General features: G+C 30.5%; 1 long non-coding RNA gene across 1 annotated transcript; it reads right to left on the bottom strand.

The window, feature by feature from the left end:
- Positions 1-87,092: 87,092 nt before the first annotated feature.
- On the bottom strand, positions 87,093-87,646 carry LOC142224647 (uncharacterized). Its single transcript, XR_012719184.1, has 3 exons — positions 87,578-87,646; positions 87,372-87,448; positions 87,093-87,277 (listed from the first exon to the last, which is right to left on the bottom strand). It is a non-coding gene; the product is annotated as an uncharacterized LOC142224647 (long non-coding RNA).
- Between the last annotated feature and the right edge of the window lie 56,533 nt (positions 87,647-144,179).

The raw sequence follows: 144,179 nt of genomic DNA, 5'->3' as shown, positions 1-144,179 counted from the left end.
GGGACATTTTCATGTTACAAAGTTTTTTATTTGATGATCAACTAAAAAATCTAAGGAAAAATCTAAGGAACTAAAAAATTTAAAATTTGGAAAATTCCAACTTTCGAGTTTTCGTTTTTTTTTTTTTTTAAATTGGAAAAGTCACCTTTTGACTTTTTCGTCATTTCGTGTTTTCAGCTTTTAAAATTTGGAAATGTCGACCTTTTATTATTTAAAAAGTCGATTTTTCGAATTAAAAGTAAATATTTCGAGTTTCCCATTTCTTCCAAGTTTTGAAAAGTTTTGTTTTTTTTTTTTTTAATTTTTGCAAAATTTTCCCAAAAAGTAGACTCCTCGAGTTTTTGAATTTTTTAAAATTTCGAAATTCCAATAATTCGATCATTTGACATTTCTAAATTTGGAAAAGCCGGTGTATTGACTTTTTTAAACTTTAGAAATATCGAAATATTCGATTGTTCAAAATTTGGAAAAGACCTTCGATTGTTTTAAAATTTCCGTTCGATTTTCGATTTTTGTAAATTTCGGCATTTTATAATTGGCAAAATTAGTCTTTTCGAACTTTCGAAAATTTTAAAATCAACATTTTCCACTTCTTTTAAATTTGGAAAAGTTAACATTTCGAAATTTTAACTTTTTTAATTTGGAAAAAATAAAATTTCGGGTTTTGAATTTTAATTTTTGAAAAACCCGAAATTTTGACCTTCCGATTTGTTTATTTACATTGATAAAGTCAACATTTTGACTTCTCCATTTTTTTATAATTGGGAAAATTCATTTAGAGTTTTCGACTTTTCGACCTGTCGATATTGTAGAATTACGGAAAAACCTAGATATAGACTTTTTCAAAATTGGAAAAACTCAACATTTCTAGTTTTCAACTTTTTTCAATTTGGAAAAGTCAACATTTTTTTTTGGAAGTGTGGAAATGTCAACTTTTGGAGTTTTCGACTTAAAAAAAAAAAAATCAAAGCCTTTGGAGGTTTGAAATACTCCATCCTTCGGGTTCCCATTGTTTTTTTTTTAATGCGGAGGATTCGATGACTCTATCTTTCGACTTTTTCAAAATTAGGAAAAACAGATTTCGAGTTTTCGAAATAAAACTTTTGAAAATGCAACTTTCGACTTTGTTAAAAATAGGAAAATTCAACCTTTCGGCTTTTTTTATACCCTCCACCATAGGATGGGGGGTATATTAACTTTGTCATTCCGTTTGTAACACATCGAAATATTGCTCTAAGACCCCATAAAGTATATATATATTCTGGGTCGTGGTGAAATTCTGAGTCGATCTGAGCATGTCCGTCCGTCCGTCTGTTGAAATCACGCTAACTTCCGAACGGAACAAGCTATCGACGTGAAACTTGGCACAAGTAGTTGTTATTGATGTAGGTCGGACGGTATTGCAAATGGGCCATATCGGTCCTCTTTTACGTATAGCCCCCATATAAACGGACCCCCAAATTTGGCTTGCGAATCCTCTAAGAAAAGCAAATTTCATCCGATCCGGCTGAAATTTGGTACATGGTGTTAGTATATGGTCTCTAACAATCATGCAAGAATTGGTCCACATCGGTCCATAATTATATATAGCCCCCATATAAACCGATCCCCAGATTTGGCGTGCGGAGCCTCTAAGAGAAGCAAATTTCATCCGATCCGGTTGAAATTAAGTACATGGTGTTAGTATATGGTCTCTAACAACCATGCAAAAATTGGTCCTTATCGGTCCATAATTACATATAGCCCCCATATAAACCGAAACCCCGATTTGGCTTGCGGAGCCTCTAAGAGAACCAAATTTCATCCGATCCGGCTGAAATTTAATACATGGTGTTAGTATATAGTCTCTAACAACTATGCGAAAATTGGTCCACATCGGTCCTTAATTACATATAGCCCCCATATAAACCGATACCCCGATTTGGCTTGCGGAGCCTCTAAGAGAACCAAATTTCATCCGATCCGGCTGAAATTTAGTACATGGTGTTAGTATATAGTCTCTAACAACTATGCGAAAATTGGTCCACATCGGTCCATAATTACATATAGCCCCCATATAAACCGATCCCCCGATTTGGCTTGCGGAGCCTCTAAGAGAAGCAAATTTCATCCGATCCAGCTGAAATTTGGTACATGGTGTTGGTATATGTTCTCTAATGACCATGCAAAAATTGGTCCACATCGGCCCATAATTATATGTAGCCCCCATATAAACCGATCCCCCGATTTGGCTTGCGGAGCCTCTAAGAGAAGCAAATTTCATCCGATCCAGCTGAAATTTGGTACATGGTGTTGGTATATGTTCTCTAATGACCATGCAAAAATTGGTCCACATCGACCCATAATTATATGTAGCCCCCATATAAACCGATCCCCAGATTTGACCTCCGGGGCCTCTTAGAGGAGCAAAATTCATCCGATCCGGTTGAAATTTGGAACATGGTGTTAGAATGTGGTCTCTAACAACAATGCAAGAAATGGTCCATATCGGTCCATAATTATATATAGCCCCCATATAAACCGTTCCCCAGATTTGATCTCCGGAGCCTCTTGGAGGAGCAAAATTCATCCGATCCGGTTGAAATTTGCAACGTGGTGTTAGTATAAGGCCGCTAATAACTATGCCATAATTGGTCCATATCGGTCTATAGTTATATATAGCCGACCCCAATCACACAAAAATTGGTCGATATCGGTTCATATCATGGTTGCCAACCGAGCCAAAAATAATCTACCAAAATTTTATTCTTATAGAAAACATTGTCAAAATTTTATTTCTATAGAAAATTTGTCAAAATTTCATTTCTATAGAAAATTTTGTCCAAATTTTATTTCTATAGAAAATTTTGTCAAAATTTGATTTCTATAGAAAATTTTGTCAAATCGGAGAATACAAGTAAGGAGACTGAATTATTAAAGTCAAGTTGACCTTAGCCCAGACATTTTTTCTTTCATGTTATGATACCCATTTTTAATTGAAATCACTTAATTATAAGGACAATACGACCTCATTGAAAAGTTTATCGACTTCGTCTTCTATGCTAAGCAAAATTCGCATTCGTACCTCACGACAATATTTTTATACCCTCCACCATAGGATGGGGGTATATTAACTTTTCATTCCGTTTGTAACACATCGAAATATTACTCAAATACCCCATAAAGTATATATGTTCCGGGTCGTGGATAAATTCAGAGTCGATATGAGCATGTCCGTCGGTCCATCCGTCCGTCCGTCTGTTGAAATCACGCTAACTTCCGAACGGAACAAGCTATCGACTTGAAACTTGGCACAAGTAGTTGTTATTGATGTAGGTCGGATGGTATTGCAAATGGGCCATATCGGTCCACTTTTACGTATAGCCCCCATATAAACGGACCCCCAAATTTGGATCACGAATCCTCTAAGAAAAGCAAATTTCATCCGATCCGGCTGAAATTTAGTACATGGTGTTAGTATATGGTCTCTAACAATCATGCAAGATTTGGTCCACATCGGTCCATAATTATATATAGCCCCCATATAAACCGATCCCCCGATTTGGCTTGCGGAGTCTCTAAGAGAAGCAAATTTCATCCGATCCGGCTGAAATTTGGTACATGGTGTTAGTATATGGTCTCTAACAACCATGCAAAAATTGGTTTACATCGGTCCATAATTATATATAGCCCCCATATAAACCGATCCCCCGATTTGGCTTGCGGAGCCTCTAAGAGAAGCAAATTTCATCCGATCCGGCTGAATTTTGGTACATGGTGTTGGTATATGTTCTCTAATGACCATGCAAAAATTGGTCCTCATCGGCCCATAATTATATGTAGCCCCCATATAAACCGATCCCCAGATTTGACCTCCGGAGCCTCTTAGAGGAGCAAAATTCATCCGATCCGGTTGAAATTTGGAACATGGTGTTAGAATGTGGTCTCTAACAACAATGCAAGAAATGGTCCATATCGGTCCATAATTATATATAGCCCCCATATAAACCGTTCCCCAGATTTGATCTCCGGAGCCTCTTGGAGGAGCAAAATTCATCCGATCCGGTTGAAATTTGCAACGTGGTGTTAGTATAAGGCCGCTAATAACCATGCCAAAATTGGTCCATATCGGTCTATAGTTATATATAGCCGACCCCAATCACACAAAAATTGGTCCATATCGGTTCATAATCATGGTTGCCAACCGAGCCAAAAATAATCTACCAAAATTTTATTCTTATAGAAAACATTGTCAAAATGTTATTTCTATAGAAAAAATTGTCAAAATGTTATTTATATAGAAAATTTTGTCAAAATTTTATTTCTATAGAAAATTTTTTCCAAATTTTATTTCTATAGAAATAATTTTTTTTCCAAATTTTATTTCTATAAAAATACATTTTTTTCCAAATTTTATTTCTATAGAAATATTTTTCCAAATTTTATTTCTATAGAACATTTTTTCCAAATTTTACTTCTATAGAAAATGTTGTCAAAATTTTATTTCTATAGAAACTTTACACTTAATTATATACGTATTTTATCGGCCTTTTTTAGTTTAAAATATACTACGTACGGACTATGTGGTATATATTACGGTGTTAGGAAGTTTTAAGATACCTTGCCATCGGCAAGTGTTACCGCAACCCAAGTAATTCGATTGTGGATGACAGTCTTCAGTAGAAGTTTCTACGCATTCCATGGTGGAGGGTACATAAGCTTCGGCCTGGCCGAACTTACGGCCGTATATACTTGTTGGTATTGATTCCGAGCCAAAGAATCAGAGAATACAAGTAAGGAGACTTTTAAGACACAATTCTCTTTTAAATTGGAAGTTTGTGTACTTGCTTCCAGGAAGTAAATTTTAATTTTTCGCTTTTTCAGATTTTTTTCTTCATATGCTATCAAAGTCCTTTAAAACCGAGTTAACGACAACTTTATTTTCCAAATTAAGACTCGACTTCCAGTAGAAATTATGCTATGTTTCAAGTTAAAAACGTCTTTAAAATAAAGTGTTGAAAAACATGTCCTATATTTGAGCGATTTTTTGCTTTGTAGTCAAGATGCAAAAAGACAACAAATTTAGAGACAATTTCATTAAATTTAAAGAATTTTTTGGAATTATTAAAGTCAAGTTGACCTTAGCCCAAACATTTTTTCTTTCATGTTATGATAGCCATTTTTAATTGAAATCACTTAATTATAAGGACAATACGACCTCATTGAAAAGTTTATCGACTTTTGGACAAGGAAAAAAATCTTTATATTAGAGAAATGCGTCTTCTATGCTAAGCAAAATTCGCATTCGTACCTCACGACAATATATTTATACCCTCCACCATAGGATGGGGGTATATTAACTTTGTCATTCCGTTTGTAACACATCGAAATATTACTCAAATACCCCATAAAGTATATATGTTTTGGGTCGTGGAGAAATTCTGAGTCGATCTGAGCATGTCCGTCGGTCCGTCCGTCCGTCCGTCCGTCTGTTGAAATCACGCTAACTTCCGAACAGAACAAGCTATCGACTTGAAACTTAACACAAGTAGTTGTTATTGATGTAGGTCAGATGGTATTGCAAATGGGCCATGTCGGTCCACTTTTACGTATAGCCCCCATATAAACGGACCCCCAAATTTGGCTTGCGAATCCCCTAAGAGAAGCAAATTTCATCCGATTTGGCTGAAATTTGGTACATGGTGTTAGTATATGGTCTCTAACAACCATGCAAAAATTGGTTCTCATCGGTCCATAATTATATATAGCCCCCATATAAACCGATCCCCCGATTTGGCTTGCGGAGCCTCTAAGAGAAGCAAATTTCATCCGATCCGGCTGAATTTTGGTACATGGTGTTAGTATATGGCCTCAAACACCCATGCAAAAATTGGTCGAAATCGGTCCACAATTATATATAGCCCCCATATAAACCGATCCCCAGATTTGCCATCCGGAGCCCCTTGGAAGAGCAAAATTCATCCGATTCGGTTGAAATTTGGTACGTGATGTTAGTATATGGTATCCAACAACCATGCACGAATTGGTTCATATCAGTTCATAATTATATATAGCCCCCATATAAACCGATCCCCAGATTTGACCTCCGGTGCCTTTTGGAGAAGCAAAATTCATCCGATCTGATTGAAATCCCATACCGAGATTTGGTTTTGGAACCTCTTGGATGAGCAAATTTCATCCGAGTCAGTTGAAATTTGGTACATTGTGCTAGTATATGGCCATTAACAACCACGCCTAACTAGGTCCATATCGGTTTGTACTTATATATAGCCTTCAGATAAATCGATCCCCAATCACACAAAAATTGGTCCATATCAAGTTCATAATTGTATATAGCCCCCATATAAGCGACCCCCATATTTCAATTCTGGCTCCCTATGTACCGTGCAAAACCCCATATCGATTCGTAATTATTCGCAGACTTACCTACACATACCTTTTTTGTCTAATATATACCACGTATGGTCTAACTCACAATTTAGAAAACGATTTAAGATACCACAACCCAAGTAATTCGATTGTGGATGACAGTCTTTCGTAGAAGTTTCTACGCAATCCATGGTGGAGGGTACATAAGATACGGCCTGGCCAAACTTACGGCCGTATATACTTGTTTTCAGTGTGAAGTTACTTTTTGATAGACTTCAGATAAAATTTATTGTTTTTTAATGATTTTTGTCTTAAACCAAAATCACTGTTCATTCCACTGTCAAGGAATTGAAAGATGAGTCTCTTCAGGTTAAACCCTTTATAGAGTTCACATACCCTTCGTATAGCCTACAAAAGACAAGTATGGGCATTGAGTCTAGAGTCGTAAAAGGGAAGATATGAAAAGGATGAGTATATCAATTTGGAATCATCAACAGCTAATATTGTCTCAGCAACAATTTAACATTTATTGCCACAACAAGGACTTTTGATGGCGCAAAACGCAAAAGGGGTTACAAAACATTAAGGCCAAGAAGAATAAAGAAAAAAACATGTCAAGGGTTACGCATATAAGACTGACAGACAGACAGACAGACAGACAATACCTTCTTATATTCCCTGTGTGAGGATACACTCTATACCCTCTCTCTCACATAACAAAAGGGGTGCATATATTAAAAAAAGGACAAAGACTGTCTTGGGGGTATATTTTTTGGTTGTTGTCAAATACCGAGCCACTCTGAGGAAGGGATGTGCCCATAGAGCCCATGCCATCCTTAGATATTTTCTTTCGATTATTGAAATGTCCTATTTAGTGCGAAAATAACAATATTCTCTTCACTTCATTTCATTCGTCCGTCGATTACTTACTATCTATGGCCTGGCTGGTCTTGTTTGGATAAAATGAAGTGTATGAGTATGCCTCCTCAAGGGAGCAATTAAGGTTTATCTTCCGCCACAAGAAAGACAAAAAAAAAAAACAGAACCACACCAACGAAAACCTATCTTCTGGAAAGTGTGCTACTCTTAGGTTGAATCCACTTGCCTTCTTTGGTGGCAAATGACCGACATTTCTTTCAGTTTTCTAAATATGTGAAGGCATTTATTTAAATCTCTTTTGTCGGTTAATCACTTTTTCCTTGGCAAGGGGTTACTAATTTTATTTTCATATGTAAATATCTTTTTGTTTATTTTCCTCTCTCGCTCTTCCTTACCGGAAATTCATTTTAAACATGCAATATTTTATTTAAGTTGAATTTTGGTTTGTGTTTTTTTATTTTTGCTTTTGCTACGAAATGAAAATATTTATTTCTTTTTATCTCATATGTTCATATCATTTGGATTTTTGGTTTAGTTTCTTTTTTTTTTTTTTTGGATTGGATTTTAGTCTAATTAGCTTTCCGAAATGAAAGAGGAAAAAATTAATGCACGTACTATAAAATCTCACATAACACCAAAGCTTAATTTGCTCTGTATCTTAAGTGCCCAATATCCATATCCACATCCAAACTTTATCTCTCTTATGTTAAATATTTTCAACACGCGACCGGATATTAAGGTGATTGTATTAAAAAAAAAACAGAAGAAAATTAACTACAATTGTCTGAGATTTGAATAAATAAGATCCAGGGAGGTAAAATGTAGATTCGTTATGAACCAAATGCTTGAGATGATTTAAAAAGAAAATGAACAAATTTTGCTACAATTAAATTTATTACTATTGTGGAGGAATTTTCTGTTATATAGAGGAGAAGTAAAAAGAGTGAAGATAATTTGCTTTTTAAAAAATATTGAAATTAGAATACAAAATTAGAGTTTGCTATTTTTAAGAATCTATCCAAAGGCTAGGCCGTTTGCTGGGCAAGCACAATGAGGTTAATAACATCGAAAAAATTATCACCAAGATATTTCACATTATGTTGTCTATGAAGGAGCTAAAGGGTGATACGGTCAAAATTTGGTCAAGGGAAAACGCGTGTAAATCGGTGAACTCGTTTATTTAAAAAAAATCAAATTAAATTTCTTTTTCAAGTTCAATTAGTATAAAATTCAGGAAAAATATTCAGTTAGGCTTTCGTTTTTCCAAATCCGAATTGTCGGGCCTCACGCTTGACATCTGCCATCAGATTTTGTACAGCCACCTTGTCCACATTCTTCGCCGCAGAAAGCCAGTTTGCCTTGAACTGCTGCTCGTCCTTAGCAGTTTTTTTGGTCTTGTTTAGTTTCCGCTTTACAATAGCCCAGTATTTCTCAATTGGGCGGAGCTCTGGCGTGTTGGGAGGGTTCTTGTCCTTGGGAACCACCTGCACGTTGTTGGCGGCGTACCACTCCATGGCCTTTTTACTGTAATGGCAAGATGCCAAATCCGGCCAAAACAGTACGGAACAACCGTGTTTCTTCAGGAAAGGCAGCAGACGTTTATTCAAACTCTCTTTCACGTAAATTTCTTGGTTGACAGTCCCGGAAGCTATGAAAATGCTGCTTTTCAAGCCACAGGTACAGATGGCTTGCCAAATCAGATATTTCTTTGCGAACTTTGACAGTTTTATGGGCTTGAAAATATCTGCTACCTTTCCCCTTCCTTTTGCCGTATAAAACTCCTGTCCCGGAAGCTGCTTGTAGTCGGCTTAGCATCGTCGTGTACAGCCTCCGGGATCGCGCTTTGGCCGTCGAATTTTGTTTATCATCGCGATTTGGAGTCACTACCTTCTTGTAAGTCGATAGGCCGGCTCGTTTTTTGGCTCGATGCACGGTTGTAGACGATACACCCAGCTTATTTGCGGCATCTCGGATAGAGAGGCTAGGGTTTCGCTTGAAACTACCGGCAACTCTCTTTGTCGTCTCAGCGGCTTCCGGTTTTCGATTTCCCCCCGATCCAGACTTCCTGACTGTCGACAAACGTTCCCCAAACACTTTAATTACATTTGTAACGGTTGATTTGGCAACCTTTATCGATTTTGCCAGCTTTGCGTGCGAGTAGCTCGGATTTTCGTGATACGCGAGCAAAATTTTGATACGCTACTCTTCTTGCTTGAACGGCATTTTGACAACTAAAGAGTGAATTCCAAAATTAAAATAAGAACAACATTCTACACACACACACACCTTCAAAATGAGGGGTGTTCAGGTTTTTTAAATGCAAAATTGAAAGAAATAGGTCAAGTTTATATTGACCAAATTTTGACCGTATCACCCTTTACCTTGGTGCAATATTTAGCACGCCCGCTTTGCATGCAAATGGTCATGGCTTCAGTCTCAGTTTCAACAAAACACCAAAAAGTTGTTCAGGAGTGGATTTTCTGAATATATCAATGCTTCGCTAAGTAATTACACCACAATGTGGAAGGCCGTTTGGACTCGGCTATAAAAAGGAGGTTCCTTGCCATTGAGCTAAACATAGAGTCGGGCAGCACTCAGTAATAAGACAAAAGTTCACCACTGTAGTATCACAAGCACGTTTGCCACACGTGCCAAAATTAATTTGCCAAAATTTGATTAAAAATTTTAAAATCTTTTGTTTGACTTTTTTTGGCCAAAATTTTAATTCTCTACAAAATTTAGTCAAAATTTTATTTCTCTAGGAACTTTTGTCAAAATTTTATTGCTATAGACACTTTTGTCAAAATTTTATTTCTTTAGAAACTTTTGTCAAAATTTACTTCTATAGAAACTTTTTTTAAAATTTACCTCGATAGAAAATTTTACTAAAATTTTATTTCTCTAGATAACTTTGTCAACATTTTATTACTCTAGAAAATTTTGTCAATATTTTATTTCTATAGAAAATTTACGAAATTTTTGATTACTGAAGATAAGTTTGCCAAAATCTTATTTTTATAGAAAACAATTATTTCTATAGGAAAATTTGTCAAATTTTTTTGCTATAGAAAATTTTGTCAAATTTTTTTTCTATAGAAAATTTTATCAAAATATTTTTGTGAAAGTTGTTATCTATAGAAAATTTTGTCAAAATTGTTTTCTATCGAAAATTTCTATGGAATATTTTATCAAAAAATTTTTTTCTATTAAAAAAATTTGTCAAAAATTTTTTTATTGAAAATTTTGTCAAAATTTTTTTCTATAGAAAATTTTGTCAAATTTGTTTTTTATGGAAAATTTTGTCAAATCTTTTGTCTATAGAAAATTTTGTCAAAATTCTATTTCTATAGAAATCTTTGTCAAAATTGTATTTCTATTGAAAATTTTGTCAAAAATGTATTTCTTTAGAATATTTGGTCAACAGTTTTTTCTAAAAAAAATTTGTCAACACTTTTTTCTAAAGAATATGGTATCAAAATTTTTTCTAAAGAAAATGGTATCAAAATTTGTTTCTATAGAAAAGTTTGCCAATATATTTTTCCATAGAGAAGTTTTTCCTAATTTCTTTCTATAGAAAATTTTGTCAAAATTTCATTTCTATAGAAAATTTTGTCAAAATTTTTTTGGTAGAATTCTACCAATTGTGGAAACCGTAATATATCCGTCTGCCATTATACCTAACCGAACCTACATTACATGAGAAAACGGTAACTTAAAAAAATACGGAAATATCCCAATACTAATTGCCAATTAACAAAGTTCTATAGAAAATTTTATCAAATTATTTTTCTATAGAATATTTTATCAAAATTTTTTCCTATAGAAATTTTATCAAAATTTGGAGAAAAAATTTGATAAAAAAATTTAAAAAATTTTTAAAAATTTTAGCTTGAAGTGTTTGATCAACATTTTGTTAAAATTTCTAAAATATTTAGTCAAAATTTTATTTCTCTAAAAACTTTTGTCAACATTTTATTTCTCTAAAAACTTTTGTCAAAATTTTATTGCTATAGAAAGTTTTGGCAACATTTGCCTCTATAGATAATTTTGTCAAAATTTACTTCTATAGAAAATTTTACTAAAATTTTATTTCATGAACCATAAAACGAGCAATGAAAAATGTTGATAATATATTAGGAAATCGATCGAAAGGAATAGGAAGTACAAAAGACGCTAGACAATCAAACATGAATTTAAAATTTTATTTCTCTTGCAAATTTTGTCAACATTTTATTTCTCTAGAAAATTTGTCAAAATTTACTTCTATAAAAAATTCCGTCAAAATTCTTTAATCTATAGAAAATGTTGTCAAAATTTTTTCTATGAGGAATTTTGTGAAAATTATTTTCTATAGAAAATTTTATAAAAGTTGTTTTCTAGAGACAATGTTGTAAAATTAGTTTTCTATTTTGTCAAAGTTGTTTTCTATCAAAAATTTTGTCAAAATTTTTTTCTACAGAAAATGCTATCAAAACATTTTTCTATAGAAAATGTTGTCAATCTTTTTTCTAAAGAAAATTTTTTCTTGCGAAAAATTTTTCAAAATGTTTGAAAATCTTTTCTGTAGAAAATTTAGTCAAAGTTGTTATCTACGATAAATGATTTTTTTGCCGATGATTTGACTTTGGCAAAGGAAAAGTGAAGTATTTGTAAACGAATTTATTTAGAAATAGCCGACCATCGAAAACCTTTTTTCGGGAGGTTCGAGTGTAGTTTACTTTGGGTTTTGTAAATCGCCCGAATTTTTTCTGATAATTGGTTGATAGTTTTGCTGCAACTAAAGGATGCTGATGAGGAATGTGGTAATTCTGAAACGGCCGTCCACCCAACCATCTTATAGGGCTTTGCCCAAATAAATTTCACAAACATTATTTTCCCCTGTTGGTTAAGCTACACTTGTAGTTTAGTCAACGCATGGTTTTAAGCTGAAATCAAAAACAAAAAAAAAGATTGAAGAACAAACCAACAATAAAAAATTAAACAAATAGAACATTTGTCAAAAAATTTTCTATAGAAAATTGTTTTCTATCGAAAATTTTATCAAAATCTATGGAAAATGTTGTCAAAATTTTAGTTCTATGGAAAATTTTGTCAAAATTGTTTTCTATCGAAAATTTTGTCAATTTTTTTATAGAAAATTTTGTCAATTTTTTTCTATAGAAAATTTTGTCAAAATTGTTTTCTATAGAAAATTTTGTTTTTTTTTTCTATAGAAACTTTTTGCAAAATTTTTTTTCGATAGAAAATTTTGTCAAAATTTTAGTTCTATAGAAAATTTTGTCAAAATTTTTTTCTATAGAAAATTTTGTCAAAATTGTTTTCTATAGAAAATTTTGTCAAAATTGTTTTCTATCGAAAATTTTGTCAATTTTTTTTTATAGAAAATTTTGTCAATATTTTTTCTGTAGAAAATTTTGTCAAAATTTTTTTCTATAGAAAATTTTGTCAAATTTTTTTTCTATAGAAACTTTTTGCAAAATTTTTTTTCGATAGAAAATTTTGTCAAAATTTTTTTCTATAGAAAATTTTGTCAAAATTGTTTTCTATAGAAAATTTTGTCAAAATTGTTTTCTATCGAAAATTTTGTCAATTTTTTTATAGAAAATTTTGTCATTTTTTTTTCTGTAGAAAATTTTGTCAAAATTTTTTTCTATAGAAAATTTTGTCAAATTTTTTTTCTATAGAAACTTTTTGCAAAATTTTTTTTCGATAGAAAATTTTGTCAAAATTTGTTTCTATAGAAAATTTTGTCAAAATTGTTTTCTATAGAAAATTTTGTCAAAATTGTTTTCTATCGAAAATTTTGTCAATTTTTTTTATAGAAAATTTTGTCAATTTTTTTCTATAGAAAATTTTGTCAAAATTGTTTTCTATAGAAAATTTTGTCAATTTTTTTCTATAGAAACTTTTTGCAAATTTTTTTTCGATAGAAAATTTTGTCAAAATTTTAGTTCTATGGAAATTTTTGTCAAAATTTTTTTCTATAGAAAATTTTGTCAAAATTGTTTTCTATAGAAAATTTTGTCAAAATTGTTTTCTATAGAAAATTTTGTCAAAATTGTTTTCTATCGAAAATTTTGTCAATTTTTTTTCTGTAGAAAATTTTGTCAAAATTTTTTTCTATAGAAAATTTTGTCAAATTTTTTTTCTATAGAAACTTTTTGCAAATTTTTTTTTCGATAGAAAATTTTGTCAAAATTTTTTTCTATAGAAAATTTTGTCAACATTTTTTTTCTATAGAAAATTTCTATATTTCTATAGAAACTTTTGCAAAATTTTTTTCTATAGAAAGTTTTATTAAAAATTTTTGTAAGTTTTTTTCTATAGAAAATTTCGTAAACATTTTTTCTATATAATATTTTGTCAACATTTATGTCTATAGAAAATTTTGTGAAATTTTTTTAAGAAACAAATTTTCAATTTTTTTTAAGAAACAAGTTTTAATTTTTTTAAGAAAAAAATTTTAAATTTTTTTATTAGAGAAATTTTTAAAAAATTTTTATGTTTAGGTTTGTTAGTTGACCTTTGGAATTTTTACAATTTTGGGATTATTTGTTTGGCTTGAGGTCATGGACTAATGAAAAATGCTGGTGTTAATGTTTTTCATTACTTTTTATTGAAATATTGCTGTTCTCGGATATTTCGATACACCATCGGTGATCATCTTCAGCGAGATATTATATTTTACAAAGTAAGATACTTTCTCCTTAGACATGAGCATTGTAAGGAGAAAGTCTATTACTTTGTAAAATATAATATCTCGCTGAAGATGATCACCGATGGTGTATCGAAATATCCGAGAACAGCAATATTTCAATAAAAAGTAATGAAAAACATTAACACCAGCATTTTTCATTAGTCCATGACCTCAAGCCAAACAAATAATCCCAAAACTGTATAAATTTTTTATTAGTGAAATTTTTCAAAATTTTTTAACATTTGTCTATTGAAAATTTTGTAAAAATTGTTTTTTTTTATAGAAAATTTTGTAAATTTTTTTTCTGTAGAAAATTGAAGTACATCTTAGTTGTAGTGGAATGTTTTGCAAATTCTACCAAAATATCAAGAATTCTACCAATCTACCAAACAAATTTACTTTTTTGGATAGAATTCTACCAACTGTAGCAAGACAAGTCCAAATCAATCCGAAATATCCGTCTGCCACTATACCTAACCGAACCTACCATTGCCAATGAGAAAACGGTAACTTAAAAAAAACCGGAAATATCCCCATACTAATTGTCAATTAACAAAGTTAATTGTTGGACGATTATGATATTTGAACAAATATGCCAAAACTAATTTGAACATCTTTTATTGCGGGCAACCTTGCACAACCACTCCCATACGAAAAGTTGTGTAGTGACTTCGACATAATCGTAAATCTCGTTGCCCTCAACGATATGGAGTCTAAAGTGTTTGGTTCACCAATTTTGTGTTACCTAATAAGTTCACATTTAGGAGCTTTCAACAACTCCTTCGACAAGAATAACCACAGGCACAACAAAAAAAAAAAACGCTACACGTTTAATTAACATCATTCACTTTACAAATGTTTCATGTCTCGTAGAAGATAGAAGCAAAGACGAACTGACGGACGGACAGACAAATGGTCGACAAGAGAGATAGAGAGAGGGACAAATAACAACCACTTGGTTGGTGTTGGAGGCAACATCAATATCAGACAGCCTGCCACTACGACCACATCAACAAATTGCCACCACATAACAGCGGCAAAAGGTCAAACATCATAATCTGCCATGGACAACATCCACCTAGAAGAGAGGGCAGCTATTGTATGTTGTCGTCATACCCAAACATCACTATCAGCAACACCGGCATCAGCTGCTGCTGTTGCTGTTATTACCGAAACACTTCTTGAGGAGTCAAGTGTTAAAAAATGAATGGTAAAACCTGAACCTGAATAACAACCTGAACTGATGACCATAAATCAAAATCACATCATAACTGACGAAAAACACAACCAAAATTGTTTGAGAGCCCAAAAATTCATATTCAGCCCAAGCTTAGTGATTATGGTTAAGGTAAGCGAGAAGGGGATGCCGATGCTGCCTTAGAAATACACCCACACTTACCCATAATTATAAAGGAAGTGGCTGGGAGCATTGCACTTAAGAAAACGTTTATTTGGATTCAAAGATTGTAACCGGCCTTTAAAGATTTTGGTATTGATCCTGAGCCAAGGGGTTCTTTAAAATAAAGACATTTTTCAAAAAGCTACACTGAAAAAATTTTGACCTAATATTAAAGATTAGGTAACGTAAATTTTAGGACGTGATATTGACAGAATATGAAGAACAATTTTTTAAATGAAGAAATTTTAATTTAATTAAAATGGTCGTACTATTTGCTTTAAAATTGTTTTCATTAAATTTAGGTAACGAATCTTTTAAACTTACATGTTTCCGTTAATGTCTTATGTCTTTGAAGAAAATTTTCCTTAAATTAAGGAAATTATTTTTGATTTAACGAAATAATCTATAAATGTACTGAGATATTCAATCTTTGGATTAAAGATAAAACAGCTCAAAATATTTGAGATTTTTTGGGATTTAGTATCAATGGTGTAATTTTTTTTAAATTATGATAAAAATTCCATTTAAAAAGGAAAATGACCGGACACCTAGATTTGAGAGCACATCTGAGTCGTATAGAAGCAGCAGAGGATCGTGCTACATGCACGTGTTTTGAGGATGATGAGAACTTGGAACTAGAGGTGTGCACGTGAGTAATAGTTTACTCATGCACACTCACGACTGAAAAATCATAGTCACGCACACTCACGCACGATATTTTTGGTAGGACTCACGCTCACGCACACTCACGAAAAAAAAATTTGTACTCACGCACAATCACGCACGAAAACGTCGTTACTCACGCAAAACACCGTGACTAAAGAAAAATATCGTGACTCACGAATAATTTTATGATTAATTTACCTTACCGAAAGTGTTTGAAAACATGAGCATTATTAAAATTCGAGAGTGTTATCTTAACAACCCAGGTGTCACTAAAATTGTAATTGAATTTAACTCTTAAGCGTTTTATGTTGGTGAGCGGAATATTTTCGTGAGTGTAATTCGTTACTCACGCACACTCACGAAGATATTATTTTCGTGCCTCACGCTCACGCACGACATTTTGTTTTGTTAATCACGCTCACGCACACTCACGCTGTTGTCATGAGCGTGACTCACCACTCACGCACGATACGAATAAAATTCTGACAAAATTTTCTATAGAAATAAAATATTGACAAAATTTTCTACAGAAATAAAATTTTGACAAAATTTCCTATAGAAATAAAATTTTAACAAAATTTTCTATAGAACTAAAATTTTGACAAAATTTCTATATGAATAAAATTTTGACAAAATTTTCTATAGAAATAAAATTTTTACAAAATTTTCTATAGAAATAAAATTTTGAGAAATTTTCTATAGAACTAAAATTCTGATAAAATTTTCTATAGAAATAAAATTTTGACTAAATTTTCTATAGAAATAAAATTTTGACAAAATTGTCTATATAAATAAAATGTTTACAAAATTTCTATATGAATAAAATTTTGACAAAATTTTCTATAGAAAGAAAATTTTTACAAAATTTTCTATAGAAATAAAATTTTGACAAAATTTTCTATGGAAAAAAAATTTTGATAAAATATCCTATAGAAATGCAATTTTGATAAAATTTCCTGTAAAAATAAAATTTTGAAAAAATTTTCTATAGAAATAAAATTTTGACAAAATTGTCTATGGAAATGAAATTTTAGTAAAATCTCCTATAAAAATGAAATTTTGATAAAATTTCTATAGAATAGAATTTTGACAAAATTTTCTATAAAAATAAAATTTTGACAAAATCTTCTATAGAAATAAAATTTTGCCATAATTTTTATAGAAATAAAATTTTGACAAAATTTTCGATAGAAATAAAATGTTGACACAATTTTCTATAGAAATAAAATTTTTGACAAAATTTTCTATGGAAAAGAAATTTTGATAAAATATCCTATAGAAATGCAATTTTGATAAAATTTCTTACGGAAATGAAATTCTGATAAAATGTCCTATAGAAATGAAATGTTGATAAAATTTCCTATAAAAATAAAATTTGGACAAAATATTCCACAGAAATAAAATTTTGACAAAATTGTATATAGAAATGAAATTTTAATAAAATTTCCTATATAAATGAAATTTTGATAAAATTTCTTATAGAAATGATATTTTGAGAAAATTTTCTATAGAAATAACATTTTGACAAAATTGTCTATAGAAATTAAATTTAGAAAAATAAAGTTTTGAGAAAATTTTCTATAGAAATAAAATTTTGAGAAAATTTTCTATAAAAATAACATTTTCCTTTGCATAGAACATTTTGTCAAAATTTTATGTCTATAGAAAATTTTTACAAAAATTTCTATAGAAATAAAATTTTGATCATTTCGACAAAATTTTCTATGGAAAAGCAATTTCGAAAAAATTTCTATGGAAATAACATTTTGACAAAATTTTCCATAGATGTAAAATTTTGACAAAATTTTTTATAAAAATTTTTGAAAAAATTTTCTATAGAAATAAAATTTTGACAAAATTTTCTATGGAAAAGAAAATTTAATAAAATATCCTATAGAAATGAAATTTTAATAAAATTTCATATAGAAATGAAATTTTGAGAACATTTTCTATAGAAATAACATTTTGACAAATGCAATTTTGACAAAATTTTCTATAGAAATAAAATTTAGAAAAATAAAATTTTGAGAAAATGATCCATAGAAATACAATTTTGAGAAAATTTTCTATAGAAACAAGTAAGGAAAGTCTAAAGTCGGGCAGGGCCGACTATGTTATACCCTGCACCACTTTGTAGATCTAAATTTTCGATACCATATCACATTCGTCAAATGTGTTGGGGGCTATATATAAAGGTTTGACAGAATTTGATAGACTTCTACAAAATCTATAGACTCAAAATTTAAGTCGGCTAATGCGCTAGGGTGGAACACAATGTTAGTAAAAAATATGGGAAACGTTTAAATCTGAAGCAATTTTAAGGAATCTTCGCAAAAGTTTATTTATGATTTATCGTTCAATATATATGTATTAGAAGTTTAGGAAAATTAGAGTCATTTTTACAACTTTTCGACTAAGCAGTGGCGATTTTACAAGGAAAATGTTGGTATTTTGACCATTTTTGTCGAAATCAGAAAAACATATATATGGAAGCTATATCTAAATCAGAACCGATTTCAACCAAATTTGGCACGCATAGCTACAATTCTAATTCTACTCCCTGTGGAAAATTTCAACTAAATCGGAACAAAAAATTTGCCTCTGTGGTCATATGTGTGTAAATCGGGCGAAAGCTATATATGGGAGCTATATCTAAATCTGAACCGATTTCAACCAAATTTGGCACGGATAGCTACAATGCTAATTTTACTCCCTGTGCAAAATTTCAACCAAATTGGGGTAAAACTCTGGCTTCTGGGACCGTATTAGTCCATATCGGGCGAAAGATATATATATGGGAGCTATTGACAAAATTTTCTACAGAAATAAAATTTTGACAAAATTTCCTATAGAAATAAAATTTTAACAAAATTTTCTATAGAACTAAAATCTTAACAAAATTTTCTATAGAACTAAAATTTTGACAAAATTTCTATATGAATAAAATTTTGACAAAATTTTCTATGGAAATAAAATTTTTACAAAATTTTCTATAGAAATAAAATTTTGAGAAAATTTTCTATAGAACTAAAAATTTGATTTTCTATAGAAATAAAATTTTGACAAAATTTTCTATATAAATAAAATGTTTACAAAATTTCTATATGAGTAAAATTTTGACAAAATTTTCTATAGAAATAAAATTTTTACAAAATTTTCTATAGAAATAAAATTTTGACAAAATTTTCTATGGAAAAGAAATTTTGATAAAATATCCTATAGAAATGCAATTTTAATAATATTTCCTATAAAAATAAAATTTTGACAAAATTTTCTATAGAAATAAAATTTTGACAAAGTTGTCTATGGAAATGAAATTTTAGTAAAATCTCCTATAAAAATGAAATTTTGATAAAATTTCTTATAGAAATGAAATTCTGATAAAATTTTCTATAGAAATAAAATTTTGATCAAATTTTCTATAGAAATAAAATTTTGACAAAATTTTCTATTGAAATAAAATTTTGACAAAATTATCTATAGAAATAAATTTTTGACAAAATTTCCTATAGAAATAAAATTTTGAAAAAATTTTCTATAGATATAAAATTTTGATAAAATTATCTATAGAAATAAAATGTTTACAAAATTTTCTATAGAAATAAAAAAAATTTCTATAGAAATAAAATTTTGATAAAATTTTCAATAGGAATAAAATTTTGACAAAATTTTCTATAAAAATAAATTTTTGACAACATTTTCTATAGAAATAAATTTTTCAAAAATTTTCTATAGAAATAAATTTTTGACAAAATTTTCTATAGATATAAAATTTTGACGAAATTTTTGATAAAATTTCTTATAGAAATGGAATTCGATAAAATTTCCTATAGAAATACAAGTTTTCACAAAAATTTCTATAGAAATAATATTTTGACAAAATTTTCCATAGATATAAAATTTTGACAAAATTTTTTATAGAAATTTTTGACAAAATTTTCTATAGAAATAAAATTTTCACAAAAATTTCTATAGAAATAAAATTTTGACAATTTCGACAAAATTTTCTATGGAAATACAATTTTGAAAAAAAAATTCTATAGAAATAACATTTTGACAAAATTTTCCATAGATATAAAATTTTGACAAAATTTTTTACAATTAATGAATTGTTGATTGAAACGAGCTCGAGGTCTGTATTTTTTAATTTATTTTTTATTCAATATTTCGTCTTTTCATTGAAAGACTTCATCGGAAAAATTATTGAAAACAACAAAAATATTACACCCACTATTGAGTAGAACCTAACGACACAGCGTCTGTTGTCATACTTTTTTTTACGGAAAATTTTGACAAAATTTTCTATAGAAATAAAATTTTGACAAAATTTTCTATAGAAAAGAAATTTTTATAAAATATTCTATAGAAATGCAATTTTGATAAAATTTCTTACAGAAATGAAATTCTGTTAAAAATTCCTATAGAAATGAAATTTTGATTAAATTTCCTATAAAAATAAAATTTTGACAAAATTATCTATAGAAATAAAATTTTGACAAAATTGTCTATGGAAATGAAATTTTAATAAAATTTCTTATAGAAATGAAATTCTGATAAAATTTTCTATAGAAATAAAATTTTTATAAAATTTCCCATAAAAATGAAATTTCTTATAGAAATGAAATTCGATAAAATTTCCAATAGAAATACAATTTTGACAAAATTTTCAATGGAAATAAAATCTATATAAAATGAAAATTTGGCAAAATTTTCTGTAGACATTTTGGAAAACTGTTCCAAACAAAGTAATTCTCTTTATTTTCTCTAAGTGTTGGAAGCAGTTGAATGACATTACACACATGTGATTATGGCAAAACAACAACAAAAACCAATTTTTTTTGAAGAGCAAATATAATTCTAGACACTTGTGCGAAATTTATCGCCTACAGTACATAGTTGGACCAAGGAAATATGGGAAGTAATCAACGAACTAGCCAGCCAGTCAGTCGACCAGACCAAACATTACCCAACAATAACAATTGGCAACAATAAAAGCTGCAACAAGTAGCAAATTGGCCATCAGACCAGTAGACAGGCGGAGGACTATAGACCATAATGACAACGACAAGGTGATGACGTAGAAGTTTGTGTCAATCACTCAATCAACGGCATTCATCATCATTGAAGATGAGATCTGGAGATAGCCACAGACTAAGGAGGAGCTGCGAATGAAATCCTCAAATTTCATCTCTCCTAAAGATTCTTGTTGGTTCTGTTGGCCTGCATCTCGTGTTACCAACACTCTTCGTGTTAATGATCAAATTATTGCCAAAGGCATGGACAAAACTTTTACTGGTGGTATTGCTCCTGTTGCAGAGAAGCAGCAAGTTATCTATGTTGTTACCTTAATGTTGTTAATGATAGTTTTGTGGTGACCACCAACTAACCAAGTAAGCAGGCAACAGTGAGACCAACCTGAACTCCAAAACGAACAGCTCATACAGGTTCTTATCCCATAGCTGAGATTGGTGACTTTGCGTCTCCCCCTCCCACTCCATTATGGAATTCAATAGTTCCCACAAAGAGTCCACAAAATGATCCAAACGGATCTTCTATGGTGGCTAATGATGACCCATCAACATTTTATCATTTAAATGGTAATTGTCAGTATAATTACCAGAAATTGAATAAGAAAATTGACTTGACTTGAAGCTTGGTAGCTGGTAGTTGGTGCTATGATGGAGATAAGGGTAATTGCGTATGTCCTCAGGGTTGTTGATTGCAATGGTGATGATGACCAAATGTCACTTTGGTTATTGAGGTGTCCATTTTCTTACTTTTCTTGCCGTTATTGTTCTTTTGGAATTTATGGTATTCATGGTTATGAAGTCTGGAATATTCTTGCCGGAACTCTACACCAAAGATCATAATTCTCTATTCGTCATCATTTGCAATGCGATTATATTAATTGAGACATATTATGAAGCAATAAGGAGCTAAGAGCTTGAATTAGAAAGATGACGCATCTCATGACATGAGAAAAATTCAAAAAAAAAAAAAAGAAAAATTCCAAGAATAAAGAAAGTATTGGGTAGACGAAAAAGTGTGTTCGTATTTCTAATCAAACTTCAACTTCATTGTTTGTCTGTTTTCTTTTTTAACGAACTTTATTGAACAGCAAATGTATTACCAACCACTCAGCAAAACATTTCAAAGCGCGAGTTCAGGCTTTTGTGACAATTTTTTTTGGGAAAAGTTTCCACACATTCTGGTCTATCAGAAATATTGTCTCTAGACACCATAAAATATATATAGATCGAATCAGAATCACCTCCTGAGCAGAGAATGAAGCCGGCGAGTCGCTCTGCTGATTTCAGTCGCCGCCGACCATTTTTTGCCAATCGACGGTGCCGCCGAATATGTCGTCTCATCTCGACTCAAATTTAGCCGCCAATGAATCAAAAATATCAATTTACATCAGAAAAATGTATTAATAATTGTCGTATTAATCAATATATATCGTATTAATCAATCGATTTCAAACTGCTGTAACAGTTTTGCAAAAATTTAGCTCAGAAAATTTGAACGAAAGGTAAATTTGATTGTAAGATTGGTTGGTCATTATCATTCAAATAACTTCAATGTCTGGATAATTGTCCGCCGCCGGAGGCAAAAATTATGTGTCAGCAGCCGCCGCCGACAAAAATGGGTCGGCTTCACTCTGTGCTCCCAGTCGATCTAGGAATGAACGCTGTCTGCAGGCATATAAAGGAAATCTAAATGTATTTTAGAACCATAACAAGTAAGGTAAGTCTAAAGTCGGGCGGGGCCGACTATATATACCCTGCACCACTTCGTAGATATAAATCTACGATACCATATCATCCGTACCATACCGTCAAATGTGTTGGGGGCTATATATAAAGGTTTGTCCCAAATACATACATTTAAATATCACTCGATCTGGACAGAATTTGATAGACTTCTACAAAATCTATAGACTCAAAATTTAAGTTGGCTAATGCACTAGGGTGGAACACAATATTAGTAAAAAAAAATATATGGGAAACATTTAAATCTGAAGCAATTTTAAGGAAATTTCGCAAAAGTTTATTTATGATTTATCGCTCGATATATATGTATGAGAAGTTTAGAAAAATTAGACTCATTTTTACAACTTTTCGACTAAGCAGTGGCGATTTTACAAGGCAAATGTTGGTATTTTGAACATTTTTGTCGAAATCAGGAAAACATATATATGGGAGCTATATCTAAATCTGAACCGATTGCAACCAAATTTGGCACGCATAGCTACAATGCTAATTCTACTCCCTGTGCAAAATTTCAATTAAATCGGAGTAAAATATTGGCCACTGTGGTCATATGAGTGTAAATCGGGCGAACGATATATATGGGAGCTATATCTAAATCTGAACCGATTTCAATAAAATTTGACACTACTAATTGTACTCCTAGTGCAAAATTTCAACCAAATTGGGGTAAAACTCTTGCTTCTGGGGCCATATAAGTCCATATCGGGCGAAATATATATATATATGGGAGTTATATCTATCTGAACCGATTTCTTCCAAAATCAATAGGGTTCTATTCTGAGTCAAAACACATACCTGTGCCAAATTTTTCGATTGGACTAAAACTGCGACCTAGACTTTGATTACAAAAATGTGTTCACGGAGAGACGGATAGACGAACATGGCTATATCGGCTCAGGAGCCCATCCTGAGCATTTTTGCCAAAGACACCATGTGTCTTCTTCTGGGTGTTGCAAACATATGCACTAACTTATAATAACCTGTTCCACAGTGTGGCGCAGGGTATAAAAAGGTGTGCAGAAAATGGTGAGTATCGGTCCATGTTTTGGTATAGCCCCCATATAGACCGATCCCCCGATTTTATTTCTTGGGCTTGTAGAAACCGTAGTTTTTATTCAATTTATCTGAAATTGGGAATCTAGAGTTATTGTAGGACCACAAATACGTGTGCCGAAAATGGCGTGTAATGGTCCATGTTTGATCGGGAGATCGATCTCCCGATTTTACTTCTAGGGCTTATATAAATCGTAGTTTTCATCCAATTCGCTTTAAATCTGAAATCCATAGGTATTTTATAACCATAAAGAGTTGCGCCGAAAATGGTGAGTATCGGTGAATGTTTTGGTATAGCCCCCAATATAGACCGATCTCCCGATTTTACTTCTTGAGCTACTAGAATTCGTAATTTTTTCCCACTTTGTCGGAAATTTGAAATCTAGAGGTATTATCGAACCACAAATACGTGTGCTGAAAATGACATGAATTGATCCATGTTTTTGTATATCCCCCTTATAGGTCTATCTGCCGATTTGGGGTCTTAGGCTTATAGAATCCGTAGTTTTTACCCAATTTGCCTGAGATGAGAAATCCAGTGGTATTTTAGGACCATAAAGACGTGCTCCGAAAATGGTGACTATAGGTCCATGTTTTAGTATACCCCCCATATGGACCGGTCTCCCCATTTTTTGGAATTTTAGAAACCGTAATTTTTAAGCCAATTTGCTTGAAATTCGAAATCTAGAGTTTTTTTAGGAGTATAAATGGGTGTGACGAATATTTTGTGTATCGGTATAGCCCCCTTATACACCGGCCCTCCGATTTGGGGTCTAGATTCTAGGACTACAATTAGATGTGCTGAATATTGAGTGTATCCGTCCATGTTCTTGGCATAGCCCTCATATTACCGATATCCCGATTTAACTCTTTGGGTTTCTACAAACCGTACACACAAAAAAATTGTTTTCTGATTCAATCATGAAATTAATTGATCCAATTAATTTTTTAATTGAAATGTCTTCAATTACAGAAATGATAGTATCAATTAAAAAAATTAATTGGAGGTCAATTAAAAAATTAATTGACCCAATTAAAAAATTAATTGATACTATTAATTTTTGTGATTGATTTTTGTATCAATTAAAAAATTTGTTGAATCAATTAAATTTTTAATTGAATATTTTTTAAAACTCAATTAAAATTTTCATTGGAAAAATTTTCGTGGATTTTTTTCTGTGTAGTTTTTATCCGATTCGCCTGAAATCGTAAATATACTGGTATTTTAGATCCACAAAAACGTGTATCGGATTTAGTTTTTATCGGTGCATTTGGGAAGGCCTCCATAAAGACCGATTTCATTTCTCAAGGGTATAGAAAGTAAAATTTTCAGATTTTACTCCTCGTCATCATTTAAATAATGGGGATAAAAAATCTACAGATTTTAGATTTCACATCTTGCACACTTACAAGAGATGTTTATGATTCCTTTAAAAATCAAACCAAAATGGTTCTTATAAAGGGTGATTTGTTAAGAGCTTGATAACTTTTTTTTTTTTAAAACGCATAAAATTTGCAAAATCTCATCGGTTCTTTATTTGAAACGTTAGATTGGTCCATGACATTTACTTTTTGAAGATAATTTCATTTAAATGTTGACCGCGGCTGCGTCTTAGGTGGTCCATTCGGAAAGTCCAATTTTGGGCAACTTTTTCGAGCATTTCGGCCGGAATAGCCCGAATTTCTTCGGAAATGTTGTCTTCCAAAGCTGGAATAGTTGCTGGCTTATTTCTGTAGACTTTAGACTTGACGTAGCCCCACAAAAAATAGTCTAAAGGCGTCAAATCGCATGATCTTGGTGGCCAACTTACCGGTCCATTTCTTGAGATGAATTGTTCTCCGAAGTTTTCCCTCAAAATGGCCATAGAATCGCGAGCTGTGTGGCATGTAGCGCCATCTTGTTGAAACCACATGTCAACCAAGTTCAGTTCTTCCATTTTTGGCAACAAAAAGTTTGTTAGCATCGAACGATAGCGATCGCCATTCACCGTAACGTTGCGTCCAACAGCATCTTTGAAAAAATACGGTCCAATGATTCCACCAGCGTACAAACCACACCAAACAGTGCATTTTTCGGGATGCATGGGCAGTTCTTGAACGGCTTCTGGTTGCTCTTCACTCCAAATGCGGCAATTTTGCTTATTTACGTAGCCATTCAACCAGAAATGAGCCTCATCGCTGAACAAAATTTGTCGATAAAAAAGCGGATTTTCTGCCAACTTTTCTAGGGCCCATTCACTGAAAATTCGACGTTGTGGCTCGTTAGTAAGTCTATTCATGATGAAATGTCAAAGCATACTGAGCATCTTTCTCTTTGACACCATGTCTGAAATCCCACGTGATCTGTCAAATACTAATGCATGAAAATCCTAACCTCAAAAGAATCACCCTTTAAATCCAGAATCTGATATAGTCTTCATAGGTAAAATCTTTAAATTTATATTCGGCAAGCGGCTTCACATAAATTTTTTTTTCTGATTCAATCACGAAATTAATTGATCCAATTAATTTTTTAATTGAAATGTCTTCAATCTCAGAAATGTTAATATCAATTAAAAAAATTAATTGACAGTCAATTAAAAAATTAATTGGCAGTCAATTAAAAAATTATTTGATCCAATTAAAAAATTAATTGATACTATTAATTTGTGTGATTGATTTTTGTTTCAATTAAAAAATTTGTTGAATCAATTAAATTTTTAATTGAATATTTTTTAAAACTCAATTAAGATTTTAATTGGAAAAATTTTCGTAAAATTTTTTTCTGTGTTGGGAGAATACCTGTCCTACCCCGCCCCCTTCAATTTGCAAAGAAAACTTAATATTTGATTCATGGTGGTAGGTATTTAAAATACGGCACGGCCGAATTTACTGCTGTATATACTTGCACAGAAAAAAAATTCATTTTTTCAGTTAAAATTTTAATTGAGTTTTAAAAAATATTCCGTTAAAAATTTAATTGATTCAACAAATTTTTTAATTGAAACAAAAATCAATCACAAAAAATTAATAGTATCAATTGATTTTTTAATTGATACTATAATTTTTGTGATTGAAGACATTTCAATAAAAAAAATTAATTGGATCAATTAATTTCGTGATTGAATCAGAACAAATTTTTGTTGTGTGTGTTTTTAATTGTGTAAGCGTTGGTATAAAGAATCTTATGACTTCGACAAATTTGTTTCTCCTTTGTTTTATTCCGAGTTCTCTGTCTATAAAAAATCAATAATATTATAAATACCTTGCAATTGCTCCGAATTAACTTAATCGATTAAAGATAAAATGTTAGATACACATGTACCCGACATCTGCTAGAACAATCTCATTACAATTCAATTTAATTTAATATATGATCAAACTTTGCTAATTACGAGCGGTAAAAATGTGAATAAATTCATTCGATTTCTGTGAAAACAAAAAATCCCTTTGAAGTGAGATGTCTGTCCCGTACTATCGATAAATGTTAAACAATAGAAATTACAATCAACAAAATTCTCCATAACTAAGAAGATAACGATCATTGACAAGATATTGTCGTGATAGACGATATCAATCGCAAGAACTTCTTTAAGCCAATTCTATTTGGGGGGAGGGGGAGATAAGAAAGAACAAATTTCTAATGTATGTTAATTAAAGAAAACATGATTTAAATAGGTTCCGAAGGGGGGAGGGAATGATGGGGAGACCTTCTTTCACTGAGAAGTACATCAATTACCATATATTTTATCGATAGACGCCCACAACACTCGAGGAGTGACATTAATGTAAACATTGTCAATGACAATGACAAAGATGAATAAAACATCAAAAGCGATGCGATCGTTTGATATTAAAATGACAAGCGATGACAAGAGGCGATATTTTTATGCTATCACAATGTTGCCGATTCTAATGGACGGGGTAGTTAGGGATTGTAATCGGAGCTCAAAATTCGAATTTTTAAAAAGTCGATTTGCGACTCTTCGAACTTTCGCATACACAGAAAAGCCCTCTTAAGGATTTTGGCATTGACTTCAAGCCAAAGATGCAGTGTTGCCAAAATACAGAAATTGTTTAGGAAGCCAACTAACTTTCAATCTGGGCTCTGGACCGATATTTTAGGCTTAGACTATTCAGTCAATTGTGTTTTCACCTTAGAGATGCTTTGACTCCCTCTAAGGCACAGATTGCCATCGTTTTTATACCTGTCAAATCTGACAGCTGACAGATTTATTTTAGTGATAGTTTATTTTATTGTATAAAAACTTACAAAAGCATTTTGATCATGCATGCGGAAAACCACAAGTGGCTATAGTTAGACCCCTCCAGCAGAGATAACAAATGTACTGATGAGCTGAACATGAGATCGGATGCAACACATATTAAAAAAAAGCTTGAACTGAAGCCATTGTTCGAGTTCAAACATTTGCACGAGCTTATCGATGTTGTTGGCCATCGATGAGCTCGTGCAACAGTTCAATTGGCAAGAGTCAAGGAGTTGCTTCGCTTGCACGAAAGTAGTAATTTAAGGCATTAGGTTTTCTGCGATAAGAAGCTGTTCCAAATTGATCAGATTGTGAACAACCACAATTTTGATCATTACCAAAAAATACCAAAAAAAATCTTATTTTGCAAAACTTCATTTTGCATAGAAAAATTTGTAAAAAAAAAAATATTTCTATAGAAAATTTTGTCAAAATTTTATTTTTGTAGATAATTTTTGCCAAAATTTTAGTTGATAATTTTTGCCAAAATTTTAGTTCTATCGAAAATTATGTCAAAATTTTATTTCTATTGAAAATTTCGGCAAAATGTTAGTTCTGTAGAAAATTTTGTCAAAATTTATTTCTATAGAAAATTTTGTTAAAATTTTATTTTTGTAGTTAATTTTGTCAAAATTTTATTACTATAGAACATTTTGTCAAAATTTTATTACTATAGAACATTTTGTCAAAATTTTGTTTTTGTTGAAAATTTTGTCAAAATTTTCTTTTTATCGATAATTTTGCCAAAATTTTACTTCTATAGAAAATTTTGTTAAAATTTTATTTCTATAGAAAATTTTGTGAAAATTTTATTTCTATTGAAAAATTTTGTCAAAATGCTATTTCTATAGAAAATTTTGTCAAAATATTATTTCTATAGAAAATTTTGGCAAAAAAATTTTTTTTTTGGAAAATTTTGTCAAAATTTTATTTTTGTAGAAAATTTTGTCAAGATTTTATTTTTGGAGATAATTTTGTCAAAATTTTATTTCTATAGACAATTTTATTAAAATCCTATTTCTATAGAAAATTTTGTCAAAATTTTATTACTATAGAATATTTTATCAAAATTTTATTTCTATGAAAGATTTTGTCAACAAGTTTTTTCAAGGTCAGGTTAGGTTATAGCGGATGAACCAAATCTGCAGAACGGAAAAATCCTGTCCACTTAAACATAATATTGAACAGTAACAATGGTTACAGAAATTATGACAAAGTTTTGTTTCTATAGAAAGTTTTGTCAAAATTTTTTTTTCTTGGAAAATTTTATTTCTATGGAAAATTTTGTCAACATTTTAGTTCTGTAGAAAATTTTGTCAAAATTTTAGTTCTGTAGAAAATTTTATTTATTTCTATAGACAATTTTGTCAAAATTTTGTTTCTATAGAAAATTTTGTCAAAATTTTATTTTTGTAGTTAATTTTGTCAAAATTTTATTTCTTTAGAATATTATGTCAAAATTTTATTTTTGTAGAAAATTTTGTCAAAATTTTATTTTTGTAGTTAATTTTCTCAAAATTTTATTTTTGTAGTTAATTTTGTCAACATTTTTTTCGTTAGAATATTTTGTCAAAATTTTATTTTTGTAGAAAATTTTGTCAAAATTTTATTTCTATAGAAAATTTTATTAAAATGTTATTTCTATAGAAAATTTTATTAAAAGTTCATTTCTATAGAAAATTTTGTCAAAATTTTATTACTATAGAATATTTTGTCAAAATTTTATTTCTATGAAAAATTTTGTCAACATTTTTTTCAATAGTAAGTTTTTTCAAGGTTAGGATAAGTTATAGAGGATGAACCAAATCTGTAGAACGGAAAAATCGTGTCCACTGAAACATAATATTGAACAGAAACAATGGTTACTGAAATTTTGACAAAGTTTTGTTTCTATAGAATGTTATTTCTACAGAAAATTTTGTCAAAATTTTATTTCCATAGAAAATTTTGTCAAAATTTTATTTCCATAGAAAATTTTGTCAAAATTTTATTTTTGTAGTTAATTTTGTCAAAATTTTATTTCTTTAGAATATTATGTCAAAATTTTATTTTTGTAGAAAATTTTGTCAACATTTTATTTTTGTAGAAAATTTTGTCAAATTTTTTTTTTCTTTAGAATATTTTGTCAAAATTTTATTTTTGTAGAAAATTTTGTCAAAATTTTATTCCTTTAGAAGATTTTGTAAAAATTTTATTTTTGTAGAAAATGTTGTCAAAATTTTATTTCTATAGAAAATTTTGTCAAAATTTTATTTCTATAGAAAATTTTGTCAAAATTTTATTTCTATAGAAAATTTTGTCAAAATTTTATTTTTGTAGTTAATTTTGTCAAAATTTTATTTCTGTAGAATATTATGTCAAAATTTTATTTTTGTTGTTAATTTTGTCACAATTTTATTTTTGTAGTTAATTTTGTCAAAATTTTGTTTCTTTAGAATATTTTGTCAAAATTTTATTTCTATAGAAAATTTTGTCAAAATGTTATTTCTATAGAAAATTTTGTCAAAATTTTATTTCTTACGTATTTTTGCGTGTTGTTGACCTATTTTATGATTATTCTGATTATTAATTTTGTTCGGCTTGAGTTCATAGAAACAATCGATTATTGATATTGGAAATAAATATTAAAACAAATCAATAATCGCTTGTTTATATGACCTCAAGCCGAACAAAATTAATAATCAGAAAAATTTTATTTCTATAGAAAATTTTGTCAAAATTTTATTTCTATAGAAAATGTTGTCAAAATTTTATTTCTATAGACAATTTTGTCAAAATTTTATTTCTATAGAAAATTTTGTCAAAATTTTATTTCTGTAGAATATTATGTCAAAATTTTATTTTTGTTGTTAATTTTGTCAAAATTTTATTTTTGTAGTTAATTTTGTCAAAATTTTGTTTCTTTAGAATATTTTGTCAAAATTTTATTTCTATAGAAAATTTTGTCAAAATGTTATTTCTATAGAAAATTTTGTCAAAATTTTATTTCTTACGTATTTTTGCGTGTTGTTGACCTATTTTATGATTATTCTGATTATTAATTTTGTTCGGCTTGAGTTCATAGAAACAATCGATTATTGATATTGGAAATAAATATTAAAACAAATCAATAATCGATTGTTTATATGACCTCAAGCCGAACAAAATTAATAATCAGAAAAATTTTATTTCTATAGAAAATTTTGTCAAAATTTTATTGCTATAGAAAATTTTGTCAAAATAGTTTTTCTGTAGAAAATTTTTTCAAAATTTTATTTCCATGGAAAATTTTGTCAAAATTTTATTTCCATAGAAAATTTTGTGAAAATTTTATTTCTATAGAAAATTTTGTGACAATTTTATTTTTATAGGAAATTTTATAAAAATTGTATTTCTATAGAAAATTTGGTCAAAATTCTTTTTTATGTAGATAATTTTGTCATAATGTTATTTCTATAGAAATTTTGTCCAATATTTTATTGTAGAGTAAATTTTGTCAAGGTTAGGTTAGGTTATATAGGATGAGAACGGAAAAATGGTGTCCACATAAACATAAAATTGAACAGAAAAAATGGTTACAGAAATTTTGTCAAAATTTAGTTTCTATAGAAAATTTTGTTAAAATTTTGTTTCTATATAAAATGTTGTTAATTTTTTTTCTATAGAAAATTTTGCCAAAAAATTTTTTTCTATAGAAAATTTTGTCAACATTTTTTGTCTTTAGAAAATTATGTCAAAATTTTATTTCTATAGAAAATTTTGTCAAAATTTTATTTCTATCGAAAATTTTGTCGCAATTGTTGCCGCAAAAATATTGTTTTCTCGGCAAACATATGCGTGGTTGCCGAAATCAGATACATAATCCTCGAGAAAATAACGTGGTTGGGACAAACATGTTCCATGTTCACCGCCCAAAAATAAAATTTCGCTCTTGATATACTTTTGGGGTGATCATATTCCTTCTCTGGATGTATATTGCGCTTCAACCACCCACCCACATCCAGAGACGGAATGTGATAACCTCAAACATGTTTCATGAGCAGAATGTTACTTTTGGAGTGGTAAATGTTTGTCTCAATCCCACTATTTTCTCAGAAATTATCCATTTGAATTGGACAAGCATGTTTATCGAAAAAAAAAAAATATTTTTCTGACAAAAAGTTCCCTTTTTCCGGTCCAAAAATAACATTATGGTCTTGAAACATATTTGAAGTGATAATATTCCTTCTCTGGTGGCAGTTATGAAAATCAGAAAATTGACTAAAAATTGACTAATCCGTTCATCGAATATGAATATCAAAAAGGTCCACTACGATTTTCCGATATTTTAACTTTTACTATAAAAAGTATCCCAATTTGACATCTCTTTTTATTCTCTCTTCTTATTCAATATTTTCCATATCTTCAAATACACTTTCAAATAATTGTATTACACATTTTTATTTTAATTTCGATTTTGCGTTTTTATTTCCATTAGAATATTCAAAGCGTTTAAAAACAAAAAAAAAAAAACTTCCATTCTATTGGCGGCAATTACTTTTGACATGCAAACCAACTTTGTCTTCTTGATAGTCAGCGATAAGCAAGAGCATTGATGACAAATGGAAGTGGAAACTGTTAACCATAACTGAATTCTTCAGACATAGGAATAGAATATTGACGATTCTCTACTAATTGTTGATGAACATTCTAACATTTGGAGAACATTTTCTGTTCCACTCATGTTTGAAGTATGAACAGAATAAGTGTATGTTTGACTTAAATATGGTAAGAGGGTAGAGCGATAAATACTAAAGGTGGGTATTAAGTTCGAGTTTTGTCGCTAAAAACGTAATTTTTTCACTATTACTTTTCTTTAATAATCCATTTTAAGGAAAACAAACTTTGTGAAAATTTGCTTTGGGCTTTTCCCCATCAAGTTATAATAAAATTTGCAACAAACATGTATAATTTCATGCATTTTTATACCCTTCACCACTACTGTGGTACAGGGTATAATAAGTTTGTGCATTTGTATGTAACGCCAAGAAGGAAAAGTCTGAGACCCATCGTTTAGTATACCGATCGTCTTAGAATTAAATTCTGAGTCGATTTAGCGATGTCCGTCTGTCTGTCTGTCTGTCTGTCTGTCTGTCCGTCTGTCTGTCTGTCTGTTGATGTATTTTTGTGTGCAAAGTACAGCTCGCAGTTTTAGTCCGATTGTCCTAAAATTTGGTATAGGGTCCTGTTTCGGCTCAAAGACGATCCCTATTGATTTTGGAAAAAATCGGTTCAGATTTAGATATAGCTGCCATATATATTTTTCACCGATCTGGTCATAATTGGCGTGTATATCAACCGATCTTCCTCAAATTCCGTACATCCGAATATTTTATGAGTCTCGAAAAACTTGCAAAATATCAGCCAAATCGGTTCAGATTTAGATATAGCTCCCATATATAGCTTTCGCCCGATTTACACTCATTTGCCCACAGAGGCCAAGTTTTTGCTCCGATTTAGTTGAAATTTTGCACAGGGAGTAGAATTAGCATTGTAGCTATGCGTGTCAAATTTGGTTGAAATCGGTTCAGATTTAGATATAGCTCCCGTATATAGCTTTCGCCCGATTTACACTCAAATGACCACAGAGGCCAATTTTTAACTCCGAGTTAGTTGAAATCTTGCAGAGGGAGAAGAATTAGCATTGTAGCTATGCGTGCCAAATTTGGTTGACATCGGTTCAGATTTAGATTTAGCTCCCATATATATGTTTTTCTGATTTCGGCAAAAATGGTCAAAATACCAACATTTTCCTTGTAAAATCGCCACTGCTTAGTCGAAAAGTAGTAAAAATGACTCAAATTTTCCTAAACCTCTAATACATATATATCGAGCGATAAATCATAAATAAACTTTTTCGAAATTTCCTTAAAATTGCTTCAGATTTAAACGTTTCCCATATTTATACCCTTCACCACTACTGTGGTACAGGGTATAATAAGTTTGTGCATTTGTATGTAACGCCAAGAAGGAAAAGTCTGAGACCCATCGTTTAGTATACCGATCGTCTTAGAATTAAATTCTGAGTCGATTTAGCGATGTCCGTCTGTCTGTCTGTCTGTCTGTCTGTCTGTCCGTCTGTCTGTCTGTCTGTTGATGTATTTTTGTGTGCAAAGTGCAGCTCGCAGTTTTAGTCCGATTGTCCTAAAATTTGGTATAGGGTCCTGTTTCGGCTCAAAGACGATCCCTATTGATTTTGGAAAAAATCGGTTCAGATTTAGATATAGCTGCCATATATATTTTTCACCGATCTGGTCATAATTGGCGTGTATATCAACCGATCTTCCTCAAATTCCGTACATCCGAATATTTTATGAGTCTCGAAAAACTTGCAAAATATCAGCCAAATCGGTTCAGATTTAGATATAGCTCCCATATATAGCTTTCGCCCGATTTACACTCATTTGCCCACAGAGGCCAAGTTTTTGCTCCGATTTAGTTGAAATTTTGCACAGGGAGTAGAATTAGCATTGTAGCTATGCGTGTCAAATTTGGTTGAAATCGGTTCAGATTTAGATATAGCTCCCGTATATAGCTTTCGCCCGATTTACACTCAAATGACCACAGAGGCCAATTTTTTGCTCCGATTTAGTTGAAATTTTGCACAGGGAGTAGAATTAGCATTGTAGCTATGCGTGTCAAATTTGGTTGAAATCGGTTCAGATTTAGATATAGCTCCCGTATATAGCTTTCGCCCGATTTACACTCAAATGACCACAGAGGCCAATTTTTAACTCCGAGTTAGTTGAAATCTTGCAGAGGGAGAAGAATTAGCATTGTAGCTATGCGTGCCAAATTTGGTTGACATCGGTTCAGATTTAGATTTAGCTCCCATATATATGTTTTTCTGATTTCGGCAAAAATGGTCAAAATACCAACATTTTCCTTGTAAAATCGCCACTGCTTAGTCGAAAAGTAGTAAAAAAGACTCTAATTTTCCTAAACCTCTAATACATATATATCGAGCGATAAATCATAAATAAACTTTTTCGAAATTTCCTTAAAATTGCTTCAGATTTAAACGTTTCCCATATTTATACCCTTCACCACTACTGTGGTACAGGGTATAATAAGTTTGTGCATTTGTATGTAACGCCAAGAAGGAAAAGTCTGAGACCCATCGTTTAGTATACCGATCGTCTTAGAATTAAATTCTGAGTCGATTTAGCGATGTCCGTCTGTCTGTCTGTCTGTCTGTCCGTCTGTCTGTCTGTTGATGTATTTTTGTGTGCAAAGTACAGCTCGCAGTTTTAGTCCGATTGTCCTAAAATTTGGTATAGGGTCCTGTTTCGGCTCAAAGACGATCCCTATTGATTTTGGAAAAAATCGGTTCAGATTTAGATATAGCTGCCATATATATTTTTCACCGATCTGGTCATAATTGGCGTGTATATCAACCGATCTTCCTCAAATTCCGTACATCCGAATATTTTATGAGTCTCGAAAAACTTGCAAAATATCAGCCAAATCGGTTCAGATTTAGATATAGCTCCCATATATAGCTTTCGCCCGATTTACACTCATTTGCCCACAGAGGCCAAGTTTTTGCTCCGATTTAGTTGAAATTTTGCACAGGGAGTAGAATTAGCATTGTAGCTATGCGTGTCAAATTTGGTTGAAATCGGTTCAGATTTAGATATAGCTCCCGTATATAGCTTTCGCCCGATTTACACTCAAATGACCACAGAGGCCAATTTTTTGCTCCGATTTAGTTGAAATTTTGCACAGGGAGTAGAATTAGCATTGTAGCTATGCGTGTCAAATTTGGTTGAAATCGGTTCAGATTTAGATATAGCTCCCGTATATAGCTTTCGCCCGATTTACACTCAAATGACCACAGAGGCCAATTTTTAACTCCGAGTTAGTTGAAATCTTGCAGAGGGAGAAGAATTAGCATTGTAGCTATGCGTGCCAAATTTGGTTGACATCGGTTCAGATTTAGATTTAGCTCCCATATATATGTTTTTCTGATTTCGGCAAAAATGGTCAAAATACCAACATTTTCCTTGTAAAATCGCCACTGCTTAGTCGAAAAGTAGTAAAAATGACTCTAATTTTCCTAAACCTCTAATACATATATATCGAGCGATAAATCATAAATAAACTTTTTCGAAATTTCCTTAAAATTGCTTCAGATTTAAACGTTTCCCATATTTTTTTACAAACATTGTGTTCCACCCTAGTGCATTAGCCGACTTAAATTTTGAGTCTATAGATTTTGTAGAAGTCTATCAAATTCTTTCAGATCGAGTGATATTTAAATGTATGTATTTGGGACAAACCTTTATATATAGCCCCCAACACATTTGATGGATGTGATATGGTATCGAAAATTTAGATCTACAAAGTGGTGCAGGGTATAATATAGTCGGCCCCGCCCGACTTTAGACTTTCCTTACTGGTTCTTACTGATTTAGTTTTCACTTTAGCGATTTTAGCGGCTAAACTCGAACTTAATACTCACCTTAAGCGTACAAAAATAAAGAATATTTTGAAGAATTTTGTAACATAGGACCAGCGATGCTCCAATTTTTTTAATAATGTCTGAATTTAAATTTTCTTTTGACGCCAAAAATTGTTCTTTAAGAGCAAATACAAAAAATTAGACGCAATCGTTGCATCGTTTCTTATAGATTCGAATTTATTTGCTCTTACATAAAATGATTCACATTAAAGGGGAATTTCCTTTGTCTAAAATTTCGTTCTGGAGGGAGGTATGTTTTCTTTGGGTGTAAGTTTGCATCACCCGGAAGGAGAATACTTAGGCACATGGTGATTTGATAATAATGTTCAGGGCCAGTGTTGTCAGTATTGGAGATTTTTGAGTTGTGGATTTAGTGGGGAATTTCTATAAATTTGCAGACACAATCGAATTACTTGGGTTGCGGTAACACTTGACATTTTGACAAAATTTTCTATAGAAATAAAATTTTGACAAAATTATCTATAGAAATAAAATTTTCTATAGAAATAAAATTTTGACAAAATTTTCTATAGAAATGAAATTTTGACAAATTTTTCTACAGAAATAAAATTTTGACAAAACTTTCTATAGTAATAAAATTTTGACAAAATTTTCTATAGAAATAAAATTTTGGTCGATTAGTTTAGGCGATATGGACCATTTTTGTGTGATTGGCCATTGGCTATATATAACTATAGACCGATATGGGCAAATTTTTGCATGGCTGTTAGCGGCCATATACTAGCGCAATGTACCAAATTTCAACTGAATCGGATGAATTATGCTCCTCCAAGAGGTTCCGGAGGTGAAATCTGGGGATCGGTTTATATGGCGTCTATATAATTATGGACCGATATGAACCAATTCCTGCATGGTTGTTGGATAACATATACTAACATCACGTACCAAATTTCAACCGAATCGGATGAATTTTGCTCTTCCAAGGGGCTCCGGAGGTCAAATCTGGGGATCGGTTTATATGGGGGCTATATATAATTATGGACCGATTTCGACCAATTTTTGCATGGGTGTTTGAGGCCATATATTAACACCACGTACCAAATATCAACTGAATCAGATGAATTTTGGTCTTTCAAGAGGCTCCGGAGTTCAAATCTGGTGATCGGTTTATATGGGGGCTATATATAATTATGGACCGATGTGGACCATTTTTTGCATGGTTATTAGAGACCATATACTTACAACATGTACCAAATTTCATTCGGATCGGATGAAATTTGCTTCTCTTAGATGATCCACAAGCCAAATCGGGGGATCTGTTTATATGGGGGCTACATATATTTATGGATCGATGTGGACCAATTTTTGCGTTGTTGTTAGAGATCATATGCTGACACCATGTACCAAATTTCAGCCGGATCGGATGAAATTTGCTTCTCTTAGAGGATCCGCAAGCCAAATCTGGGGGTTCGTTTATATGGAGGCTATACGTAAAAGTGGATCGATATGGCCCATTTGCAATACCATCCGACCTACATCAATAACAACCACTTGTGCCAAGTTTAGAGTCGATAGCTTGTTTCGTTGGGAAGTTAGCGTGATTTCAACAGACGGACGGACAGACATGCTCAGATCGACTCAGAATTTCACCACGACCAAGTATATATATACTTTATGGGGTCTTAGAGCAATATTTCGATGTGTTACAAACGGAATGACAAAGTTAATATACCTCCATCCTATGGTGGAGGGTATAAAAATCGGGAGATCGGTCTATATGGCGGCTATACCAAAACATGGACCGATACGGATTATTTTAGACACACCACTTTATGGTCCTAAAATACCTCTAGATTTCCAATTTCAAGCAAATCGGATAGAAAATACAGTTTCTAGACGCCCAAGAAGCAAAATCGGGAGATCGGTCTATATGGGGGCTATACCAAAATATGAACCGATACGGACCATTTTCGACACACCTCTTTATGGTCTCAAAATACCTCTAGATTTCTAATTTCAGGCAAATCGGATAGTAAATACAGTTTCTAGAAGCCCAAGAATAAAAATCGGGAGATCGTTCTATATGGGGGCTATACCAAAACATGGACCGATGGGCACCATTTTCGGCGCAGCTTTTTTATGGTCATCAAGTAATTGTATTCCTAGTGCAAAATTTCAAGCAAATCGAGATAAAACTCTGGCTTCTGGGACCATATAAGTCCATATCGGGCGAAAGATATATATGGGAGCTATATCTAAATCTGAACCGACTTCTTTCAAAATCAATTCTGAACCAAAACACGTACTTGTGCCAAATTTAAAGTCGATTGGACTAAAACCTGCGATCACAAAAAAACTCTGGCTTCTGGGACCATATAAGTCTATATCGGGCGAAAGATATATATGGGAGCTATATCTAAATCTGAACCGATTTCTTTCAATATCAATAGGGTTCTATTCTGACCCAAAACACGTACTTGTGCCAAATTTAAAGTCGATTGGACTAAAACCTGAGATCACAAAAATGTGTTCACAGACAGACGGACATGGCTATATCGACTCAGGAGCCAACCCTAAGCATTTCTGCCAAAGACACCATGTGTCTATCTCGTCTCCTTCTGGGTGTTGCAAACATATGTACTAACTTATAATACACAGTATGGCGCAGGGTATACAAACTCTTTATTTTGAATTTTTTGATCGAAATTTTGTCAAAATTGCATTGCTATAGAAATTTTGGTCAAAATTTTATTTTTGTAGATAATTTTGACAAAAATTTATATTTGTAGATAATTTTGTCAAAATTTTATTTCTATAGAAAATTTTGTCAAAATTTTATTTTTTTAGATAATTTTGTCAAAATTTTATTTTGGTAGATAATTTTGCCAAAATGTTGTCTATAGAAAATTTTGTCAAAATTTTATTTCTGTGCAAAATTTTTTGAAATTTTATTCCTATAGAAAAAATGTTGTCAGGACTTAATGTCAGTAGAAAATTTTGTCAAAATGTAACTTCTATAGAAAACAGTGTCAAAATTTTTATATCTACAGAAAAATTTATCAAAATTTTATTTCTGTAGAAAATTTTCTCAAAATTTTATCCCTACAGAAAATTTTCTCAAATTTTTTTTTCTGAAGAACCTTTTCTCAAAAGTTTGTTTGTATAGAAATTTTGTCAAAAGTTTATTTGTATAGAAAATTTTGTAAAAAATTTATTTCTATAGAAAATGTTGTCAAAATTGTATTTTTGTATATAATTGTGTCAATTTTTTTTTACATAATTGTGCCAAAATGTTATTTCTATAGAAAATTTTGTCAAAATTTTATTTCTTCAGAAAATTTTGTAAAAATTTTATTTCTGCAGAAAATTTTGTAAAAATTATACGAAAATTTTTTTTGAATTTTATTGCTATAAAAAAATTTGTCAAAATTTTATTCCTATAGAAAAAATGTTGTCAAAACTTCTATAGAAAACGTTATCAAAATTTTTACTTCTACCGACAATTTCATTTCTGTAGAAAATTTTATATCTACAGAAATTTTTCTCAAAATATTGTTTCTATAGAACCTTTTCTCAAAATCTTGTCAAAATTTTATTTCTACAAAAAATTGAAGTACCTCTTATTTAAAGAGGAATATTTTGCAAAACCTACCCATTTGGAATTCAGGGCCGGCCCTGAATTCCATGAGTCGTTCTAGCCCTGCCCGTCCCCCCGTCTGTGTATGAACACACATATGTATTTCCTATTAATTTTGGAAGAAATAGGTTCTGATTTAGATATATTTAGATCCCATATATATTTGTCGCCTCTACATACACTCATATGACAAAGTTCTACTCCGATTTAGGTGAAATTGTGCATAGGTAGAAGCGCTATCATTCTTATGGTGCATGTCAATTTTAGTTGAAATCGGTTTAGATTTAGATATTGCTCCTATATATATCTTTAGCCCAATTTATGCTCATATGATCACAAAGACCATATATCTACTTTGATTTATTTTACTAATATTTGACATTTGTCGGTTTAAATTTTATATGTATATGGGAACGTAAATCATTATATATAGCAACCAGTTAATTTAAAGGATTTGGGATATAATCGAAAATGGTGTAGGATAAAATATAGTCGGCCTAGCCCGACATTAGACTTTACTTACTTCTAGGTATTGATTACGAGCCAAAGGTGAGGCTTCTGTAAAAGGAATAAAATGATGAATCTAGGCCATATTAAATTAAATATCATTTTTAACGTCCGCATTATAACACTTAGCCTATATTTGACACTTTTGTTTTCATTTTTAATCAAAGATTTAATATCTCAGTTAATTATACCCTTCACCACTACTGTGGTACAGGGTATAATAAGTTTGTGCATTTGTATGTAACGCCAAGAAGGAGTAATCATAGACCAACCTTTTAGTATACGGATCGGCTTAGAATTGAATTCTGAGTCGATTTAGCGATGTCCGTCTGTCTGTCTGTCCGTCTGTCTGTCTGCACCCAGAAAAAAGTGCCTTCGAAACTAAAGGAAAAAATTTTCATCAATATAGTTTATCCATTTTATTTCCATTAAGGTAAATTTTTGTCAAAAATAATAAAATTTACTCGTTTCAGTAAAAAAATCCTAAACTGTAAGCAGTTAGGAATAGTTCATTAACTAGAATAAGGCATGGAATTTTACTCATACTATTTTCTTCGCTGGGTATAAGAATTTACTACTGAAAAAGAAAATTTTATTCACCGATAACAAAGCATTCGTAAAAATAAACAAAAACCGAACTAAAACCAAGTTTCCTCAAAATTAGTAAAATTTCTTATAAAATGATAATTGCGACTTCCTTTATAATAGAAAGTTTTTCATACATACGAACAACACTTGGCATAGAAAAATATTTTAGTTCATTCGTACTAAGAAGTATGCAATCCTTTCAAAACTTAAGGAAACACACTTGTTAGAATATAGGAAATTTTCCTAAATTTCTATTGTCTACCTGTGATCGATATGTTTGCGCGTGGGTTGTTTTTTTAGTTGGAATCGCGTTGTTTCGGAGAGATTGTTAAAAAATAATATGGTAAAATAATATTATAAATAACAAATAAAATATATAAAATATTTGTTATTTTAAATTAGTGAGAAAAATTTTCGTTTTTTTAAATAAATCTATCAATGTTCGTGATAGTGTATAAAGAAAGAAAACACCAGCAGAATAACAACCCTTTCATTTGTCTTCATTTTGGAATCTTCAATTATCAGGTAATATTCAGTGACGCTAACCTTTTGCAACAAAAATGTTTTATGATTTTTTATATTTGTAGGTATTGAAATTGTAAAAGGAGGACAAAATCGTTAGGCAGCAACTTATTAAAAGTGAAAAGTACAAGAAGAAGAAAAAGTGCGTTTTACAGTTGATAATATCACACGGAAATTGGAAATAGTGGAATAATAAACTAATATTTCAAAGAGATTCGATGCTGTTGATTCTTAATAAATATATTCAATATATTAAAAAAACATGTCTTTTATTGAAGATAAAATTGCTTATAGAAATAAATAAAATTGTATTTAAAAACGAAGGTAAGCAGTTCTAATTATGAAGTAAAAGTTTTACCACAAATGTGTAAGATTTGTCGAAATGAATGAAAAAATTTCAATAAAATCATTCCATATATGAATTCAAATTAGTTAAATTTTTTCATTCTGTAGTATAGTGGTATATAAATATAGGAAAATGTTAACTAATATATGGAATGCATTATTCCTAATTTCTACGAAAATCACATCGTTCAAACAAATAAAAATGTCTTTGGCGCTATACGAAGTTCAACTTTCTTCACAATGAGTTCATTTTAACTTAAAGAAGGGGTCACTTTTTTCTGGGTGTGTCTGTCTGTTGATGTATTTTTGTGTGCAAAGTACAGCTCGCAGTTTTAGTCCGATTGTCCTAAAATTTGGTATAGGGTCCTGTTTCGGCTCAAAGACGATCCCTATTGATTTTGGAAAAAAATCGGTTCAGATTTAGATATAGCTGCCATATATATTTTTCACCGATCTGGTCATAATTAGCGTGTATATCAACCGATCTTCCTCAAATTCCGTACATACGAATATTTTATGAGTCTCGAAAAACTTGCAAAATATCAGCAAAATCGGTCCAGATTTAGATATAGCTCCCATATATAGCTTTCGCCCGATTTACACTCATTTGCCCACAGAGACCAATTTTTTGCTCCGATTTAGTTGAAATTTTGCATAGGGAGTAGAATTAGCGTTGTAACTATGCATGCCAAATTTGCTTGAAATCGGTTCATATTTGGATATATCTCCCATATAAAGCTTTCGCCCGATTTATACTCATATGACCACAGAGGCCAATTTTTAACTCCGATTTAGTTGAAATTTTGCACAGGGAGTAGAATTAGCATTGTAGCTATGCGTGCCAAATTTGGTTGAAATCGGTTCAGATTTAGATATAGCTCCCATATATATGTTTTTTTGATTTCGACAAAAATGGTCAAAATACCAACATTTTCCTTGTAAAATCGCCACTGCTTAGTCGAAAAGTTGTAAAAATGACTCTAATTTTCCTAAACTTCTAATACATATATATCGAGCGATAAATCATAAATAAACTTTTTCGAAGTTTCCTTAAAATTGCTTCAGATTTAAACGTTTCCCATATTTTTTACTAACATTGTGTTCCACCCTAGTGCATTAGCCAACTTAAATTTTGAGTCTATAGATTTTGTAGAAGTCTATCAAATTCTTCCAGATCGAGTGATATTTAAATGTATGTATTTGGGACAAACATTTATATATAGCCCCCAACACATTTGACGGATGTGATATGGTATCGAAAATTTAGATCTACATAGTGGTGCAGGGTATAATATAGTCGGCCCCGCCCGACTTTAGACTTTCCTTACTGGTTTTTTACTAACATTGTGTTCCACCCTAGTGCATTAGCCAACTTAAATTTTGAATCTATAGATTTTGTAGAAGTCTATCAAATTCTTCCAGATCGAGTGATATTTAAATGTATGTATTTGGGACAAACATTTATATATAGCCCTCAACACATTTGACGGATGTGATATGGTATCGAAAATTTAGATCTACATAGTGGTGCAGGGTATAATATAGTCGGCCCCGCCCGACTTTAGACTTTCCTTACTGGTTTTATTATTACTTCTTTAAAACTAAAATGTTTTTCTTTACTTCAGACCTTATGGAAGTTATGCAATTTTCAAAGATTGGTATTCCAAATTTAATGAAGAACATATTTTTAAGCAAATTCTATGAATTTTCGTTTAATTAAAATTTCGTTTTAATTTAAATAAATTTATATTTAGTATTGTGCTAAAGTTTAGGTTGTTTAATTTTTATAGTTTTTTTATATTAGGTCAATACTGTATATTAACATCTTTTGAAATGAATTGTTCGATTCGATAATAACTTTAATTAATTTTCATTTCCAGGTGCTCATTTGTCTTTCGAAATGAATACCTGTCGGTGGATGGATGTTTGTTTTCTTGGTTATCTTATCATCCTCTTTGGAGGTACACGTTGTACCATCAAGTACGAGTGAGTTTCTTGCAATGTTTAAATTTTGTTTTTATTTATTTGTTTATAGATTTTTTACGAAACAAAAAAAAAAAAAAAAACAAAACAATATTCTAATGTGTACTTTTCCATAATACTACATAACAAACAAGACCATAAAAAGTGTTGCTTGCTTCAACTCACATAACCAAATGCAAATATTAGTCATTTGATTATTGGAAATTTATTGATAATATTTCCCTCCAATTCCCTCAAGGGTTCTATTTAGTTTTCATATTTTTGTTTTGTTTTGTTTGATTGCGGCGTGAAGTGAATAACAAGGAATCACCATATCGTTATGATATGTTATAGTTTTGTTTGAATATAGATTAATTTACATTGATTGCACTTGCATAGTGATAAGCAGGTAGGGAAATTTTCTACCAGAGGTATTGTTCTATATTTGATAACATATCATTTTTCATTATATTTAATTCGAGACTTTAGTTTTTCAAATTTAAATTCAGCGTAATCACAAAGAAAATTACGTTTTTATGGGAGACAGCAAAGTTTTTTCTCGGAATTATCTATTCCCAAGAAAAGGTGATTTTTTTAATTTCCTGCCTCCCGCTTACAGAAAACCTTCCTTTAGTAGGTATATATTTTGTACATTATATAATTATGGTATAAATATAATTATGGTACATATAAATTTGAACTAATTAACAATTTCCTGGGGCCTAAGCTACTACATGCAATGCATCGACGTAAATTACAAATGCGAGATTTCTTCAAATTCTATAGAATTACTTTTTACACCCTAAACCCCATAGTGATCAGGGTATAATAACTTTGATCTGCCTACCAGAAATATTGATTTTAGAACCCCATAAAATATATACCGATCTACACAGAATTACTTCCTGAGTCGATTTAGCGCTTGGTGCTTGTCAGTCTGTCCATGTATTAGTTGTTCGCAAGATTCCGGTCGCAATTATAAACCGATTTTGATGAAATTTTGGGTGTTTTTGAGCACAATGACAAATGCTATTGAATTTGGAAAAAATCGGATCAAATTTAGATGTTGCTCCCATATATACAGTGTCCCCCTTAAGTATTGGCACAGCACCCTAAAGCACATAGTGGTTAGGGTATCTGGGAAAATATGTGCCTACCAAAAATATTGATTTTAAGCTCCATAAAACATATACCAATCGACTCAGAACCATCTCCTGAGTCAGTTTAGCCATTGTTGTTCGCAATATTAAGGCTACTATAATTAACCAATTTTGATGAAATTTGGTACATTGTTGATGGAGGAATGGGGGAATATAGTTACAAGTAAAACAAAAAATTAGTCCATTCTTTGTCTAGACTGCTCGATGATGTTACCAAACATAACTGAATGTCAAAAAAGTACTAAATGTACCAAAATACTAATTTGGAACTACCTGTGCCCATACTTTTGTTCATCAAAAAATGTGTCTTGTTTTAATTTTTTATTTTTTCTAAAATAAAAAATTATCTATATTCTTAATGCAGTTACAATACAAATTAAAATATCTTTTAATTGAAAATAGCTTCATATCACTTTTAAAATATGTTTTTTTTTTTAAATAAAGTTGTTTGGTGTGCCAAAACTTTTGTGGGTCAATGTCAGAATTGGAACAAACTAATCTTTCTCATCGTCCTTCGAGTATGTAAAATATCATCTTAATCGGTTCAGATTTAGATCTAGCTTCCATATATACATGCTTTGCCCGATCTTCCAAATTTGGCCGTGAAACTTCTTTTGTCAAAATTCCATTTCTATAGCAAATTTTGTCAAAATTTTATTTCTATACACGCAAAAAATAATTCTTTCCTCCCAAACGAAATTTTAGACAAACAAAGTTCGTTTCTCATTTGCTTTTCGCTGTAAGGAAGTGTATTTGGAAGAAAAGTATATACTTTTTGTGATAAACGTTTCTTTTCCAGGATGTAAAAACAATTTCATAAAGACTAATTCAAAAAAAACATTGTTTTCTTGCTAATTGCATTTTCCCCTCACATCATTCTCACTTCCACGAGGTTTTTTAGTTCTTAACACCTTTTCCTGTAATACCGACAATGTAGAAGAAATTAAACAATTTTATAAAATTTAAAATTTTTTTTTACCTTTCGCCTGGACGGAGAATCCAACCGCGTACCATGCACTATGTAAGCCAACACACTAACCACTGAGCTATGTACCTGTTATGGTCCTCAATAGATAAATATCCATATAAGTTATATTTATATAGCATAGCTTGCGGCGCCCACGAACCGAATAAACAAAGTTTATTTAATAGAAACAAACATTTAGTTTGGCACCGTGGAGCAGTGGTTGCTACGTCCGACTTGCATGCCAAGGGTTGTGGGTTCGATCCCTGCTTCGAGCAAAGTTTTTTTTGTATTTGTTTTTTTTTTTACATATATTCCAGATATGTTCGGAAGATTCCGAAAAAAATGTTCAACATTACATTGTACTATATTAAATTTTGAACTGTAAAATGTGTCTTATTAAAGACCTAAAGTCAGAAAAGAACAGTGTTTGATATAAACGAAATGGACTGTGTTGTTGTTTCAAAAATAACTTTTTTTATTGAAAAAATAAAAATTTTGTAACAAACGAATTTTTTTGGTGATAAAAATTTAAAATTTTCGAAGCAATTCAAAAAACTCTAACAAAAGAAAAACGTTTTCTTTTGTTTCTATACAAAATTTTGTTTCTATAGAAAATTTTATTTGTATGGTATTTTTCCAAAATTTTATTTGTATGGTATTTTCCCAAAATTTTATTTCTATAGACAATTTTCTCAAAATTTTATTTCTATAGAAAATTTTGTCAAAATTTTATTTCTATAGAAAATTTTGTCAAGATTTTATTTTTATAGAAATTTTGTCAAAATTTTATTTCTATAGAAAATTTTGTCAAAATTTTATTTCTATAGAAAACTTTGTCAAAATTATTTGTCTATAGAACATTTTATTTATATAGAATATTTTCCCAAAATTGTATTTCTATAGAAACTTTTCTCAAAATTGTATTTCTATGGCAAATTTTGACAAAATTGTATTTCTATAGAAAATTTTGTCAAAATTTTAATTCTATAAAAAATTTTGTCAAAATTTTATTTCTATAGAAAATTTGTAAAACATTTATTCCATTCCATAGAAAATTTTGTCGAAATGTTATTTTTGTAGAACATTTTATTTCTATAGAAGATTTTGCCAAAATTTTATTTTTTATCAAAATTTTGTGAAAGTTTTATTTCTATAGAAAATTTTGTCAACATTTTTTATTTCTTTTGAAAATTTGTGCGAAATTTTATTTCTATAGAAAATCTTGTCAAAATTTTATTTCTATAGAAAATTTTATTTATATAGATTTTTTTCTTTCTTTTGAAAATTTGTGCGAAATTTTATTTCTATAGAAAATTTTGTAAAAATTTTATTTCTATAAAAAATTTTCCCAAAATTTTATTTCTATCCAAATTGTTTTCAAAATTTTATTTCTATAGAAAATTTTATTTCTGTAGAAAATTTTGTAAAACATTTATTCCATTCCATTCTATTTCTATAAAAAATTTCCTCAAAGTTTTATCTCTGTAGAAAATTTTGTACAACATTAATTTCTATAAAAAATTTTGTCAAAATTTTATTTTTATTTATAACAAAATTTTATTTTTATAGACAGTTTTTAAAAAAATTTTATTTCTATAGAAAATTTTGTCAAAATTTTATTTCCATAGAAAATTTTGTCAAAATTTTATTTCTATAGAAAAATTTGTCAAAATTTTATTTCTATAGAAAATTTTTTCAAAATTTTATTTCTATAGAAAATTTTATTTGTATAGATTTTTTATTTCTTTTGAAAATTTTTGCGACATTTTATTTCTACAGAAAATTTTGTAAAAATTTTTTTTCTATAGAAAATTTTCTGAAACTTTTATTTCTGTAGGAAATTTTGTAAAACATTTATTTAAAAAAAAATGTTGTCAAAATTTTATTTTTATTTGTAACAAAATTTTATTTTTATAGACAGTTTTTAACAAAGTTTTATTTCTATAGAAAATTTTGTCAAAATTTTAATTCTATAGAAAATTTTGTCAAAATTTTATTTCTATAGAAAATTTTATTTGTATAGATTTTTTATTTCTTTTGAAAATGTGTGCGAAATTTTATTTCTATAGAAAATTTGTAAAAATTTTATTTCTATAAAAAATTTTCTCAAAATATTATTTCTGTAGAAAATTTTGTAAAGCATTTATTTCTATAAAAAATTTTGTCAAAATTTTATTTTTATAGACAGTTTTTAACAAAGTTTTATTTCTATAGAAAAATTTGTCAAAATTTTATTTCTATAGAAAATTTTATTTGTATGGAATTTTTCCAAAATTTTATTTGTATAGAATATTTTCCCTAAATTTTATTTCTACAGAAAATTTTGTCAAAATTTTATTTCTATAGAAAATTTTGTCAAAATGTTATTTTTATAGAAATTTTGTCAAAATTTTATTTCTTTAGAAATTTTTGTCAAAATTTTATTTCTATAGAAAATTTTGTCAAAATTGTATGTCTATAGAAAATTTTATTTCTATAGAATATTTTCCCTAAATTTTATTTCTATATAAATTTTGTCAAAATTTTATTTCTATAGAAAATGTTTTTAAAATTTTATTTCTACAGAACATTTTGTCAAAATTTTATTTCTATAGAAAATTTTGTCAAAATTTTATTTATATAGAGAATTTACTCTATATTTTATTACTATATAAAATCTTGTAAAATTCTGTTTATATAGATTTTTTTTTATATTTCTATAGAAAATTTTGGCACAATTTTATTTCTATTTCGATTTGATTTTTATAGAAAATATTGTCAAAATTAAATTTCTATAGAAAATTTTCTCAATTTTATTTCCATAGAAATTTTTCTCAAAATTTTATTTATGTAGAAAATCGTGGTACGTTTTAGTTGGAATGTTTGTCAAATTCTACCAAACCGTCAAGAATTCTACACCCTCAACAAAATCGCTTCTGTAACATATATCCCAAACACATTTTGCTTCAAGCATATATATTTTCAGGATTGTTCCAAACAAAATATTGTTTGTATTGTTCAAACATATTATGTTTCACCTTAGGGCATACACTGGTAGTAAAAAATTTTAATGAAATTTTCTTTTTAAAGGCACCAATTGGTTACTTCCATTATTTTACTTACAACATACTCACTAGGTCTCTTGATCTAAACACATATATGTTTATAGGCTATTTCCAAATTAATATATGTTTGCATCTAAGCATATTATATTTACAAACATTTTATGACCCAAACATAATATGTTCTAACATATTAACATATATGTCCCAAACATTTTATGCTAGTTTATGAACATTATATGCTTGCACTTAAAAATATTGTGTTAAAAAGCTCGAGTTCCAAACATATAATTTTTACACCCAAACATATGAAAAACAGTCTTTTTCGTCCCTGTACCAATCTACCAAACAGTAAAAAATCTAAAATTTTTGCTAGAATTCTTGGTTGAACGAAATTCTTCTCCTTACTTCTTCAGTGAAATGAAGCATGTCCATCCGCTAATTTTCTCAGATGGACACAAAACTCGAAGGACTATACCGATCCCCTTGAAATTGGAAGATTTGTGATGGAGCCTTCGCTATCCTCTCTTTGTACAAAAATCTCTCTTTATGAATACCTAGTCGCCCATCTCTAGTGTAGGGAGGTAGGTAATGATAGACGTTAAAATTTTACTACGGTGACATATCTGTCAGACGCTGTCAAGTCAATTGGCGTTAAAATTCGCACTTTTAGACGATAACATTTAGACATACAGAAGAGTGTTTGTGTGAATTGCACTATGGCATATCGCATTGTTTGGGGGAACAATGTTGCAGTCGCGTCCTTAGGAAAAAAACGAACTGTTGCTTCAACACAGGCAACTGAAAAATATCCGACAAGAATGAAACGCACCCAAAAGAAAAAAAGTATTTTTAAGGAGTAAATGTACAAAGAACCAAATAGAATACAACTGAAACCTTTTCAAAATACCACAAAGCTTGTTAGTATAAGAAGTGTGGGGAAAGGAGACTACAACGCACTACTTTTTCATATAGCAAAATATTGGTCGAAGCACGAAAGATGTGATCTAATAGAGAAAAAAACCCTTTTACAATTGTGGTCGATTAAACGCTTAACACTGATGATGGGAAGATGCTCGGTTATCACTTTGCCGTTTTTTTGTTGTTGTTTTGTTTCTTAGCTTGCTTTTCGCGCCATACCTTCGTTCGGTTGAGCTTCGAACCCATCTTCGACACCGTTGTTGATGTGAAGTGATTTAATTTAATTGTCTGTTTGAAAATAATTGAAGGAACGCACGCCGCCGTGATATTTTGTGTTTTTTTTTGCTCTTGTTTGCACCTCTTTTTTAAAATTTTTTTCTTAGGTCTGCCATTGCAGTTTGAAATGGTAAGTGCATCGTTTTTTTTTGTTCTGTTTTTTTTTTTTTTTTTTTTTTTTTTGATGGCGACATAACATCGATGAATTCACACCATCCATACTGGCAGAAATCGCTTATTAGGCCATCGTAACTAAATGACAGCACTCGTAAAAATTCTCTTAATTTTTTGTTTTTATAAAAATACAGTGGAATCATAATGATAGTATGTGGTATATACTCGTAAAATAAAATAGTGGAAAAATTTTGGCTCACACTTGTACTTAAAATATATACATTTTTGCCTTCTACGCCATGCAGAAACACCTCAAACATCGTGTAGTCGAAAGAGCCTTTTCGTAATTTGTCAATAGATGTCATTACAGTCGTCTATTTCCAGTACAACGTATGCGGTTGTCACTCGTGAATCTTTTGTAAAAATTGTATTCTTATAGAAAATTTTGTCAAAATTGTATTTCCATAGAAGTTTTTTCAAAATTTTATTTCTACAGAAAATTTTCTCAAAATTTTATTTCTACAGAAACTTTGGTAAAAATTTTATTTCTATAGAAAATCTTTGCAAAATTTTATTTCTATAGAAAATTTTGTCAAAATTTAATTTCTTCAGAAGATTTTGCCAACAATTTTATTTCTGTAGAAAATGTTGTCAAAATTTTATTTCAATAGAAAATATTGGCAAAATTTTGTTTCTATAAAAAATTTCCTCAAAATTTATTTTCCGGAGAAAATTTTCCCAAAATTTAATTTCCAGAAAAAATTTTGTCAAAATTTTATTTCTATAGAAAATTTTGTCAAAATTTTATTTCTATAGAAAATTTTGTCAAAATTTTATTTCTATAGAAAATTTTGTCAAAATTTTATTTCTATAGAAAAAATTGTGAAAATTTTATTTCTATAGAAAATGTTGTCAAAATTTTATTTCTATGGAAAATTTTGTAAAAATTTTGTTCCTATCAAAAATTTTGTCAAAATTTAATTTCTATAGAAAATTTTGTCAAAATTTTATTTCTATGGAAAATTTTGTTAAAATTTTATTTCTATGGAAAATTTTGTTAAAATTTTGTTAATATAGAAAATTTTGTTAAATTTTCATTTCTATAGAAAATTTTGTCAAAATTTTATTTCTATAAAAAATTTTGTCAAAATTTTATTTCTATCGAAAATTTTGTCAAAAATTTATTTCTATAGAAAATTTTGTCAAAATTTTATTTCTATAGAAAAAACTGTGAAAATTTTATTTTTATAGAAAATGTTGTCAACATTTAATTTTTGTCCAATTTTTTTTTTCTGTAGAAAATTTTGTCAAAATTTTATGTCTTTTGAAAATTTTGTCTAAATTTCATTTCTATAGAAAATTTTTTCAAAATTTTATTTCTATGGAAAATTTTATCAAAATTGTAGTTCTATGGAAAATGTACCAAAACATCATGATTGCCACAGTTGGAAGAATTCTACTAAACATGGTTAAATATTAGTGGAATTCTTATTGTTTTAATAGATTTTATATATTTTTATACCCTTCACCACTACTGTGGTACAGGGTATAATAAGTTTGTGCATTTGTATGTAACGCCAAGAAGGAAAAGTCTGAGACCCATCGTTTAGTATACCGATCGTCTTAGAATTAAATTCTGAGTCGATTTAGCGATGTCCGTCTGTCTGTCTGTCTGTCTGTCTGTCTGTCTGTCTGTCTGTCTGTCTGTCTGTCTGTCTGTCTGTCTGTCTGTCTGTCCGTCTGTCTGTCTGTCTGTTGATGTATTTTTGTATGCAAAGTACCGCTCGCAGTTTTAGTCCGATTGTCCTAAAATTTGGTACAGGGTCCTGTTTCGGCTCAAAGACGATCCCTATTGATTTTGGAAAAATCGGTTCAGATTTAGATATAGCTGCCATATATATTTTTCACCGATCTGGTCATAATTGGCGTGTCTATCAACCGATCTTCCTCAAATTCCGTACATCCGAATATTTTATGAGTCTCGAAAAACTTGCAAAATATCAGCCAAATCGGTTCAGATTTAGATATAGCTCCCATACATAGCTTTCGCCCGATTTACACTCATTTGCCCACAGAGGCCAATTTTTTGCTCCGATTTAGTTGAAATTTTGCACAGGGAGTAGAATTAGCATTGTAGCTATGCATGTCAAATTTGGTTGAAATCGGTTCAGATTTAGATATAGCTCCCATATATAGCTTTCGCCCGATTTACACTCAAATGACCACAGACGCCAATTTTTTGCTCCGATTTAGTTGAAATTTTGCACAGGGAGTATAATTAGCATTGTAGATATGCGTGCCAAATTTGGTTGAAATCGGTTCAGATGTAGATATATCTCCCATATATAGCTTTCGCCCGATTTACACTCATATGACCACAGAGGCCAATTTTTAACTCCGATTTAGTTGAAATTTTGCACAGAGAGTAGAATTAGCATTGTTGCTATGCGTGCCAAATTTGGTTGAAATCGGTTCAGATTTAGATATAGCTCCCATATATATGTTTTTCTGATTTCGACAAAAATGGTCAAAATACCAACATTTTCCTTGCAAAATCGCCACTGCTTAGTCGAAAAGTTGTAAAAATGACTCTAATTTTCCTAAACTTCTAATGCATATATATCGAGCGATAAATCATAAATAAACTTTTGCGAAGTTTTCTTAAAATTGCTCCAGATTTAAATGTTTCCCATATTTTTTTACTAACATTGTGTTCCACCCTAGTGCATTAGCCGACTTAAATTTTGAGTCTATAGATTTTGTAGAAGTCTATCAAATTCTGTGATATGTAAAAAAATCGAGTGATATGTAAATGTATGTATTTGGGACAAACCTTTATATATAGCCCCAACACATTTGACGGATGTGATATGGTATCGAAAATTTAGATCTACAAAGTGGTGCAGGGTATAATATAGTCGGCCCCGCCCGACTTTAGACTTTCCTTACTTGTTTTTTAATTATCGCTTTAGAAAACACTCAAAACGAATTTTTAAGACACCAATAATTTACATTTATATCGCAAGCAAGGAAAACGTAAAATAACTCCAACTTCAAACATATATAGTGACACAACGGTACTTGTCAAAGACACAATTTTTGCACTAGTGATGTGGAATTTTGTGTACTTTTACCGGCTATAAAAATTTTTTCGTTTCTCCTAAATTTCATTTTTCAATTAATTCCCATTTTTGGTATCAAAAACCCCAATGTGCAACGTTAGGTAAGGTTAAAGCTGCCACAGCCCGATGTATGTTATCAGGCTCACTTAGACTACTCTGTCCACGTGAGCTTCTCTCTTATTACTGAGTGCTGCCCGATTCCATCTTAAGCTCAATGACAAGGGACCTTCTTTTTATAGCCGAGTCCGAACGGCGTTCCACTTTGCAGTGAAGCCACTTAGAGAAGCTTTGAAACCCTCAGAAATGTCACCACACACAAAAAAAATTTTTTCTGAATCAATCACGAAATTAATTGATCCAATTAATTTTTTAATTGAAATGTCTTCAATCACAGAAATGATAGTATCAATTAAAAAATTAATTGACAGTCAATTAAAAATTAATTGATCCAATTAAAAAATTAATTGATACTATTAATTTGTGTGATTGATTTTTATTTCTTTTATTTTTTAAAACTCAATTAAAATTTTCGTGAAATTTTTTTCTGTGCAGTATTACTGAGGTGGGATAATCCACCGCTGAAAAACTTTTTGGTGTTCGGTCGAAGCAGAAATCGAACCCACGACCTTGTTTATTATTATTTTTTGTTTAATATCAATAATAATAGTAGCATAAATGCTTTCACTATTTTTAAATTTTTACTCACTCTTAGTTATTCAGGATATGGTAATATAGTCTTTAGTATGTTTATATTTCTTTTAATAATAAAATTTTCTGTTATAAAATTTTCTAGTTACTATTGTTTGTTATTTTTTTTTTTTTAATTTCCCACAATTAATTTCAATTATCCTTGTGGTAATTCACTGTGCAACAGGATGTTTTTTTTGGTGTTGAAACGCGGGATATATTTTTTTCTTTGTTTTATTCTTATTTTTTCGTTTCATATACCGCCACTAAAAGGCAAAGCGTTACTCCCATTGGCATCTACAGAAGGTGCACATTTTGAGGCCAAGCCTTTACATTGAAGTGCGTTAATGTTTCTCGCCTGGTTAAAGTGCAAGGCGATTTTTCCCTGGCTACTAGTTTTTTGTTGTTGTTGCTGTTGTTTATAAAATAATATCGTTTTGTGGTTGCTGTTGTTGTTGTTGTAGTTTTCGTTTTTCTGTTTTTTGATCACCTCGTAATGATGGGACACGCTTTTTGATTGACTTCCGACAAACGACTGACGACGCAGAGCAAAAAAACGTTAAAAAATTCAATGAGAGCAAAAAAACGCGTAACCATAAAACTTGGCGACGATGCCCACCAATATTAGCCTGTTTCAGTTTAAATGGCGAAGAAAAAAAAAATAACATCACAGTTGAAGTACCTCCACACATACTTGTGTAGCCTTATGGGGGCTACATCCTTGACCCTCCAGATATGCAGCATACAAAGTCGTCGTCGTTGGGCATCCTTAAAACACGCTTCGATTTTTAGTTTAGTTTTTGTAAAAACGACTACATTCGACTCACGTTGAAGTTGAATAAGTCAACGCCAACCTCCCCATTATCTCAGCCCCCCAATATAACCTCTGCGTTTTGTGAGACTCCCCCCTCCCCCAAAATCCACTTCTTCGCCAAGCTTATATCCTTCGTTGCTATATATTCTGCTCCTTGTACAGACATTTTCTGTACAAGCCAACTTTTCAATTGTTATTGAGTTGAGTTTTTTTCCAGTTTAAAGTTTTTTTTTGTATTCTCTCATCTTCCCTTTTGCTGGACATCCTTGGGCTTTGTTTTTGGGGTGATGGTTTTGGTGGGGGGTGGGGACACATGCGTTATGGGAATGGGTGCTGTGTTTTTTTTTTGCTTCTTTAAAATCAGATCCTGGGCGTAGGAGTACATAGACGATGATTATGGTTGTTTGTTGGCGTTGTTCCTTTAGATGAGGGTTGAATTTTATTTTATGGGTTGTTACTTCTGCACAATGGTATCAAAATAAAGTTCCCTACTTTTCAATAAATGTGGCACATACATTCATATATAGATTCATTTTGATATATAGATTTTTCCTATATATACATATATGTGGAGAGAGAGACTATGTATTAAGTTTATATGTAAGTATGTGAAGGTATTTTTCTTCGTCTCTATACTTAAATGTATGACTATGGCATTCTTATGGTTGTCATGGATGTGGGTTAGCTCCATTTATTTATTTTTTTTTTTGCTAATTTTTATATTTATTTTCTCAAGTTTAAATTTTTCTACCTTCTATGGTTGTGTTTTAGGTGTTTTTTTTTGTTTTTGTGATGTATAGATAAATGCTTGAATGTATGATTTTGATAATGTGGGTGGTAAAATCCAAAATTTTTATTTAGAATTTATAATAGAAGACAAGTTAGAGAAAAATTCAAAAATTTTGTGTTAACATAGAAAGGCTAAGCAACCAATGTTTAGAACTGGATATTTTCAAAATCTTTTTATATGCCCCCAATTTTGAGGTCTTATTTAACTTGAGAGTACTTGCCTTATGTCCAAGACAAGACTTTTTTAGATACCCTCCACCATAGGATGGGCATAGGATGTTAGTATACCTAACATTGGTTCTGAGTCCGTCCATCCGTCTGTGGAAATCACGCTAACTTTAGAACGATAAAACTATCTACTTGAAGGTCGAATGATATTGCAAATGGGCCTGTAAGGTATAAAGGGTGATACGGTCAAAATTTGGTCAATATAAAATTGACGTATTTCTTTCAATTTTGCATTTAAAAGACCTGAACACCCCTCATTTTGAAGGTGTGTGTGTGTAGAATGTTGCTCCTATTTTGATTTTGGAATTCACTCTTCAGTTTTCAAAATGCCGTCCAAGCAAGAAGAGCAGCGTATCAAAATTTTGCTCGCGCATCGCGAAAATCCGAGCTACTCCCACGCAAAGCTGGCAAAATCGCTAAAAGTTGCCAAATCAACCGTTACAAATGTAATTAAAGTGTTTGGGGAACGTTTGTCGACAGCCAGGAAGTCTGGATCGGGGGGAAATCGAAAACCGGAAGCCGCTGAGACGACAAAGAGAGTTGCCGGTAGTTTCAAGCGAAACCCTAACCTCTCTCCGAGATGCCGCAAATAAGCTGGGTGTATCGTCTACAACCGTGCATCGAGCCAAAAAACGAGCCGGAGTATTGACTTACAAGAAGGTAGTGACTCCAAATCGCGATGATAAACAAAATACGACGGCCAAAGCGCGATCCCGGAGGCTGTACACGACGATGCCGACGAAGTTTGACTGCGTGGTAATGGACGACGAAACCTACGTCAAAGCCGACTACAAGCAGCTTCAGGGACAGGAGTTTTATACGGCAAAAGGAAGGGGAAAGGTAGCAAATATTTTCAAGCACATAAAACTGTCAAAGTTCGCAAAGAAATATCTGGTTTGGCAAGCCATCTGTATATGTGGCTTGAAAAGCAGCATTTTCATAGCTTCCGAGACTGTCGACCAAGAAATTTACGTGAAAGAGTGTTTGAATAAACGTCTGCTGCCTTTCCTGAAGAAACACGGTTGTTCCGTACTGTTTTGGCCGGATTTGGCATCTTGCCATTACGGTAAAAGGCATGGAGTGGTACGCCGCCAACAACGTGCAGGTGGTTCCCAAGGACAAGAACCCTCCCAACACGCCAGAGCTCCGCCCAATTGAGAAATACTGGGCTATTGTCAAGCGGAACCTAAAGAATACCAAAAAACTGCTAAGGACGAGCAGCAGTTCAAGGCAAACTGGCTTTCTGCGGCGAAGAAGTTGGACAAGGTGGCTGTCAAGCGTGAGGCCCGGCAATTCGGATTTGGAAAAGCGAAAGCCTAACTGAATATTTTTCCTGAATTTTATACCAATTGAACTTGAAAAAGAAATTTAATATGATTTTTTTAAATAAACGATTTCACCGATTTACACGCGTTTTCCCTTGACCAAATTTTGACCGTATCACCCTTTAGCCCCCATATAAATTGACCTCCTGACAGGGGAATTTCCCCTACTTCTTGCAACACTGTAATATTTAGCGTCGTGTAGGGACATAGGGACACAATGTAGGGACTTTTTCACTCAACACAATTTTTAATTATTTTTATATTTTGGTGTCTTTAGAGGAGGAAATTAGAAGCTTTAACAATGTGTGGTAACCACGGTGCCAAAAACATTTACCAAAATTTGAAGAGAATCTTATTACAAATCTACCAAACAAATGTTTCTATAGAATATTTTGTCAAAATTTTATTTCTATAGATAATTTTGTCAAAATTTTATTTTAATAGAAAATTTTGTCAAATTTTTATTTCTATAGAAAATTATGTCAAATTTTTATTTCTATAGAAAATTATGTAAAATTTTTATATCTATAGAAAATGGTCTCAAAAATTTACTTTTTTTAGAAAATTTTCTCAAAATTAATTTTTTTAGAAAATGTTCTCAAAATTGTATTTCTATAGGAAAATTTTCTCAAAATTTTATTTCTATAGAAAGGTTTGATCTTTAACAATGTGTGGTAACCACGGTTGCCACTGGTGCCAAAACATTTACAAAAATTTGAAGAGAATTTTATCACAAGTCTACCAAATAAATGTTTCTATAGAATATTTTGTCAAAATTTTATTTCTATAGAAAATTTTATAAATAGTTTATTTCTATAGAAAATGTTGTCAAAATTTTATTTCTATAGAAAATTTTGTCAAATTTTTATTTCTATAGGAAATTATGTCAAATTTTTATTTCTATAGAAAATGGTCTCAAAAATTTATTTTTTAGAAAATTTTCTCAAAATTAATTTTTTTAGAAAATGTTCTCAAAATTTTTTTTCTATAGAAAATTTTTTTCAAAATTTTATTTATATAGAAAGATTTTGTCAATAGTTTATTTCTATAGAAAATTTTGTCAAAATTTTATTTCTATAGAAAATTTTGTCAAATTTTTATTTCTATAGAAAATTTTCTCAATTTTTTTATAAAAACTTTTTCCAAAATTGTATCTTCTTCTATCTTCTATCTTCTATATATATAAAATTCAAATTATGTTTGTTTATTTGTTTGTTTGTTTGTTTGTTTGTTTGTTTGTTTATTTGTATGTTCCGGGTTGGCGCGAAAACGGCTGAACCGATTTACTTGAAACTTTCAGAGATCGTGGGGGGCACTCATGTGCTGAAAATAGGGTACCTCATTTTTTGACATATGGTCGCGGAGAGGAACCTCCCCTGTGCCCGACTTTTTGAAAATTAGACCAAAGTTGACCGATTTGCTTGAAATTTTCATTGAAGCTTGGGGTTGGCATCTAGACAAAGATCCGCTCCTTTTTATTTCGATATTTGGTGGCGGAGGGGTCCTCCCCTTTGTTCGACTTTTTTAAAGTACAGTGAGAAAACTAAAATTCTCTAAATTATCTGAGATTTACAGAAAACATGTGGTGAGGTTATGGAATTAATATGGGGTACCTGATGATTTCATATGTGGATGGGGAGGGGGACCTCCCCCTTGCCCTACTTTTTGAAACTTGGAACAAAATTATGCGATTTGCTTGAAATTTTCATTGAATGTTGGGGTTGGCATCTAGACAAAAATCCGCTACATTATTTTTCGGTATTTGGTCGGGGGAGGACCTCCCCTTTGCCGATTTTTTTTTTTTTTTTGAAAGTACAAACAAAACTAAACTCCCCCGACTGAAATTTTACGGAAAAAACGGGTTATGAAATTTATATCAAGTTCCTGATTTTTTAATAAAAATAAAAGGGCATAGGGAGACATCCGCTTCTCTTAAGTACATCCAGAGAAACAAACTTTACCGAGTTACTTGAGGACTGGGGAGAGGTTACGATATTAATAGTTGATACCTGATTTTGTGATATTTGGACGGAAGAGAGGCCGCCCCTTTAGGCTTATAATTTGTTTGACATTTTCTGGGACGTTTAAAAAGATACGCTACATCACTTTTCGATATTTGGTTGGGGAGGAGGTCCTCCTCTAAAACTGCAAAAAAAAAATTAAGTTTTCTTGAAATTTACAAAAGCAGTGGGGGAAGGTTATGAACGAAGAGGCAACCTTCCTTGCCCCACACTTGAAGGAAAGTTTTAAGAATTTTCAGGGAAGGTTAGGGGTGCTATTCACTACGGTGTTTGTCGATAATGTATCGGGGAAAGTGACGTCCCTTTAAAACAATAGAGCAAAATTTAAACATCGCCGATCTACTTGAAATTTACAGGGAACGTGGGAGGAGGTGATTAAATTTATACATGATTTTTAAATTGGTATATGATTTTTCGATATCTGGTTGGGGAAGTGGAAAATTGAAATAAACATTATCGATTTACTTCGATAGAATTTATAGGGACCATTGAGTAGTTGCGAAATTAATATAGGGTACGTGATAGTCCGATATCAGGTCGGAGTGGTGCGAAGGTGGAGAGAGGGTGCCCTTTTGTCCGTATTTTTTTTTTCTTAAATTGAAAGTAGAGGGTTGTCCATAAATGGGAACTCGGTACATAATTTTATGATTTTTGCACAGGCTTCTGCCACACTTCTTTTTAGTAAAGAACTTAAATTTACATGAAATTGGTAGCCAACGTAGAGGGTACATCATTTTCCAACATTTTAGCAAATGTTAATGTGATAAAATTTTTTACTACGTTTGCTTTTTCCGATTTATTGGATAATATAGTGCTTAATTTTCAGATTTGTTGAGGAAAAGGATACCTTTCCTTGACAAACCACACTTAAAATTCACAAGAAATATAGAAGATTGTCCAACTACTTGAATACAGAACATTATTAAAAAAATTTGGAGGAAAGGGTACACCCTCTCCCGCCGTATTTGTACCTATAAACGAAAAATCAAGTAGTCCGATTTGTTTAAAAGAATTCAAATCTTTTCGAATTTGTTTTCAGCACGAAGGATATAGTTGACTAAGTTAACGCAAAATGTTCCTCCAAATACGCTTCGGAAGGCGCAGCGAAGCGGGCCGGGTTACGCTAGTTTCTATATAGAATTGATTCACCAAAACCAAAAGAATTCTACCAAATAAAAAAATCTACAGTTTTTGATAGAATTCTACCAACTGTGGCACCCGTGGTGGTAATAGAAACTTATTTTTACATAATATACGTTCCATTTTCATATGTTTTAAGACAATAAAACACATACAAACATTTTTGTTTTGTAAATTTTGTTTAAATTTAACCAAAACAAGTAAGGAAAGTCTAAAGTCGGGCGGGACCGACTATATTATACCCTGCACCACTTTGTAGATCTAAATTTTCGATACCATATCACATCCGTCAAATGTGTTGGGTGCTATCCCTGCCAACATTTGGGTGATAGTTTTATCGCTTTTCGCTAAGATGTCACTATTTCGGATCGCTAGGAAGTTTTCTGGTAGTAAAATCGCAAGTACAGCAACAAATTCGACACTAACAGCGATCAAAAATCTAAATATAGACTCCATACATCGACATAGCTAATTTTTCAATAGCACCTCTCTGAGAGTACATGTGTGTAAAAAGCCACTATCAACCAACGAGCGTGGGTGGCACAGAGGGAGAGCCTCTAACATGAAAACGAGAGGTTCCGAGTTCAAAGCTCGGTGCGGCCGATCATCATTTTTATTTTTTAAAAAATAACTATCGCTTTTTTTACTTCTTTTGGTCACTGGTTTGATTCAACGAGAACACTATCGCGTAGTGGGACATTTGTTCCCGAAAGGGGACACTTACTCGATAAGAAAATGATATCGCCATTGAAAGTTTTATCTTCCAGGGTGAATCTACTTCGATACACTTTCGATAGAAAATGTTTGCAGGGTATATATAAAGGTTTGTCCCAAATACATACATAAATATCACTCGATTTCGACAGAATTTGATAGACTTTTAGTAAAAAAATATGGGAAACATTTAAATCTGAATCAATTATAATTAAACTTCGCAAAAGTTTATTTATGATTTATCGCTCGATATATATGCATTAGAAGTTTAGGAAAATTAGAGTCATTTTTACAACTTTTCGACTAAGCAGTGGCGATTTTACAAGGAAAATGTTGGTATTTTGACCATATTTGTCGAAATCAGAAAAACATATATATGGGAGGTATATCTAAATCTGAACCGATTTCAATCAAATTCGGCACACATGACTATATTACTAATTGTACTCCTAGTGCAAAATTTCAACCAAATTGGGCCAAAACTCTGGCTTCTGGGGCCATATAAGTCCATATTAGTCGAAAGATATATATGGGAGCTATATATAAATCTGAACCGATTTCAATCAAATTTGGCACGCATAGCGACAATGCTAAATCTACTCCCTGTGAAAAATTTCAACTAAATTGGGCCAAAACTCTGGCTATTAGGACCATTTAGTCCATATAGGGCGAAAGATATATATGGGAGCTATATCTAAATCTGAACCGATTTCAATCAAATTTTGAATACTTGAATATACTACTAATTGTACTGCTAGTGCAAAATTTCAACCAAATTCGGCCAAAAATCTGGCTTCTGGGACCAATGTTGGTATTTTGACCATATTTGTCGAAATCAGAAAAACATATATATGGGAGCTATATCTAAATCTGAACCGATTTCAATCAAATTTTGCACACTTGACTATACGACTAAGTGTTATGTTTGTACAAGATTTCAAGCAAATCGGTATAAAACTCTGGCTGCTGGGTCCATATTAGTGCATATCGGGCGAAAGATATATATTGGAGCTATATCTAAATCTGAACCGATTTCTTCCAAAACCAATAGGGTTCTATTCTGACCCAAATAAGAACATGTGCCAAATTTGAAGGCGATTGGACTTAAATTGCGACCTAGACTTTGATCACAAAAATGTGTTCACAGAGAGACGGACGGACGGACGGACAGACGGACATGGTTATATCGACTCAGGGACCCACCCTGAGCATTATTGCCAAAGACACCGTGTGTCTATCTCGTCTCCTTCTGGGTGTTACAAACATATGCACTAACTTATAATACCCTGTTCCACAGTGTGGCGCAGGGTATAAATATTGTAAGGAAAATTGTAGGTAAATTTTTTTTTGGCAATCTAAGGGAAAGTACACTCAAAAAAAAGTTTACTTGGATCCAGAAATTTTGACTTTCCTTTAATGATTTTGGTATTGATTTCGATCCAAAGATGCGGTCTCTTTAAAATAAGGAAAATTTTTTGCGACCTATCTGGCTTTAAATCTAGGATCTATAAAATTAAAATTAGGCTACAGATCTCATTTCGAATCTTCATTCTATTTTTCCGGTATATTAATAAAGCTACTCACGTACACCCAGAAAAAAGTGCCTTCGAAACTAAAGGAAAAAATTTTCATCAATATAGTTTATCCATTTTATTTCCATTAAGGTAAATTTTTGTGAAAAATAATAAAATTTACTCGTTTCAGTAAAAAAATCCTAAACTGTAAGCAGTTAGGAATAGTTCATTAACTAGAATAAGGCATAGAATTTTACTCATACTATTTTCTTCGCTGGGTATAAGAATTTACTACTGAACAAGAAAATTTTATTCACTGATAACAAAGCATTCGTAAAAATAAACAAAATATGAACTAAAACCAAGTTTCCTCAAAATTAGTAAAATTTCTTATAAAATGATAATTGCGACTTCCTTTATAATAGAAAGTTTTTCATACATACGAACAACGCTTGGCATAGAAAAATATTTTAGTTCATTCGTACTAAGAAGTATGCAATCCTTTCAAAACTTAAGGAAACACACTTGTTAGAATATAGGAAATTTTCCTAAATTTCTATTGTTTACCTGTAATCGATACCTGTCATCGTAATCGATGTGTTTGCGCGTGGGTGTAATCGATATATTTGCGCGTCGGTTGTTTTTTTAGTTGGAATCGCGTTGTTTTGGTATACGGAGAGATTGTTAAAAAATAATATGGTAAAATAATATAATAAATAACAAATAAAATATATAAAATATTTGTTATTTTAAATTAGTGAGAAAAATTTTCGTTTTTTTAAATAAATCTATCAATATTCGTGAATAACAACCCTTTCATTTGTCTTCATTTTGGAATCTTCAATTATCAGGTAATATTCAGTGACGCTTACCTTTTGCAACAAAAATGTTTTATGATTTTTTTTATATTTGTAGGTATTGAAATTGTAAAAGGAGGACAAAATCGTTAGGCAGCAACTTATTAAAAGTGAAAAGTACAAGAAGAAGAAAAAGTGCGTTTTACAGTTGATAATATCACACGGAAATTGGAAATAGTGGAATAATAAACTAATATTTCAAAGAGATTCGATGCTGTTGATTCTTAATAAATATATTCAATATATTAATAAAACATGTCTTTTATTGAAGATAAAATTGCTTATAGAAATAAATTAAATTGTATTTAAAAACGAAGGTAAGCAGTTCTAATTATGAAGTAAAAGATTTACCACAAATGTGTAAGATTTGTCGAAATGATGAAAAAATTTCAATAAAATCATTCCATATATGAATTCAAATTAGTTAAATTTTTTCATTCTGTAGTATAGTGGTATATAAATATAGGAAAATGTTAACTAATATATGGAATGCAATATTCCTAATTTCTACGAAAATCACATCGTTCAAACAAATAAAAATGTCTTTGGCGCTATACGAAGTTCAACTTTCTTCACAATGAGTTCATTATACCCTGCTCCACACTGTGGAACAGGGTATTATAAGTTAGTGCATATGTTTGCAACACCCAGAAGGAGACGAGATAGACACATGGTGTCTTGGGCAAAAATGCTCAGGGTGGGTTCCTGAGTCGATATAGCGATGTCCGTCTGTCCGTCTGTCCGTGAACACATTTTTGTAATCAAAGTCTAGGTCGCAGTTTTAGTCCAATCGAATTCAAATTTGGCACAAGTATGTGTTGTGGCTCAGAATAGATCCCTATTGATTTTGGAAGAAATCGGTTCAGATTTAGATATAGCTCTCATATATATATTTCGCCCGATATGGACTTATATGGCCACAGAAGCCAGAGTTTTACCCTAATTTGCTTAAAATTTTGCACAAGAAGAACAATTAGTACTATAGTAAAGTGTGCCAATTTTTATTGAAATCGGTTCAGATTAAGATATAGCTCCCATATATATCTTTCGCCCGATATGCACTAATATGGACCCAGCAGCCAGAGTTTTATACGGATTTGCTTGAAATTTTGTATTGGCATAACACTTGGTCGTATAGTCAAGTGTGCAAAATTTGATTGAAATCGGTTCAGATTTAGATATAGCTCCCATATATATCTTTCGCCCGATATGGACTTATATGGCCCCAGAAGCCAGTTTTTTGGCCGAATTTGGTTGAAATTTTGCACTAGGAGTACAATTAGTAGTATAGTCAAGTGTGCAAAATTTGATTGAAATCGGTTCAGATTTAGATATAGCTCCCATATATATCTTTCGCCCGATATGGACTAATATGGTCCTAAAAGCTAGAGTTTTGACCCAATTTGGTTGAAATTTTGCACAGGGAGTAGAATTAGCATTGTAGCTAAGCGTGCCAAATTTGGTTGAAATCGGTTCAGATTTAGATATAGCTCTCATATATAGCTTTCGCCCGATTTACACTCATATGACCACAGAGGCCAATTTTTTGCTCCGATTTAGTTGAAATTTTGTACAGGGAGTAGAACTAGCATTGTAGCTATGCGTGCCAAATTTGGTTGAAATCGGTTCAGATTTAGATATAGCTCCCATATATAGCTTTCGCCCGATTTACACTCATATGACCACAGAGGCCAATTTTTAACTCCGATTTAGTTCAAATTTTGCACAGGGAGTTTAATTAGCATTGTTGATATTCGTGCCAAATTTGGTTGAAATCGGTTCAGATTTAGGTATAGCTCCCATATATAGCTTTCGCCCGATTTACACTCATATGACAACAGAGGCCAATTTTTTGCTCCGATTTAGTTGAAATTTTGCACAGGGAGTAGAATTAGTATTGTAACTATGTGTGCCAAATTTGGTTGAAATCGGTTTAGATTTAGATATAGCTCCAATATATAGCTTTCGGCCGATTTACACTCATATTACCACAGAGGCCAATTTTTTGCTCCGATTTAGTTGAAATTTTGCACAGGGAGTAGAATTAGTATTGTAGCTATGTGTGCCAAATTTGGTTGAAATCGGTTTAGATTTAGATATAGCTCCAATATATAGCTTTCGGCCGATTTACACTCATATTACCACAGAGGCCAATTTTTTGCTCCGATTTAGTTGAAATTTTGCACAGGGAGTAGAATTAGCATTGTAGCTATCCATGCCAAATTTGGTTGAAATCGGTTCAGATTTAGATATATCTCCCATATATCGCTTTCGTCCGATTTACACTCATATGACCACAGATGCCAATTTTTAACTCCGATTTAGTTGAAATTTTGCACAGGGAGTAGAAGTAGCATTGTTGCTATGCGTGCCAAATTTGGTTGAAATCGGTTCAGATTTAGATATAGCTCCCATATATATGTTTTTCTGATTTCGACAAAAATGGTCAAAATACCAACATTTTCCTTGTAAAATCGCCACTGCTTAGTCGAAAAGTTGTAAAAATGACTCTAATTTTCCTAAACTTCTAATACATATATATCGAGCGATAAATCATAAATACATTTTTTTGAAGTTTCCTTTTAATTGCTTCAGATTTAAACGTTTCCCATATTTTTTTACTAACATTGTGTTCCACCCTAGTGCATTAGCCGACATAAATTTTGAGTCTATAGATTTTGTAGAAGTCTATCAAATTCTGTCCAGATCGAGTGATATTTAAATGTATGTATTTGGGACAAATGTATTTGGGACAAAGCCCCCAACACATTTGACGGATGTGATATGCTATCGAAAATTTAGATTTACAAAGTGGTGCAGGGTATAATATAGTCGGCCCCGCCCGACTTTAGACTTTCTTACTTGTTTTTTACTAACATTGTGTTCCACCCTAGTGCATTAGCCGACATAAATTTTGAGTCTATAGATTTTGTAGAAGTCTATCAAATTCTGTCCAGATCGAGTGATATTTAAATGTATGTATTTGGGACAAATGTATTTGGGACAAAGCCCCCAACACATTTGACGGATGTGATATGCTATCGAAAATTTAGATTTACAAAGTGGTGCAGGGTATAATATAGTCGGCCCCGCCCGACTTTAGACTTTCTTACTTGTTTTAACTTAAAGAAGGGGTCACTTTTTTCTGGGTGTACAATGAAATGTCAGTTTGAAAATCCAAATTATGACGGATACTTCGAATTAAAAAATATTTTCTTAATTACTTTGAAGTATCCGTTACAATTTGGATTTTTAAACTGGCATATGTTTGTACGTGAATAACATTATTAATATAGCGGGAAAAGAGAAGGAAAATTCGACAAAAGAGATCTGTATCCTAATTTTAATTTTATTGATCCTTGATTTAAAGCCGAAGAGATCGCTAAAAATGTCTTTATATTAAAGAAGCCGCTTCTTTGGCTGGGAATCAATACCAAAATCTTTAAACGAAGGTTAAAATCTTTGGATCCGAGTAAACTTTTTTTTGTGTGTATAGTTTAAACTTTTTTACCCGTTCCTTCAAAAATTACGATTTTGTATCATATAAATCAAATAAATAAAAGCTTTCGCATATAACTTATTATTATATAAAATTGATAGTTATGTTTAAATTCAAAGATATGACGACTAAACAAATATTTTACCGATAAATATTCTGTGATGCGGGGGCTAATATTTTTCTTAGCACACTCCAGGACACCCCGTAGCTACGCTAATGTGCGGCTGGAAGGAATTCAAATAGTAGATAGGCACAGTAGGAACTCAAACAATAGATGGAGGTAGTATTAGTTTATACAGTAGACAGTAAAAGTTCAAACTTTTTTTTTGCAATAAAAAAGTGAACAAATAAAATTACATTTTTTTTGGTTTTATATTAAGAACTTCCGACTTCTACTCACCACTATGAAGTTTATGCAAATCATGAAATTTAATTGTAATTATGTTATTCCGTCTTGCTTTGACCACAAAAATATTTTTTATAAGATTTTGTATACATCCAACTTTGTTATTATTTTGTTATATTTGTTATTTTTATGAAATTTTTTTATTTGAAAAATTTTCCAATTGCCGTCGGCATTTTATGCACTGCGATATTAGATTGGGCAATTTTTGCTTAAATACGATGATCACACACAATCAATTTTTTATTCTTTACCAAAAACACATGGCCATAAAAATTCATTAACACTCACGCACTTAATTGTAACGATGTCGCTGTCATGGTTGTTGTTGTTGTTTCGTTCATCGCCCATCAATCGATTCGAGTTTTGTCTTACGACGAGGAGGAGGAAGGTTGTTAAACGATGACAGACAAGCGTAGAGGTGGCTTTGTGCCAGTAAAACAAGTTCACAACGCTAATGAGCCAGCCCCAAAAAATAACCCAAAAAAAAGGCGCAAGCAAAGCGACGTAGAATACGTATCCCAAAAAAAAAACGCGACCGTCAAGAAACCAAGTCCAAAACTCCCAAATACACACGTCAGTCGTAACACACTCCAAGGAAATCAATTCGTAGTGACAACTGGCCAACTGACTGACTGACTAGATGATGGTTAGGTTAAGCGTGCTATCCACAGAGATATGAAATTTCATAGGATCCCAAAAATTTTGCAAATTCAAGCGTATCGCGTAGCGTCGCGTCTATTTGGATGTGTAACGTTTACGGAAATTTAAAAAAATCCCCAATAGGTTGAGTGCTGCATTGCAATGGGGAATAGGAAAATGGACTTTGCAACAGTTTGGCTAATAATGATGACGGTGATAATGATGATGGGGATGCTAGAGCTAGAGAACCATAATGAGAGCCAGACACATAGACATATGGTGCAATGGAGAGGAGATACGAATTGCAAAAGATTGCAAATGTGTGGATATTAAATGGAGATGCACACACTATGTTAATAAACCTGGAGTATTAAGCATCTTTTAGATATCTTCCACATACCATGGTGAGAACCAATGGCTTCTCATAGAGGGGAAATGTGTATTGTATCTCAATTTTTGTGCTCTTTTGTTATATAGTGGGGTATTTGCTGTATTTATGGTTTTCTCCGTGTGTGTGTGTGTGTTTAGTTGTGGGCCCCATGCTTGCTCCCATGTTTCTATTGAGCACTCAGAACTTTGCAGCCAATCAGCGCCAAATCGTGTGTAACGTATACTCACTCACCGGCTATACTTGAATATTCCCCCAAACTCACGCACACACACACACAGGCTGAGGAACAGCGCATGGCTACACAAAAAAATCACCCATACATAAATACCACATTAAATGGTTACTCTATTTCTAAACATGTGGGGACTTTGGGGAGCATTTACTTATACATGGCATTTGTTGGGTTCTCTCACTCACCATATATAACTCTCGTTAGTCAGTGAGAAAATATTGAATATTTCTCTGACTTGTCTCATTGAACTGTTATTTTTTGTTTGTTTTTGAAGCGTGGTGAAGCTGTATTCTGAAGAGGTTTATTTCAAATAGATGCGTTTCTTTGTTATCCTTTTCTTTGTAGATTTTGAAATTTCTTTGGATTTTCTTTTTCGTTAGTTGTTCCTTATTTTCTTCTTTGTTGTCGAAACCATTTCGTTATTTTTTATTTTCTTCCCGTCTATATTAAGCAGTAGACATTGTTGGTAAGGATGTCTTTTGGGCACAAGGACGAACGCTATTAAATTTGGAAGAAATCTGTTCAGATTTAGCTATAGCTTGCATATATATGTATCGCCCGATTTTGACAAATGGGATCACGTTGCTCCTTTTTACTAACCGATCATCGTTAAATTTGGCAATTGGTAATTTTTTTCATCACCCTTTAAGTCAGCAAAATTTCGTAATCGGTTCAGATTTAGCTATAGCTCCCATATATATGTAACGGCCAATTTTGAAAAATTTGCCCTAATAACCAGGGCTGTGGAATCGGAGTATTAGAGTCGGAGTCTTAAGATTTTGCTGGGGTCGGAGTCGTCAAAATTTTGCTCGACTCCGACTCCGGCTAAACTAAATTTTTTAAAACACTTCATATTTTTGTAACTAAACAAGTTTTTATGCAAATTAGTTTACATTGCGTTATTCATTCGATCAATGTACGGTATGACTGTAAATGGAAAGCGATTTCTAATTACGAAGATTTTTTTATGTTTCGTAGAATGTTAGACTAGCAGATGGGTTGAATCGATACATTTTAGTGCCTACCAACATAACATCTTTTTTTTTAATATTTCAAACAATCGATTTTATTTTTTTAATTTCATTATAAGACCACACTGAAAAAGGCATGTCCGGTTCCAAAGATTTTGTTTTTACGTTAAAAATTTTGGTATTTATTCCGAGCCAAAGAAGCAGAGAATACAAGTAAGGATACTTTTAAGGCACAAATTTCTTTTAAATTTGGGTTTTGTGTTCTTGCGTCTAATAAGCAATTTTTTCAACTTTTTTTCTTCATATACTATCAAAGTCCTTTAAGAAGGAGTTAACGACAACTTTATTTTCCAAATTCAGACTCGATTTCCAGTAGAAATTCTGCTATGTTTCAAGTAAACAAAGTCTTTAAAATAAACATGTCCTATTTTCGAACGATTTTTTGCTTTGTAGTTAAGATGTAAAAAGACAACAAATTTAAAGACAATATCATTAATTTTAAAGAATTTTTCTGAATTATTAAAGTCAAGTTGACCATACTCCAAAAATTGTTCTTTCTTGTTATGATACCCATTTTTAAGTCAAATCATTTAATTATAGGGACAATACGACTTCATTGAAAAGTTTATCCACTTTTGGACAAGGAAAAAAATTTTCTTTCGTATTTTAAGAACATGAAATCTTTGGCCTCACAACAATATTTTTTTCAGTGCATATACCTATATACATATGTCCAATATTGACAGAAAATTTTGTTTCAATAGAAGATACAGTTCCAATCTACCGGATAGAATTTTTTCAAAAATTTATTTCTATAGAAAATTTTGTCAACATTTTATTTCTATAGACCTTTTTTTCAAACATTTATTTCTATAGAAAACTTTAGAAAAATTTTATTTCTATAGAAAATTTTGTCAAAATTTTATTTCTATAGATATTTTGGTCAAAATGATATTTCTATAGATATTTTGACCAACATTTTATTTCTATAGAAAATTTTGCAAAATTTTATTTGCTATATACATTTTTTTCCAAATTTTATTTTTATAGATATTTTGGTCAAAATTTTATTTCTATAGAAAATTTTGTCAAAATTTTATCTCTATAGAAAATTTTGTAAAATTTTATTTGCTATATACATTTTTTTCCAAATTTTATTTTTATAGATATTTTGGTCAACATTTTATTTCTATAGAAAATTTTGTCAAAATTTTATTTCTATAAAATATTTATTTCTATAGCAAATTTTGCAAAATTTTATTTGCTTTATACATTTTTTACAAATTTTATATTTATAGATATTTTGGTCAAAATTTTATTTCTACCCAGCAAAAACTCTCATTACCCGGTAATCTTGTATGTAAGCCTATTTAAAAATTAACAACCATTGGCATCGCTCCGGATTATATTTACATACACATGTCCTAGGAGGAAAGTACTTCTCCCCAGGCATACTTTCGGCCATGAAATAAGTAGTGCTTTTAGAGCATATAATCACCTCGTAGATACACCAAAATTTGAAAAATAGCCACTTATTGTCTCAGGCAACCAAATCTCGAAAATATTGGTTTCTATCGCCGATTTCAATGGATCAAAATATGGCGAGTAATGCTATAATAGGAGCACTACTTGAATAGAAACGAATATTGTATAAGTAAACAAAAAATCTAATAAATCATCTAAATAAGATTACACGCAAATTAATTTCACACTTAAAATAGAAATAAATGTAGGTTGTTTAAGGTAGTTGGATTCGTGAATTACGTTATAATATATCCAATAGTCAATTTACATTAGGTTCGAAATCTACTAAAAATGGATTTTAAGTCCCTTTTTTATAAGGCAAATGACATTTGAAATCTAGTCTAAGTGCATTTTGGAAGTGTAATGTGAATGAGGTATAAGAGAACATTTATTTAAAACATAATATGTTTAATGGCATTAATTTAAAGCACAATTATTATGAAATATTTGTTATAAAAATTTCTTAACGGACAAATGTTATTATTTTATTATTTTTACTTTTAGAAACTTAGTAGTTTACATTAACGGTCTCATTATATTTTTTAAGGTAAAATTGATTTGTCAGTAGGATATAGAGATACGTTATAGATATCATATTTATTTAATTTTTAATTATTATTATTAGTGTTTAAGAAATATTTGAAGTTTAACCAATAATATATTTTGTAACGAATAGGGCCTCCATGAGGCTATGTTACTAATAAAGTTGAAATAAATAAATAAAAAATAAATGTTCAGAATTACCGTTACATTACATTACATTAATGCAACGTGTAATGACAGCTGTACTCCTGGTAATGCCAATTGTAATGAGATGTGGTTACCTAGTTTTTGCTGGGTATAGAAAATTTTGTCAACATTTTATTTCTATAGAAAATTTTGTCAAAATTTTATTTCTATAGAAAATTTTGTCAAAATTTTATTTATATAGAATATTTTGCAAAATTTTATTTACTATATAATTTTTTTTTTTCAAAATTATATTTCTATAGAAAATTTTCTCAAAATTTTGTTTCTATAGAAAATTTTCTCAAAATTTTATTTCTATAGAAAATTTTCTCAAAATTTTATTTCTATACACAGAAAAAAATATCACCAAAATATTTCCAATTAAAATGTTAATTGAAGTTGAAAATTTTTTCAATTAATAAATTAATTGATACAATTAACTTTTTAATCATGATAGAAACATTAAGTTAATTAAGTCAATGATTGAAAATTTTAAATTTTTTAATTAAAAAATTAATTGATACAATTAACTTTTTAATCAAATTCGGACGACTAATTCAGTTAACAAAAGTGCTTATTTTTTAAAATTTTTAATTAAAAATGTATTTCAAACAATCATTTGTTAATCCAAATAAAAACTATAAGCCAATTCAGAGAGTAATTAAAAATATTTACCTTTTTTAATTAATAATATAATTGAGTTTTGCAATCAACATCAATTAAATTTTTAATTGAATCAATTAAAAAATTAATTGAAATTTGCTGAAAAAATCAATTAATTTTTTAATCAAGAATTTTTTCTATGCCCAATTAAAACTGTGATTGATACTATCATTTTCGTGATTGAGGACATTTCAATTAAAAAATTAATTGGATCAATTAATTTGGTGATTGAATCAGAAAAAAAATTTTTGTGTGTAGATATTTTGGCCAAAATTTTATTTCTATAGAAAATTTTGCAAAATTTTAGTTACTATAAATTTTTTTCAAAATTTTATTTCTGTAGATATTTTGGCCAAACTTTTATTTCTATAGAAAATTTTATCAAAATTTCATTTCTATAGAAAATTTGCAAAATTTTATTTACTATATATTTTTTTCCAAAATTTTATTTTTATAGATATTTTGGTCAAAAATTTTATTTCTATAGAACATTTTGTCAAACTTTTATTTCTATAGAAAAATTTCTCAAAATATTATTTCTATAGAAAATTTTCTCAAAATTTTATTTCTATGGAAAATTTTCTTAAAATTGTATTTCTATAGAACATTTTCTCAAAATTTTATTTCTATAGAAAATTTTCTCCAAATTTTATTTCTATAGAAAATTTTGCAAAATTTTATTTACTATATAATTTTTTTTTTTTCAAAATTATATTTCTATTGAAAATTTTCTCAAAATTTTATTTCTATAGAAAATGTTCTCAAAATTTTATTTCTATAGAAAGCTTTGTCAGAATTTTATTTCTGTAGAAAATTTTGCAAAATTTTATTTACTATAATTTTTTTTCAAAATTTTATTTCTATAGATATTTTGGCCAAAATTTTATTTCTATAGAAAATGTTATCAAAATTTTATTTCTATAGAAAATTTTGCAAAATTTTATTTACTATATAATTTTTTTTTTCAAAATTATATTTCTATTGAAAATTTTCTCAAAATTTTATTTCTATAGAAAATTTTCTCAAAATTTTATTTTTATAGAAAATTTTTTCAAATGTTTATTTCTAGAGAAAATTTTCTCAAAATTTTATTTATATAGCAAATTTTCTCAAAATTTATTTCTACAGTAAATTTTCTCAAAATTTTATCTCTTACTGATCGTCACTGATACATGTCTATCGACCGATGAAACATAAATGCATTTTTGCGAAATTGCCTAAAAATGTGTAAATATTGCCCGTATTTAACTATACCCTACGCCACATTGTGCCCAAGATTTTGTGGAAGTCTTACAAAATATTGTCCAAATCGGATCAGTTTTAAATGTTGGTTAATGGGAACATAAACCTTTATATAAAGGACTGAACAAATGTGACGTATTTGATATTTTATCGAAATGCAGATCTAAATACAAAGTTGTGCAGGATATATTAAAGTCGGCCCCGCCCGACTTCAGTCTTTCCTTGTTTCGAATTTAGTTGAGAATTGATTTACTTTATTAGATGTAAAATATTGTTTACCACTAAATAATCCCTAAATAACTGTGACGCCTAAAAATCCCCCCGAACGTGAGAAACTTTTGGAAGAAAACCCCAACCTAACAAAGCTGCCTTGGTTTATCTTTTGAAATAATAAAAAAAATCGTATATTTCTGTACACGAAAAAAATTGCTTTTATCCGGAACGAAATTACGTTTTTATAAATTTTTCGCTTTGGGAGCAATTGTAAAAATTCAACAATTGTCTCTAAATTTTTTTATTTATTTTTAGAGAAAATCTTCACTTGTCTAAAATTTAGTTCATCAGAAGAGAAACCCCTTCTCTCAGTGTTTCTGGATTACTGTGTATTTTTCCCATGTAGTTTCCTTATATTTCCTTTAAATCTACCTTTATGCCGGTTATTTGTTGTTTTCTTTTCCCTTCTTTTTATGCTAGTTTTCATCGTCCATTTCCATTTTGATTTTGTTTCGTTAGTGCCTTACATTTACCACACAAATGCCGTCGGGTGAACTTAAAGTTTCAGATTTTAGTGGAAATTTCACAAGAAAAAGGTAGTTTGTGTTTGGTAGCTTTAATTCATTGATTAGCGCGAGAAAAAAAAAACTGTTGGGCTACCTTGTGGTTGTGGTTGGTCGCCACTTCATTGGCACATTACATCTGAAGGGAAGATTTCATGTGTTCAGAGTCCTTCGATGTGTGGCATGTTTTCCATACATCTGGAGAAGATTTTTGTTAAGATGCTTGTATATCTCGTGACTATTTTGTTGGCATTCAATTCCTTTCATTTGTTATAGTTTTGCTTTTTCGCATTTCTCTGTTCTTTGTTTTTTTTTTCGCTTTTTCGCTTTCTTCCTGGTGGTCTGGCATGGTCTTCATTTGTGTTCCTCTATAAATGTCTGGTACTTGGATATTTTTGTTTTGGTTTTTTTTCTTCTTGTTCTTGTTGGTGTTGTTTCCCTCTCTCTCTCCGCTATATAGTATCTGTGTGTATTGTGTACTCACTCTTGGCATTTCTTTTAATGTCCGTCCATGCTTCAATTCATGTGTCTGGTATTTGGAACTAACCGAGCGCCCCTCCAGTCATTGCCTTCTTAAACTGGAGTATTTAAGCATCTTCAACAGTTAATCGATACAAGCAACCAACATGTCTGGTTGGTACTACTTCGTTTAGCCCCCATAAGAGCGTGTGTGTGAGTGTGTGTATGTAAGCTTTTGTTCCCACAGCCACTTAAATGTATGATGAGAAAAAGTATTTAAGTAGCACATATGAACTTGAAATATCAGCGCGATGTCTCGGCAAGGACAAATTTATCCTTAAAGCTTTAATGTTTTTTTTTCATCACTCTCTCTCTCTGTGTTTGGTTATTTAGCGCTCTGATTTTGTTAGTCTTTAAGAAGAAGAAGAAGAAGAGAGTTATTTTGTTTGTTTTGATTTTTTCTTAAAGCCGTATAGCTTCTTCATATTAAATTCGTTTGTTTTTATGTAACATTTTGTTGTTTTTTTTTTTTGGAGGGGGTTCGAGGTACTTGTTGGGAATTTGTGTGGCCAGCATCACATTCATTAGAGTTTTGGATATCTCATCTTTAACCTTTGACCCTGTCATCTATGGCCAAGTTTATTGTCATCTCTTTGTGGCATGTTTCAGTGATGGGGTCAATAACTTGATTGTGACCAATAGCGGCTTGTTCTATGGATATTATTGACTGTGATGGAGGAAAACAGAAAATACTGGGAAGTAAATTACAGATTCTCTAATGATTACTCGAAAATATTCGGGATATAAATTTGAGTTCTCTTATTTTTGACAATTATGATTGATGCTTTCTTGGAGCGAATGAGCCATGAATAGGAAAAATTGAAGTTTTTTAATTCCAATGCGTAACGAAAGGGCCAACGTTCAGCCTTTATCAAAATTTCAATAGAACTTTGTAATATCTCGTATTGTGTTTTACCTGTACTGAAAAAAAAATAGCATTCCCTGTTTCAAATTCAGACTTAACTTTAAAATAAAGAGTTGACAAACATCTCCTATTTTTGTTCGGTTTTTATACCATGCGCCACACTGTGGAACAGGGTATTATAAGTTAGTGCATATGTTTGCAACACCCAGAAGGAGACGAGGTAGACACATGGTGTCTTTGGCAAAAATGCTCAGGGTGGGCTCCTGAGTCGATATAGCCATGTCTGTCTGTCCGTGAGCACATTTTTGTAATCAAAGTCTAGGTCGCAGTTTCAGTCCAATCGACTTCAGATTTGGCACAAGTATGTGTTTTGGCTCAGAATAGAACCCTATTGATTTTGGAAGAAATCGGTTCAGATTTAGATATAGCTCCCATATATATATTTCGCCCGATATGGACTTATATGGCCCCAGAAGCCAGAGTTTTACACTAATTTGCTTAAAATTTTGCACAAGAAGAACAATTAGTACGGTTCAGATTTAGATATAGCTTCCATATATATCTTTCGCCCGATATGGACTAATACGGTCCCAGAATCCAGAGTTTTACCCCAATTTGGTTGAAATTTTGCACTAGGAGTACAATTAGTAGTGTAGTCAAGTGTGCGAAATTTTATTGAAATCGGTTCAGATTTAGATATAGCCCGATTTACACTCATATGACCACAGAGGCCAATTTAGCAGAAATTTTGCACAGGGAGTAGAATTAGCATTGTAGCTATGCGTGCCAAATTTAGTTGAAATCGGTTCAGATTTAGATATAGCTCCCATATATAGCTTTCGCCCGATTTACACTCATATGACCACAGAGGCCAATTTTTAACTCCGACTTAGTTGAAATTTTGCACAGGGAGTAGAATTAGCATTGTAGCTAAGCGTGCCAAATTTAGTTGAAATCGGTTCAGATTTAGATATAGCTCCCATATATATGTTTTTCTGATTTCGACAAAAATGGTCAAAATACCAACATTTTCCTTGTAAAATCGCCACTGCTTAGTCGAAAAGTTATAAAAATGACTTTAATTTTCCTAAACTTCTAATACATCGATCGATAAATCATAAATAAACTTTTGCGAAGTTTCTTCAGATTTAAATGTTTCCCATATTTAACTTAAATTTTGAGTCAATAAATTTTGTAGAAGTCTATCAAATTCTGTCCAGATCGAATGATATTTAAATGTACAGTGAGTCACAGTGAAAATGGCCCAGCCACACAAATTTATTTGTTAGAATGAAAACCTCATTTTCTTGCAAATATATATTTCAATTTCTTTTATTTTCTTAAAATATAGATAAATACAAACTAAATATAATATTAGAAAGACCTTAAAATTCTATCAATTCATAAAACAAAAATGTTTTTAAGGAAAACAAAAAAACTCACGCCACAGTGAAAATGACCCAAAATGTTTAACTAAATATTTTAATTCAATAAATTATATCTAATATTTAGTGGAAAATCCTGTTTGTTTAATGACTGATTTTAAGCGTCATGGCATGGATTCTACCAATTTTGTTGTGTAAGAAGGGCTTATTTTTTGCCATTCTTCCACTAATGCTCTCTTCAAGTCTTCCTTGCAGGATATATGATATTTTCGAATTTCCACTTCAAGTTTATACCACAAATTTTCTATTATATTTAAGTCCGGAGACTGGGCTGGAGTTTTTATGACACGCGGACAATTATAAAGCAGCCACTCTTTTACAACATGAGCTATATGTTTTGGGTCGTTGTCTTGGTAAAAATGAAATCAGCTACCAATGCCCAGCTTTTCCGCACTTTGCTTCAAATTATCTTTCAAAATAGACAGATATTGCATCTTGTCCATGTTGCCTTCAATAAAAATGAGATTTCCAAACAATCACATGCCCTCCGCCGTGTTTAACAGTTGGCCGTAAATGCTTTGGGTGCAGTTCTTCGTTTGCATTTCTCCACACATTTCTTCTACCATTTGACCCAAAAAGGTTGAATTTCGAATCGTCTACGAATAGAACATCTTTCCAAAACGAAAATTCCTTTGCTGTATAAGCATGGGCAAATAGTAATCGGTCTCTCTTATTCTTAGCACTTACGAACGGTTTCTTTCTTAGGTTAGGTTAGGTTATGTGGCAGCCCGATGTATCAGGCTCACTTAGACTATTCAGTCCATTGTGATACCACATTGGTGAACTTCTCTCTTATCACTGAGTGCTGCCCGATTCCATGTTAAGCTCAATGACAAGGGACCTCCTTTTTATAGCCGAGTCCGAACGGCGTTCCACATTGCAGTGAAACCACTTAGAGAAGCTTTGAAACCTCAGAAATGTCACCAGCATTACTGAGGTGGGATAATCCACCGCTGATAAACTTTTTGGTGTTCGGTCGTAGCAGGATTCGAACCCACGACCTTGTGTATGCAAGGCGGGCATGCTAACCATTGCACCACGGTGGCTCCCTCACTCGGTTTCTTTCTTGCAATTCGTCCATGTAATCCTGATCTGTGGAGAACTATTCTGATGGTTTCTGCATGGCAATTCACTTGGAGATGTTTGGCCACCAAATCTCGAATATTTGGAGCACTTAGTTTGGGGTTAGATCGACATTTATTTACTATCCAGCGTTCATCTCTGTCAGAAAAAAGTTGTTTTGAACTGGATCTCGGCTTATCAATGATCGGATTTTCATCGGTATACCTTTTAATTATATTTTTAATGGATCCACGAGGGACTTGAACCATTTCTGCAATTCACCTTTTAATTACGCCGTTTTTAAAATGATTTTTTTTTATTAAATTTCGCATCTCAAACGAAGTGTGAGGTCCCATTTTTCGATTGTTTTATCTTTTTTTTAAGAAAATTTTAATCGACCACTTTGTCGGACATTGTAATGTAACAGGTAAAAGCAAATGTGATGAAATGCTGGAAGAAAACCGTTATATTTTTGCCATTTCTTTTGGTGGGCCATTTTCACTGTGGCATGATATTTATGACATTTCTCTTAAATGTCTGATTCCAATAATTTATAGCTGAAACCTGAACTTTATACTCACCAAATATTGTTATTAATTAGATATACCTAAGAGAAAATTAACATTTGGATCTCTGATTGGCCAAATATGAGATAAAATTTCAAAATATTTACATTTACTCTAGTGGGCCATTTTCGCTGTGACTCACTGTATGTATTTGGGACAAACCTGTATATATAGCTCCCAACACATTTGACGGATGTGATATGGTATCGAAAATTTAGATCTACAAAGTGGTGCAGGGTATAATATAGTCGGTCCCGCTCGACTTTAGGCTTTCCTTACTTGTTATATTTGTAGTCAAGATGCAAAAAGACAACAAATTTAAAGACAATTTCATTTATTTTGAAGAATTTTTCAGAATTATTAAGGCCCAGATTACCTTAATCAAACAAAATTTTCTTTCATATCTGGGGATATATGGGGACTATATCGATATGAATCTCCTTTGGTAGTCAATCGGTTTGTACCCTCAGGAAAAAGTCAATGAAAATTTTATTATTTTATTTAAGCTAATTTTAGCCAATGTGAAAAATTTTCTTTTTATATCCACCACCATAGAATAGTGACGGGGGTATAATAAGTTTGTCATTCCGTTTGTAACACATCGAAATATCGATTTCCGACTGTATAAAGTATATATATTCTTGATCAGGGAGAAATTCTAAGACGATATAAGCATGTCCGTCTGTCTGTTTGTTGTTTGTAATCACGCTACAGCCTTCAATAATGGCGCTATCGTCCTGAAATTAGGCACAGATTCGTCTTTTGTTTGCAGGCAGGTCAAGTTCGAAGATGGGCTATATCGGTCCAAGCTTTGATATAGTCCCCATATAAACCGACCTCCCGATTTGGGGTCTTGGGCTTATAAAAACTGTAGTTTTTATCCAATTTGCCTGAAATGGGAAATCTAGAGGTATTTTAGAACCATCAAAAAGTGTACCGAAAATGGTGCCTATCGGTCCATGTTTTGGTATAGCGCCCATATGGACCGATTTCCCGATTTTGCTTCTTGGGCGTGTAGAAAGTGTAGAGGTGTGCCGAAAATGGTGTATCGGTCCATGTTTTGATATAGCCCCCATATAGACCGATCTCCCGATTTTAATTCTTGGGCTTTTATAATCCGTAGTTTTTATCTAATTTACCTGAAATTTGAAATCTATAGGTACTCTAGGACCCTAAAGACATGTATCGAAAATGGTGAGTATCGGTCCATGGTTTGGTGTAGCCCCCATATAGACCGATCTCCCGATTTTAATTCTTGGGCTTCTAGAATCCGTAGTTTTTATCCAATTTGCCTGAAATTTGAAATCTAGTGGTATTCTAGGACCATAAAAACGTGTATCGAAAATGGTGAGTACCGGTTCATGTTTTGATATAGCCCCCATATAGACCGATCTCCCGATTTTACTTCTTGGGCTTCTAGAATCCGTAGTTTTTATCCAATTTGCCTGAAATTGGAAATCTAGAGTTATTCTAGGAAAATAAAGAAATGTGCCGAAATTGTGATTATCGATATGTCTTTAAAATACGAATGCAAATTTTTACTTACCATAGAAGACGCATTTCTCTAATATAAAGTTTTATTTCTTGTCCAAAAGTCGATAAAATTTTCAATGAAGTCGTATTGTCCTTATAATTAAGTGATTTCACTTAAAAATGGGTATCATACCATGAAAGAAAAAATGTTTGGGCTACGGTCAACTTGACTTTAATAATTCAGAAAAATTCTTTAAATTTAATAAAATTGTCCTTAAATCGGAATCAATATCAAAATTGTGGAATATACATATGTGGAATATTGACAGAAATTTTTTTCAAAGTTGTTTTTTTTTTATAGAAAATTTTATCAAAATGTTATTTCTATAAAAAGTTTTGTCAAAATTTTATTTCTATAGCAAATTTTGTCAAAATTTTATTTCTATAAAAAAATTATTCAAATTTTTATTACTATAGAAATATTTTTTTCTATAGAAAATTTAGTCAAAATTTTATTTCTATAGAAAATTGAGTCAAAATTTTGTTTCTATAAATATTTTGCAAAATTTTGTTTCTATAGAAAATTTTGTTTGTTAGACAAAAATTTTTTTAAAATTTTATTTCTATAAAAATTTAAGTCAAAATTTTATTTCTATAGAAAATTTTGCCAAAATTTTATAGTAATAGATTTTTTTATTAGAAAATTTGGTCAAAATTTAATTCTATAGAAAAAAAAGAAAATTTTGTTTCTGTAGAATATTTTGCAGAAAATTGTTCTAAAAAATTCATAAAAATTGTTCTAAATTTTTTTTCAAAATTTTTTTTCTATTAGAAAAAATTGTCAAATTTTATTTCTATAGCAAATTTTCTCAATTTTTTTTTTTGCTTACTGATGCTCACTGATACTCACTGCTATAAAAAATGTATTCAAAGTTTTATTACTGTAGAGATATTTTTTTCTATATAAAATTTAGTCAAAATTTTATTTCTGTAGAAAATTTAGACAAAATTTTGTTTCTATAGAATATTGTGCAAAATTTTATTTCTATAGAAAATATTGCAAAATTTTGTTTCTATACAAATTTTATTCAAAATTTTATTTCTATATATTTGGTCAAAATTTGATTTCTATAGAAAATTGTGTCAGAATTTTGTTTCTATAAATATTTTGCAAAATTTTATTTCTATAGAAAATTTTGCAAAATTTTGTTTGTTACACAAACATTTTTTTCAAAATTTTATTTCTATTGATAATTTTATTTCTATAAAAATTTAAGTCAAAATTTTATTTCTATAGAAAAGTTTGCCAAAATTTTATAGTAATGGATTTTTTTTATTAGAAAATTTGGTCAAAATTTTATAGTAATAGATTTTGTTATTAGAAAATTGGGTCAAAATTTTATTTCTATAGAAAATTTTGTCAAAATTTTATTTCTATAGAAAATTTAGTCAAAATTTTGTTTCTATAGAAAATTTTGCAAAATTTTGTTTGCTACACATTTTTATACCCTTCACGACTACTGTGGTACAGGGTATAATAAGTTTGTGCATTTGTATGTAACGCCAAGAAGGAAAAGTCTGAGACCCATCGTTTAGTATACCGATCGTCTTAGAATTAAATTCTGAGTCGATTTAGCGATGTCCGTCTGTCTGTCTGTCTGTTGATGTATTTTTGTGTGCAAAGTACAGCTCGCAGCTTTAGTACGATTGTCCTAAAACTTCGATTTACACTCCTGTTTCGGCTCAAAGACGATCCCTATTGATTTTGGAAAAAATCGGTTCAGATTTAGATATAGCTGCTATATATATTTTTCACCGATCTGGTCATAATTGGCGTGTATATCAACCGATCTTCCTCAAATTCCGTACATCCGAATATTTTATGAGTCTCGAAAAACTTGCACAATATCAGCCAAATCGGTTCAGATTTAGATATAGCTCCCATATATAGCTTTCGCCCGATTTACACTCATTTGCCCACAGAGGCTAATTTTTTGCTCCGATTTAGTTGAAATTTTGCACAGGGAGTAGAATTAGCATTGTAGCTATGCGTGTCAAATTTGGTTGAAATCGGTTCAGATTTAGATATAGCTCCCATATATAGCTTTCGCCCGATTTACACTCAAATGACCACAGAGGCCAATTTTTAACCCCGATTTAGTTGAAATTTTGCACAGGGAGTAGAATTAGCATTGTAACTATGCGTGCCAAATTTGGTTGAAATCGGTTCATATTTAGATATAGCTCCCATATATATGTTTTTCTGATTTCGACTAAAATGGTCAAAATACCAACATTTCCCTTGTAAAATCGCCACTGCTTAGTCCAAAAGATGTAAAAATGACTCTAATTTTCCTAAACTTCTAATACATATATATCGAGCGATAAATCATAAATACACTTTTGCGAAGTTCCCTTAAAATTGCTTCAGATTTAAATGTTTCCCATATTTATGTACTAACATTGTGTTCCGCTCTAGTGCATTAGCCGACTTAAATTTTGAGTCTATAGATTTTGGAGAAGTCTATCAAATTCTGTCCAGATCGAGTGATATTTAAATGTATGTATTTGGGACAAACCTTTATATATAGCCCCCAACACATTTGACGGATGTGATATGGTATCGAAAATTTAGATCTACAAAGTGGTGTAGGGTATAATATAGTCGGCCCCGCCCGACTTTAGACTTTCCTTACTTGTTTTTTATTGTATTTCTATTGATAATTTTTTTCAAACTTTTATTTCTATAAAAAATTTTGCCAAATTTTATTTCTATAAAAATTTTATTCAAAATTTTATTTCTATATATTTGGTCAAAATTTGATTTCTATAGAAAATTGTGTCAGAATTTTGTTTCTATAAATATTTTGCAAAATTTTATTTCTATAGAAAATTTTGCAAAATTTTGTTTGTTACACAAACATTTTTTTCAAAATTTTATTTCTATTGATAATTTTATTTCTATAAAAATTTAAGTCAAAATTTTATTTCTATAGAAAATTTTGCCAAAATTTTATAGTAATGGATTTTTTTATTAGAAAATTTGGTCAAAATTTTATAGTAATAGATTTTGTCATTAGAAAATTTGATCAAAATTTTATTTCTATAGAAAATTTTGTCAAAATTTTGTTTCTATAGAAAATTTTGCAAAATTTTGTTTGCTACATATTTTTTTTATTGTATTTCTATTGATAATTTTTTCAAACTTTTATTTCTATAAAAAAATTTGCCAAATTTTATTTCTATAAAAATTTTATTCAAAATTTTATTTCTATATATTTGGTCAAAATTTTATTTCTATAGAAAATTGAGTCAAAATTTTGTTTCTATAATTATTTTGCAAAATTTTATTTCTATAGAAAATTTTGCAAAATTTTGTTTGTTACACAAAAATTTTTTCAAAATTTTATTTCTATTGATAATTTTATTTCTATAAAAATTTAAGTCAAAATTTTATTTCTATAGAAAATTTTGCCAAAATTTTATAGTTATAGATTTTTTTTATTAGAAAATTTGGTCAAAACTTTATTTCTTTAGAAAATTTTGTCAAAATTTTATTTCTATAGAAAATTTAGTCAAAATTTTGTTTCTATAGAAAATTTTGCAAAATTTTGTTTGCTACACAATTTTTTTTAATTATATTTCTATTGATAATTTTTTTAAACTTTTATTTCTATAAAAAATTTTGCCAAATTTTATTTCTACAAAAATTTTATTCAAAATTTTATTTCTATATATTAGGTCAAAATTTGATTTCTATAGAAAATTTTGCCAAAATTTTATTTCTATAGAAAATTTAGTCAACATTTTGTTTCTGTAGAAAATTTTTCCAAAATTGTATGCTCACAATTGTATGCTCGAAAACTTGTAAAAATGACTCAAATTTTCAAATTTTTCAATGAATGAATCATAAATGCATTTTTGCGAAATTGTCTAAACAATTATAAATATTTCCCAAATATTGCCAGAGATTTTGTAGAAGTCTGATTTGAGATTTTATGAAAATGTAGATCTAAATACAAAGTTGTGCAGAGTATATTATAATCGGCCCGCCCGACTTTAGACTTTCCTTGCATTTTTATTTTTTTGTTAAAATTGTGTTACGTCCTATAACGTTAGATTTAAATTTTAAGTACATAGATTTTGTAGAAGTATATACAATTTTGTCTAAATCGATTCAGATTCAAATTCATGCTTATGGGAATATAAACCTTTATATAGCTCGCAACAAATTTAAAGGATTTGAGATAGTGTCAATAATTTTGGTCCACAAATACATATACTGTTGGTATCTTCTCATATTATGATGGGTATTTATATCATTATTTTATTTATTAAACATTGCCCTAAATTTGAAATATAGAGTTCAATTGGCATCTAATGTGAAATTAAGACCCTTTTTTGCACACATAAATAAATACGATACTTTATATCAATCCACTTACGGTACCCCCACAATAGAACTACAAATTAGTGGTATTAAAATGAGATTTAGTTATATTACCCGGAGTCGACTCCGGAGTCGGAGTCGAGCTGATGAAAAATGCTGGAGTCGAGCAAAATTGGCTCGACTCCACAGCCCTGCTTGTAACAAAAGATTATATCTCTGAATTTAATTTTTTTTTATTTTGGGTTGTATTTGTTCTCATGAAAACATATTATTCAATAATATACTCTATAATCAACCCAAAAAATAGTGTGAGTGTGAGATTTTAATTTACTCAAATATTTTTTTTTTGCTAAAATCGGATCATTCGTACTTTTACGCTATCGACGTAATTAAACCCTATTTTAGACCAAAAAAAATTAAAATTCAAATATTTTTTAAAAATAGTTATAGTCAATTATAACACAATTTTATTTTTCTAGAGAACAACGATATCTGTGTGGGGAATAGTAGAAAAACTATAGGCTTGAAGGGGTTAAAGACGAACTCTAGGGTCGTTTTTGATGTCTTCTCACACTCTATTAACTTGGTAAATGAACCTTACAAAGTATGTAATACCACCTTACCTTAGCATTGTGGAAAGTTATATTCATAGTACACTCGCTCCATTTATATGGCATAGACAAACAATTTCCACTTTAATGAACTTTTAAATGAAATTTGCCAGAGAAAGAAACCATAAAAATTATGGTAAGTATATTTTCATATTCCTTTTTGAATGTTCTACCAGAAGAGAACAAGAGGTCCTTTTAATACCAGTATTACCCACTTCCATCCTCATCACCCACAATGTCTTAGAAATTTCATCTTATATGAAATTTTATGTATAAATTGCTAAGCTTCTTCAAAGGTTGAGTTGTATGAGAATCGATGATGGTGATGTTGGCGATGGTGAGGGTTTGAGTTTGGGCTGTTATGGCAAAACCAGAAACTTTTCCTTTATGCAACCATTCCAGAAATACCAATCATAATGGCAAATACATGCATGCATCGCAAATGTTGCAGGCATTATAGCCATGTGGTAGATAAGGTCCTTGAATGTACACTGAAAAAATTATAATATGCGAGGATGCTACGATATTTGCTATGGACGCTGGTCCTTCTCCTTCAATGCCTATCGTCAAATCACATTGGTTTTTAATGCTCCAAAACCTCATATATGAGCTCATATCTGGAGACCAACGATTGAAGAGACACCAGATAGTTACGACAGTAGGCATTTCAAGAGATGGCGAGATTCACATCCTGCACGAAAGTTTGGGCATAAGAAAACTGTGGGCTGTTGAAGTGTAGCGCAATTAGGGTACACATAGATACCAATGGAGGCCATCTAACCGTCAAAAACGAAGGACTACACTCACCTAACGTGTTGGAAAAAGGCGAACATTATCCGAGTAAGGATTCCATCAACTGCCTACCGAAATGTAGAACAAGCACAGGGTCGTAGTACTCCGTATCATTAGGACGACTGTAAATTGGAGAATACACTGAAAAACCAGTGAACCCTTTTCCATTGCAAAATGAACTAAACTGTAGTAATATTGACCATGATTTAGCCCTTAAGATTTTTTTCAACTTGTCTAGTTTATAATTCTCTTAAATTTTAGTTCATCTATAACATTGTATTTTAGTTCATTTTTACAACACCATAAAATTTATATACCCCTACCAAGTTAAAAAGTCAGTATTATTTTGGTTTACTTGCTTATTTTGTGGGAAACCCGATAATAAAAATTGGTTAACAGTCTCTTTAAAATATCGACGACTAAACTATTTTTAAATCAATCATTCCACAATACAGAGAAATTAAATAATTAAAGGAACAACAAACCGTTTTCCTATTATGAAAATTTTCATACACTAAAATTAAACTTTCTTTAATCAAAAGTACTTTATTATAAAAACTTATGATGAAAGTTCATAATACAATGTTGTTTGTGAATAAAAATTATGACCACGTGGAACAGAGAGTAGTTCATTTGAACCCGCTGTTTGGACATTTTGACTTATCCTTTTTTTATTCATCGTGAGTAATTTTTTCACATATATGGCTGGAAAAAATGGAAACAATAATGAAAATTGTTACAAATTAACACCATGTAATGAAATATAATTTTTAATTCTGCGTTTTAGCTTGTAACTTACCATATTTGGGGGCATTTTATCAAATGGTGTAAGGAATTCAACTTTTCTTTGGAAAACGTATCTCATAAAATTTGTACCTGAAACAATTAGAGAAATAATGAAGTATTCTAAATAAATTCATAAAACTGTGTTGTTATCGATGTGAAGGATATAATAAAATAAATATTCTAGTTGAAAGAAAGCCAAAGTTTTAATATAAAACTTACCAATTCTCTATTAAATTGTACGCTGAGGGGAAATATAAAAAGTTGTCCAAATTTATTTGGGTTACTCTGAAATTAAATATTTATTTTTTACATTAAATAAAATTATTAAATAGGTTTTCAAAAAATCTAATGAAAAAACTAATAATATGCATAAAAAACCAAATATTCTTGATATCCCTAGACAGTCATCATTCGTCAAAATGACGACACGTAATTTCATTTTCGATTTAAAATACATTTTAGTCTATTGGGAAATGGTAAATTTAAGTTATACTAATTCGACCGTTTTACGAATTTTTGTTTTATACTACTTAAAACCAAATTGAATAAGAAAATAAATTCAAGTTTGGTTCACTTTTTCGCTCACGATGAAAATTATAGCGTCTTGAAATCAGCCGTAGTCAACATGACGAAGGATGACGTTAATGTACAAAAAATAAGGATGACTGTCCAGGGTTAAAAGAAAGTTAAAGAATCCTTACCAATTCACTATTAAATTACAGGCAAAGGAGTACTAAAAATTTGTCCAAATTTTTAAGGGGTTATTCTGAAATTAAATATTTGTTTTTACATTAAAAATATTACATTGGTTTCCAAAAAATTTGATCAAAGAAATATTAAAATAAGGTATTAAAAACCTGTAATTTTGATGATAAAAAGGTCATAAAAACGTAAATATTCTAGTCGAAAAAAGGCAATTTTTAAAAGAAAACTTACCAATTCTCTATTTTTTAAATTTGTTCGAATCCATCTGGAGTTGCTCTGAAATTAAATATTTTTTTTACAACAAAGAAAATCATTAAACTGGTTTCCAAAAAAATTAATTAACAAATAATAATACACATAAAAAATATTCTTTTTAAAAGAAAGTCATATTAAAAAATACTTACCAATTTATGAATAAACTATACGCTGAGATATAACAAAAATTTTCCAAATTCATCTGGAATTGAATATTATTTTTTTACATAGAATAATAAAAATTTCAATACACTTTCAACATATTTTCCTAAATATTCTTAAAAACTTTTTTCTAAACTACTGATAAAATATTAATAGCTTTCATTTAAAAGGTTTAATTAACAATCACCAATATATGTCTCAAAAATCCAAAATCTTCCATGTCTTTATATTCCCTTGTTGCATACCAGCTAAAAAGATGCAACAGCCCACGCCAACGCCAACTATACAACTGAAGCATGCCAAACAAAACCAAGCAAAGCCAAAACATTCCTACAACAACAAAAACACATGTGCCTTTATTGAAAACAACACCTCATCCAGCCAAAAACCATCAACGAATAACAAACACACACACACAAGCCACTAAATGAACAAAAATAAAAAACAACCCCACGCTCATGTATACACAACAAAACTCAAGTAACATCATCTTTACATTAATCACATTCCACTATTCCGATAAAGATCTCTGTACTATGCATTAGTTCATCGCATCTGCTGACAATTTACTCTAAGAATAATATTCGTAAAGGCACACCAGTTTATGAGCGATGAAACGTTTAACTTAAAATTTGCAAAATTTTCATGAAATGTTATCTACCATTTTTGACGAAAATGTCTATAAATTTAATTACATGTGAACTAAAAATATTTCATTGGGTAATTTTTTACCAACAATTATTAACTATAGGAATTGTCAGTAAGAAATTCCTATCCACTTTCAAGTTCATATTTCGTAAAAAAATATTTTCTCATACAAAAAAATCTTATAGTAAATTGCACTTATTATTTAGAAAATACTTTACATTTCACAAGTAGTTTTATAGCATAACAAACGAATTTTTAACTACCAGTTAAGAAATTTTTTAAGGAAATTTCCATCGTATTTTGTAGGCCATGAACTAAACGATTGCTACTTAGAATTTGTAAAATTTCCTTTCGAGTAGTTAATTTTCGTTGAAGATACGAAAACTGAACTAAAATTCTGGAAAATTCTTGTAATAAATTATTGTAAAAATCTTCTTAAATTTACGAGACACTTTTTTTCTGTGTAAATATCACAGAGACCCTTGCTACTGAAACCTTCGGAGAATTTCAGCCCTGAAATTCCCAGTGAAATCATCGAGCCTCTACTTCCACCACTGATATTTTGGAGTCAACATTGAGACATAACAGGTTGGCTGATAAGTCCCCGGTCTAACAAAGAAAATCACATTTTTTTTGTCAAAATTCGTTTTTATTATTCCCTTCATGAGCGATACAACGATTATAACGACCTTCCAATTTTTTGATACCATTTTGGTAGTACTCCTTCGGTTTTACCTCAAAATAGGCCTCAGTTTCGGCGATCACCTCTTCACTGCAGCCGAATTTTTTCCCTGCGAGCATCCTTTTGAAGTCTGAGAACAAGAAAAAGTCGCTGGGGGCTAGATCTGGAGAAAACGGTGGGTGCGTAGGTTAGGTTAGGTTAAGTTAGGTGGCAGCCCGATGTATCAGGCTCACTTAGACTATTCAGTCCATTGTGATACCACATTGGTGAACTTCTCTCTTATCACTGAGTGCTGCCCGATTCCATGTTAAGCTCAATGACAAGGGACCTCCTTTTTATAGCCGAGTCCGAACGGCGTTCCACATTGCAGTGAAACCACTTAGAGAAGCTTTGAAACCCTCAGAAATGTCACCAGCATTACTGAGGTGGGATAATCCACCGCTGTAAAACTTTTTGGTGTTCGGTCGAAGCAGGAATCGAACCCACGACCTTGTGTATGCAAGGCGGGCATGCTAACCATTGCACCACGGTGGCTCCCGTGGTGGGTGGGTAAGCAATTCGAAGCCCAATTCATGAATTTTTGCCATCGTTCTCAATGACATGTGACACGGTGCGTTGTCTTGGTGGAACAATACTTTTTTTTCTTCTTCATATGGGGCCGTTTTGCCGCGATTTCGACCTTCAAACGCTCCAATAACGCCATATAATAGTTACTGTTGATGGTTTTTCCCTTCTCAAGATAATCGATAAAAATTATTCCATGCGCATCCCAAAAAAACAGAGGCCTTTGCCAGCGGACTTTTGAGTCTTTCCACGCTTTGGAGACGGTTCACCAGTATGTCCACTCAGCCGACTGTCGATTGGACTCAGGAGTGTAGCGATGGAGCCATGTTCCATCCATTGTCACATATCGACGGAAAAACTCGGGTGTATTACGAGTTAACAGCTGCAAACACCGCTCAGAATCATCAACACGTTATTGTTTTTGGTCAAATGTGAGCTCGCGCGGCACCCATTTTGCACAGAGCTTCCGCATATCCAAATATTGATGAATGATATGCCCAACACATTCCTTTGATATCTTTAAGGCATCTGCTATCTCGATCAACTTCATTTTACGGTCATTCAAAATCATTTTGTGGATTTTTTTGATGTTTTCGTCGGTAACCACCTCTTTCGGGCGTCCACTGCGTTCACCGTCCTCCGTGCTCATTTCACCACGCTTGAATTTTGCATACCAATCAATTATTGATGATTTCCCTGGGGCAGAGTCCGGAAACTCATTATCAAACCAAGTTTTTGCTTCCACCGTATTTTTTCCCTTCAGAAAACAGTATTTTATGAAAACACGACATTCCTTTTTTTATTTTTTTCATAATAACAAAAGTTGCTTCACAAAAGACGCTCTATCTCACAAACTAATTGACTTACACACGTCAAATTTTGACACGAATCATTTGAAGGTTGCTACTATATAAAAATAATATGCTCTTAATACTAGCGATGCCATCTATGTGTCAGACCGGGGACTTATCAGCCCATCTGTTACAGTTGATCCACTCAGGCCTTTGGTCCTAAAATTGCACAACTGAGACCTTCTTATCTACCCCTCTCACTGATATCTTAGGGTCTACATATCACCACTGAAATCTTTGGTTCCACCAATGACTCATTTTGCCTACCTTTGTACCACTGAGACTTGGGGCCTATATTTCCCCACTTCGTTCTTTAGGTGTATAATTTCCCACTGAGACCTTTGGCCTACTGCTCCACCAATGACTCGTTTTTTTACCCTTCTCCCACTGAGATTTTGGCTTTTGGATTTCCGAAACAGAAACAGTTCCATCGTTGAAACCATCGTGTATGTCTCTAGTTGCATCGATGACATTTTCGGGCCTACTGTTCTACCACTGAGTTTTTTGGGCTTACATTTCTTCTCTGTGGTGGCATAAAATTGCACCACAGAGACCTTCGGGTCTTTGGTTTCCCTACTAAAGCCTTTGGCCTTACGGATCCACCAATGACTAATTCTTGTTCACCCCTTTTCCCACTGAGACTTTGGAACCTAAAATGTTCCACTTCTTCATGTGAATCTATGATTTTCGCACTGAATCCGAGGGTTCCATCACTAAGATTACATTTATGTTTCTGAGACCATCGGGCTTATAGCTCCTCTAATGAGACCTTCTGGTTTATAGGTCCTCCACTAAGACCTTTGGCCCTTCTCCCACTGAGCATATAGTTTCACTACTAAGTCCTTCATACCTACAGTTCCTTACGTAGATCTGCTACAATTCCCTCAATGAATTTTTGGGCTGAAAGTTCAACCACCACTGTGTGTGTCTCTGTTCTACCACTGAGTTTTTTTGGGCTTACATTTCCACCACATGTTTGGCCATAAAATTGCACCACAGAGACCTTCGGGGCTATGGTTTCTCTACTGAAGCCTTTGGGCTTACGGTTCCAGCAATGACTAATTCTTGTTCACCCCTTTTCCCCACTGAGACATTGGGACCTAAAATGTTCCATATTTTCATGTGAATCTATGATTTTCGCACTGAATCCTACGGTTCCATCACTGAGATTACATTTATGTCTCTGAGACCATCGCGCTTATAGTTCCTCTACTGAGACTTTCGGGTTTATAGGTCCTCCACTAAGATCTTTGGCCCTTCTCCCACTGAGCATGTAGTTCCACTACTGAGTCCTTCATACCTACAGTTCCGCACGTAGATCTTTGATGATACAATTTCCTCAATGATTTTTTGGGCTGAAAGTTCAACCACCACCGTGTGTGTCTCTGTTCTACCACTGAGTTTTTTGGGCCTACATTTCTCCACATGTTTGACCATAAAATTGCATCACTGAGACCTTCGGGTCTATGGTTTCCCTACTAAAGCCTTTGGGCTTACGGTTCCACCAATGACTAATTCTTGTTCACCCCTTGTCTCACTGAGACTTTGGAACCTAAAATGTTCCACTTCTTCATGTGAATCTATGATTTTCACACAGAATCCTACGGTTCCATCACTGAGATTACATTTATGTCTCTGAGACCATCGGACTTATAGTTCCACTATTGAGACCTTCGGGTTTATAGGTCCTCCACTAAGACCTTTGGCCATATGGTTCCACCAATGACTCCTCCTGCTTTACCCTTCTCCCACTGAGCATATAGTTCCACTACTAAGTCCTTCATACCTACAGTTCCTTACGTAGATCTGCTACAATTCCTCAATGAATTTTTCGGGCTGAAAGTTCAACCACCAGCGTGTGTGTCTCTGTTCTACCACTGAGTTTTTTGGGCTTATATTTCCACCACTTGTTTGGCCATAACATTGCACCACAGAGACCTTCGGGGCTATGGTTTCTCTACTGAAGCCTTTGGGCTTACGGTTCCAGCAATGACTAATTCTTGTTCACCCCTTTTCCCCACTGAGACTTTGGGACCTAAAATGTTCCATATTTTCATGTGAATCTATGATGTTCGCACTGAATCCTACGGTTCCATCACTGAGATTACATTTATGTCTCTGAGACCATCGCGCTTATAGTTCCTCTACTGAGACTTTCGGGTTTATAGGTCCTCCACTAAGACCTTCGGCCATATGGTTCCACCAATGACTCCTCCTGCTTTACCCTTCTCCCACTGAGCACATAGTTCCACTACTGAGTCCTTCATACCTACATTTCCTTACGTAGATCATTGATGCTACAATTCCCTCAATGAATTTTTAGGCAAAATTTTCAACCACTAAAACTTCTGGGTCTATATTTACATCACTGAGACCTTCGGATATATAGTTCATTCACTGGGATATTTAGGCATCGATTCAATTAATAACTCCCTTTGGTCTACCATTCTCCCTCTGAGTTTTTGGGTTCTATAGTTTTCTTCACTGAGTTCTTCGTTTGTACTGTTCCACCATTGAGAATTTCGAGTCTAACATACAGTTACTTCTCTGAAAATTTCAATCCTACTGGTGCACCTTTGGACCAACAGATCCATTGTTGATACCTTCTGATTTAAAATATATCAAGAAAATTTCGAGCGTCTAGTTCTACCATTGACATTTTCGAACCTGTGTTTCTCCCACTGATACCTTTGGGTCGATAGTTCCTACACAAGGACCTCTGGGCCTTCGGTTGCATCAATGGCACTTTCAGGTCTACTTTTATCCCATTAAGACTTGGGGGCCTATAGTTCCCACACTCAGACGTTTAGGCCTTTATGTTAGTTCCACCACTGCAACTTTCGTTCCTACGGACTATTAGGCCTATGGTCTCTCTTGTGTGTCTTTTTCCACTTTGACATTCCATCCTGGTTAAACCACAGGGACTATAATTTCATCGCTGAGACTTTCAGACCTAAAATTCGCCCTGAACTCTTCGAGCATATTGTTCCACCACTTACATTTTCGGGTGTATTCCGACTGAACCCTTTGGGCCTATAAGTACACCACTGAGACTTTTGAGACCTTCATATCTACAGTTTCTCCACCGAGACCTTTGGGTGTACAGTTCCACCAATAATACGTTGTGATCTAGCCATCTCTCACACGTTCTGACCTACAGTTCCATGTCACCTTTGGGACTCACAGATTCCCCATGGAAGCTTTTCGATCTATAGTTCCACCACTGAGACTTTTTGGCCTACTGGCACCACTCTGAAACCTCTGCGACTTTGGGCCAACATTGGCATCACAGAGATCTAGGGTCCATGACATACAATTTTGAACTAATTCCTCAGTCAATTACTGGTAGTGTATAAGGGAGTCATTTGGAAGTAATATAAGGTAAATAAACGTTAGTATATAAAACACTAAGGATAACTAGGGTCGTTCCACCAATGACATTTTCATGTCTACTTGTCTCCCACTATGTTGTATAGTTCAAAGACCTTTGGGCCGTTTGTTCTACCCATATTTCACTGAGCTTTTGGAGCCTAAAGTGCCTTGTAACGGAACGATATACATTTTTATATTGTATTCTTCCTTACATATATTTATTCATTGTGCCTCGTATTGTTTATTGTGTGGCCACCATACATACACCCACTGCCCTACTCTCCACATACCCACTGTTGTATAAATACCACCAAATCGTGTGTTCTTAATTTAAGGTTTGTAGGTCCTTAAAGTTGATCCTGGACGACCACTGGTATACCTCAGCCGACGACAAAACCACGTTACAAAATGGCGCCCGAGTAGGGACCGGATCAAAATCGCACTGCGGAGAACCAACACAAAACCGCCAAAGAGGATGATACCGGTTCAACACACGATGACAGTACGACGAATCATCATAAGCACTTGACCACCGAGTCTTTAGAGTGGATATACTTATTGAAGAAGGACCAATTAATTCGTGAGTGCAATTCGGCAAATATACCCAGCGAAGGGTCCACTGTCGAACAACTTCGAAAGGAGCTTGCAAAGTATGTTCGAGCGAAAAGAATGAGAAGCTCATCAAAGGACATACTACGCGATCTCGAAGCCGAGATCAGGGCCGAAGAGAACGAAGTGGTACAACCATTATCACTCGACGTACCCCGAACACACTCCCAGAGCTACCGGACGAATAAACACGAACCTCCTGACGACGAGGTTATGAGTATTGTTCAAAGGTGGGATCTGAAATATGCTGGAGAGGGTGATTTATTAGAATTTCTGGAAAGGATGGAAGAATTATCCGAATGCTATCGTCTCTCAAAAGATCGGTTGTTGCCCATCATTTTACAACAGTAAACAATTCAATCGGGAAAGAGCTAAGGACTACATCTTATGTAGCCAAGGGCTTAGTGCTGAACATCTACGAAGAGAGATACAAATGATCGACCAGCGAGAGGTATCATGCGGTGACATATTTTCTCTCGACATAACCTATAACGACAAGGCTACACGTTTAAAAGCAGCCGTAATAACTACTCTAGCCGAACCCGTCATTTTACGAATGGATTTTTTATGTCAGAGGCATGTCACTCTTACCTTGGACAATGAAATCATAATCCTCCCAGTTTCCGACCTGATTGCAAAACAACATTCCTTGAATACTCTTACATCGAGAGACTTCGTTCCTACCGAAGAGAACAAAGCCCTATACAGTCCCACTATTGGACGTGTCAATGGTCTTCGTAAGGCAACCGAACATTGCAATTTACTGAATGGCAAATGTTCTTTCAAGCAGAGGTACATGCCACCAAGGGTACATAAATCCACTAAATACCAGCCAAAACTCCAAAACCCGATGCCGCTACCGTCAAAATCACAACTGCCGAAACCACGACCGTCAAAGCCACAACAGTCGATACCTCAATCGTTGAAACCACAACCGCCAAAACCGCAAACGCCGAAACCACAACAGTCGAAATCGCGATCGACGAAACCACAAAAACCGATATCACGACCGCCGAAATCACAACCCTCGAAACCACAACTGCCGAAAATACGACAGGCGATTTCATCAGCCCTATCACAACCGCTACCGGAACCACCACCCGCCGAGCTCCCTTCGGGGAGTAAACGATACCTCTCGAAGGTAGTGCGAGTCCATAGGACTAAAACTCGACCACAATATGATTAATTTTAAAGAAAAAGAAAGCTTACGCTTTCTTTTGCGAAAGGAGGGGGGGGGGGGGGTGTAACGGAACGAAATACATTTTTATATTGTATTCTTCCTTATATATATTTATTCATTGTGCCTCGTATTGTTTATTGTGTGGCCACCATACATACACCCACTGCCCTACTCTCCACATACCCACTGTTGTATAAATACCACCAAATCGTGTGTTCTTAATTTAAGGTTTGTGGGTCCTTAAAGTTGATCCTGGACGACCACTGGTCTACCTCAGCCGACGACAAAACCACGTTACAGCCTTTACTGAGAATCTACAGACTTTTGCGTCTACAGTTTCACAACTGGGCTCTATAGTTTTTCCACTGAGACTTTCGTTTCTTTAGTTCACCAATTGATACTTTCGAGTCTACATTTCGCTCATTGAAACTTTCTGGGCCATTATTTCATCTTCACGGTAATAGTTACATAGTTTAGTTTTTCAGGCTTAACATTCGCCCTGAAATATTCTAGCCTTTAGTTCCATGACATACATTTTCAGGCCTACCTTTCTCCGACTGAGCCCTTTAGGACTATAGGTCCACCACTGAAACCTTCGCTCTTACAATTCGACACTTAGTTTTTTGGCCTACAGTTCCGCCACAGAAAATTTCTTTCCCACCACTGAGATCTTCGGTCCTTCAGTTCCCCTACGGAAACTTTCTGGGTTTCAGATCCACTTTTGAGCCTTCATTTGCATGACTGAGACCTTGGGATCTACAGTTCTTCCAGTGAGACCTTTGAGGTCTACAGTTCCACCAATGACGCCTTCTGACCCACCTTTCTCCCACATAGACCTTTTAGACCCTCAGTGTACTCTCGGAAGCATTGGACCTACCTCGACGACCTACGGTCCTACAACATTGGGATATATACTTCCACCACTGTGACTTTTGGGTCTGAATTTGTATCATTGATACCTTTGGGCTTACAGTTCCCTCAATGAGACCTTAGAGCTTTTAGACCCACAAAGTACCTTAGGAAGCTTTTGGACCTACAGTTCCACCACTAAGACCCAAAACATTGGGGTCTACCATGTACTTCCACCACTGTGATTTTTAGGTCTGAGTTTGCATCATTCAGACCTTTGGGTCCATAGTTGCAACACTGAGACCTTTCCCTTAATGAGACCTTAGGGCTTATAGCTTAAATGTAGAATAACTAAGAAAATAATTTTCAGAGTATTTCGATAATTTTTACTAAAAAGTAATTCCATATTCATCCCGAATAACTCCTTAGACTATGACCAAGCTTTTGACTGCTATTCACTCCCGGTCATCTATGCCTCGGCGAATACAATACTTCCGATCGAGTACATATCGAAGAATTCCAATCGCATACAAACTGAAAGTTTCATCCACTAATGGTCACCATCATCTTAGCGAAAATACCAGAAAATAAATTATTCATTTCCTGAAATTCTAAGACCTTATTCTTAAGACCTTAAATTTTTTTTTTTTGATATGATAGGAGATCCTTATTTCTTTGTTTCGCTCAGTGCCTTGTGTAACTAGCATTGTGACTGAGAATGCATTGACAATCCCCTGGACCATGGTAATGCCAATGTAATGGTGGGCAAAATGGCAAAACCATAAGGATATAAAATATGAGACCAGTCGTAAGAACTAAAATTGCCACAGAAACTTCATGGACAAAGGTGTAAGTATGTGTGTCTGTATATGGTAACTACGCCATATAAATGTGGTTGGTATATAAGAATTTTGTAATATACATACATTTATTTTCATATATGTATGTATGCACATAAGGTTATACAAAGTTCCTGGTGCATTCAAGAGAAAATTTAGTTATAACTTTCATAAAAGATGATCAAATAAGGGGGTGAGGGTGAAGGTAAAACTAAAACAGGAAAGCTTAGTAAAACGCAGAGGAAATGCAGGAAAAAATCATAATTAAAACTGCGTATATTAAATAATATTGAATAAATATATTTTTTAGTTTCACTAAATATCTTCAATTTAAGGAAAATGTATCTTTGGCACGGAAGTTACCACAGTTGGTCGAATTCTACCAAAATGGGTAGATTTTTTACTGTTTGGTAGATTGGTAAAATTCTTAATGTGTTGGGGGATTTTTCAAAGCCTTCATCTACCACTAAGAGGTACTTCAGTTTTGTATACATAGAAATAAAATGTTTACAAAATATTCTATAGAAATAAAATTTTGACCAAAATTTCTATAGAAATAAAATTTTGATAAAATTTTCTATAGAAATAAAATGTTGGCAAAATTTTCTACAGGAATAAAATTTTGGCAAAATTTTCTATAGGAATAAAATTTTGACAAAATGTTCCATAGAAATAAAATTTTGACAAAATTTTTTATACAAAGAAAATTTTGACAAAATTTTCTATAGAAATAAAAATTTGACAAAATTTTCTATACGAATAAACATTTTAACAAAAATTTTCGTTAGAAATAAAATTGTTGGTAGAAATAAAATTTTGACAAAATTTCTATAGAAATAAAACTTTGATAAAATTTTCTATAGAAATAAAATTTTGATAAAATTTTCTATGAAAATAAAATTTTGACAAAATTTTCTATAGACATAAAATTGTGACAATATTTTTAATAGAAATAAAATTTTGAATTTGAATATAATATTTTCTATAGAAATAAAATTTTGATAAAATTTTCTATGAAAATAAAATTTTGACAACATTTTCTATAGAAATAAAATTTGGACAAAATTTTTTATAGAAATAAAATTTTAAATTTGAATATAAAATTTTCTATAGAAAAAAAATGTTGATAAAATTTTCTATGAAAATAAAATTTTGGCAAAATTTTCTATAGGAATAAAATTTTGACAAAATGGTCTATAGAAATAAAATTTTGACAAATTTTTTTATAGAAATAAAATTTTGACAAAATTTTCTATAGAAATAAAATTTTGACAAAATTTTCTATAGGAATAAAATTTTAGCAAAATTTTCTGTAGAAATAAAATGTTGACAAAATTTTCTATAGAAATAAAATGTTAACAAAATTTTCTACAGAAACAAAATTTTATCTAATTTAATCTATCGAATAAAATTTTCTATAGAAATTTTGACCAAAATTTCTATAGAAATAAAATTTTGTAAAAATTTCTATGAAAATAAAATTTTGACAAAATTTTCTATAGAAATACAATTTTGACAAAATTTTCTATAGAAATAAAATTTCGGCAAAATTGTCTATAGGAATAAAATTTTGATAAAATTTTCTATAGAAATAAAATTTGGATAAAATTTTCTATCGATATAAATTTTGATAAAATATTCTATCAAAATAAAATTTTGAAAAAAATTTTCTATAGAAAATATATTTTGACAAAATTTGCTAGAGAAATAAAATTTTGACAAAATTTTCTAGAGAAATAGAATTTTGACAAAATATTCTATAGAAATAAAATTTTGACAAAATTTTCTATAGAAATAAAATTTTGGCAAAATTTTCTATAGGAATAAAATTTTGACAAAATTTTTGATAGAAATAAAATTTTGACAAAATTTTCTTCAGAAATAAAATGTTGACAAATTTTTTTTTATAGAAATAAAATTTTAAGAAAATTTTCTACAGAAACAAAATTTTGATTAATTTTTCCATCGAATAAAGTTTTCTATTGAAATTTATTTTTTACGAAATTGTAATAACATTTTGTATAGAAATGAAATTTTTACAAAATTTTCTGCAGAAAAAAAATTTTGACCAATTTTTGTATAGAAAAAAATTTTGACAAAATTTTCTATAGAAATATAATTTTGACAAAATGTTCTATAGAAATAAAATTTTAACACAATTTTCTACAGAAACAAAATTTTGATTAATTTTTCCATCGAATAAAGTTTTCTATAGAAATATAATTTTGACGAAATTGTAATAAAATTTTGTATAGAAAAAAATTTTGACAAAATTTTCTATAGAAATAAAATTTTGACAAAATGTTCTATAGAAATAGATATATTTTATATTTTTTGCTGCAAGTAGAGGATGCTGATGAGGAATGTGGTAATTCCGAAACAGCTGTACATCCAACCATCTTGCAGTCTATAGGGCTTTGCCCAAATAAATTTGACAAGCATACTTTTCCTCTTTTCGTTAAGCTACACTTGTAGTTTAGTCAATGCATGGCTTTAAGCTGAGATCAAAAACAACAATAACGATTGAAGAGAAGCCAACAATAACAAACAAAACGAATGAAGATAGAGGAAGCACGCTCAAAAACAAACCCAGTCAACTATATTCAAATCGATGATTTGAGTTTGACAAAGGAAAAGAGATATGCTTGCAAATTTGTTTAGGTAGTAGCCGACTATCAAACCCTTTTTCGGAAGGTTCAAGTGTAATTCACTTTAGGTTGAGTGAATTACCCGAATTTATTCTGGTAATTGGTTGATAGTTTTGCTGCAAGTAGAGGATGCTGATGAGGAATGTGGTAATTCCGAAACAGCTGTACATCCAACCATCTTGCAGTCTATAGGGCTTTGCCCAAATAAATTTGACAAGCATACTTTTCCTCTTTTGGTTAAGCTACACTTGTAGTTTAGTCAATGCATGGCTTTAAGCTGAGATCAAAAACAACAATAACGAAATAGATATATGATAAAATTTCCATAGAGATAAAATTTTGAAAAAATATTTTATAGAATAAAATTTTTTATCGAAATAAAATTTGGCAAAATTGTCTATAAAAATAAAATTTTGATACAATTTTCTATAGCAATAAAATTTTGACCAAAGTTTTTGTAGGAATGAAATTTTGTCAAAATTTTTGACTGCAATAAAATTTTCATAAAATTTTCTATATAAATAAAATTTAGACAAAATTTTCTATGAAATAAAATTTTGACAAAATTTTATATAAAGTTCAAATTTTGATCAACTTTTCTGTAGAAATTAAATCTTGACAAAATTTTCTATAGAAATAACATTTGGATCAAATTTTCTATCGATATAAATTTTGATAAAATTTTTTATCCAAATAAAATTTTGAAAAAAAAATTTCTATAGAAAATAAATGTTGACAAAATTTTCTAGAGAAATAAAATTTTGACAGAATTTTTTAGAGAAATAAAATTTTGACAAAATTTTCTAGAGAAATAAAATTTTGACAAAATTTTCTATAGGAATAAAATTTTAACAAAATTTTCTACAGAAACAAAATTTTAACTAATTTAATCTATCGATTAAAATTTTCTATAGAAATAAAATTTTGACCAAAATTTCTATAGAAATAAAATTTTGATAAGAATTTTTATGAAAATAAAATTTGAACAAAATTTTCTATAGAAATACAATTATGACAAAATTTTCTATAGAAATAAAATTTTGGCAAAATTGTCTATAGGAATAAAATTTTGATAAAATTTTCTATAGAAATAAAATTTGTATAAAATTTTCTATCGATATAAATTTTGATAAAATCTTCTATCCAAATAAAATTTTGAAAAAAAAATTTCTATAAAAAATAAATTTTGACAAAATTTTCTATAGAAACAAAATTTTGACAAAATTTTCTATAGAAATAAAATTTTGACAAAATTTTCTATAGGAATAAAATTTTGACAGAAGTTTCTTCAGAAACAAAATTTTGATTAATTTTTCCATCGAATAAAGTTTTCTATAGAAATATAATTTTGACGAAATTGTAATAAAATTTTGTATAGAAATAAAATTTTTACAAAATTTTCTGCAAAAACAAAATTTTGTCCAATTTTTGTATAGAAAAAATTTTGACAAAATTTTCTATAGAAATAAAATTTTGACAAAATTTTCTATAGAAATAAAATTTTGACAAAATGTTCTATAGAAATAGATATATGATAAAATTTCCATAGAGATAAAATTTTGAAAAAATATTTTATAGAATAAATTTTTTTTATCGAAATAAAATTTGGCAAAATTGTCTATAAAAATAAAATTTTGATATAGCAATAAAATTTTGACCAAAGTTTTTGTAGGAATGAAATTTTGTCAAAATTTTTGACTGCAATAAAATTTTGATAAAATTTTCTATATAAATAAAATTTAGACAAAATTTTCTATGGAAATAAATTTTGATAAAATCTTATATAAAGTTCAAATTTTCTGTAGAAATTAAATCTTGACAAAATTTTCTATAGAAATAACATTTGGATCAAATTTTCTATACAAATAAAATTTTCTATAGAAATATATTCTACAGACAAAAGAATTCTATAGAATTCTTTTGGGATTGTGTTTCGCATTCAGGTTTGGGTTGATTATTTCGAGTTGAATATTTTGAGTTGAATATCAAAATCGTTTAATCCACGTAATTTTTTTGTAAGTGTATTTTTATGTTATGCTTTACGATGCTTACCTGTTTCTCTTCTTGTTTGCGAGAGATTCTCTATAAGACTCCTTGGGAAAAAGTGCATGCATATAAAGTGTTTGCTAAGTACACTTAAAGTGTAGGGATAAGGTTTCTATCAAAATATTAGCAGCATACAAACATATTAGTTTACTCACACACACGCACATGCATATGTGAACCCATGTACTTTCCGTATGCATGTCCTAGGACAAAGCTTTGCCACATATATATTCAAGTTGCCAGAGTGTGTAGTCTCATAACTTTCTACTTAAGTAGGTTCTTTATGTTCGGTGCAAATAGCAAAAGAAAAATTTAATTTTCTTAGTTTTTCTTTTTTTCATTCTGTCGAAAAAAAAAAAAAAACATTCTCCATGATATATGATGTGGCACTATCAGCATATGTACAGGCGGCAGCAATGGAAAATCATCCATATTCTTCTTTTCATACCCTTTTCAGGGGGTCATTTTGTAATGGGGGGGTTTTTCTTTTGCCTTTGTTTTATATTTTCTGAATATTTTCTCATTTCACAGAGTTCTCTATTTTTTGTGTGATTACTTTTTTGTTGTTGTTCTTTTTTTTTTAGAAAACCTATGTATATGAAAAATGGCTACTTAAGTTATAGGTTCTCGAGACTCCCACTAAAATTGCCAGCTTTGAATGTCCTTGCATGGAAAAATTTCATATCGCTTGCTACAGTTCATTGCATTTCGTTTCCTTATATCGACGTCTATTGCTGCCGATGATGGTCTTCTTTGGCTTCTCTTTAGATTGTTTGAAATTAATTTTTAAATATTTATGAACATAATGTAGATATGGTATAGTGGCGATAGTCTCAATAAACGAGGCGAGCTGGGATATGCTGAGTCCAAAAACAAATAATTTCTTTATACCTTGTTCTATATCCTTTTTTCTCCATAGGAGTAATGCATTTTTTCCAAATATGGAAAATCTGTCTTTACAATTTCGACGTTCCGATTTTTTCTTTATTTGAAAATTTCGTTTTTTGTGGATTTTATGACTATTGAAGTGTCACCATTTGACTTCATATTCCTCTTTCCGTTGAGATACGACTTTTTCGTTTAAATACTAGGACACTCTGAAAAGCGGAAACCTCTTAAAAGTAGGCAGCTTTCATGATACGTTTCACATTATAGAAACGAAATTTTGACAAAATTTTCTATAGAAATAAAATATTGGAAAATTTCTATAAAAATAAAATTTTGACAAAATTTTTGTGTAGATATAAAATGTTGACAAAAGATTGACAAAATTTTCTATAGAAATAAAATATTGGTCAAATTGTCTACAGAAATGAAATTTGTATAAAATTTTCTACAGAAGTAAAATTTTGACAAAAATTTCTAAATGAATAAAATATTTGCAAAACGTTCTATAGAAATAAAATGTTCACAAAATTTTTGTATAGAAATAAAATATTGACAAATTTTTTATTGAATAATATTGTTTAATTTTGTGAAGAAATAAAATTTTGCAAAAATTTTCTAGAGAAACTAAATATTGACGAAATTTTCTAGAGAAATAGGAATTAGCAAAATTTTCTATAGTAATAAAATTTTGACAAAATTTTCTATAGTACTAAACTAAAATTTTGACAAAAATGTCTATAGGAATAAAATATTGGCAACATTTTCTACAGTTATACAATTTTGACAAAATTTCTTTGACTTCATATTCCTCTTTCAATTCAAATACGACCTTTTCGTTAAAATTTAATTACAGTGAATCTTCTCAAACTTGGACATTCTGAAAAGCAGACACCCCTAAAATTGGGCAGCTTTCGGGATGCGTTTCACATTAAAATTCACCTCTCTTAAGAGAACACCTTTGAAATGTGGACAAAAATTTCTGTGTCCACTTCTGAGATGTTTTTGTGGCCCAAGCGCTAATTTATAATTTTAGTTAGCTTGGCTAAGACACTTTTATACAATTGTGAAATTATTTCTCATGGGCTCAGGCCTTAATTATTGAACAATATATCCCACGAATAAATTAATAATGATGATATTGTTACTTTAGAAGTAAATTCTCATACATACATATCGAGATATGATAATAGGACCGAACTCCTATTATCATATCTCGAGCATTTGGAAAACGAGCACCTTCTTGTGTTATGCTTCGAAATCTTGATTTTATCGCAGCTCGCAAGCTGGTATGACAACAACTTTTTTTTTCATTTTGTTAATTATTGCTGATTTTTTACAGATGTCTATTTCTTAATGTTTTTTTTTTCTGAAAAACTGGAACTAATTATTAAAACAAATCACTAATCGTTTGTTTCTATAACCCCAACCCGAACAAAATTAATGATCAGAATAATCTTAAAATAGGTCAACAATACTCAAAAATACGCACAATTCTATTTCTTTAGAAAATTTTGTCAAAATTTTATTTCTTTAGAAAATTTTGTCAAAATTTTATTTCATTAGAAAATTTTGTCAAAATTTTATTTCTTTAGAAAATTTTGTCAAAATTTTAGTTATTTAAAAAATTTTGTCAAAATTTTATTTCTTTAGAGTATTTTATCAAAAATTTATTTCTTTAGAAAATTTTTTCAAAATTTTAGTTATTTAAAAAATTTTGTCACAATTTTATTTCTGTAGCAAATTTTGTCAAAATATTATTTCTATAGAAAATTTTATAAAAAATTTATTTCTATAGAAAATTTTGTCAAAATTTTATTTCTTTGGGAAATGTTGTCAAAATTTTATTTCATTAGAAAGTTTTGTCAAAACTTTACTTCTTTTGAAAATTTTGTTAAAATTTTATTTCTTTAGAAAGTTTAGCCAAAATTTTATTTCTTTAGAAAATTTTGTCAAAATTTTAGTTATTTAAAAAATTTTGTGAAAATTTTATTTCATTAGAAAATTTTGTTAAAAGTTTATTTCTTTAGAAAATTTTGTCAACATTTTATTTCATTAGAAAATTTTATCAAAATTTCATTTCTTTAGAAAATTTTGTCAAAATTTTAGTTATTTAAAAAATTTTGTCAAAATTTAATTTCCTTAGAAAATTTTATCAAAATTTTATTTCTTTAGAAAATTTTGTCAAAATTTTAATTTCTTTAGAAAATTTTGTCAAAATTTTATTTCTTTAGAAAATTTTGTCAAAATTTTATTTCTTTAGAAAATTTTGTAAAAATTTATTCTGATAATTGGTTGATAGTTTTGCTGCACGTAGAGGATGCTGATGAGGAATGTGGTAATTCCGAAACAGCTGTACATCCAACCATCTTGCAGTCTATAGGACTTTGCCCAAATAAATTTGACAAGCATACTTTTCCTCTGTTGGTTAAGCTACACTTGTAGTTTAGTCAATGCCTGGCTTTAAGCTGAGATCAAAAACAACAATAAATTTTATTTCTTTAGAAAATTTAGCCAAAATTTTATTTCTTTGGAAAATTTTGTCAAATTTTTAGTTATTTAAAAAATTTTGTCAAAATTTTATTTCATTAGAAAATTTTATTTCTTTCGAAAATGTTGTCAAAATTTTATTTCATTAGCAAATTTTATCAAAATTTTATTTCTTTAGAAAATTTTGTAAAAATGTTAGTTATTGAAAAAATTTTGTCAAAATTTTATTTCCTTAGAAAATTTTGTCAAAATTTTATTTCTTTAGAAAATTTTGTCAAAATTTTATTTCTATAGAAAATTTTGTCAAAATTTTATTTCTATAGAAAATTTTGTCAAAATTTTATTTCTTTAGAAAATTTTGCCAAAATTTTATTTCTTTTGAGAATTTTGTCAAAATTTTATTTCTTTTGAGAATTTTGTCAAAATTTTATTTCTTTAGAAATTTTTGACAAAATTGTATTTCGTTTTGTTTTGTTATTGTTGGTTTTGTTCTTTAAGCATTGTTGTTGTTTTTAGATTCCATGCATTGACTAAACTACAAGTGTAGCTCAAGCAACAGAGGAAAAGAATGTTTGTCAAGTTTATTTGGCAAAGCCCTATAGACTGCACGATGGACTGGTTGGATGGACGCACGTTTCGGAATTACCACATTCCTCATCAGCATCCTCTACTTGCAGCAAAACTATCAACCAATTATAAGAATAAATTCAGGCAGTTCATTAAACCCAACAATGTACCACACTTGAACCTTCCGAAAAAAGGTTTTGTATGATAGCCGGCTTATGCCGAAATAAATTCGATACAAACATATCTCTTTTCCTATGCCACTGTCAAATCATCGATTTGAATGCAGTTGGCTGGGTTTATTTTGAGCGTGCTTCCTCTTCTTTTTCTTTTTGGGAAAATTTTTATGTCTTTAGAAAACTTTGTCAAAATTTTATTTCTTTAGAAAATTTTGTCAAAAGTTTATTTCTTTTGAAAATTTTATTTCTTTGGAAAATTTTGCCAAATATTTTATTTCTACAGAAAATTTTGTCAAAATTTTACTTTTTTTTATAAAATTTTGTCAAAACTTTATTTCTTTTGAAAATTTTGTCAAAATTTGATTTCTTTAGAAAATTTTGTCAAAATTTTATTTCTTTAGAAAATTTTGTCAAAATTTTGTTTCTTTAGAAAATTCTGTCAAAATTTTAGTTCTTTGGAAAATTTTGTCACAATTTTATTTCTCTAGAAAAATTTTTCAAAATTTTATGTCTTTAGAAAACTTTGTCAAAATTTTATTTCTTTAGAAAATTTTGTCAAAATTTTATTTCTTTTTATGTTGTCAAAATTTTATTTCATTAGAAAATTTTGTCAAAATTTTATTTCTTTAGAAAATTTTGTCAAAATTTTATTTCTTTAGAAAATTTTGTCAAAATTTTATTTCATTAGAAAATTTTATAAAAATTTTAGTTATTTAAAAAATTTTGTCAAAATTTTATTTCTGTAGAAAATTTTGTCAAAATTTTATTTCTATAGAAAATTTTATCAAAATTTTTATTTCTATAAAAAATTTTGTCAAAATTTTATTTCTTTGGGAAATGTTGTCAAAATTTTATTTCAATAGAAAATTTTGTCAAAATTTTACTTCTTTGGAAAATTTTGTCAAAATTTTATATCTTTAGAAAATTTTGTCAAAATTTTATTTCTTTAGAAAATTTTGTCCAAATTTTATTTTTATAAACTTTTATTTTTATAGACTTTATTTCTTTAGAAAATTTAGCCAAATTTTTATTTCATTAGAAAATTTTGTCAAAATTTTATTTCATTAGAAAATTTTGTTAAAAGATTATTTTTTAGAAAATTTTGTCAAAATTTTATTTCATTAGAAAATTTTATTTCTTTAGAAAATGTTGTCAAAATTTTAGTTATTTAAAAAATTTTGTCAAAATTTTATTTCTTTAGAAAATTTTGTCAAAATTTTATTTCGTTAGAAAATTTTGTCAAAATTTTATTTCGTTAGAAAATTTTGTCAAAATTTTATTTCATTAGAAAATTTTGCCAAAATTTTATTTCTTTAGAAAATTTTGTCAAATTTTTTTTCTTTAGAAAAGTTTATCAAAATTTTATTTCTTTAGAAAATTTTGTCAAAATAGTATTTCTTGAGAAAATTTTGTCAAAATGTTATTTCTTTAGAAAGTTTTGTCAAAATTTTATTTCATTAGAAAATTTTGTCAAAATTTTATTTCTTTAGAAAATTTTGTCAAAATTTTATTTCATTAGAAAATTTTATCAAAATTTTATTTCTTTAGAAAATTTTGTCAAAAGTTTAGTTATTTAAAAAATTTTGTCAAAATGTTATTTCTTTAGAAAATTTTGTCAAAATTTTATTTCTTTAGAAAATTTTGTCAAAATTTTATTTCATTAGAAAATTTTATAAAAATTTTAGTTATTTAAAAAATTTTGTCAAAATTTTATTTCTGTAGAAAATTTTGTCAAAATTTTATTTCTATAGAAAATTTTATCGAAATTTTTATTTCTATAAAAAATTTTGTCAAAATTTTATTTCTTTGGGAAATGTTGTCAAAATTCTATTTCCTTAGAAAATTTTGTCAAAATTTTACTTCTTTAGAAAATTTTGTCAAAATTTTATTTCTTTAAAAAATTGTGCCCAATTTTTTTTTTTATAAAATTTTGTCAAAACTTTATTTCTTTAGAAAATTTAGCCAAAATTTTATTTCATTAGAAAATTTTGTCAAAATTTTGTTTCATTAGAAAATTTTGTTAAAAGATTATTTTTTAGAAAATTTTGTCAAAATTTTTATTTCATTAGAAAATTTTATTTCTTTAGAAAATGTTGTCAAAATTTTAGTTATTTAAAAAATTTTGTCAAAATTTTAGTTCTTTAGAAAATTTTGTCAAAATTTTATTTCGTTAGAAAATTTTGTCAAAATTTTATTTCGTTAGAAAATTTTGTCAAAATTTTATTTCATTAGAAAATTTTGCCAAAATTTTTTTCTTTAGAAAATTTTGTCAAATTTTTTTTCTTTAGAAAATTTTATCAAAATTTTATTTCTTTAGAAAATTTTATCAAAATTTTATTTCTTTAGAAAATTTTGTCAAAATTGTATTTCTTGAGAAAATTTTGTCAAAATTTTATTTCTTTAGAAAGTTTTGTCAAAATTGTATTTCTTGAGAAAATTTTGTCAAAATTTTATTTCTTTAGAAAGTTTTGTCTAAATTTTATTTCATTAGAAAATTTTGTCAAAATTTTATTTCTTTAGAAAATTTTGTCAAAATTTGATTTCATTAGAAAATTTTATCAAAATTTTATTTCCTTAGAAAATTTTGTCAAAATTTTATATCTTTAGAAAATTTTGTCAAAATTTTATTTCTTTAAAAAATTTTGTCCAAATTTTTTTTTATAAAATTTTGTCAAAACTTTATTTCTTTAGAAAATTTAGCCAAAATTTTATTTCATTAGAAAATTTTGTCAAAATTTTATTTCATTAGAAAATTTTGTTAAAAGATTATTTTTTAGAAAATTTTGTCAAAATTTTTATTTCATTAGAAAATTTTATTTCTTTAGAAAATGTTGTCAAAATTTTAGTTATTTAAAAAATTTTGTCAAAATTTTATTTCTTTAGAAAATTTTGTCAAAATTTTATTTCATTAGAAAATTTTGTCAAAATTTTATTTCGTTAGAAAATTTTGTCAAAATTTTATTTCATTAGAAAATTTTGCCAAAATTTTATTTCTTTAGAAAATTTTGTCAATTTTTTTTTCTTTAGAAAATTTTATCAAAATTTTATTTCTTTAGAAAATTTTATCAAAATTTTATTTCTTTAGAAAATTTTGTCAAAATTGTATTTCTTGAGAAAATTTTGTCAAAATTTTATTTCTTTAGAAAGTTTTGTCTAAATTTTATTTCATTAGAAAATTTTGTCAAAATTTTATTTCTTTAGAAAATTTTGTCAAAATTTTATTTCATTAGAAAATTTTATCAAAATTTTATTTCTTTAGAAAATTTTGTCAAAATTTTATTTCTTTAGAAAAATTTGGCAAAATTTTATTTCTTTAGCAAATTCTGTCAAAATTTTATTTCTTTAGAAAATTTTGTCAAAATTTTATTTCTTTAAAAAATTTTGTCAAAATTTTATTTCTTTAGAAAATGTTGTCAAAATTTTATTTCTTTTATTTTGGCAAAATTTTAATTATTAAAATGCCTTATAACCCCCATTTTTTATCTACCTTCGTTAAATCTATTCATTGCTTATTGACCCATGCCATGGCCATAGGCGGTCATTTGTTCTAACGTTTATTGTTTCCATATGAGTGATGATGATGATCTACGTTAAGGACGATATGCTGTATACATGAAACTCATATATGTTTGAGCCAATTTAATAACAACTAATTTCAATTGAATATGGACGGGTCCGTGTAGCAATATTGATAAAATTGGGGTTAGCTTTTCTATGCAATTTTTCATTCTTATTATTATTGAAATTTTATATAATGATAATATAATATTGAATTTAATTGAAAAACAAGTAAGGGAGCAATGTAAATCGATGATTTGACTTTGGCAAAGGAAGAGAGATATGCTTGTAAATTTGTTTAGGCAAAGCCGATTATTTTTTGGGAGGATCAAGTGTAATTCACTTTGGGTTTTGTGAATTACCCGAATTTATTCTGATAATTGGTTGAAAGTTTTGTTGCAAGTAGAGAATTCTGATGTGGTAATTCCGAAACGGCTCTTTAACCAACCATCTTGCAGTCTACAGGGCTTTGCTCAAATATATGTGACAAGCAAACAAACAATGATGCAAATCCTCAAAATAGAAAGTAGCCTTTTTTGTAGCTTTTTTATCTTAAATTCAAAGATTCAATACCTACGTTTAAAAACTATTTCTTGAAATCACAAGTTTTTCCTTAAAAAAATTTACCACACATCAAACAAAGGTTCAGATTTCTTAAGTTCAACTTTAAAGAAAACAATTTTTAAAGCAAATATTATGAACATTCTTTTTTAAAGTTTATTTCTTTTAAAGAAAAATTTCCTTAGTATTGTGTAAATTGTGTTCATATTAGGTCAGTATTATTTTCAGTGCAGATTTGTATTCCGGAGTCTTCTTATAATCATACAAAACTTGGTCCATTTTGATCAATTAATTTTGATTAATTAATTACTGGAAATCTAGAGCCTTCATAAAAAATTGTTCCTTACGGTTTACAATATAACAACATACATATAAACGGATCCCCATATTTAAATATTAAAGCATCATAAATAAAAAACAAATTTCATCCGATTCGGTTGAAATTGACTTTTATATACCAATAAAAATTTGGCTAAATACTAGGAACGGCATACTTTCATATGGCTGTAGATGGTCCAACAATTATATGCCATTTTGTCACCAAGACATATTTTGCCACTGCACCTACTCTCAATTCAAGTAACTATAATTTCTCCTATTATATTTGCCTTGTATACTGATAACTATATTAAGGTCGTTATTACCCATTGAGGCCCAAATAAGTCTACCCAACTGAAGCATGGCGAAGAGTACCCTCCGACATCCAACAATAAAAAAAGTCCAAGGAAACAACTTAACTTCCATCCATAATGGATACTAAGGAAACAATTTCCAAGTTGAAAAAAGCAAAACTTCTCAGAATTTTATGAAAATGGAAAAGCTCATGCACAGGGTATGCAGACGAATGGGAAAAAAAGAGAAAACTTAAAAAAAACTCCCATCATAAATTTTCCGTTGCATAAAAATCAGACACACACACACATACAGACACAAGAAGCTAAAGATCTACCTTCTCTTTTGCACTTACCTTCATAAATGATGGCAACCATTTTCTGATTTCTCTTTCTAAAGCAACTCTGTTCGACTTGCGACTTTTCAGTCTCCTCTAGTTGGTGGCTTCTCTGCATAAAAAAGCCATTGAATAGGAAACATATATAGGGAAAATATTACTCGACAAGGAGATATACATATAATCAAGTTCTAGAAGAATACTCTTACCTTCACATATGGGCCATAAGGGCAACTGTTCCGGCTAGGCCATGGTATCACGGTTGCCATCCATACCAAAAATAATCTACCAAAATTTGAAAATTTTATTTCTTTAGAAAAAATTTCAAAATTTTAATTTCTAAAGAAAATTTTGTCAGATTTTTATTTCATAGAAAATTTTGTTATATTTTTGTTTCTAAGGACAATTTTGGCAACATTTTATTGCTATAGAAAATTTAATTATAAAAAAAAAATTGTCAAAATGTTATTTCTATAGAAAATTTTGTCAATATTTTATTTCTATAGAAAATTTTGTCAAAATTCTATTTCTATAGAAAATTTTCTCAAAATTTTATTTCTATAGAAAATTTTGTCAAAATTTTATTTCTATAGAAAATTTTGTTAAAACCTTATTTCTATAGAAAATTTTGTTAAAATCTTATTTCTATAGAAATTTTGGTTAAAGTTTTATTTTATTTCTATAGAAAATTCTGCCAAAATTTTATTTCTATAGAATATTTTGTCAACATTTTATTTCTATAGAAAATTTTGTTAAAGTTTTGTTTCTAAGGACAATTTTGTCAAAATTTATTTATATACACTGTTAGAAAAATATGTTTTTCATATGTTCCGATATAAACAAAATGTGTTTCGGGCACGATTTTAAACCACAATATATTTAAGTGCGAACATGTAATTTTCCTAAACTAACACTAAATGTTTGGGACATCTATGTTAATATGTTAGAATATATTATGTTTGGGGCATGAATGTTTCATAAAAATCATATGTGTGAATACAAACATATATAAATTTACAAATTTCAACTAAACATACATATGTTGTGATATTTTATTCAAAGCGACAGAGAGAGTATAGAGAGAAATAGAGATGGAAACCGGGAGAGTTGACGAAAGATATCAATATAACACAGCAAAAAGAGTCAAAAGAGAACAATTTCTGTGAAACCGCTTGTATGTTGTTTCGGAAAACTGTTTTATGATAAGGTCAAAAATTTGATATGTTTAAGTTTAAATATTATTTAATTTGAATAAAGAGAATATACATTCTGAACCAAGAGAATAGACATTTGAAAAACAAATAGCTTATGTTTTCGCCTTGAGAGCAGCATTTTATGTATGTGTGGACATGTGTTTTGTTTATCATTTTGGCATTATTTTTTTCTTGGTTCGTTAAAAGAAATCAGGGGTCTTCATAAAAATAACGAAAGGGCACTATACTCTTTTTAGAGTTGGGACGGTAAAATGAAATAAGGAGGAAATAGTGAAAAATTACACAGTAAAATGTAAAAAAACAAAGTTTAGTTTCTCTTTATTAAAAAGTAGTCCACGAGGAGTTGACGGACACTATCAAATATAAAAGCAGGCATTAAGTTCGACTTTTACAGCTAAAACAATTTAAAAAGTTTATTTTCTTTAAAATGAATTATTAAAGAAAAATAAAAGGAATTTTAGAGCGATGGTGTTAAATGCTAGTAAAAAACTGTTCACTCCTAAATAAATTTATGTTTATATTATAAAATTATATATGTATGTTTATACTCGACTCCACGTTCTTCTTTTGTTAGTTTTTGAATTCCTTCCAAATTTTAAAGTTTTGTACAAAAACAGTTTTTTATTACAAGATTGTTATTTTTGCAATAAAAAATAATATTTTATCCAAAAATCATTCAATTTCGTTTATATCAAGCACTGTTACTGACTATAAATCTTTAATAACGCACATTTCGATGTTTCATTTAAAAAAATTAATATAGTATAAATATAAATGTGTAAATTAAAAAAAACAAAAAAATGTTCGGTCGGAGCAGGGATTGAACCCACGACCCTTTGCATGCAAGGCAGACATGCTAACCACTGCTCCACGTGGCAAACAAATGTATGTTTCTGTTAAATAATGTTATGTTTGCATGGGCTCGTGGGCGCTGCAAACTATGCTATATAAATGTAACTTAAAATGATAATTATCTACTGGTGACTATAACAGCTACGTAGCCCAGTGGATAGTGTGTTGGCTTACAAACGTATGGTCCTCGGTTCGATTCTCCGTGCAAGCAAAAGGTAAAATTTAAAAAATTTATAAAAGTGAATAATTTCTTCAACATTATTTGTATTACAGAGAAAGGTGCCAATAACTAAAAAATTTCGTGGAAGTGAAAATTACGAGTATGTTAGGGAATGAACACAATCGTGTTTGGGAAAAATTCTTCCAAGCATATAATATTTTTGGCTCAAAATGCTTCCAAACATATAATATGTTCACATAAACCAAACATATTAATGTTTCGGCAGTATGCAATAATATATGTGCTTCCTGCAAAATATGTTTGGAACATATGTTAAAGAAGCGATTTTTTTTGAGGGTGTAGAAACTTTTGTCAAATTTTATTTATATAGAAAAGTTTGTTAAAACCTTATTTCTATAGAAAATTTTGTTAAAACCTTATTTCTATAGAAAATTTGGTTAAAGTTTTATTTTATTTCTATAGAAAATTTTGTCAAAATTTTATTTCTATAGAAAATTTTGTTAAAGTTTTGTTTCTATAGAGAATTTTGTTAAAGTTTTGTTTCTTAGGACAATTTTGTCAAAATTTTATTTATATAGAAAATTTTGTCAAAATGTTATTTCTGTAGAAAATTTGGACAAAATTCTATTTCTATAGACAAGTTTGTCAAAATTTTATTTCTATAGAAAATTTTGTCAAAATTTTATTTCTATAGAAAATTTTGTCAAAATTTTATTTCTATAGAACATTTTGTTAAAATCTTATTTCTATAGAAACTTTGATTAAAATTTTATTTTATTTCTATAGAAAATTCTGTCAAAATTTTATTTCTATAGAAAATTTGGTTAAAGTTTTGTTTCTAAGGACAAGTTTTTCAAAATTTTATTTATATAGAAAATTTTGTCAAAATTCTATTTCTATAGAAAATTTTGTCAAAATTTTATTTCTATAGAAAATTTTGTCAAAATTTTATTTCTATAGAAAATTTTGTCAAATTTTTATTTCTATAGAAAATTTTGTCAAAATCTTATTTCTATAGAAAATTTGATTAAAGTTTTATTTTATTTCTATAGATAATTCTGTCAAAATTTTATTTCTATAGAAAATTCTGTCAAAATTTTATTTCTATAGAAAATTTTGTTAAAATTTAATTTTATAGAAATTTTATTCAGAATTTTATTTCTATAGAAAATTTTGTTAAAATTTTATTTTTCTAGAAAATTTTGTAAAATTTAATTATATAGAAATTTTTGTAAAAATTTTATTTCTATAAAAAATTTGGCTTTATTTTTTATTTATTTTTTATTATTTCTATGAAACATTTTGTAAAAATCTTGTTTCTATAGAACATTTTGTTAAAACCTTATTTATATAGAAAAGGTGGTTAAAGTTTTATTTCTATAGACAGTTTTGTTAAAATTTTATTTCTACCGAAAAATTTTGTCAAAATTTTATTTCTAAGAAAATGTTGTCAAACTATTATTTCTATAGAAAATTTTGTTAAAATCTTATTTCTATAGAAAAATTTGTTAAAGTTTTGTTTCCATAGAAAATATTGTCAAAACTGTATTTCTATAAAAAAAATTGTTTAAATTTTATTTCTATAGAAAATTTGGCAAAATTTTATTTCTATAGAAGTTTTTGACAAAATTTTATTTCTAAAGAAAATTTTGTCAACATATCATTTCAAAAAAAAAAAAAATTTGTCCAAATTTTATGTCGATTTAATGTTTTGCTAACATTTTATTTCTATAGAAAATTTTGTCAAAATTGTATGCCTATAGAAAATTTTGTCAAAATTTTAGTTCTATAGCAAATTTTGTCAAAATTTTATTTCTGTAAAAAATTTTGTCAAAATTATTTGTATAGAAAATTTTGTCGAAACTTTATTTCTATAAAAAAAAATTGTGTAAGTTTTATTTCTATGGAAAATTTTGTCAAAATTTTATTTCTATAGAAAATTTTGTTTTGTTTCTAAGGACAATTTGATCAAAATTGTATTTATATAGAAAATTTTGTCAAAATTTTATTTCTATAGAAAATTTTGTTGTAGCTGTGTTTCTAAGGACAATTTTGTCAACATTTTATTGCTATAGAAAATTTTGTCAATATTTTAATTTGATAGAAAATTTTGTTAAAATTTTATTTTGCTAGAAAATTTTGTAAAATTTAATTCTATAGAAAATTTTGTCAATATTTTATTTATATAGAAAATTTTCTCGAAATTTTATTTCTATAGAGAATTTTGTCAAAATTTTATTTATATAGACAATTTTGTTAAAACCTTATTTCTATAGAAAATTTTGTTAAAATCTTATTTCTATAGAAAGTTTGATTAAAGTTTTATTTTATTTCTATAGAAAATTTTGTCAAAATTTTATTTCTATAGAAAATTTTGTTAAAATTTTATTTCTATAGAAATTTTTGTTAAAATTTAATTTTATAGAATTTTTTGTCAAAATTGTATTTCTATAGAAGATTTTGTCAAAATTTTATTAATTTTGTTAAAACCTTATTTCTATAAAAAATTTTGTTAAAATCTTATTTCTATAGAAAATTTGATTAAAGTTTTATTTTTTTAGAAAATTTTGTCAAAATTTTATTTCCATAGAAAATTTTGTCAAAATTTTATTTGTTAATTTGTTTTGTTATATTTATTTGTTTTGTTAAAATTTTATTTCTATAGAAAATTTTGTTAAAATTTAATTTTATAGAAATTTTTGTCAAAATTTTATTTCTATAGAAAATTTTGTTCAAATTTTATTTTTCTTGAAAATTTTGTAAAATTTAATTATATAGAAATTTTTGTCAAAATTTTATTTATTTAGAAAATTTGGCAAAATTTTATTTCTATAAAACATTTTGTTAAAATCTTATTTCTATAGAAATTTGTGTTAAAATCTTATTTCTATAGAAAAGGTGGTTAAAGTTTTACTTTTATAGAAAGATTTGTTAAAATTTTATTTCTACAGAAAATTTTGTCAAAATTTTATTTCTAAGAAAATTTTGTCAAAATTTAAAGTTTTGTTTCCATAGAAAATATTGTCAAAATTTTATTTCTATAGAAAAGTTTGTTAAAGTTTTGTTTCCATAGAAAATATTGTCAAAATTTTATTTCTATAAAAAAAATTGTGTAAATTTTATTTCTATAGAAAATTTGGCAAAATTTTATTTCTATAGAAGTTTTTGCCAACATTTCATTTCAAACAAAAAAATTGTCAAAATTTTATGTCTATGGAATGTTTTGCCAACATTTTATTTCTATAGAAAATTTTGTCAAAAATGTATTTCTATAGAAAATATTGTCAAAATTTAATTTCTCTAGAAAATTTTGTCAAAATTGTATGCCTATAGAAAATTTATTCAAAATTTTAGTTCTATAGCAAATTTTTTCAAAATTTTATTTCTATAAAAATTTTGTCAAAATTTTATTTCTATAAAAATTTTGTCAAAATTTTATTTCTATAAAACAAATTGTATAAATTTTATTTTTATAGAAAACTTTGTCAATATTTTATTTGTATAGAAAATTTTGTCGAAATTTTATTTCTATAGAAAATTTTGTCAAAATTTAATTTTTTAGAAAATTTTGTCAAAATTTTATGCTTATAGAAAATTTTGTCATAATTTTATTTCTATGGAAAATTTTGTCAAAATTTTATTTCTATAAAAAATTTTGTTAAAATTTTATTTCTATGAAAAATTTGTCAAAATTTCATTTCTATAGAAAAGGAATATGTGGCTAAGCAGTTAAAAATCTGCAATTTTTTGTTAGAATTCTACCACCTGTGGCAACCCTGCATGGTGTTGTCCCGGACGCCTACTCACATCTCCATTTATTGCCTTGCCATCTGTATGTGAGGGTCATATGCAACATTGTACAATGCAAAAGTCATTTGTGGTGAATAGGAAAATGTAAAAGTCTCCTACTTTCATCCCCAAACAACAATAGATGGGAGGAAAATGGAAAATTCTATTGTAGGAGAAACTTTATTTATTCTTATAAAAAAAAAAAAACACAACACAGTTGCCTAGACCAGCCAGTATTACGAGTAGCAAAAGTGTAAGAATTTATGGCAGGACTTTGTGAGGAAAATTGTCAATGGAATAGGCAGAGGGTATACAGGCAGTGTGGGAAATTTTTAGTGGAAAATATTCACCCTTTACTGGTGAGGGGTTTAAGACATATGCATGGTTAGGGACATACACTGGAAGAATTGTTTTTTTAATATTAACGGTTTGTTTCATTAAAATTGAACCAAAGAAAATAGTTCGTATATAAAGGGTGATTCTTTTGAGGTTAGGATTTTCATGCATTAGTATTTGACAGATCACGTGGGATTTCAGACATGGTGTCAAAGAGAAAGATGCTCAGTATGCTTTGACATTTCATCATGAATAGACTTACTAACGAGCCACAACGTCGAATTTTCAGTGAATGGGCCCTAGAAAAGTTGGCAGAAAATCCGCTTTTTTATCGACAAATTTTGTTCAGCGATGAGGCTCATTTCTGGTTGAATGGCTACGTAAATAAGCAAAATTGCCGCATTTGGAGTGAAGAGCAACCAGAAGCCGTTCAAGAACTGCCCATGCATCCCGAAAAATGCACTGTTTGGTGTGGTTTGTACGCTGGTGGAATCATTGGACCGTATTTTTTCAAAGATGCTGTTGGACGCAACGTTACGGTGAATGGCGATCGCTATCGTTCGATGCTAACAAACTTTTTGTTGCCAAAAATGGAAGAACTGAACTTGGTTGACATGTGGTTTCAACAAGATGGCGCTACATGCCACACAGCTCGCGATTCTATGGCCATTTTGAGGGAAAACTTCGGAGAACAATTCATCTCAAGAAATGGACCGGTAAGTTGGCCACCAAGATCATGCGATTTGACGCCTTTAGACTATTTTTTGTGGGGCTACGTCAAGTCTAAAGTCTACAGAAATAAGCCAGCAACTATTCCAGCTTTGGAAGACAACATTTCCGAAGAAATTCGGGCTATTCCGGCCGAAATGCTCGAAAAAGTTGCCCAAAATTGGACTTTCCGAATGGACCACCTAAGACGCAGCCGCGGTCAACATTTAAATGAAATTATCTTCAAAAAGTAAATGTCATGGACCAATCTAACGTTTCAAATAAGGAACCGATGAGATTTTGCAAATTTTATGCGTTTTTATACCCTCCACCATAGGATGGGGGTATATTAACTTTGTCATTCCGTTTGTAACACATCGAAATATTGCTCTAAGACCCCATAAAGTATATATATTCTGGGTCGTGGTGAAATTCTGAGTCGATCTAAGCATGTCCGTCCGTCCGTCCGTCTGTCCGTCTGTCCGTCTGTCCGTCTGTCCGTCTGTCCGGCTGTCCGTCCGTCTGTGGAAATCACGCTAACTTCCGAACGAAACAAGCTATCGACTTGAAACTTGGCACAAGTAGTTGTTATTGATGTAGGTCGGATGGTATTGAAAATGGGCCATATCGGACCACGTTTACGTATAGCCCCCATATAAACCGATCCCCAAATTTGGCTTGGGGAGCCTCCCGGAGCAGCAACATTCATCCGATCCGGTTGAAATTTGGTACGTGGTCTTAGTATACGGTCTCTAACAACCATGCAAAAATTGGTCCATATCGGTCCATAATTATATATAGCCCCCATATAAACCGATCCCCAGATTTGACCTCCGGAGGCTCTTGGAGGGGCAAAATTCATCCGATCCGATTGAAATTTGGTACCTGATGTAAGTATATGGTCTCTAACAACCATGCAAAAATTGGTCCATATCGGTCCATAATTATATATAGCCCCCATATAAACCGATCCCCAGATTTGACCTCCGGAGACTTTTGGAGGGGCAAAATTCATCCGATCCGGTTGAAATTTGGTACCTGATGTTAGTATACGGCCTCTAACTACCATGCAAAAATTGGTCCATATCGGTCCATAATTATATATAGCTCCCATATAAACCGATCCCCAGATTTGACCACCGGAGCCTCTTGGAGGAGCAAAATTCATCCGATCCGGTTGAAATTTAGTACATGGTCTTAGTATACGGTTTTTAACAACCATGCAAAAATTGGTCCATATCGGTCCATAATTATATATATCCCCTATATAAACCGATCCCCAGATTTGACCTCCGGAGCCTCTTGGAAGAGCAAAATTCATCCGATCCAGTTGAAATTTGGAACATGGTGTTAGTATATGGTCTCTAACAACCATGCAAAAATTGGTCCATATCGGTCCATAATTATATATAGTTCCCATATAAACCGTCCCCAGATTTGACGTCCTGAACCTCTTGGAGGAGCAAAAGTCATCCGATACGGTTGAAATTTGGTACATTTTGTCAATATATGGCCTGTAACAGCCATGTAAAAATTGGTCCATATCGGTCTTTAGTTATATATAGCCGATGACTTATTACACAAAAATTGGTCCATATCGCCAAAAATAATCTACCAAAACTTTATTTCCATAGAAAATTTTGTCAAATTTTATTACTATAGAAAGTTTTGTCAAAATTTCATTTCTATAGAAAGTTTTGTCAAAAGTTTATTTCTATACAAATGTTTGTCAAAATTTTATTTCCATAGAAAATTTTGTCAAAATTTTATTTCTATAGAAAATTTTGTAATCTACCAAAACTTTATTTCCATAGAAAATTTTGTCAAATTTTATTACTATAGAAAGTTTTGTTAAAATTTCATTTCTATAGAAAGTTTTGTCAAAAGTTTATTTCTATAGAAATGTTTGTCAAAATTTTATTTCTATAGAAAATTTTGTAAAAAAATTATTTCTGTAGAAAATTTTGTAAACATTTTATTTCTATACAAAATTTTGTCAAAATTTTATTTCTATACAAAATTTTGTCAACATTTTATTTCTATAGAAATTTTTGTCAAAATTGTATTGCTATAGAAAATTTTGTCAACATTTTACTTCCATAGAAAATTTTGTCAACATTTTATTTCTATAGAAAATTTTGTCAAGTTTTTATTTCTATAGAAAATTTTGTCAAATTTTTATTTCTATAGAAAATTTTGTCAAAATTTTATTTTTATAGAAATTTTTGTCAAGGTTTCATTTCTATAGAAAATTTTGTCAAAATTTTATTTCTATAGAAAATTTTGTCAAACTAGATTATATACGTATTTAATCTGCCTTTTTTTGTTTAATATATACCCCGTATGGGCTAACTTACAATTTAGAAGACAGTGTTAAAAAGTATTACGATACCTTGCCATCGGCAAGTGTTATCGCAACCCAAGTAATTCGATTGTGGATGACAGCCTTTAGTAGAAGTTCCTACGCAATCCATGGTGGAGGGTACATAAGATTCGGCCTGGTTTTTTTTTTAAAAGTTATCAAGCTCTTAACAAATCACCCTTTATAATGAAATTGTACGTTATTGTAATAAGTTAGTTTTACTTAATAACGTAAAATAGGACAGGCTGAAGGATGCGTGGATGTCTTTAAAAAGTATTGTTCTTGGAACAACTTGTAATTTTTTCTTCCAGGAAGTGTCTTGGACTATAAATGTTTACCAATGTGCAACCCATTTAGTAGATCATAAATATACTTCGTTTGCTGGTCCCTCAGTCTCAATGGCCATATAAATAACAATGAAGAAATTCATGCAGCCTTATCCTATGGTTGGAGTAGCAAAATAATTTAATGCCCACGGTTTGCTTGTGTTCCACGAAGTAAAAATGAAATTTTCTTAAACCGTTCACATTTAGACTATTCAGTCCATTTTGATACCACAGTGGTGAACTCCTTTCTCATCACTGAGTGCTGCCCGATTCTATGTTTCAGTATAATGACAAGGGACCTAATTTTTGTAGCTGAGTCCGAACGGCGTTCCACAATGCGCTGAAACCACTTAGAAATGTTACCAATATTACTGAGAGGGGATAACCATCGCTGAAAAACTTTTTGGTGTTTGGTCGAAACTGCTGTTGTACCTATGACCCTATGTATGCAAGGCGGGCATAGCTCTAAAACTTGGAAAGTACTTCAATTTTTTATAGAAAAAAATATAAAAGTAAAATTTTGACCAAATGCTCTATAGAAATAAAATTTTCAGAAAATTTTCTATGACAAAAAAAATTGAGAAAATTTTCTGTATAAACAAAATATTGACAATTTTTTTTATAGAAATAAAATTTTGAGAAAATTTTCTATAGAAATAAAATTTTAACAAAATTTTCCATAGAAATAAAATCTTGACAAAATTTTCGTTAGTACTAAAATTTTAAAAAAATTGTCTCTAGAAATAAAATTTTGGAAAAGTTTGTTTAGAGAAATAAAATGTTGACAACATTTTCTATAGGAACACATTTTTGAGAATATTTTTTATAGGAATAAAATTTTAGGAATATTTTCGATAGAAATAAAATTTTGAGAAAACTTTTAATAGAAATGTATTTTTTGTAAAGCTATAAAGATACAATTTTGTTGGTTTTGTTTTTTTGAAAAGTTATAGAAACAAAAATATACAAAATTTTCTATAGAAATAAATATTGGACCAAATTTTGTATTGAAATAAAATTTTGACAAAATTTTCTATAGAAATAAATATTGGACCAAATTTTGTATTGAAATAAAATTTTGACAAAATTTTCTATAGAAATAAATATTGGACCAAATTTTGTATTGAAATAAAATTTTGACAAGAATTTTCTATAGAAATAAATATTGGACCAAATTTTGTATTGAAATAAAATTTTGACAAAATTATCTATAGAAATAAATATTTGAGAAAATTTTCTATAGGAATAAAATTTTGAGAAAGTTTTTTATAGAAATAAAATTTTGAGAAAATTTTCTATAGCAATAAAATTTTGAGAAAATGTTCTATAGAAGTAAATATTTTACCAAATTTTTTATTGAAATAAAATTTTGACAAAATTTTCTATAGAAATAAATATTTGAGAAAATTTTCTATAGGAATAAAATTTTGAGAAAGTTTTCTATAGAAATAAAATGTTGAGAAAATTTTTGTATAGAAATAACATTCTGGGAATATTTTCTATAGACATAAAATTTTGGGAAAATGTTCTATAGAAGTAAATATTTGACCAAATTTTGTATTGAAATAAAATTTTGACAAAATTTTCTATAGAAATAAAATTTTGGGAAACTTTTCTAGAGGAATAAAATTTTGAGAATGTTTTCTATAGAAATAAAATTTCGAGAAAATTTTCTATAGCAATAAAATTTTGAGAAAATGTTCTATAGAAGTAAATATTTGACCAAATTTTGTATTGAAATAAAATTTTGACAACATTTTCTAAAAAAATCAATTTTTGAGAAAGTTTTCTATAGAAATAAAATGTTGAGAAAATTTTTGTATAGAAATAACATTCTGGGAATATTTTCTATACACATAAAATTTTGAGAAAATATTCTATAGAAGTAAATATTTGACCAAATTTTGTATTGAAATAAAATTTTGACAAAATTTTCTATAGAAATAAAATTTTGGGAAACTTTTCTAGAGGAATAAAATTTTGAGAAAGTTTTCTACAGAAATAAAATGTTGAGAAAATTTTCTATAGAAATACAATTTTGAGAAAATTTTTGTATAGAAGTAACATTCTGGGAATATCTTCTATAGACATGAAATTTTGAGAAAATTTTTTTATAGAAATATAATTTTTATAAAAGTTGCTACAAAAATGAAATTTTGAGAAAAGTTTCTATAGAGACATAATTATGACAAAATTTTCTACAGAAATAAAATTTTGAGAAAAAATTCTATAGAAATATAGGAAATGGGAAAACTTTCTATAGGAGTAAAATTTTTAGAAAATTTTCTAAAAAAAATAAAATTTTGACAAAGTCCATCCAATGACAACTAAATGTAGAAGTCCCCCGATTTTTTAAAAGTTAGGCAAAAGCAAGGTACCTCTTCCGGGAAAAATTGGAATTATGATATTTAATTATTTCATTCCTGAGTCCTGACAAAATTAAACAAAATTTTGAGAAAAAATTCTATAGAAATATAGGAAATGGGAAAACTTTCTATAGGAGTAAAATTTTTAGAAAATTTTCTAAAAAAATAAAATGTTGATAAAATTTCCGATAGAACCAAATTTTGATATGTTAGAATTTTCTATAGAAATACAATTTTGACAAAGTCCATCCAAGGACAACTAAAGGTAGAAGTCCCCCGATTTTTTAAAAGTTAGGCAAAAGCAAGGTATCTCTTCCGGGAAAAATTTTAATTATGATATTTAATTATTTTATTCCTGAGTCGTGACAGAGTACCAACATTGGTGATACACTAAGTTGTCATTCATAAAGTGTGTGCTATACGATAATTATATATAGCCCCCATATAAACCGGTCCCCAGATTTGAACTCCGGAGCCTCTTGGAGGAGCAAACTTCATCCGATCTGGTTGAAACTTAGTACGTGGTGGTAGTATATGGTCTCTAACAACCATGCAAAAATTGGTCCATATCGATTTATAATTATATATAGCCCCCATATAAACTGATCCCCAGATTTGACCTCCGGAGCCTCTTGAAGGAGCAAAATTCATCCGATCCGGTTGAAATTTGGTACATTTCGCTTTTGTATGGCCGATAACAAATAAAATTGGACTAACTTACAATTTAGAATATGATGTTAAGATGCCTTGCCATCGGCCGCAACCCAAGTAATTTAATTGTGGATAAAATTTTGTCAAAATTTTATTTCTATAGATAATTTTGTCAAAATTTTATTGCTATAGAAAATTTTGTCAAAATTTTATTTCTATAGAAAATTTTGCCAAATATTTTATTTCTGTAGAAGACTTTGTCAAATTTTTATTTCTGATGAAAATTTTGTCAAAATTTTATTTTTATAAAAAAAATTGTCAAAATTTTATTTCAATAGAAAATTTTGTCAAAATTTTATTTCTGTAGAAAATTTTGTCAAAATTTTATTTCTATAAAAAACTTCGTAAAAATTTTATTTCTGTAGAAGACTTTATCAAATTTTTATTTCTGATGAAAATTTGTCAACATTTTTTTCCATAGAAAATTTTGTAAAAATTTTATTTCTATAGAAAATTTTGTCAAATTTTATTTCTATAAACAATTTTGTCAAAATTTTATTTTTATAAAAAATTTTGTCAAAATTTTATTTCCATAGAAAACTTTGTCAAAATTTTATTTCCATAGAAAACTTTGTCAAAATTTTATTTCTATAGAAAATTTTGTCAAAATTTTATTTCTATAAAAAACTTCGTAAAAATTTTATTTCTATAGAAAACTTTGTCAAAATTTAAGTTTTATTTATTTACAGAAAATTTATGAAGTACCATGAATTTTACCAAACAGTAGAATTCTACCAACTATGGCAACCGTGATTACAATACTACGGTAGTTGAGTTGAGGAGTTGAAAAAAAAAATATTTTCTTTAAAATTCAGTCTAAAGGATCTCTTACGAGTACAATTATGCTTAACATTGCCAATTTTATTTCCTTTAAGGCCTTATGGACATTTTTCTTTCCTCCTTATTACTTTTTTTCACCTCTGGCTATGTAAAAAGCTTATCTTTTTGTTTTTGTTTTGTTTGAAATCAATTTTGATTTGCAAAATGGAAAATTTTTTCTATGAAAAAAAAAACTCTTTTCATTTTTTCCTCTTAGAATGTTGTACATGTGTGTGTGTGTGCCTAAAAAACAAGAAATGGGGAGACTGGGTATGGGTAAAATAGGGATGTTAAAGTCTGTGGATGGACTTCCGGTGGTTGGGGACCGAGATCATGGTTTGTGGAAGTCTGATAAGCAAAATATATTCGAATTTCCTTTTAACTGTGTGTGTGTGTGTGGGTGTATGTTTTTTATAACAACAATAGATTATTGTTGCTTTAACTGGGTGTTGTTGTTGTTGTTTCTGTTGATTTTTTATAATTTTTTCTCTTGCTATTCTATATGTAAGCATCTTGACTTTTGTAGGGTTATAGGATACTCAGGACATGCGCTTGATGTTGTCCAATAACAATTGAAGATTTTCCTGTTTAGCTGATTTTTTTTGTATACAAATTCTTTGTAAAGTTTTTCCTTTCATATTTTGTTCTATTGTAAATGAAAGAAATTTTTATGATTCGATGTAGATGTGGGAGGGTTAGGATTTTGCCTAAGGTGGAAGAATTATGGAGATTTGTTTTTATATGTCTTGGATAACAAATGAAAGGAGCAATAGGGTATGAAAATATATTGAGATAAAATGAAATTTCTTTTTTCACAGCGAAAAATAAAATTAATTTGTAATTTTATACACAACGTTAGTGAATGGGCGGGTTTGCACTTTGATAATTGTAATGACCATCAGAGGATGGTCGATAACTGTCCGTCTTTTGTTATCACTTTGTTTTCTGAGCGCATGAACGTATAAATCATGATTTACGAATTTTGCACCAAAAGAAAAACTACTTTTCTCAGAAGCGAAAATTTTGACAAACTAAATTCTTCTTCACTATATCCCAGAAAAAAAAATTTGGAAGTTCTTTCCAAATTTTTCAAAAGATGTCCTCCAGACTTTCAAAAGACGTCCTCCCAAAGATGTTCTTCATTTTAACTATGTAGGAAGTAATTTTATTTAAATTTTTATAACTTGACTTTTTCATATTTTTAATATGTAATTTTAAATTTTTATTCCCTCCGCCATATGATATTAACTTTGTCATTCCGTTTGTAACACATCGAAATATTGCTCTAAGACCCCATAAAGTATATATATTATGGGTCGTGGTGAAATTCTGAGTCGATCTAAGCATGTCCGTGCGCCCGTCCGTCCGTCCGTCTGTTGAAATCACGCTAACTTCCGAACGAAACAAGCTATCGACTTGAAATATGGCACAAGTAGTTGTTATTGATGTAGGTCGGTTGGTATTGAAAGGTCGGATGGGCCATATCGGACCACTTTTAGATATAGCCACCATATAAACCGACGCTTAGATTTGGCTTGAGTAGCCACTTGGAGGAGCAAAATTCTTCCGATCCGGATGAAATTCGGTACATGGTGTTAGTATAGGTCTTTCATGACCATGTAAAAATTGGTCCAAATTATATAATTATATATAGCCCCCATATAAACCGATCCCCAGATTTGGCTTGCGGAGCCTCTAAGAGAAGCAAATTTCATCCGATCCGGCTGAAATTTGGTACATGATGTAAGTATATGGTCTTTAACAACTGTGCAAAAATAGGTTCACATCGGTCCATAATTATATATAGCCCCCATAAAGGGTGATACGGTCAAAATTTGATCAATATAAACTTGACGTATTTCTTTCAATTTTGCATTTAAAAAACCTGAACACCCCTCATTTTGAAGGTGTGTGTGTGTAGAATGTTGCTCCTATTTTGATTTTGGAATTCACTCTTCAGTTGTCAAAATGCCGTCCAAGCAAAAAGAGCAGCGTATCAAAATTTTGCTCGCGCATCGCGAAAATCCGAGCTACTCGCACGCAAAACTGGCAAAATCGCTAAAAGTTGCCAAATCAACCGTTACAAATGTAATTAAAGTGTTTGGGGAACGTTTGTCGACAGACAAGAAGTCTGGATCGGGGGGAAATCGAAATCCGGAAACCGCTGAGACTACAAAGAGAGTTGCCGGTAGTTTCAAGCGAAACCCTAACCTCTCTCTCCGAGATGCCGCAAATAAGCTGGGTGTATCGTCTACAACCGTGCATCGAGCCAAAAAACGAGCTGGACTATCGACTTTTTAATAAACGATTCCAAATTTTGACCGTATCACCCTTTATAAACCGTTCTCCAGATTTGACCTCCGGAGCCTTTTGAAGGAGCAAAATTCATCCGATCCGGTTGAAATTTGGAACGTGGTGTTAGTATATGGCCGTTAATTATCATGCCAAAATTGGTGCATATCGGCCTATAGTTATATATAGCCGATCCCAATCACACCAAAAATTGGTCCATATCGGTTCATAATCATGGTTGCCACTCGAGCCAAAAATAATCTACCAAAATTTTATTTCTATAGAAAATTTTATTAAAATTTTTGTTCTGTAGAACATTTTTTAAAAATTTTATTTCTATAGAAAATTTTGTCAAAATTTTATTTCCATAGACAGTTTTGTCAAAACTTTATTTCTATAGAAAATTTTGTCAAAATTTTATTTCTATAAAAAATATTGTCAAAATTTTATTTCTATAGAAAATTTTGTCCAAATTTTATTTCTATAAAAAATATTGTCAAAATTTTATTTCTATAAAAAAATTTGTAAAACTTAACCCTCTAATGCACCATTCTTTTGCCAGCCGATTAAATTTTCAATGTTAACGACACAAAAGCTAGAAAACTAAACAAGAAAAATTTATGCGGCAAAATTCAGTATCTGCTGCAGAGCCTCTTGAACAGATTAAACTAAGTTTTCTTTTTATTTTACCCATTGTTACTGTCTTAAGGTGTGTTTTACTAAAAGATTCTTTATTAAATGAAGCCCACTTAAAGGCGGGATTGGGCATTAGAGGGTTAATTATATACGTATTTAATCGGCCTTTTTTAGTTGAATCCACCAATTCTTGCACACACAAAAAATTTTTTTTCTGATTCAATTACGAAATTAATTGATCCAATTAATCACAGTATCAATCACAGTTTTAATTGGGCATAGACAAAATACTTGATTAAAAAATTAATTGATTTCATTACCAAATTTCAATTAATTTTTTAATTGATTCAATTAAAAATTTAATTGATGTTGATTGCAAAACTCAATTAATTTTGTAATTAAAAAAGGTAACTATTTTCAATTACATTCTGAATTGGCTCAGAATTTTTATTTGAATTAACAAGTGATTGTTTGAAAAAAAAAAAAAATAATTAAAAATTTAAAAAAATGTTCATCACTTTTTTAACTGACTTAGTCTTCCGAATTTGAATAAAAGTTAATTGTATCAATTAAATTTTTAATTAAAAATTTTTAAATTTTCAATCATTGACTAAATTAACTTAATGTTTCTATCTTGATTAAAAAGTTAATTGTACCAATTAATTTATTAATTGAAAAAAATTTCAACTTCAATTAACTTTTTAATTGGAAATATTTTGGTGATATTTTTTTCTGTGCATGGTTGTTAGAGACTAACACCACGTACCATATTTCAACCGGATAGGATGGAATTTGCTCGTCCAAGAGGTTACTGAGGTCAAATCTGGGGATCGGTTGATATGGGGGCTATATATAGTTATGAACCGATGTCGACCAATTCTTGCATGGTTGTTAGATACGATATACTAACACCACGTGCCATATTTCAACGGGATCGGATGAATTTTGCTCCTCCAGGAGGCTCCGGAGGTTAAATCTGGAGATCGGTTTATATGGGGGCTATATATAATTATGGACCGATATGAGCCAATTTTTGCATGGGTATTGGAGGTCGTGTACTAACACCACGTACCATATGTCAATAAGAACTGATGAAATTTTCTCCTCCTAGAGTCTACGCAAGCAAAATCTGGGGTTAAATTCATAAGGGGCTATACGTAAACGTGGTCCGATATGACCCATTTGCGAAACCATTCGATGGAGGTTATAAAAATTATAAAATCGAATAATTTCTTCTACATTATTTGTATTAAAACTAAATAAAACTCATGAAAGTGAGAAAGATGGGAAGGAAAGAAGAGAACCACTTTTTTTGATTCTTGAAATTGGTTTTACATCCTGTAAAACAATCAACTTTTACCACAAAAAGTATATACTTTTCTTCTAAATAAACTTCGTTACAACGAAAAGCAAATGGTTGTCTAAAATTTTGCTTTGGAGGAATTATTATTTGTTGCTTGTAGTGTTTTGGCCTACACGGATGAAAAAGACTGTTTTTCATATGTTTGGCTATAAACATTATATGTTTGGAACACAATATTTTTGAGTGCAAGCATATAATGTTCATAAACTAGCATAACATGTTTGGGACATATATGTTAATATGTTAGAACATTTAGAACATAGAAGTTGGTGGTTGTTGCTTGTTATTACAAAATTAATATTTTATTTTTCCTTGGGCAATTGATCAGCTACTTCTTTGATCCTTACAAACTGTGTGGTCCGCTGTTCGAATCCCCGTCCGGCAAAAGGTAAAATTAAAATAAAAAAAATCATACAATTGAATAATTTCTTCTACAATGTTTGTATTACAGAAAAAGGTGCTAAGAACTAAAAAATCTCGTGGAAGTGAGAAAGATGTGGGGGAATATACAATTAGGCAGAAACAAAATTTTGAGCATTCAGGTCGAAAACCTATGTTGTTAGCACCTATATTACCTGTTTATTTTCATAATTCATTATGATTGTAAATATATAAATAAATAAATAAAATTTTGAGCACAATATTGTTTGGGAGAATTTTTTTAAGCATATAATATTTTTGGGTGCAAAATGCTTCCAAACCTATTATATGTTCACATAATAACATATTGTTTTTTGGAAGACAACATTATTGAATTTGGATGCAAAAATACAAAATGTTTGGAACTTAGACTACCCAAACATATATTGTTTAGACCAATATGCTTTCAAACATATATATTGGAAGAGATCAAACATATAAATGTTTGGGCAATACCCAAAAATGTATATGCTTGAAGCAAAATATGTTTGGGAGTATATGTTACAGAAGCGATTTTTTGTGAGCGTGTACAAAACAAATGGTCCGTGACTCGATTTTCAGTCTGAGCAAAAGGTAAAATGTAAAAAATTTATAAAATCTGATATTGGCTTCTACACCCTCAAAAAATCACTTCTGTAATATATACCTCAAACACATTTTGCTTCAAACATATATATTTTCAGGATTGTTCCAAATAAAATATTGTTTGTACTATTCAAACATATTATGTTTTACACTGGTAGAAACAAATTTTAATGAAATTTTCTTTGTGTTGATATACATTTTAAGGCGCCAATTGGTTAATTCCATTATTTTACTTGCAGCATACTCTCTAGGTCTTTCTAAATTAATATATGTTTGCATCTAAGCATATTATATTTACAAACATTTTATGTCCCAAACATGTTATTCTAGTTTATGAACATTATATGCTTGCACTTAAAAATATTGTGTTAAAAAAATTGGAGTTCCAGACATATAATTTTTAAAAAATTTCAATAGAAATAAAAGTTCGACAAGGATTTCTATAGAAATAAAATTTTGACAAAATTTTCTATAGAAATAAAATTTTTAAAAAAAATTTCTTAGAAATAAAATTTTGAAAAAATTTTCTAGAGAAACTAAATTTTGACATAGAAATTGGCAAAATTTTCTACAGAGATAACATTTTTACAAAATTCTCCATAGAAATAAAATTTTGACAAAATTTCCTATACAAATAAAATGCTGACCAAATTTTCTATAGAAATAAAATTTTGACAAAATTTTGCCAAAAATTTCAATAGAAATAAAAGTTCGACAAGAATTTCTATACAAATAAAATTTTTAAAAAATTTTCTATAAAAATAAAATTTTTAAAAAATTTTCTATAAAAATAAAATTTTTAAAAAATTTTCTATAAAAATAAAATTTTGACAAAATTTTCTAGAGAAACTAAATTTTGACATAATTTTCTATAGAAACTAAATTTTTACAAAATTTTCTATAGAAATAGAAATTGGAAAAATTTTCTACACAAATAAAATTTTGACAAAATTTTCCATAGAAATAAAACTTTTTACATCCAAACATATGAAAAACAGTCTTTTTCGTCCGTGTACATTCTTTGGATTACAGGACAAAGTGGTTGATTAAAAATTTGGTTTGAGAGGAAAAAATTATTTAGTATATTCCTTATATAAGCGGATTTGAGAATTGACGCATATAATTTGAAGTCATTATTATACCCTCCATCATAGAATGGGGGTATATTAACTTTGTCATTCCGTTTGTAACACATCGAAATATTGCTCTAAGACCCCATAAAGTATATATATTCTGGGTCGTGGTGAAATTCTGAGTCGATCTAAGCATGTCCGTCCGTCCGTTCGTCTGTTGAAATCACGCTAACTTCCGAACGAAACAAGCTATCGACTTGAAACTCGGCACAAGTAGTTGTTATCGATGTAGGTCGGATGGTATTGAAAATGGGCCATATCGGTCCACTTTTACGTATAGTCCCCATATAAAGGGACCCTCAGATTTGGCTTGTGGAGCCTCTAACAGAAGCATATTTCATCCGATCCGGCTGAAATTTGGTATATGGTGTTGGTATATGGTCTCTAACAACCATGCAAAAATTGGTCCACATCGGTCCATAATTATATATAGCCCCCATATAAACCGATGCCCAGATTTGGGTTGCGGAGCCTCAAAGAGAAGCAAATTACATCCGATCCGCCTGAAATTTGGTACATGGTGTTGGTATATGGTCTTTAATAACCATGCAAAACTTGGTCCACATCGGTTCATAATTATATATAGCCCCCATATAAACCGATCCCCAGATTTGGCTTGTGTAGCCTCTAAGAGAAGCATATTTCATCCGATCCGGCTGAAATTTGGTACATGGTGTTGGTATATGGTCTCTAACAAGTATGCAAAAATTGGTCCACATCCACCACCAGATTTGGGTTGCGGAGCCTCAAAGAGAAGCAAATTTCATCCGATCCGCCTGAAATTTGGTACATGATATTGTTATATGGTCTCTAATAACCATGCAAAAATTGGTCCATATCGGTTCATAATTATATATAGCCCCCATATAAGCCGATTCCCAGATTTGGCTTGCGAAGTCTCCAAGAGAAGCAAATTTCATCCAATCCGGTTGTTATTTTGAACATGGTGTTAGTATATGATCAATAACAACCGTGCCAGAATTGGTCTATATCGGTCCATAATTATATATAGCCCCCGTATAAAACGTTCTCCATATTTGACCTCCGGAGCCTCTTGGAGGAGCAAAATTCATCCGATCCGGTTCAAATTAGGAACGTGGTGTTAGTATATGGTCGCTAACAACCATACCAAAATTGGTCCAATCACACAAAATTTGGTCCATATCGATTCACAATCATGGTTGCCACTAGAGTCAAAAATAATCTACCCAAATTTTAGTTATATAGAAAAATGTGTCAAAATTTTATTTCTATAGAAAATTTTGTCAAAATTTTATTTCTAGAGAAAATTTTGTTAAAATTTTATTCGGTTCATAATAAAATTTTCATCATTGTCAAAATTGTATTTCTATAGAAAATTTTGTCAAAATTTTATTTCTATAGAAAATGTTGTTCAAATTTTATTCATAATCATGGTTGCCACTCGAGCCAAAAATAATCTACCAAGATTTTATTTCTATAGAATATTTTGTCAAAAGTTTATTTTTATAGAAAATTTTGTTAATATTTTATTTCTGTAGAAATTTTTGTCAAAATTTTTTTTCTATCGAAAATTTTGTCAAAATTTTATTTCTGTAGAAAATTTTGTCAACATTTTATGTCTACTTTGTCAAACTGAATTATATACGTATTGGATCGATCTTTTTTGATTTAATATATACCACGTATGGACTTACATACAATTTAGAAGATGGTGTTAGGAGGTTTTAAGATACCTTGCCATCGGCAAGCGTTACCGCAACTTAAGTAATTCGATTGTGGATGGCAGTGTTTAGAAGAAGTTTCTACGCAATCCATGATGGAGGGTACATAAGCTTCGGCCTGGCCGAACTTACGGCCGTATATACTTGTTTTTAATATTGTCTGGAATTATTTGTCCTCCATACCGCCCGGTATTCCGTGTATATTTTATTCGCATCTTTCTCGAAAAGAAAAAAATGAATTAAAAAAAGAAAAAATCTTAGGCGCCAAATCATTCTCATTTTAATCACACTGTAGTTCATTCTTACTATTTTTGAGGAGTGTACGAAAAAATTATTCTGTTTTAGTTAGAATTGAACTAATTTGTATGTCATTGAAATTTTACTGCTATTTAGTTCAAAAAATTTTTGAGACATACTTGGAATAAAGACGAAATCGTTGGGTTGGGGAAAATTTCTTACAAAATTTTAAAAATATATTAAAACAAAACAAATTTTTTGCAATAAATATTAGTTCATTTAAGCATCAGTTATAGAAAAGATTTTTTTTCTGTGTAAAATTTTTCCGTAGTAATGGATTTTCAGGCTTTTGACACCAACATCAAAAATTTATCCCCTACACCCTCAAAAAAAATCGCTTCTGTAACATATACCCCAAACACATTTTGCTTCAAGTATATATATTTTCAGGATTGGTGCAAACAAAATATTGTTTGTATTGTTCAAACATATTATGTTTCACCTTAGGGCATACAATGGTAGTAAAAAATTTTAATGACATTTTCTTTGTGTGGATATATTTTTAAGGCGCCAATTGGTTACTTCCATTATTTTATTTGCATCATACTCTCTAGGTCTCTCTTTCTAAACACATATATGTTTATAGGCTATTTCCAAATTAATATATGTTTGCATCTAAGCATATTATATTTACAAACATTTTATGTCCCAAACATAATATGTTCTAACATATTAACATATATGTCCCAAACATGTTATGCTAGTTTATGAACATTATATGCATGCACTTAAAAATATAGTGTTTGAGTTCCAAACATATTTCGTGTATTTATATGTCCAATTTCCAATTTTCTTATCTAATCCCTATAGGACCTTAATGGAAAACTAAAATTTCTATAAATTATTATTTATAATCCTTGTTAAAATCAGGTCATCTATTACGAAATAAGAAAACAATGGAAACATTTTTCTTATTAATATCTCAATGCATTCTGGCTATTTCTTTTTACTTGTTCCTTCTTTTCAAGACTTTCATTTCTCATTGTTAAAAAAGGCAACCAACAAACACCATTCAAGAAATATTTTTTGTTAAAGAAATATCCCTTTCAAAATTGCATACCACAAGTGACAATAAATATGAAAATTCATATCTGCATTATGATCTTAAATAAATGCAACAACAAAAATAAAAAAAAATATTTACACAATACCAATGCGAAGAACTACAAGGAAATCAGTTTTACAGTAGCCAGAGTTGTGCCACCAGTATCAATAATAAGGCAGACTCTGTCATCAGCCACCCAGAAAAGCAAAAATAAAAAAAATCGTAATCATAGCAAATGAATCGAATAGTTAACAAACTTCGATGATAGTGACAAACTCACTAAACACCAACAGCAATTTTCTAGCTTCTACTTCGGTAGTGGTAGGTGGTAGCACCATTCATAAGCAATTTTGACAATATGAGCAAGCTTCACGGTTAATAATGGCCATTTGCTAACCCACACAAAAAGTGTCAATGGAAACGATACCACCATCATCAGTATAGCACAGTGGGTTATTAAAACACTAGAATAATTGTAGATTTTTTTATTTATTTTCATTTATGATCATTGATTTAAATCGAATATAATTTATTCAACATTTTCATAATATAATTTATAACAAGTATATACGGCCGTAAGTTCGGCCAGGCCGAATCTTATGTACCCTCAACCATGGATTGCGTAGAAACTTCTACGAAAGACTGTCATCCACAAATTTCAACTCACATGGTTGTTAAATATCATATGCTACCACCACGTACCAAATTTCAACCAGATCGGATGAATTTTGCTTCTCCAAAAGGCACCGGAAGCCAAATCTGGGGATCGGTTTATATGGGAGCTATATATTATTATGGACTGATAGGAACCAATTCCTGCATGGTTGTTGGATACCCTATACTAACATCACGTACCAAATTTCAACCGAATGGAAAGAATTTTTCTCTTCCAAGGTGCTCCGGAGGTCAAATCTGGGGATCGGTTTATATGGGGCCTATATATAATTATGGACCGATATCGACCAATTTTTGCATGGGTGTTTGAGGCCATATATTAACATCACGTACCAAATTTCAACTGAATCAGATGAATTTTGGTCTTCTAAGAGGCTCCAGAGGTCAAATCTGGTGATCGGTTTATATGGGGGCTATATATAATTATGGACCGATATGGACCAATTTTTGCATGGTCGTCGGAGACCATATACTAACACCATGTACCAAATTTCAGCCGGATCGGATGAAATTTGCTTCTCTTAGAGGCTCCGCAAGCCAAATCGGGGGATCGGTTTATATGGGGGCTATATATAATTATGGACCGATGTGAACCAATTTTTGCATGGTTGTTAGAAACCATATACTTACACCATGTACCAAATTTCAGCCGGATCGGATGAAATTTGCTTCTCTTAGAGGCTCCGCAAGCCAAATCGTGGGATCGGTTTATATGGGGGCTATATATAGTTATGGACCGATATGGAACAATTTTTGCATGGTTGTTAGAGACCATATACGAACACCATGTACCAAATTTCAGCCGGATCGGATGAAATTTGCTTCTCTTAGAGGCTCCGCAAGCCAAATCGTGGGATCGGTTTATATGGGGGCTATACGAAAAAGTGGATCGATATGGCCCATTTGCAATGCCTCCGACCTACATCAATAACAACTACTTGTGCCAAGTTTCAAGTCGATAGCTTGTTTCGTTCGGAAGTTAGCGTGATTTCAACAGACTGACGGACGGACGGACATGCTCAGATCGACTCAGAATTTCACCACGACCCAGAATATATATAATTTATGGGATCTTAGAGCAATATTTCGATGTGTTACAAACGGAATGACAAAGTTAATATACCCCCCATCCTATGGTGGAGGCTATACAAATTTAACGAAAATTCATATAGGATTCGTAGCCACTGTGCCTCTTCACCATAGAAGAAAAAGCCCATAATAGAGCATTTATTTAACTATGATCATATTACTGTAGTATTTAACTCTACTCAGATGGTGTAGTAATGTTGCAAGACATGGTAAATGCGATTCCATTACAATTTGAAGGCATAAAAACAAAAGAAAACACAACAAAAAAACTTAACAACCAAAACGAACCATCATTGCAATAAAAAAGTTCCTTTTTGTTAATAGAAGAGACCAAAATATGACTATTGATCGTCACTAAATGTTGCTGGCACATAGTAAGCGTTAATCGCACTCGTCGAATGATTTTTTTGCAGTACGGACTGGTACGTTTTTTCTCTATAAAATTCACACTTATTTTTTTCGATCGAAGTGTTAAGAAAATGAATGAAGTTCGAGAAGAGATAGTTTACAACGAATTGAATGCACTATATACCCTAAATGAAATAGTTCCAAAAATTTTGCCTTTACTTAAATTATTTTGGTATTGATTCCAAGCCAAAGTCGATAGAAATTAAACTAAGGATATATTTAAGACACAACTCATTTTTATACCGACCACCATTGAATGGTGACGGGGGATATAATAAGTTTGTCATTCCGTTTGTAACACATAGAAATATCGATTTCCGACTATATAAAGTATATATATATTCTTGATCAGGGAGAAATTCTAAGACGATATAAGCATGTCCGTCTGTCCATCTTTCTGTCTGTTGTAATCACACTACAGCCTTCAATAATAGCGCTATCGTCCTGAAATTTGGCACAGATTCGTTTTTTTTGTTTGCATGCAGGTCAAGTTCGAAGATGGGCTATATCGGTCCAAGTTTTGATCTTGTTCTTGGGTTTATAAAAGTTTTTATCCAATTTGCTTGAAATTGGAAATCTAGAGGTATTTTAGGACCATTAAAAAGAGTACCGAAAATGGTGCCTGTCGGTGTCCATGTTTTGGTGTAGTCCCCATATGGACCGATTTCCCGATTTTACTTCTTGAGCGTCTAGAAACTATATTTACTATACGATTTGCTTGAAATTGGAAATCAAGAGGTATTTTGGGACCATGAAGAGATATGTCGAAAATGGTCAGTATCGGTCCATGCTTTGGTATAACCCCCATATACACTGATCTCCCGATTTTACTTCTTGGGCGTATAGAAACTGTATTTACAATCCGATTTGCCTGAAATTGCAAATCAAGAGGTATTTTAGGACCAAAAATTGGTGTGTCGAAATGGGGTGTATCGGTCAATGTTTTGGTGTAGCCCCCATATAGACCGATCTCCCGAATTTATTTCTTGGGCTTCTAGATTCCGTAGTTTTTATGCAATTTGCCAGAAATTGGAAATCTAGAGGTATTTTAAGACCACAAATTGGTGTGTCGAAAATGGGCTGTATCGGTCCATGTTTTGGTATAGCCCCCATGTAGACCGATCTCCCGATTTTACTTCTTGGGCGTCTAGAAATTGTATTTGCAATTCGATTTGCCTGAAATTAGAAATCTAGAGGTATTTTGGGACCATAAGGAGGTGTGTCGAAAATGGTCAGTATCGGTCCATGTTGTGGTATAGCTCCCATGTGGACCGATTTCCCGATATTGCTTCTTGGGCGTCTAGAAAGTGTATTTTTTATCTGATTTGCCTGAAATTGAAAATCACGAGGTATTTTAGGACCAAAAATTGGTGTGTCGAAAATGTGGTGTATCGGTCCATGTTTTGGTGTAGCTCCCATATAGACCCATCTGCCGATTTTAATTCTTGGGCTTGTAGAATTCGTACTTTTTACCCAATTTGTCTGAAATTTGAATTCTATAGGCATTTGAGGACCTTTAAGAGGGGTGTCGAAAATGGTGAGAATTGGTCCATGTTTTGGTATAGCCCCCATATAGACCTACCTCCCGAATTTATTTCTTGGGCGGCTAGAATCTGTAGTTTTTATCCACTTTGCCTGCATTTGGAAACCTAGGTATTTTAGGACCACAACCGCCAAATGTGTGTATCGAGCCATGTTTTGGGCTTCTAGAAACCGTAGTTTTTATCCGATTTGCCCGAAAATGTAAATATACTGGTATTTTAAACCCTCAAAAATCTATATCGCATTTAGTTTTACCGGTCCATTATGTAAGGCATCGATATAGACCGATTTCACTACTTGAGGGTATAGCAGGCGCACTGACCATAAAACTTGCTTGAAACTGAAAGTAAAACTTCCTGATTTTGTATGGTGATGGGTGTATAAAATATTTGCCATTCCCTATGTAATAAATCGAAATATCAAATTCTGACTATATAAAGTACATATATAGTCAGAATCTGATCAGCGAGTAATTCTAAAACGATGTTACGATTCCCCTATGTTGTAAGAGTTCTATAGCCCTGAGCTATTGTAAAGCTTTCGGTTTTATACTGGATGGGGGATATATTAACTTTGCCCTTTCGCTTGTAACACAACAAAATATTGGTTTCAGAACACGTAATGTATATACATTCTAGGTCGTGGTGACAATTGGGTATCATCAAGAGACGTCCGTCCGTTTGTTTTTTTAGATTTAGCCCCAATATAAACCGACACCGCAGATTGGTCTTGCAGACACGATTGCCACAGCTGGTAGAATTCTACCAAAAATGGTAGATTTTTTACTGAAGGGCAGACTGTCAGAATTTTTGATGTTTTGGTAGATTTTGCAAATTAAATGGTGATACGGTCAAAATTTGGTCAAGGGAAAACGCGTGTAAATCGCTGAAATCGTTTATTTAAAAAATCAAATTAAATTTCTTTTTCAAGTTCAATTAGTATAAAATTCGGGAAAAATATTCAGTTAGGCTTTCGCTTTTCCAACTCCGAATTGCCGGGCCTCACGCTTGACACCTGCCATCAGATTTTGTACAGCCACCTTGTCCACCTTCTTCGCCGCAGAAAGCCAGTTTGCCTTGAACTGCTGCTCGTCCTTAGCAGTTTTTTTGTCTTCTTTAGGTTCCGCTTGACTAGCCCAGTATTTCTCAATTGGGCGGAGCTCTGGCGTGTTGGGAGGGTTCTTGTCCTTGGGAACCACCCGCACGTTGTTGGCGGCGTACCTCTCCATGGACTTTTTACCGTAATGGCAAGATGCCAAATCCGGCCAAAACAGTACGGAACAACCGTGTTTCTTCAGGAAAGGCAGCAGACGTTTATTAAAACACTCTTTCACTTAAATTTCTTGGTTGACAGTCCCGGAAGCTATGAAAATGCTGCTTTTCAAGCCACAGGTACATATGGCTTGTCAAACCAGATATTTCTTTGCGAACTTTGACAGTTTATTGTGCTTGAAAATATGTGCTACCTTTCCCCTTCCTTTTGCCGTATAAAACTCCTGTCCCGGAAGCTGCTTGTAGTCGCTTTGACGTAGGTTTCGTCTTCCATTACCACGCAGTCAAACTTCGTCAGAATCGTCGTGTACAGCCTCCGGGATCGCGCTCTGGCCGTCGTATTTTGTTTATCATCGCGATTTGGAGTCACTACCTTGTTGTAAGTCGATAGTCCGGCTCGTTTTTTTGGCTCGATACACCCAGCTTATTTGCGGCATCTCGGAGAGAGAGGTTAGGGTTTCGCTTCAAACTTCCGGTTTTCGATATCCCCCCGATCCAGACATCCTGGCTGTCGACAAACGTTCCCCAAACACTTTAATTACATTTGTAACGGTTGATTTGGTAACTTTTAGCGATTTTGCCAGCTTTGCATGCGAGTAGCTCGGATTTTCGCGATGCGCGAACAAAATTTTGATACGCAGCTCTTCTTGCTTGGACGGCATTTTGACAACTGAAGAGTGAATTCCAAATTAAAAATAGGAGCAACATTCTACACACACACACCTTCAAAATGAGGGGTGTTCAGGTTTCTTAAATGCAGAATTGAAAGAAATACGTCAAATTTATATTGACCAAATTTTGACCGTTTCACCCTTTATTCCTTTTCAACAAATTCTCTACAGAACTAAAATTTTGACAAACATTTCTATAGAAATAAAATTTTGATAAAAGTTTTTGTGGAAATAAAATTTTTACAAAATTTTCTATGGAAATAAAATTTTTACAAAATTTTCTATAGAAATAAAATTTTGACAAAATTTCCTATAGTAATCATTTTTTTTTTCAAAATTTTCTATAGAAATAAAATTTTGACAAAATTTCCTATAGAAATAATTTTTTTGACAAAACTTTCTATAGAAATAAAATTTTTACAAAATTTCCTATACAAATAAAATTTTGACAAAATGTTCTATAGAAATAACATTTTGACAACATTTTCTATAGAAATAAAAATTTGACAGAATTTTCTATTGAAGTAAAATTATAATTAAATTTTCTATAGAAATAAAATTTTAATAAAATTTCCTATAGAAATAAAGTTTTCACAAAAGTTTCTATAGAAATGAAATTTTGACAAAATTTTATAGAAATAAAATGTTAATAAAATTTCCTATAGAAATAAAATTTTGACAAAATTTTTTATAGAAATACAATTTTGACAAAATTTTCTATAGAAATAAAATTTTGACAAAATTTTCCATAGAAATAAAAATTTGACAGAATTTTCTATTGAAGTAAAATTTTAATAAAATTTTCTATAGAAATAAAATTTTAATAAAATTTCCTATAGAAATAAAATTTTCACAAAAGTTTCTTCAGAAATAAAATTTTTACAAAATTTTCTATAGAAATGATATGTTTATAAAATTTTCTATAGAAATAATTTTTTTTACAAAATATTCTATAGAAATAAAATGTTTACAAAATTTTCTATAAAAATAAAATTTTGACAACATTTTCTATTGAAGTAAAATTTTAATAAAATTTTCTATAGAAATAAAATTTTCTATAGAAAAAAATTTTTACAAAAGTTTCTATAGAAATGAAATTTTGACAAAATTTTATAGAAATAAAATGTTAATAAAATTTCCTATAGAAATAAAATTTTGACAAAATTTTTTATAGAAATACAATTTTGACAAAATTTTCTATAGAAATAAAATTTTGACAAAATTTTCCATAGATATAATTTTGACAAAATTTTCCATAGAAATAAAATGTTGACAAAATTTTCCATAGAAACACAATTTTGACAAATATTGTCAAAATGTGAAAATGATATTTCTATGTAAAATTTTGTTAGCATTTAATTCTATGGAAAATTTTGTCAAAATTTTATTAGTACAGAAAATTTGTCAACATTTTATTTATATAGAAAATTTTGTCAAAATTTTATTTCTATAAAAAATTTCTGAAGTACCACTTAGTTGGGGGAATATTTTGCAGAATCTACCTAAACATCAAGATGTGCATTTCTATATTTCTAACATGCATGCGAAAATTGTTCCATATTTACCCAGCAAAAAAATTTGGAAGTTTTTCTCAAGGCACAACTTTAAAAAAAAAAAACTTCAAAAAATGCCGTCCCAAAGATGTTCTTTATTGTAACTGCAAAGGAAGTTCATTGAAGTCAATTTTTATACCCACCACCATAGAATGGTGACGGGGTATAATAAGTTTGTCATTCCGTTTGTAACGCATCGAAATATCGATTTCCGACTATATAAAGTATATATATTCTTGATCAGGGAGAAATTCTAAGACGATATAAGCATGTCCGTCTGTCTGTCTGTCTGGCTGTCTGTTGTAATCACGCGACAGCATTCAATAATGGAGCTATCGTCCTGAAATTTGGCACAGAATCGTCTTTTGTCTGCGCGCAGGTCAAGTTCGAAGATGGGCTATATCGGGCCATGTTTTGGTATAGCCCCCATATAAACCGACCTCCCGATTTGGGGTCTTTCGCTTATAGAAACCGTAGTTTTCATCCAATTTGCGCGAAATTGAAAATCTAGAGGTATTTTGGGACCTTGAAGAGGCGTGCCAAAAATGGTGAGTGTCGGTCCATGGTTTGGTATAGCCCCCATATAAACCGACCTCCCGATTTGGGGTCTTTCGCTTATAGAAACCGTAGTTTTCATCCAATTTGCGCGAAATTGAAAATCTAGAGATATTTTGGGACCTTGAAGAGGTGTGCCAAAAATGGTGAGTGTCGGTCCATGTTTTGGTATAGCCCCCATATAAACCGACCTCCCGATTTTACTTCTTGGGCTTATAGAAACCGTAGTTTTTATCCAATTTGCCTGAAATTTGGAAATCTAGAGGTATTTTTGGGCCATAAAGAGGTGTGTCGAAAACGGTTAGTATCGGTCGGTATTTTAGTATAGCCCCCATAAGAACGATTTCCCGATTTAAATCCTTAGGTTTCTAGAAACCGTAGTTTTTATCCGATTTGCCTGAAATTGTAAATATTCTCGTATTTAAGGCTCACAAAAACGTGTATCGGATTAAGTTTTTATCGGTCCATTTGGTAATGCCTCCATATAGACCAATTTCACTTCTTGTGAGTATAGAAGGCGCACTGATCATGAAAATTGCTTGAAACTCAATGTAAAATTTCCAGATTTTATTTTTCGGGTGAAAATCTACAGATTTAAAATTTCAAATCAAGACGTTATTTTATAATTTTCTTGCACACTTACAAGAGATGTTAATGATTCCTCTAAAACTCAAACAAAAATGGTTCTTATAAATCCAGAATCTGATATAGTCCTCATAGGTGAAATCTTTAAATGTATCTTCGGGAAGTGTCCTCAAGTCCTACCCCTGGTGGGTATTTAAGATTCGGCCCGGCCGAACTTACTGCTGTATATACTTGTTTATAATTTCCTTTTTTTCATATATTTAATGGGAAATTTATTTTTTTGTTTCAACTTTTTCTTAAAAACAGGTTAAGAATTAATAAAATGGTACAAAAATTTTAAAATTATTTATTTGTCAAAATATCACACAATTTCTTAATTCACATCTAAAACACTGAATTCGCCTCACACCTTAAGACATGATGCAAATTAAGCGGCTGTTGAAATGGTGGACATCAGTCCTATGACAAGCCCATGTTAAATTCATCGCTTCTGCGTCAATTTGGCACCACTTCCGGATCCAAAAAGAAAATATTCACTATTTTTTGGCGACGCTTTTTTTGATGGATATGTATAGCACCCACATATATCAATCCCTAGATTTTACTTCTTGAGCCTTCTGGAAAAGCAAATTTCATCCGATCCGGTTAAAATTTGGTACGTGATATTAGCATATGACTTTTACTAATCATGCCAAAATTGGTCTGTAGCGGTTCATAATTAAACATATTTAACATATA

Source organism: Haematobia irritans, chromosome 2 (genome assembly GCF_050003625.1).
Source record: "Haematobia irritans isolate KBUSLIRL chromosome 2, ASM5000362v1, whole genome shotgun sequence".
In the NCBI taxonomy this organism is placed as follows: domain Eukaryota; kingdom Metazoa; phylum Arthropoda; class Insecta; order Diptera; family Muscidae; genus Haematobia; species Haematobia irritans.
Note: the sequence above shows the minus strand (reverse complement) of the source record. Positions and strands in the feature narration are given on the sequence as shown.